Source organism: Pogoniulus pusillus, chromosome 18, assembly GCF_015220805.1.
Source record: "Pogoniulus pusillus isolate bPogPus1 chromosome 18, bPogPus1.pri, whole genome shotgun sequence".
NCBI classification, from domain to species: Eukaryota; Metazoa; Chordata; class Aves; order Piciformes; family Lybiidae; genus Pogoniulus; species Pogoniulus pusillus.
Genome location: NC_087281.1, coordinates 3,360,533 through 3,501,491, shown reverse-complemented (window position 1 = coordinate 3,501,491; position 140,959 = coordinate 3,360,533). Strand labels below are relative to the sequence as shown.

Genomic DNA, 140,959 nt, shown 5'->3' with positions numbered 1-140,959 from the left:
CATTCATCTTTCTTCCCTCTCTAAAGGAAAATGTGAGAATCCTGCAGGCCACCTTTACTGGGTACAAAAGAAAGAGAAGTTTGGCATGCTCAGAGTTTTGGTTTGGTGTATTGGTTGGGTTTTTTGTTGTTGTTTTGGGTTTTTTTGGTGTGGGTTTTTTTTTTCCTAGGACCACAGGGTTTCCATGCTTATTTTGGCTGAAGCCTGTCCTTTGGCTACACACCTGATCCTTGACACTTTTGTCATAGAAGCAACCAGGGTTGGAAGAGAACTCCAAGATCATCCAGGCCAACCTAGCACCCAGCCCTGTCCAATCAACCAGACCATGGCCTCAGCCAGGCTTTGCTTCAACACCTCCAGGCACAGAGACTCCACCACCTCCCTGGGCAGCCCATTCCAATGCCAATCACTCTCTCTGCCAACAGCTTCCTCCTGACATCCAGCCTAGACCTCCCCTGGCACAGCTTGAGACTGTGTCCCCTTCTTCTGTTGCTGGGTGCCTGGCAGAAGAGACCAACCCCACCTGACTACAGCCTCCCTTCAGGGAGTTGTAGACAGCAATGAGCTCTGCCCTGAGCCTCCTCTTCTGCAGGCTGCACACCCCCAGCTCCCTCAGCCTCTCCTCACAGGGCTGTGCTCCAGGCCCCTCAACAGCTTTGTTGCCCTTCTCTGGACATGTTCCAGTACCTCAACATCTCTCTTGAATTGAGGAGCCCAGAACTGGACACAGCACTCAAGGTGTGGCCTGAGCAGTGCTGAGCACAGGGGCAGAAGAACCTCCCTTGTCCTGCTGGCCACATTGCTCCTGAGCCAGCCCAGGATGCCATTGGCTCTCCTACCCACCTGGGCACACTGGTGCCTCATCTTCAGCTACTCTCTACCAGTACTCTCAGGTCCCTTTCCTCCTGGCTGCTTTCCAGCCACTCAGTCCCCAGCCTGTAGTGCTGTTTGGAGTTATTGTGGCCAAAGTGCAGAACCCTGCACTTGGCCTTGTTCAGTCTCATCCCATTGGCCTCTGCCTACCCATCTCAGGGTGACTTTTTGTCTTAATTGAAAAAACCCAAACACATCAGTTCCTTGAAACTCTCCTCATAAGTCATATATTCTAAACTTTTCATCTTCCTTCTTGATCTCCTCTGGCTTTTCTCCACTTAGTCTCCATCTTTCATCAAGTGCATGGGCCCAAAGTAAACACAGAGCTTCCAGCAAATTCTGTGAAACAGTTCTGTGAGTCTAACAGATATTACATACATTCACTTTTGGTCACAAGCAGCTCCCTCATCTAACCTTGTGTGCATCTGTAAGAGCAAGGTCTTAAATCTTGGCCCCCTTCTTCCACGGGCGGGATTTAGAGCATATGTCTGGGGATTGCTCAGGGGTGTGGATGTTCAGATAGTGACAGAAATCATGAGAGATTAGACACCAAAGCTTTGCAAATGGTCTTGACTCACTGAGTTTGCAATGCCTCCAAGTTACATCTACTGCAATAGGTGTTGGGCATGGAGTCAGTCATCAGCAAGTTTGCAGATGACACCAAGGTGGGGGCAGATGTGGCTGGGTTGGAGGGCAGAAGGGCTCTGCAGCGGGACCTTGACCGCCTGCACAGATGGGCAGAGTCCAAGGGGATGGCTTCAATAGCTCCAAGTGCAGGGTGCTGCACTTTGGCCACAGCAACCCCATGCAGAGATACAGGCTGGGGTCAGAGTGGCTGGAGAGCAGCCAGACAGAGAGGGATCTGGGGGTGCTGATTGATACCCACCTGAACATGAGCCAGCAGTGTGCCCAGGTGGCCAAGAGAGCCAGTGGCATCCTGGCCTGCATCAGGAATGGTGTGGCCAGCAGGAGCAGGGAGGTCATTCTGCCCCTGTACTCTGCACTGGTTAGACCACACCTTGAGTACTGTGTTCAGTTCTGGGCCCCCCAGTTTAGGAGGGACATTGAGGTGCTTGAGTGTGTCCAGAGAAGGGCGACGAGGCTGGGGAGAGGCCTTGAGCACAGCCCTACGAGGAGAGGCTGAGGGAGCTGGGATTGGTTAGCCTGGAGAAGAGGAGGCTCAGGGCAGACCTTATTGCTGTCTGCAACTACCTGAGGGGAGGTTGTGGCCAGGAGGAGGTTGCTCTCTTCTCTCAGGTGGCCAGCACCAGAACAAGAGGACACAGCCTCAAGCTGTGCCAGGGGAGATTTAGGCTGGAGGTGAGGAGAAAGTTCTTCCCTGAGAGAGTCATTGGACACTGGAATGGGCTGCCCGGGGAGGTGGTGGAGTCGCCGTCCCTGGAGCTGTTCAAGGCAGGACTGGACGTGGCACTTGGTGCCATGGTCTGGCCTTGAGCTCTGTGGTAAAGGGTTGGACTTGATGATCTGTGAGGTCTCTTCCAACCTTGATGATACTGTGGTATACAAAGAGTAGAGATGTTGGGTGCTGTGAATTGGAACTGCCTCAGAAGACTCATGGTCCAGTTAAATCCTGGAAGAAGTTGCTATCCCTTAACCTATTACTGTTTTATGAAATAATATTTGTCAGCCCAGAGATTCAATAAATATTCTCCTTCAACTCCTTTCATCTCAGTTGCTCTGCTTCAAAATGAGATTTCTATAAACCTCAGTGAGGCAGAGAGTGCACCCAAAAATAGTTGGGTACTCTTTGTTTCCATGTTGTTTCCATTTGTCTCTATGATTCTATATGTAATATGTTTTACATGGTACCTAGTGAAAATGTCAACAGAAGACATAGATGAGTCTTAGTAAGAGCTGTATATGCAGGGGAAAAATATCCTTTGTCTTTGTTATTGTATTGCTTGTCCCCAAAGAGCAAAAGCAGACCTGGGAAAGCCTGGAAAGATAAGAGTAGTGAATGCATCTAAACTCTCTAGCCAGACCAAGGAGGGGGGAGAAGCATTGCAAATCTGGCCAAGAGGAGGTCACTGGTGACCCTGAATATTTAGACATATGACTCATATATATAAACAGATACTTGAACCATCAAGGAACAAAAAAATCAATCATCTGTTTCTTTTTACTTTATCCCCTCTGAAAAAAAAAAAAAAGTTAAAATCAAATTAAAAGCCTTGCAGTGATTTCCCTCCCTCCTTCCCCTGCCCCATTCTATTAATCTTACAGTAAAGCACCAAACTTGGAATGGGAGGAATTGGCATTGGAATGGGCTGCCCAGGGAGGTGGTGGAGTTGCCATCCTTAGAAGTGTCCAAATGGGGCACTCAGTGCCATGGTCTGGTTGATCAGACAGGGCTGGGTGCTAGGTTGGACTGGATGATATTGGAGGTCTCTTCCAACCTGCTTGATTCTATGAACTACCTACCAATCCCATTGATCTGATCAGGAGGCAGTGCTGAAAGATCTCTTGAAAACAGACGAACCTAAACATGTCAGGGCATTAAAAAAAGAGGCTAGCAGATTACTCACATCAACCATTTCTGCTGGCAAAAGCACAGCTGCAGTATCTCTGGCAAATAAGATGAGTTATGCATGCAAAGTCTGGTTTGACACACAGCAAAGTCAAAGGCTGTCAGGATTCTGGCAGGCTTTGAATAAAGTCCTCACGCTGCAGCACACTGTGGGGAATAGCTGCAGCCTCTGCTGTGCACTGCCTGTCTCATTCAGTGACTTACAGCTGCTTTCCCTCCAGCCATGGAAAACTTTGACCCCATCAATCTAAAGATCACATCACAATGTTTCACCACATCTTGGACATCAAACACTTCCACATTTATTAGTGTGACTGAGAATAAAAGCACTGAGATCCCTTGGAGCTACTAGGAGTTTGGTCTTGGTTTCTGTTAAAAGTGGATGAAGCATCAGTATTTCCTCACATTGCCCCCCTCCCCCCATGCCTCCCCCCCATCCATCTGCTTGGGACTATTTTATTGACATGTACTTTGTTTGAGGAGTTTGTTTGTTTGTTTGCAGGGGTACATTAAGCAAGCTCACACTGGTGATTTACCAGCCTGCTCTCACAACTGCCATCACATCCATAGTCATTGTGATGGTTTGGGAGTTACCTGCCCACCCCCCCCTCCAGTGAAATCACTCATGAAATGACCTTATTGTCATAGACACCAAGACAGCACCAACAGCAACACATTTCATTTTGGCATACATCTGGGATCACTGTCCCATGGTGGTACAGGCAGAGTGCTTGGCAGCATAGAAGCACAGAATCAACCAGGTTGGAAGAGAACTCCAAGCTCATCCAGTCCAACCTAGCACCCAGCCCTAGCCAGTCAACCAGACCATGGCACTAAGTGCCTCAGCCAGGCTTTGCTTCAACACCTCCAGGGACAGCAACTCCACCACCTCCCTGTGCAGCCCATTCCAATGCCAATCACTCTCTCTGACAACAACTTCTTCCTAACATCCAGCCTAGACCTCCCCTGGCACAGCTTGAGACTGTGTCCCCTTCTTCTGTTGCTGCTTGCCTGGCAGAAGAGACCAACCCCACCTGGCTACAGCCTCCCTGCAGGCAGCTGCAGACAGCAATGAGGTCTGCCCTGAGCCTCCTCTTCTGCAGGCTGCACACCCCCAGCTCCCTCAGCCTCTCCTCACAGGGCTCTGCTCCAGGCCCCTCACCAGCTTCATTGCCCTTCTCTGAACACATTCCAGCATCTCAACATCTCCCTGGAATGGAGTCACTCCAGTATGAAGGACTTTCTTTAGTCTGCATAATCCATCTCTCCATTTTGCATGATTGATGAGGGACAAGTTCCTCAGAGTGCATGTTTGAAAGGGTGTGCTCAACACGGACGTTGCTTAGCAACACTTCTGCATTCCTGTCAGCTTTTTATCTCCTCCTTGCAATTAAATTGACAACCACCAAAGACAAGGAGTATTTTGATTTATGGCCTTACTCCAACCAGTAAGACAAATATTTCCCAAACAAGAAGGTTCAAGTCTGACCCATTTACCTATCAAGCTGCTGTTTTTGAATCCCATTTCCCAATGCACTTTGTTGCAACTGAAAGATGTCAAAACACAGTATCACAGTGTCACAGTATCATCAGGGTTGGAAGAGACCTCACAGACCATCAAGTCCAACCCTTTACCACAGAGCTCAAGGCCAGACCATGGCACCAAGTGCCACGTCCAGTCCTGCCTTGAACAGCTCCAGGGACGGCGACTCCACCACCTCCCCGGGCAGCCCATTCCAGTGTCCAATGACTCTCTCAGGGAAGAACTTTCTCCTCACCTCCAGCCTAAATTTCCCCTGGCACAGCCTGAGGCTGTGTCCTCTTGTTCTGGTGCTGGCCACCTGAGAGAAGAGAGCAACCTCCTCCTGGCCACAGCCTCCCCTCAGGTAGCTGTAGACAGCAATAAGGTCTCCCCTGAGCCTCCTCTTCTCCAGGCTAACCAATCCCAGCTCCCTCAGCCTCTCCTCGTAGGGCTGTGCTCAAGGCCTCTCCCCAGCCTCGTTGCCCTTCTCTGGACACGCTCAAGCATCTCAGTGTCCCTCCTAAACTGGGGGGCCCAGAACTGAACACAGCACTCAAGGTGTGGTCTAAGCAGTGCAGAGTACAGGGGCAGAATGACCTCCCTGCTCCTGCTGGCCACATCATTCCTGATGCAGGCCAAGATGCCACTGGCTCTCTTGGCCACCTGGGCACACTGCTGGCTCATGTTCAGGTGGGTATCAATCAGCACCCCCAGATCCCTCTCTGTCTGGCTGCTCTCAGCCACTCCGACCCCAGCCTGTATCTCTGCATGGGGTTGTTGTGGCCAAAGTGCAGCACCCTGCACTTGGAGCTATTGAACACCATCCCCTTGGACTCTGCCCATCTGTGCAGGCGGTCAAGGTCCCGCTGCAGAGCACTTTTCTGCTACAGCTACTCCATTTCAATGGGTTTTGTCTTTTTAAAAAGTATTTTTAATTAGAATCTCTCAAAAATAATTCTCACAAAGTCCATATACATCAAAAACCTCTGTGGCTTTAACTACAGGTGAAAAAAATATAGTGCTTGCTTTCCACACTTTTGGATCTTCCAGATGGCTGTGTAGCTGCTCTGTCACTGGTTCTTTTTATCCCTATGCAATAGCCCACTGAATTCAATCAGCAAAGCAGCTGCTTTCTGACCTTGTCATGTTTGTAATGTGAAATGAGAGCAGCCAGGCAGAGAGGGACCTGGGGGTGCTGGTACATAGGAGCTAAACATGAGCCAGCAGTGTGCCCAGGTGGGCAGGGGAGCCAATGGCATCCTGGCCTGCATCAGGAACAGTGTGGCCAGCAGGACAAGGGAGGTTATTCTGCCCCTGGACTCAGCACTGCTCAGGCCACACCTTGAGTGCTGTGTCCAGTTCTGGGCTCCTCCATTCAAGAGAGATGTTGAGGTGCTGGAAGGTGTCCAGAGAAGGGTGACAAAGCTGGTGAGGGGCCTGGAGCACAGCCCTGTGAGGAGAGGCTGAGGGAGCTGGGGGTGTGCAGCCTGCAGAAGAGGAGGCTCAGGGCAGACCTCATTGCTGTCTGCAACTACCTGAAGGGAGGCTGTAGCCAGGTGGGGTTGGTCTCTTCTGACAGGCAAGCAGCAATAGAACAAGGGAACAGAGTCTCAAGTTGTGCCAGGGGAGGTCTAGGCTGGATGTTGTTAGGAAGTTGTTGTCAGAGAGAGTGATTGGCATTGGAATGGGCTGCCCAGGGAGGTGGTGGAGTCACTGTGCCTGGAGGTGTTGAAGCCAAGCCTGGCTGAGGCACTTAGTGCCATGGTCTGGTTGACTGGCCAGGGCTGGGTGCTAGGTTGGACTGGATGAGCTTGGAGGTCTCTTCCAACCTGGTAGATTCCATGATTCTATGATTCTATGCTATCACATGCAAATTATTAGCTAAAACTGCAAAAATAGAGAAGAGTGCAGAAATGGTTATGAGACAAGGACACTAAATCATCCTGCAAAGAAATCCAGTGATTTGGACATTTTTTTCAGGCCTGAGGCTAAGCATTTGTGCAGCATAGAATCATAGGATCAACTAAGTTGGAAGTGACCTCCACGCTTATCCAGTCCAGCCTAGCACCCAGCCCTGGCCAGTCAACTAGATCATGGCACTAAGTGCCTCAGCCAGGCTTTTTCTGAACCAATGGCAAAGGAAGTGGGAACATGTGGTAGTGGTTACTGATGCAAAAAAGCTGGAAGTATCATCAGCATTAAGAAGAGTCATGATGCTGTATGGGTCAAACCCAAAGACCTAGAAGGCCAGCCTAAAGAAACAAAACCTAGGTTTAGTAATTTACACAATCCAGTCACATACAAAATGGGACAACTTAGCACAGCTTTTGCAATCATTAGGAGTTCTGCTAGCTGAAAACAAGTGTGGAAGAACACTTGTGTGTGCTGATTGTGTGGTGAGCAGAACTCTGACCCAACCCTTGGCACTCATCTTACAAAAACCAGGCTGAGCATAAGATGGGGAAAGGGTGGCATGGGACGGTGCAGGAGAGAGATTTCCCCCAAAAGGTAAAGAGTAGTGTCCACTGGACAGGGACAGCTCTGGAAAGACCTCACTGGGTTGCTGTAGGTAGCTTTACTTGGTCCCATTTGTGGTAAGGATAAGAGGAATGATATTCAGGACTCAGGAAATCTTTTCCAGGCCCACTTGAGCTGTGGTGGAAGTTCCAAGAAGTCAACAAAAGCTAAAAAGATATGGATGACATGTGCTTACAGAATGGAAAATGGAAGGTAAAAGAGTGGAGGAAGAAGAAAAGACTATTCAAATACAGAGAGGGAGCCCTGGGGGACTACAGCCATCTATAAACAGCAGTATCTGCTTGTGAGTGTTCTATGCACACATACAGCCACAGACATAATTAACCCCCACACTCTTTATCTCTCCATTTTAAGACTTCTATTAACTCAAAATATCTTACAAGACAAAAATTCTCTTTCTTTCCTCCATGACATGGAAACAGAAATGACCTTACCTATCATAGAATCATAGAATCATAGAATCAGCCAGGTTGGAAGAGACCTCCAAGATCAGCCAGTCCAACCTAGCACCCAGCCCTATCCAGTCAACCAGACCATGGCACTAAGTGCCTCAGCCAGGCTTTTCTTGAAGACCCCCAGGGACGGTGCCTCCACCACCTCCCTGGGCAGCCCATTCCAATGCCAATCACTCTCTCTGTGAAGAACTTCTTCCTAATATCCAGCCTATACCTACCCTGGCACAACTTGAGACTGTGTCCCCTTGTTCTATTGCTGGTTGCCTGGGAGAAGAGGCCATCCCCCACCTGGCTACAATGCCCCTTCAGGTAGTTGTAGACAGTAATAAGATCACCTCTGAGCCTCCTCTTCTCCAGCTCCCTCAGCCTCTCCTCATAGGATTTGTGCTCCAGGCCCCTCACCAGCTTTGTTGCCCTTCTCTGGACACCTTCCAGCACCTCAACATCTTTCTTGATTTGAGGGGCCCAAAACTGGACACAGTACTCAAGGTGTGGTCTGACCAGTGCTGAGTCCAGGGGAAGAATAACCTCCCTTGTCCTGCTGGCCACACTGTTCCTGATGCAGGCCAGGATGCCATTGGCATCATGGCAATTGTGCATCCTCACTGTCCTGATCATGGCGGTACCAGCTCCAAGCATCACTTCCCCTCCTGCAAGCAGAAAGCATCACTCAGCACAGTCATCTGCAGTTCATTATCTCCCAGAAGAGGAAATGGAGCACTTTGCTTTCTTTGAATTACATCCCTAAGCATATTGTATGAAGGAGTAAGAGTGAATATAAAGTGAGTGCAAAGGAAATAAACTCCAGAGAAAGGACAAAAGCAGCAATAATGAATTTATTAAACTTGGACTTTTCTTTATCTTTTTCTTTTTTCCAGTTTACAAAAATTTCAACAATCTCCAGGAAAATGTAATGGGCCAGACTGCATTTGTTCCACTTGGACAACAAGCTTCCTGAAAACCCTGTGAAGTAGTGTGGAATGCAACTTTGGCATGGCAAGAAAAAGTCATCACTGGTTGAAAAAGAAGTTACTAAACTATCGATGCTCAGGGTTGCAGTGTTTTTTTTCCTGAAGTCTGCTTTGTCAAGGAGGAAGGGCAGGAGCAGAGCTGCCTCAAGCTACCCATTTCACAAGGTCATAACAAGGCAGTGATCTTTGGTCATTTGGTTTAAATCAAAGAGGGTGATTGGCATTGGAATGGGCTGCCCAGGGAGGTGGTGGAGTTGCTGTCCCTGGAGGTGTTCAAGCAAAGCCTGGCTGAGGCACTTAGTGCCATGGTCTGGTTGACTGGATAGGGCTGGGTGCTAGGTTGGTCTGGATGAGCTTGGAGGTCTCTTCCAACCTGGTTGATTCTATGATTCAAAAGTAACAATTGCCACCTCGAAGTTCACTTCTTTGGCTAGAGGGCTTAATAAAGAGGTGATTCATATGCAAAGGACAGTGTCCTGTCACCCCAAACATTAAACACTTTGCACCATACTGCACCTCCTTAGTATGAAACTGAGCCCATTTAAGCATGAGACAAAAGCAGGAACAGAAAGAAGAGAGTTTGGTGACTTTCCATACTAAGTGCCTCATCCAGTCTTCTTAGAGCAGGTCTGTATAATTTCTGTCTTGAATTTGATCTCTGTCTCCTTTCCCCCAAGCCAAATCACTTGCTATTATCTAAGAGCTCCTTGATGATGAAACAGCAAGAGGGAAATGCAGCATGGTTTAGTGTACTCTTGGCATAGTAGGCTTTTAATGAGGAAAAAACATGTGAAAGGCTTCTTGAGTAGTAAGGGGGGAAGCAGATCAGGAGGGAACAGGTAAAAGCCTTCTTGAGTAGTAAGGGGGGAAGCAGATCAGGAGAGAACAGGTGAAAGTCTTCTTGAGTAGTAAGGGGGGAAGCAGATCAGGAGGGAACAGGTAAAAGTCTTCTTGAGTAGTAAGGGGGGAAGCAGATCAGGAGAGAACAGGTAAAAGTCTTCTTGAGTAGTAAGGGGGGAAGCAGATCAGGAGAGAACAGGTAAAAGTCTTCTTGAGTAGTAATGCACCTTTAAAACCCCTGAAAACCTGAGAGAACATGGAAAAAAAAACAGTGCAAGTTGAAGTAGTAAATTCCCAGATTAACAGACATTAGAGCAGAGGTGAATGATTGCACCACACCTTGGCGAGTCTGTTTTTAGGAGGATGATTTCCATGCTGCTCGATGAGAGGTTGCTCAGAAGTCTCCTATGGTCATTAGTTATGTAAATAAGGCTGTCAAATATCACCTATCTTGCCAGTGTCTAGAGAAACAGAGCTTGGGCCCTGGCAGCTATAAATCAATCTCTCTGCTGCCTGGAAGTCTGACAGACTGATGGATTCTTTTCCTCCTTTGAGCAGTGCAATATGCTGCTTGGAGAGCATAGAGAAGAATATCCTTGTGTTCTTGGCTCCCTTCTTGGCACACACTGAGTGCAGAGAACCAAGACACCTTTGGGAACTTTTGAGTAAATGAGAAAAATATGAAGGGGATATTTTCCTCCTGGGCTTAAGGTACACACCAACACTGACTTCCATCCTGTCCCCAGGCACTGTCACATTGGACAGGCTTGCACTGGTGCATGAGGTTTAGGGCGCAGTGGTGGTAAATAGGAACTAGAAAGCAGGTGTCTTTGTGTTTCTCTGGTTACTCCTTGGTAAGCCAACTGAAATCTTTCAAGAGGAAGAAAATCCCAGTCTCTTTTTCTCAGTAGAAACTGGCTGGTTTTGTCTTCATTTATTAGACAGCCTGTCACAGCAAGGCTGCCACCTTGTTTCTCACCGGAAGGTAGGTGAATTCCTGCTGCCCTCCAGCACAAGTATGTCAATAATGAGGCCAGTGGCCAGCTGTTGTGTGAGGTGGCACCTTAGAGCCTGCCAACACGCAGTTGACTCCCCATCACTGGTACGTGCACAGCATCTACCACTGGCAACTCCTTCCTACTCACTGCAAGCTGTATCTGCAAGTCCAGAGAAGGGCAATGAAGCTCACAGTATCACAGTATCACAGTATCACCAAGGTTGGAAGAGACCTCACAGATCATCAAGTCCAACCCTTTACCACAGTGCCCAAGGCTAGACCATGGCACCAAGTGCCACATCCAACCTTGCCTTGAACTGCCCCAGGGACGACGACTCCACCACCTCCCCGGGCAGCCTCTCCTCACAGGGCTGTGCTCCAGGCCTCTCACCAGCTTCATTGCCCTTCTCTGGACACCTTCCAGTATCTCAACATCTCTCTGGAATTGAGGAGCCCAGAACTGGACACAGCACTCAAGGTGTGGCCTGAGCAGTGCTGAGCACAGGGGCAGAATAACCTCCTTTGATCTTGGAAGAGACCTCCAAGCTCATCCAGTCCAACCTAGCACCCAGCCCTAGACAATCAACCAGACCATGGCACTAAGTGCCTCAGCCAGGCTTTGCTTCAACACCTCCAGGGACAGTGACTCCACCACCTCCCTGGGCAGCCCATTCCAATGCCAATCACTCTCTCTGACAACAACTTCCTAACAACATCCAGCCTAGACCTCCCCTGGCACAACTTGAGACTGTGTCCCCTTCTTCTGTTGCTGCTTGCCTGGCAGAAGAGACCAACCCCACCTGGCTACAGTCTCTCTTCAGGTAGTTGTAGACAGCAATGAGGTCTGCCCTGAGCCTCCTCTTCTGCAGGCTGCACACCCCCAGCTCCCTCAGCATCTCCTCATTGGGTTTGTGTTCCAGGCCTTTTATAGGCATGCTTTTCCTTTGCTCATCTGAGTGACCATCTCCACTTTCTGGGTCATAGAGGAGCAGGAGAGATAAAGGCAGAAAAGGTTTTTCATATCTGGCTAGCAGCTTGGTGCCAGAGCATGGGATGCAGAATACTTAGACAAGCTATCACAGCAAAGTGGGCATGTTTTGGCTGCTAGCACGACTTATGCCAAGCAGATACTCAGAGGGTGTAGATGCTGTGTCTCGCTGGTGTAGTCTGCACTGTGATGCTGGTCTTCAGAAGTGAGTCAGTGTGATGAAGGGGGTAATTAATTAATGTGAGATAGTATTTTTTCCAAAATTAAGATTATTAATGTTGACTTTCATAACTCTCACCACCCCTGACCACTATTGTAAGAATAATCTGTTCTTGCATGATCAGGAAAATATTTTACAGATAATAACTAGATCTGGGAAAAAAACCAGAAAAAATATAAACATTAACTGGGCTGGAAGAGATGTGCTGCTTGCCCACTGGATGGACTCAAGGAGCTCCTTTCTGCTTATGGCAGAAGGCAATGGAGAATCACAAAGAGGCTTTAAATATTTACTAACAAAATATTACCTCCTGGCTCTCAGGGGCTAGCCACAGTCCCAGACACTATCCAAACACTTTCAGGGAACTCTGTCTTGTCAGCTGCTGAGACTTGATTCTTCCCAGGCTTCTGGGGAAAGGAGGCAGACAATCTCTGACCTTGCCTCCTGGCTCCTCTGGACTATCTGTCTATCTCCAGGGCTTCTTGTCTTGGCAGGAGACTTTCAGGTGCAGGCAGGATGTCTTGCCATGGGCAGTCCAGCAGGATGTCACGCTGGCTATGCAGGCTGATCACATGGAGGCATTTAGAGTCTGTCCCTGGTAAATTTGTGACAGTGGAGTTTCCAGGCAAACAATAAGGCAGTAAGCAATGGCAGCAGGCAACAGCAGGCACAAATACAATGGCAGAGCACACTCTGTTTACCTGTGCATCTCCTTTTATCAGTGCAGCTGAGACTAATGGGCCTTCGGACACAGAGCAGCCAATCAGAGTGGCAGTTAGCCAACCCTGACCATATTAGGTGAAGTCATAGGCTTGCTTTACCCAAGCCTGGGAAAAGCATAGGCCTTGTACAAGGCAGGCACAAGCTAAGTGTGTGCACCTTGTCTACCACAGGACCAAGAGAAGTCTGAGCAGGTCAGAATCCTTAGATTTAGTGGCTCCAGAGTCTTTTGCCATCTTTCCTGCGGTTGCTTCTCCCCAAAACAAAAGGAGGGAGAGCTGAAAAACATGTCTGGCCAAGCTTATTTTGGGCCTATCAGTCCTACCACAACAGTCAGGCTTAGGGTAAGCCTGGACAAAGCCAGGGTCTAGAAAGGAATGATCATTTAGAAAACCTTGTTGAAATCTTCCATATTTTCTACTCCCTGAGCCAAACCTTACCAAGGAAGATATAACTTCAGGTTAGCTAGTTCCTCCAAATTTTAGGGGTTCATTTCAGAACAAAAGCCTAAAGGGAAGCCTGGGTTTTGAATCTTAATCTTGTGACATCTCCTGCCCCCCAGAGGGAAAAATACCTTTAGCTTAGTTTTGCCTCCGTATCTCTGCACCTGGCATTCTGCAAGATCAGATATCAAGCAAGCCAAGCTAGTCCAGTTAATTGCCATGGCATTTTTTGTGGTTGCTGATTTATTAGCAGAGGAGAGCAGTGATTGTATTTCATGAACTTGTCATCTGAAAGTTCCCCAGAATGCAGGTAAGAGTGGTTTGTGCTGTATACTTGATACTGTTTGGCAACAGCCTCAGGAGATCACTTCCTAGGCGTAGGCACATCTCTTTGTTCTGCCTTGGAGGTCTCTCACATGGGTCATCTGGATTTTCTGTCTCTGCTCTTCCCAGGTACTTAAAGTTTCCTCAGTAAGAGTTTGGGGGAGGAAACAGACAACAGGAAACCCTCAGGATATGATAGTTCAAGTCAAAATAGTCTCCTATTGTTTACCCTCTGCTTCTTGAGAACCCCCTCTGCCTCTGGCCTTCAGCCCCCTCACACCTCCCACCCACTCTTCTCCTTCCCACCAGCCAGATCTCTCACCTGTTTCTCCACCAGCTTCCCATCACTTGCTGAGGAGACTGAGGGTTCCCTTGAACCTGATGTCCCTTTTTGAGTCTAGTTTCCTTAATTCTGGTTATGCCACATTGGGAGGTCCAGGCTGGATGTGAGGAGGAAATGCTTCAGAGAGAGAATGGGAATGGAATGGGCTGCCCAGGGAGGTGGTGGAATTGCTGTCCCTGGAGGTGTTGAAGCAAAGCCTGGCTGAGGCACTTAGTGCCATGGTCTGGTTGATTGTTTAGGGCTGGGTGCTAGGTTGGACTGGATGAGCTTGGAGGTCTCTTCCAACCTGGTTGATTCTATGATTCCTCTGAGCACTGCACAGCACCTGTGCCTCCTTCCTCCCACAGCTCTGTCCAAAGGCAAGCTCTCTGTCTAGGTGTGAAGGACTGAGCCTATCACTCAAGCATCATCTAACCCTTTCACATGCTGGAACAGCTTAGGCTCTGTTGGACTGCCAGTAGCAGTCCTCCTATGTATCATTCCCCAGCTAGTGTAATGTGCATAGAATGCAGAGTATGAATTCATATCCTCAGAAGGGAATGAATGAAACCATCAAATTAAATGAGGAATGACTTCACTTTCCTGAGAATCTCTTTTGTAGCCCCCTATAACTCTTTATGTTGAGTTACTGCAGACTAAGGCAGTAGCTGTCCTGTACATGTAGACTATCTCCTTGAGAGTCATCATTCTAAGACCCTCTTTCAGCTTAATCAGAACCTTACTTGTTGTTAAGTCCTTTGACCAATATTTGCATGCTGTGAAGGTGGTTGATTTAATCTGAAACGTAGGCAATTAATCAAGTGGGTTCTTGTGTAATGGAGGGAAGTTGAGCTGGCTGAAAGACTGAAGGGCCCCACTCAGAGACAGCTAGCAATGAGCTGGGGCCCAGGGTCTCTGTTTCAAGCCTGAGGAGAAGGTACAGAACCTGCTGCTGTTCCTGAGTGCTAAGGGCTGCAGGGAGGCTCCATCAAGATATAGTTTTAGTGGTCCCCCAGGATGGGAAGGGACTGACATGGAAAGAGTAGGAACAAACTCCATGGTATGAATGCAAATTTGGGGTAACAGTGAAAGGAACAGACTGTGAAAAAGAGATGAGGACTCACTGAACATGTGGGACTGACTACTTCAATCAGGAGATAGGTTTGGGGGAGCAAAGAGAGGAAAAGGGAGAGGTGTATACATCTTGGTGGCTTGCTGCTTCCTATGGCTGAACAGGCAGCCTTGTGAGGTTCCTCTTCATTGGCACTCTAGATGATGCTTCTGTGGACCAGCATTTCAGGGCATCCTCCTGAGAAACCTGATGGTAGCCCCAGCTAGAAAGACCAAGTGTCTAATTTTTCCTGTTGCCTATACAAACCCAGTTTGTCAGTGCCTTGTGCAAGTTTGTTCCTCTTTTAACCAGCCAGAGACCTGCTACGAGCAAGCCAGCATAAAGCAGAGCCCCCAGCCCCACACACTGCTGCTCTTTTAGTAGTCTCTAAAAGTCCTTTCCACAAAAGCAGCGATTTTGCAGCAGCTGGAGACATCTCCATGGCCTGCTGAGGCAGCTGCTCTCTAGCTCTGCCCAGTGAGGGGATCTGATTTACACATGTGTTGTCTGTCAAGAAACAGCTGGAGGCACTCAGCAGTGCTGGGGTGCTGGAGGCAGAGCCTCCTCAATGCTGTGAAAGGCATACTCTGGGCCATGTCCTTCAGAGCCAAAAGTCATGGGGTTCATGGCCAAACAGATGGACTTCACTGGGAGGAGGAGGCCATCTGAGGAAGGGTAGTAGGAGCCAACACCAAATACATGTAGGACTCCTTAGCAATGTGAGATTAGCCTAAACTTTCCATCATGTTGCAGACCTCTGAACAGCCACGTGCTTTCCCTTACTTACACTAAAATCCTCTGTGGGCTCCAGCATCCCCAGTGGCCTCCCTCCTGCAGCCTCTTTGTGCTGTTGCATCCTGCTCAACAGAGGCCAACAAGACAAAGTCCTGACATCCATTGCCACCTTTCCTCACCCAGTAACATCATGTCAAACACCAAATATCCCTCTGTTTGCTCCTCTTCTTCAGCTGGGGGTGTTACAGGCTCTTCCACAGCTGAGAGGAGGAATAAAGAGCAGGGATTTCTGAATGGATACAAGTACCACCAGCAGTGGTGCTGGTGCCTTATGGACACCCAGAAATGGCCACAGTCAGCAATTCCTGTCATGACTGCTGCTGATGCTCTGCTCCTAGTGCCACCTCTGTGAGCTTTTCTTCAGCTAGAGCTATTTGCCAGACCTTACACACACTGCCCAGCACTCCTGCACGTGTCCACTGCGTGCCTGCTGCCTCTCCCAGCTGAGAGGCTCATAGTACCATAGAATCATAGAATCAACCAGGTTGGAAGAGACCTCCAAGATGATCCAGTTCAACATAGCACCCAGCCCTAGCCAGTCAACCAGACCATGGCACTGAGTGCCTCATGTAGAAACATAACAAGGAGCAAGCCAGGGAGCTTCTTCCTAGAAAATACAAACAGGGGCAGGAGCATGCTCATTATTTGCATCCTTCCCACAGCTAAAGGTCTTATCAGGCTGGGCCTGATGTGCACAGCACAGGGCTCTGTCTTCCTCTCAAAGATTTCTCCTTGGCTTGTTTGCTTTCATTGCAAAGCTTCAGGATTTCTCTCACTGTGCACACTCTCGCTGCCGTCCCCATCCATGCTGATGTCCATGGCAGTCTAATACCATCCCATGCCTGTGTAAATGGAACAGGGCTGGTGAAAAAGCCCCCCCTCATTATCTATATCGTGTTCAGATCCAAAGCAGTCCCAAGGCATCTCTGTGTGTCTCTGGGTCCTGTCATGTGCTCTTATCAGGACATATCCCAGCCAGTTTTGTTTCTGCTGGCTGCTCCCTGCTGTTGTAACAGCTAGGCAGAAGAAAGAATAGACAGCAAAGTGGGAGAGAAGGCAGTGGAGGGCAAAGTGGAGAGAAAAGAAACACTTGTAATAGTGGGAAACAGTCAGAAAAGTAAAGGTGATGAGGAAACAGGGAAACAAGAAAAGAGAAGATAGAGAGGTTAGAAAGTGTGAAGCAAATGAAATCTGAGGAAGGATAAAATGGAGTGAATGAAAAAATAGTAGCAGAGCTAGTCCTCACCTTGGAGACACAACAAAAGCTGTTTGAAGTAGAACACAGTAAATAGCTCAGTCACAAGGCAGTAGATACTGCCCTCGGCGTGTTCCTGTGTGACCTGAGCTAGATTGCATGGTCCTGCTCTGGCAGGGGGGGTTGGACTCCATGATCCTTCTGGGTCACTTCCAACCCCTAACATCCTGTGAGCCTGTGACTGAGAGTAGAACCATAGAATCAACCAGGTTGGAAGAGACCTCCAAGCTCATCCAGTCCAACCTATCCCCCAGCCCTAGCCAGTCAACTAGACCATGGCACTAAGTGCCTCAGCCAGGCTTTGCTTCAACATCTCCAGGCACCTCCCTGGGCAGCCCATTCCAGTGCCAATCACTCTCTCTGGCAACAACTTCCTCCTAACATCCAGCCTAGACCTCCCCCACCACAACTTGAGACTGTGTCCCCTTCTTCTGTTGCTGCTTTCCTGGCAGAAGAGCCCAACCCCACCTGGCTACAGCCTCCCTTCAGGTAGCTGCAGACAGCAATGAGCTCTGCCCTGAGCATCCTCTTCTGCAGGCTGCACACCCCCAGCTCCAGCTCCCTCAGCCTCTCCTCACAGGGTTGTGCTCCAGGCCCCTCACCAGCTTTGTTGCCCTTCTCTGGACACCTTCCAGCACCTCAACATCTCTCTTGAATTGAGGGGCCCAGAACTGGACACAGCACTCAAGGGGTGGCCTGAGCAGTGCTGAGCACAGGGGCAGAATAACCTCCCTTGTCCTGCTGGCCACACTGCTCCTGAGCCAGGCCAGAATGCCATTGGCTCTCCTGCCCACCTGGGCACACTGCTGGCTCATGTTCAGCTACTGTCTATCAGTACCCCCAGGTCCCTTTCCTCCTGGCTGCTTTCCAGTCACTCTGTCCCCAGCCTGTAGTGCTGCCTGGAGTTGTTGTGGCCAAAGTGTAGAACTTGGCCTTGTTCAGTCTCATCCCATTGGCCTCTGCCCACCCATCCAGCCTGGCCAGGTCCCTCTGCAGGGCTCTGCTACCCTCCAACAGCTCCACAGCTGCTCCTAGCTTGGTGTCATCTGCAAACTTACTGATGCTGGACTCAATCCCCTCGTCCAGATCATCAATAAAGATATTGAACAGGACTGGGCCCAGCACTGATCCTTGGGGCACACCACCAGTGCCAGCTGCCAGCTGGATGTGGCAACATTCACCACCACTCTCTGAGCCCAGCCCTCCAGCCAGTGCTTGATCCAGCTGTATGTCACGGGTGGGATCAAAGGTGTGCTAAGAGGACTTGGAGGGAATTATCTCAACAGGGTTAGAGGCAAAAATCCCTTCCACAAGCTGGAAAAGATCATTGTGTGATTCCCCAGAAAGCTGACCTGTTGTAGATTCAAGCTCTGTTCACTTGGCAGCAGCATGTTTGTGTGCCCATGCCACCCTCATTTCGCTCACCTGGGGAGCACAGCTGAGTTCTCAGCAGCCCAGCAATAAGGTTTTCTGCCTCCATACCTCCTACAAAAGTGGGGCCAAATCAACACTGCACAAAGAAACCCGAGGTCTCTGCCAGAGCATTTCTCAAACTAGCTTCAATGTTAGTCTCTGTCTCACAAAAGAGGGTTTGAGCTCTGCTCCATATCATTCTTTTCATTGCTAAGATGTAAATCTTACAATGGAAGCCCACATTTAACCAATTTTAGGAGCACTAAATGAAAGCTATGCTGATGCATTCAATGGTACCCTAGAGGAAATGAATAAACCCCACTTCATCCTCCTTGTGATCTTCTGAGCACACATGCTACCAAACAAAGTCTGAGTTATCTCCATGCCACGTCACAGGCAGAAGGAAGCTGCAGGCCTGAGTATGAGGGCAGAAGCTGTGCAGGGAAGCATTTAGAGGGAGTTCAGGGAAATGGTTCTTTGGTCCCTTTGGGGATCAAAGCATGTGATTGCTGGCATGCACTGGGCTTGCTAGAGCAGAACACACTGCAGGCTCTCCACAGGCTCATAGAATCATCCAGGTTGGAAGAGGCCTCCAAGATCATCCAGTCCAACCTAGCACCCAGCCCTGTCCAATCAGCTAGTCCATGGTACTAAGTGCCTCAGCCAGGCTTTTCGTGAGCACCTCCAGGGACGGTGCCTCCACCACCTCCCTGGGCAGCCCATTCCAATGCCAATCACTCTCTCTGACAACAACTTCCTCCTAACATCCAGCCTAGACCTGCCCTGGCACAACTTGAGACTGTGTCCCCTCAGTCAGGGTTGGAAGGCACCACAAGGATCATCTAGTTCCAACCCCCCTGCCATGCCCAGGCACACCCTACCCTAGAGCAGGCTGCCCACAGCCTCACCCAGCCTGGCCTTAAACACCTCCAGCCATGGGGCCTCAACCACCTCCCTGGGCAACCCAGTCCAGCCTCTCACCACTCTCATGCTCAACAACTTCCTCCTCACATCCAGCCTGAACCTACCCACCTCCAGCTTTGCTCCATTCCCCCCAGTCCTGTCACTCTCTGACAGCCTAAAAAGTCCCTCCCCAGCTTTTTTGTAGCCCCCTTCAGATCCTGGAAGGCCACAGAAGGTCACCTGGGAGCCTCCTCTGCTCCAGCCTGCACAGCCCCAACTCTTTCAGTCTGTGCTCACAGCAGAGCTGCTGCAGCCCTCTGAGCATCCTCCTGGCCCTTCTCTGGACACACTCCAGCATCTCCACATCTCTCTTTTAACAGGGGCTCCAGAACTGGATGCAGTACTCCAGGTGGGGTCTCAACAGAGTGGAATAGAGAGAGAATCCCCTCCCTTACCCTGCTGGCCACACTTCTCCTGATACAGCCCAGGCCCTGCTTGGCTTTCTGGGCTGCAAGTGCACACTGCTGGCATTTGTCCAAGGTCTGTCTGCTGGAGCAGGACTGAAGTCTCTCAGAGCAGACAGGCTGGTTCTCTCATTTCTGGATTTCTTCCTCTGGTTATATCTGGCAGGGTGTCTTTTTTAGCTCTCACTCCTTATCTGTAAGGCAATTTCTCATTTTGAACTGTGACAGTCTCCCTTCACTTCTACATCTCACGGTGGCAGCTTTCTCTTGGACAGAGTTGGCCAAAGCCTTAGAAACATGTTAACAGGAATGTGTGGCTGATGTTTGCTAGAAACAAACTCAGTAACTACCTCATCCATTTTCCCTGTCTAAACTAAAAAGGAATGCAATATGTAAACACAGAGCATCAAGTGCCACGAGCTATTTCAAAGTGATTTTTTTATCTCTGAATTTCAGTAGTAAAAGCTGTTGGTCATAAAAGCACAGAAAATGTTTGTTTTCTTTAAGGGCAAGAGCAGTTTTTGCACTCTCAGCAGCTGATATTTGTGAAGAGCTGCATTCAAGTGTTTAGATGCTAAATTCAACATGACCTAAATGCATGTTCAGATGGTTCTAAGTAGTGGAGGTAATGTTTTCTTTGTCCAAGGGATTAACTTTCTCCTTTGCCACATCTGACTTTCACAAGCATCACTCTTGGCACGGGGCAGACTGCATTAACATAGGAGATGAAATCATGTCATGACAGATGCTTGCTGTATGCTATTGTTCCAAAGCCTAAGAGCAAACTTCAGCTTTCACAAGCAGAGCACTGGCCAAACTGCTTAGTTACCAAATGTGTTTACATTGGTGTTTACAAACTGAACACTTCCCATCCTTCTTTTAATTGAAAAATACTGTATTAAAGTGAAACTCCTCCTAATTTATTCTATTCACACTGCATCTATTCACCAAAGGCTGAAGCAAGGGACTGTCCCTTCCAATCAGCCACCAAAATTAGTGACTGTTTCTCCCTGAGATCCTCTGGATACACTCTGTGTCATTGAAGGCATCACCACCCCACTCAGAAGCAATTAAGCTCCTCTGGACAAGAGCACAATATATGGTAGGAAAAATAAGTTAGCCTTTGGTGACTGCATGTTTGTGGGCACTAGAGGAGACCCTGAGCTTCTGGTGTAAGTAGAGGTGATAATTCTTCCTTATAGGAGAGCCCTGCAGAGGGACCTGGCCAGGCTGGATGGGTGGGCAGAGGCCAATGGGATGAGATTGAACAAGGCCAAGTGCAGGGCTCTGCACTTCGGCCACAACAACCCCAAGCAGTGCTCCAGGCAGGGGACAGAGTGGCTGAGAGCAGCCAGGCAGAGAGGGACCTGGGGGTGCTGGTAGAGAGTAGCTGAAGATGAGGCAGCAGTGTGCCCAGGTGGGCAGGAGAGACAAGGGCATCCTGGCCTGCATCAGGAGCAGTGTGGCCAGTAGGACAAGGGAGGTTATTCTGCCCCTGTGCTCAGCACTGCTCAGGCCACACCTTGAGTGCTGTGTCCAGTTCTGGGCTACTCAATTCAAGAGAGATGTTGAGGTACTGGAAGGTGTCCAGAGAAGGGCAAGGAAGCTGATGAGGGGCCTGGAGCACAGCCCTGTGAGGAGAGGCTGAGGGAGGTGACCAAAAGGCTCAGGGCAGAGCTCATTGCTGTCTGCAACTCCCTGAAGGGAGGCTGTAGCCAGGTGGGGTTGGGCTCTTCTGCCAGGCACCCAGCAGCAGAACAAGGGGACACAGTCTCAAGTTGTGCCAGGGCAGGTCTAGGCAGGATATTTGGAGTAAGTTGTTGCCAGGGAGAGTGATTGGCATTGGAATGGGCTGCCCAGGGAGGTGGTGGAGTTGCTGTCCCTGGAGGTGTTCAAGCCAAGCCTGACTGAGGCACTTAGTGCCATGGTCTGGTTGATTGTCTAGGGCTGGGTGCTAGGTTGGCCTGGATGATCTTGGAGGTCTCTTCCAAGCTGTTTGATTCTATGATTCTATGAAATGACTCCACTTACATTTGTGAGGGAGTCTGACACTCAGTGCAGTCTTCAGGAGGAAAGCCTACCAATAAAGCAAGGACACAGCTCAGCACACTGTGCTAAGAACTGCCTGCTGAGTGGGATGAGCTGGCCCAGCAATGGAGATTCCACTGGGATCCAAAGGTTCAGAAGGAAGTCAAGGTTTCTGAGCCTGACCTCTCTGAATGATGATGGAAAACTAGCAAAAAAATGACAGAGTATTCATCCTGTTACAAGAGGAGCAGCCAAAGAAGAGCGACAGACTGACTGGCCAGTACTGTAACATCATATTTTCCAAGGAGGTCATTAGAAAACAAAAGTGCACACTGGGGGCAGGCCTCATCAGCTGTGCTTGTCTGTACTGATGCAAAGCCTTTGAAGGAAACCACAGCCCTCATGTGGGGTTAAGATCTTGTCAGCATGTGACACAGCTAAATGGACTGGAAAAGAGTTGGTTCTGCTCCCTCCTCTCACAAGGGCTTTTCCAGGCTTCTCTGTCCTCGAAGGAGGAATAACCACAGTTTTCCACAATAGAGTCATGGGTTTGAGTGAGTGGATAGAATATAATTTTACTACCCCTATAAGACTAAAATAAAACACTCTTGAATTGGACAGAAATACAGAATTATATTTCAAACAGATACTGAGAAATAGAATCATAGAATCAGCCAGGTTGGAAGAGACCTCCAAGCTCAGCCAGGCCAACCTAGCACCCAGCTCTAAACAATCAACCAGACCATGGCACTAAGTGCCTCAGCCAGGCTTGGCTTCAACACCTCCAGGGACAGAGACTCCACCACCTCCCTGGGCAGCCCATTCCAATGCCAATCACTCTCTCTGACAACAACTTCCTCCTAACATCCAGCCTCCCCCAGCACAAACTGAGACTGTGTCCCCTTGTTCTGTTGCTGCTTGCCTGGCAGAAGAGCCCAACCCCACCTGGCTACAGCCTCCCTTCAGGTAGCTGCAGACAGCAATGAGGTCTGCCCTGAGCCTCCTCTTCTGCAGGCTGCACACCCCCAGCTCCCTCAGCCTCTCCTCACAGGGCTGTGCTCCAGGCCCCTCACCAGCTTCGTTGCCCTTCTCTGGACACCTTCCAGTATCTCAACATCTCTCTTGAATTGAGGAGCCCAGAACTGGACACAGCACTCAAGGTGTGGCCTGAGCAGTGCTGAGTACAGGGGCAGAATAACCTCCCTTGTCCTGCTGGCCACACTGCTCCTGATCCAGCCCTGGATGCCATTGTCTCTCCTGGGCACCAACTAAGGACGCTGTGGAATCAACAATAAAACCTGAAGTGCATTCAGTAGAGTTGATATGACTTCCAGGGTACAAGACAACTTATTTCTGAAAGAATAAAATGCAAATACCTATTGCTTTTGGCCTCAGGTGGAACATTTCCTACTGCATTGCTTGCAGAGATTGCTGCAAGTGACAGCAGGCTCGATGCAGAGGAGAACAGGCTGCACAGCCATGGTGTGGCTGTACTGAGAGAAGGTTATTAGTGGAGTTCATCCAGTGGAAAGTATTGGATCCTACAGCAACACTTGCAGGAATGACCTGACTGTCTTGGTGCAGTTTGTCATTGTGTTAATGACATTTGCTGCTGATTTACCCTGCTCTAGGGTAGGGTGTCCCTACCCATGGCAGAGGGGTTGGAAATAGATGATCCTTGTGGTCCTTTCCAACCCTGACTGATTCTAATTTGCTGCTAACACAACACGGAAAGGATTTCCCAAAGGAGAAGGATTGCACTATCATCTGGGGGAAATTGGATGAGCTTGAAGTTTGGAGCAGCAGCAATGGAACTAAAAGTACAAGATACTGAAGTTCTAATGAGAAGAATCTCTGCTAGAGCCCAGGAATTTATTCCTGTGAAACAACCAAGAAGAAAGGCTTTAGTGTATTTTTTAGGGTGATGTCAGGCTACAAATATGGTGCAACCATAAGAAAGGCAGATGTGGTCATAAGATGAATCAGATATTTCCAGGACAAGAAGTAAAGAATTAATGAGATTAGATTAAATTCTTGTGTCTCCCAATTTGTACTGCTATGAAGAATTTTGGTCACCTCTCCCTAATGAATTGATGAGATTAAATTCTTGTGTCTCCCAATTTGTGCTGCTATGAAGAATTTTGGTCACCTCTCCCTAATGAATTAATGAGATCAAATTCTTGTGTCTCCCAATTTGTGCTGCTATGAAGAATTTTGGTCACCTCTGCCTAATGAATTAATGAGATCAAATTCTTGTGTCTCCCAATTTGTACTGCTATGAAGAATTTTGGTCACCTCTCCCTAATGAATTAATGAGATCAAATTCTTGTGTCTCCCAATTTGTGCTGCTATGAAGAATTTTGGTCACCTCTCCCTAATGAATTAATGAGATCAAATTCTTGTGTCTCCCAATTTGTGCTGCTGTGAAGAATTTTGGTCACCTCTCCCTAGGGAATTAATGAGATCAAATTCTTGTGTCTCCCAATTTGTACTGCTGTGAAGAATTTTGGTCACCTCTCCCCTAAAAGAGGAAATTAAATTGGAACAGCACTAAATAAGGTTATTGGGGAGATCAAGTGGCAGGAGATACCACTCTACATCAGCAGAAGAGAAAACCAAGGCTGAATGAGCATAACTGCTCTCTAAAAGTGTGTTGGTTGGAAGACACCAGGGATGGGAAAACATTATTTCCAATGGAAGTGCAATGGCAGCACAAATACCTAAGTTGGTATAAATGGCAATTAAGTGTCAGGAGTCCTGCAGCCATCTATGAAATGAGACCTGGAACAGCTATGTAGGCTTAAAACAGAGCCTGATAGACTTATACTTCTGGTTGCTTTCAGTAGGCATAGCTGAGGCAAGGTGAGGTGAGGTAAGGCAAGGAAAGGTAAGGAGAGGAGAGGAAATTGAGGAGATGTGAGGAGATGAAAGCAGAGGAAATGCAAGGAGATGTGAGGCTAGGTGGGAAATGAAGAGGAGAGGAGGGGAGAGGAGGGGAGATCCTGATGGAGGGTAGGGTGTCCCTGTCCATGGCAGGGGGGTTGGAACTAGATGATTCTTGTGGTCCCTTCCAACCCTGCCTGATTCTATGGTTCTCTTAGAACTTAAATGCAGAGATGCCTGAGTTGACCAACTAAGATGCAGAAGAAAGAGTTCTCTCTGAGCTGCAGCTCTTCTTTCACTGTAAAGTTCATTGCCTTCCAAACCCCACCCAAGACAGCTGTGTTGGAGTTTTCCAAACCAAGCCCAAAACTTGTGACTTTGTTTTTTGGCTGGAACAGAGAACAGAAGACTGTTTGAAAGGAATGTTTGGATTGAACAGAGAGGGTGGGAGAAGAAAGCTGCACATACTGGGCTGGTCAGGAAGGGTTCAAAGGGGAATCTCAAGGGTGGTATGATGAATTCCTAGCAATTGCTAGGAATACCTGAAAATCAACAGGAAAAAAGTAGGGGTAGCCAATCTGTAGCAAAAGGTCAAGCTCCAACTATGCTTGGCACAAATACTACCAGCAGCCTTGAACATCATACCTCTGCAAAGGCCTTTCTTATGGACAAATCAAATTTTGCAACTCATCTGGGACTTATTCTTATTTTCTTTGATTTAGTGAGGAAATGCTCTGCAGTTCATCTGATCCTAGGCAAGAAATCCCCCAACACACATTTCACAAACCACCCTGCAGCTCACTCTGCCCCAGGTGTGTGAGCAGAACACAGGAAAGACAAGGAAGGAAGGCACAGTATTCCTTCTTAGAATCATAGAATCAACCAGGTTGGAAGAGACCTCCAAGATCATTCAGTCCAACCTAGCACCCAGCCCTATCCAGTCAACCAGACCATGGCACTAAGTGCCTCAGCCAGGCTTTGCTTCAACACCTCCAGGCACGGCAACTCCACCACCTCCCTGGGCAGCCCATTCCAATGCCAATCACTCTCTCTGACAACAACTTCCTCCTAACATCCAGCCTAGACCTCCCCTGGCACAGCTTGAGACTGTGTCCCCTTCTTCTGTTGCTGCTTGCCTGGCAGAAGAGCCCAACCCCACCTGGCTACAGCCTCCCTTCAGGTAGCTGTAGACAGCAATGAGGTCTGCCCTGAGCCTCCTCTTCTTCAGGCTGCACACCCCCAGCTCCCTCAGCCTCTGCTCACAGGGCTGTGCTTCACCCCTGCAAGAGCACTGCAGTAGCAGCCAGCCCATTGTTAGCTTGGTGTCCCTGCATCTCTGAGGGCACAGCTGTGGGCACTGTGGTATGGCAGTGGATCACAGCTGATTGAGGATGAACTCTGGGCTGTATGGAAAACATCTTACACATTACCTTATATATAACTATTTCTGGTGGCTGGAGCTCCCTTGGGAGAGACCAGAGAGCCTGAAGAACAGAAAAGCTTGAGATCTAAATTGCTCCTGTGAAGTGTATACACTTTAAAATGCCAGCACTAGGTGGAGAAGAACACTACCCTTACCCTCTACATGAGATGCTGACCCACAAAGACAAACCAGAAGATATGCAGGCAGCTTTTGCTCATAAAGACATTGCAAATGGGGCTGAGACATCCTGGCTGGAGCTGTGCTGCTGAAGTCAGCTGGGGTCTGCTCCTGGGATGGAGAACTGTGCTGTCAGGTAGTGCTGCTTGCCTGAAACTGTTGTTACATGCTGTGCTCTCCTCAAAATCCCCAATCCTGGCTGTGCAGGGAGAGTTTCCCCATGCAGAATAAGCCAGAGCTTAACATCCCAGAAGTGAGAGGCCTTGAGCACAGCCCTACGAGGAGAGGCTGAGGGAGCTGGGATTGGTTAGCCTGGAGAAGAGGAGGCTCAGGGGAGACCTTATTGCTGTCTACAACTACCTGAGGGGAGGTTGTGGCCAGGAGGAGGTTGCTCTCTTCTCTCAGGTGGCCAGCACCAGAACAAGAGGACACAGCCTCAGGCTGCGCCAGGGGAGATTTAGGCTGGAGGTGAGGAGAAAGTTCTTCCCTGAGAGAGTCATTGGACACTGGAATGGGCTGCCCGGGGAGGTGGTGGAGTCGCCGTCCCTGGAGCTGTTCAAGGCAGGACTGGACGTGGCACTTGGTGCCATGGTCTGGCCTTGAGCTCTGTGGTAAAGGGTTGGACTTGATGATCTATGAGGTCTCTTCCAACCCTGATGATACTGTGATACTGTGATCCCATCTTGTCACATTCCCTGCACCAGTCAGAACAGGAATTTATGCAGTGGGAATAAGTTCAACACCCTGCAGCATCTCTTTCAAAATTAATCTGTAGATCCTATCTGCAAACAGCAGCTTCTTACACAGCAAGCCAGAGAAGTCAATCAATCAGTCAATCCATCCATCAATGCACCTATCTCAGTCAGCATCCCCCCTCGCTTTTAACCCTCTGCTCAAATGAATATTCATTTGTAGTGAGTGCAGTCTTTGTGGCAAGTCTGCATCAGATTCACATCTGTGGATGCACCACCATAATCATGCTGCTATCTCATCTGGCCAAGTGTTAAAAGGTGAAAAAGTGTTCCTCCTTCAAAAAGCATCACAAGCACTTTACTCCTGGGCTGCACCAGGAGAAGTGTGGCCAGCAGGTGGAGGGAGGTGATTCTCCCCCTCTACTCTGCTCTGCTGAGACCCCACTTGGAGTAATGCGTTCAGTTCTGGGGCCCCCATTACAAGAAGGATGTGGAGATGCTGCAGCATGTCCAGAGGGCTGGAGCACCTCTCCTATGAGGACAGACTGAGGGAGTTGGGACTGTTCAGTCTGCAGAAGAGGAGGCTCCCAGGTGACCTTCTTGTGGTCTTCCAGGATCTGAAGGGGGTCTACAGAAAAGCTGGGGAAGGACTTTTCAGGCTCTCAGGCAGTGACAGGACTGGGGGGAATGGAGCAAAGCTGGAGGTGGGGAGATTCAGACTGGATGTGAGGAGGAAGTTGTTGATCATGAGAGTGGTGAGAGGCTGGACTGGGTTGCCCAGGGAGGTGGTTGAGGCCCCATGGCTGGAGGTGTTTAAGGTAATCTGATATCTTTTCTATAGGCAAACCCAAAGCAGAACAGGCAGAGATGTTTGCTGCTTGGTTCGCAGTCTTCATCTGTAGGGTATGTTATGCTTAAACAGGTCTGATGCACATTTCAGAAGTGCATCAAAACATTTTGCTCTGTAATGTTAGCTGAGTGAAGGGCAATGCTGCCAGTTGCTCTGCAGAGTAGAATCATAGAATCAGTCAGGGTTGGAAGGCACCACAAGGATCATCTAGTTCCAGCCCACCAGGGTTGGAAGGCACCACAAGGATCATCTAGTTCCAGCCCACCTGCCATGGGCAGGGACACCCTACCTTAGAGCAGGCTGCACACAGCCTCAGCCAGCCTGGCCTTAAACACCTCCAGCCATGGGGCCTCAACCACCTCCCTGGGCAACCCATTCCAGCCTCTCACCACTCTCATGCTCAACAACTTCCTCCTCATGGCCACTCTGACTCTCCCCACCTCCAGCTTTGCTCCATTGCCCCCAGTCCTGTCACTCCCTGACAGCCTAAAAAGTCCCTCCCCAGCTTTTTATGGTATCAGGTTACATCAGGACATCAGATATTCCTTCCTTCCTCCCTCATTCTCTCCCTCCTCTTCTTCCTTTCTTCCCTCCCCGCACACCTTGCAGCCATCGCTGGACTCATGTCTGTAAGCAGAGAACGAAAGCACTGAGGTCCGGCAGGGGCGATGCAGTCTCGGTGCCGCTGCTTCGCTCACGCGTGAGAGGTGCGCGAGTGCGTTCCCTGTTGGAGAGATTCTTGCTAGCAGAGGACACAAAATGATAACCATGAGCAACCCGTGCTGGGAGCATCCTTGAGTCCATCTTGGGTGTTAAGATACCAGGCGCTGGGTAGCTTCCCCCCACATGCAGCTGCAGGTGGGCAGAGTTTAGCCAGCCCCAGAGGCTGACCCTCAGACTGTTATGGTATATTGACCTATCCATGCCTTACATGTAACCCTGTACCCTCTGTTTGTAACCAATCTTGGTGGAGCACGCCTCTTGCAAGAGTGCATATAAGTTTCTGCATCACGGAAATAAAGTGGACTCTGAGCATCTAACCACAGTGGTGACCAAAGAGTCATTGCGCCCAGGTGCTCCAGCAGCGTATGCCAATAGTTCCCATCGCTGCGTACAGCTCAGCTGCTCTTTCAGAGGAAGCTCCCAGCTGCTGCTCTCAGCCTTCCGCCACTACTGCTTCCCCTGCCAGTGCCCGGCAAGAGTTACCAGGCTTCTTCAAACCGATGACACTGTTCCCTTTGCTTGAGTACCAGGGAAACCTGACACAGCAAACACAGTAAAACAGTATCACAGTATCATTAGGGTTGGAAGAGACCTCACAGATCATCAAGTCCAACCCTTTACCACAGAGCTCAAGGCCAGACCATGGCACCAAGTGCCACGTCCAATCCTGCCTTGAACAGCTCCAGGGACGGCGACTCCACCACCTCCCCGGGCAGCCCATTCCAGTGTCCAATGACTCTCTCAGGGAAGAACTTTCTCCTCACCTCCAGCCTAAATCTCCCCTGGTGCAGCCTGAGGCTGTGTCCTCTTGTTCTGGTGCTGGCCACCTGAGAGAAGAGAGCAACCTCCTCCTGGCCACAACCTCCCCTCAGGTAGTTGCAGACAGCAATAAGGTCTCCCCTGAGCCTCCTCTTCTCCAGGCTAACCAATCCCAGCTCCCTCAGCCTCTCCTTGTAGGGCTGTGCTCAAGGCCTCTCCCCAGCCTCGTCGCCCTTCTCTGGACACGCTCAAGCATCTCAATGTCCCTCCTAAACTGGGGGCCCCAGAACTGAACACAGCACTCAAGGTGAGGTCTAACCAGTGCAGAGTACAGGGGCAGAATGACCTCCCTGCTCCTGCTGGCCACACCATTCCTGATGCAGTCCAGGATGCCACTGGCTCTCTTGGCCACCTGGGCACACTGCTGGCTCATGTTCAGGCGGGTATCAATCAGTACCCCCAGATCCCTCTCTGTCTGGCTGCTCTCCAGCCAATGATCAAACGCCAGTGGAGCACCTGGGCACAATGACTCTTTGTTCACCACTGTTTAGATGCTCATAGTCCACTTTATTTCCGTGGTGCAGAGACTTATCTGCACTCTTGCAAGAGGCGTGCTCCACCAAGATTGGTTACAAACAGAGGGTACATGTAAGGCATGGATAGGGTAACATACCATAACAATCTGAGGGTCAGCCTCTGGGGCTGGCTAACTCTGCCCACCTGCAGCTGCACTCCACCCCCTGCAGCTGCATGTGGGGGGTTGCTACCCAGCGCCTGGTATCTTAACACCCAAGATGGGCTCAAGGATGCTCCCAGCACGGGTTGCTCATGTTTATCATTTTGTGTCCTCTGCTAACAAGAATCTCTCCAACAAGTAATGAATTATTTGAACACTCTTTCCACTCACCTACAGCTCTGAGTTATGCTTGAACATATTGTAAGGGCATTAGGCTGAGAGGTCTGCAGCCAAGCTCTGTTTTTTGGTGGTGATATTTTGGAACTCAGCTGAGGCTGCTGGGGCTCCACAAAGATGCTTACACGAAGCGAGCAGGTTTGGAATAGAGTGTAACAGTACTTCCCGGGTGTCAAATGTCTCTCACCTCTCAGCAGATGCAAGCAAATGGCTCTGGGGGTGGATCTCTCACATCCCAAAACTTTGAAAACAAGTAGGGCTCCATTGCTGCCTTCTCATGTGTTTTGTTTGTAGCTGTTCATTTCCTTTCTTTACTTGTAGGTAGCTGAAATTACACACTTAATCTGGAGTCAAAAGGATTGGTTCCTGCCAAACTAAGTGAATTTACCTTGCTTCTTTTTCACTGTGTGAGAGGCAAAACTTCCTTCTTTTTACAGTACTTCAAAACAGAATGGCTTTTCTCAGCTGCCTGTGGAAATTAAAAGCCTTGACATAGCCTTCTGAAGAGCTGAAAGTACAACCATGCCCCACACAACAGCTCAGGCACAAGAGGAGAGACAGGAGGTGAGCACAGCCACCTACACTTCTGTCTTTGCAGAGGTGAGAAGAAGAGATGCAGTTTGTCCCAAACTTTGCATCTATGGCAAGAGCTGTTCTAAATGCCACTTGCATCGTGCAAGGCAGCTTCTCATCCTCAATTCACTGACAAACCTTTGCATACAGTCTGTCAGTTTATGGGCAGCTAGGATGAGACAATGACTTGCAAGATGCCTTCTTTGCAGATGTGCCAGAGATCAAAACAAAACTGGCCTACAGACTAAAATAAGGAGGGGCTTGGCAGTAGTTTCTTAGCTTCTTATGTCTTTGCAGCTGCCTTGCATAATTTCTGTACCTTACAGCTTGACAATTGACCCCACTAATAGAATCATAGAATCACATTGGAAGAGACCTCCAAGATCATCCAGTCCAAACTATCACCAGTTATTGATGAACCTCCTGAGCTTGGCTTGTGTCCACCTCTCCAGCCTGTCCAGGTCCCTCTGGAGGGATCCCTGCCCTCCAGCCTGTCTGCTACACACAGCTTGGTGTCATCAGCAAACTTGCTGAAGCTGCACTCAATGCCTCTGTCCATGGCATTCACAAAGATGTTGAGCAAGACTGGTCTCAGCATTGATCCCTGAGGGACCCCACTTGTCACTGTCCTGCACTTGGACATGGCCATATATATATACACATATCTACTTTCTGTATAGTCAAGTGTATGTGTCTAAAGAAATGATCTCTATCCATGGCAAACACATCAGCCAACAGCCCTTATTCTCAAAGCATGTGCTCCCTCCCTTGGGATCCTGTTTGAGGATGAGCATGCTAAGAACTTGGCTCCAATCACATTCCTTATAAAGAAGCAGAACATTGTTTTTCCAGCCTGCAGGTTGAGGTGCCTGGCTGTGTTTGCTTCCTTCAGTGGAAGAAAATGGAAAGATTCAGAAGTCCCACATGAAGCATAAATATACCAGCTCCATTAGTTTCCTTCATCATTACCACAGCATCAGCCTGAAAACACATCTGCCCAGAGGTGAATATTTCCATAATGAGACAAACAGAAATGTCATGCTCTGCCTCTTCCTGCAGAAGAACTGCTTTGAGAGTCTAGCAAGGGGACAGGCTTTTGATGCACCCTGGAAAAAGCCCAGTGACAAAGGCAAAGTGCTCTCTGCAGTGTCTAAGAGCCTGGACCCATTCAAAACCTGCCAACTGTTCCAGTTTGTTTTCAGCAAGCACAAGATGGCCAAGATGGTCAGAAGTACAAATAGAGACATAGCCCAGGAGCTGTGCCTTAGAATCATAGAATCAACCAGGTTGTAAGAGACCTCCCAGATCATCCAGTCCAACCTAGCACCCAGCCCTAGCCAATCAACCAGACCATGGCACCAAGTGCCTCAGCCAGGCTTTGCTTCAACACCTCCAGGGACAGCGACTCCACCACCTCCCTGGGCAGCCCATTCCAATGCCAATCACTCTCTCTGCCAACAACTTCCTCCTAACATCCAGGCTAGACCTGCCCCAGCACAACTTGAGACTGTGTCCCCTTCTTCTGTTGCTGCTTCGCCTGGCAGAAGAGACCAACCCCACCTGGCTGCAGCCTCCCTTCAGGTAGCTGTAAACAGCAATGAGGTCAGCCCTGAGCCTCCTCTTCTGCAGGCTGCACACCCCCAGCTCCCTCAGCTCATAGGAGTTCAGGTCTCTGAAGTTCTTCAGAGGGAAAGGAAAAGGAACAACTGGGCATGTTTTCAGCCCTAGAAATAAGAAACCTCATGGTCTCTTTTGAGACTCATATTTTGAAGCAACAGAGATGTTTGATTGGGAAGGTTTCTCTCCAAAAGGTGCAGATAGTGCCTAAGGGGTAAGAATGAATGATAAAACTGCACCTCTGTACCAAGAAGAAAACTTATAAACCAAACCTGCCTGAGACAAGCCAAGCTAAATGTGTCCAGCACTCTTTAGGTACATGCTCTGCTCAGTGCCTCTTGCCCAAACCACAGGGTGTTGGCTGGGTTTGGCAAAGCCCTCTGTGTTTATGCTGACAACCTGCCGATTCCAGTGGGCTGCACTGCTGCAGGGGTGCTTGGCAGCCAGCACCATTGCCTTTCCTCCAGCAGGCCAGGGCTGCCCTCCTTACACCACTTTGCCTGCAAAGTACCACAGCTGCACATGGGCAGGCTCACACTGCTCACTTCTGAAATCTGTAGAGCAGCTTCTGCTCCTGCCTCTTGCCCTTCCAGGTTGTAGAATCATAGAATCAGGCAGGGTTGGAAGGGACCACAAGAATCATCTGGTTCCAACCCCCCTGCCATGCCCAGGGACACCCTACCCTAGAGCAGGCTGCCCACAGCCTCAGCCAGCCTGGCCTTAAACACCTCCAGCCATGGGGCCTCAACCACCTCCCTGGGCAACCCATTCCAGCCTCTCACCACTCTCATGATCAACAACTTCCTCCTCACGTCCAGGCTGAATCTCTCCACCTCCAGCTTTGCTCCATTCCCCCCAGTCCTGTCACTCCCTGACAGCCTAAAAAGTCCCTCCCCAGCTTTTTTGTAGGCCCCCTTCAGATCCTGGAAGGCCACAAAAGGTCACCTCTTCATACCCCTTCAGATTAAAAAAGTGTCCTTAAGCTTATCCTTCTTCCTACTTCTACACTGAGACTACAGAACAAGTGGATACAGTCTCAAGTTGTGCCAAGGGAGGTCTAGGCTGGATGTTAGGAGGAAGTTGTTGGCAGAGAGAGTGATTGGCATTGGAATGGGCTGCCCAGGGAGGTGCTGGAGTTGCTGTCCCTGGAGGTGTTGAAGCAAAGCCTGGCTGAGGCACTTAATGCCATGGTCTGGTTGATTGTCTAGGGTTGGGTGCTAGGTTGGACTGGATGAGCTTGGAGATATCTTCCAACCTGCTTGATTCTACCATTCTATACAGTTTCCTTTTTGGACCTCATGTCTACCCTCCTGGTCACTGTATGAGCTGAAACACATGCCCAGGTCTCAGATATTCCACCAAAGCAATTAATTATGATGGATTCCTTGTCTGGCTTCTAGAATGCCTGTGTCTTCATAGAATCATAGAATCAACCAGGTTGGAAGAGGCCTCCAAGATCATCCAGTCCAACCTAGCACCCAGCCCTAGCCAATCAACTAGATCATGACGTACATCAAACCTGCCAAGGTTCATCTCTGCCCTGACTAGGTGAAACTGCAAGTTTCTCATCCCTTGCTCATGCAGTTACAGCCAGTTTCTCTGACAACCAAGCCTGAGTTGAGCAACTTTGTCTTAAGCATGCAAAGCAGAACTTTTTGTGAAGCTTAACACCTAAGGTGAAGAATGTGAGGTCTGAAGTTGCACTGCCAGATGTTTCCACCATTAGAGAGAGGCTGGAGTACACACAGCTGGTTGCACAGCTGCAGCTCCACTGAGGCCTTACACACCTGCTCCTGTGCTTTATCTTTGCAGTCATTGCTGAGTTAATCTGAACCATGTGGCTGCTGCCATCTAACAGCCACATGTCCTGCATATTTGCATGTCATTGCCAGTGCTTTGTTCCGGTGTCTTTGAGAAAACATCTGCCCTGAGGATTCCCCCTGTTATAATCTCTTTAAACATATCACCATCTGCTGGCTCTTAAAATCTCTGCCTTGATCCTATCACTAGTGACTGGCCCCTCACTGACCTCCTGTTTCAGAGAAGCAGGGAAGCATTGAATCAGCCAGGTTGGAAGAAACTTCCAAGATCATCCAGTCCAACCTATACAACTAGACCAGCCCTAGACAATCAACCAGACCATGGCACTAAGTGCCTCAGCCAGGCTTGGATTGAACACCTCCAGGGACAGCAACTCCACCACCTCCCTGGGCAGCCCATTCCAATGCCAATCACTCTCTCTGACAACAACTTCCTCCTAACATCCAGCCTAGACCTCCCCTGGCACAACTTGAGACTGTGTCCCCTTCTTCTGTTGCTGCTTGCCTGGCAGAAGAGACCAACCCCACCTGGCTACAGCCTCCCTTCAGGGAGCTGTAGACAGCAATGAGGTCTGCCCTGAGCCTCCTCTTCTGCAGGCTGCACACCCCCAGCTCCCTCAGCCTCCCCTCACAGGGCTGTGCTCCAGGCCCTTCACCAGCTTTGTTGCCCTTCTCTGGACACCTTCCAGCACCTCAACATCTCTCTTGAATTGAGGAGCCCAGAACTGGACACAGCACTCAAGGTGTGGCCTGACCAGTGCTGAGTACAGGGGAAGAGTAACCTCCCTTGTCCTACTGGCCACACTGTTCCTGATGCAGGCCAGGATGCCATTGGCTCTCTTGGCCACCTGGGCACACTGCTGGCTCATGTTCATTTATATTTAGAAACCCTTCTGTACTTCTGACATTGAGTTAGGAATAAGAAACAGCAATGCTGTCCATCTTCAGCTGCAAAGGAGAGAGCTGCCTTGGCTGTAGGGGTGGCATTTCCCCCTTCTCAGGGGGACTGGGCAGCAAGACTGTCATAACACCCACTTGTGGCTTTTGGTGGGGAGCAAGGAGGAGGACAGCCCCGCTGCTGGACAATGAGCAATGAGGAATGCTTTGAAGGGTATCATCATAATGTTTGTTACATTACTTTGTTGGCTGGATGGCAGCACAGAGCATCTGTCTCAGCTTACAGTACTGCTCATGGAAAAAATTCTGGCTCCCTTCCCCCTCCATAAGGCCTCCCCCAAACCGCAGCAGTGTTGGACTGCAGGGTCCATTGCTTGTGGTGCTTTGCCTGTTAACACTGGCAGTAGATTTGTGTGTGGAGTCCAATTATAGCCTCGATTTTATGGTTATATTGGAGTGATTTTTACTGCAAACCAAAGGGCTAATGGGTCACAAGACTTGTCTTCCCCTGCTTCAAGGTTTTTTTCCTTCTTTCACGTTTGGGGAGCTGGGTTCTGGACTTGTGTTGCTTTCCTTTCTGCCAGAGAAGCTGCTTCCTTGTGGCCCAACTGCACGATGCATGTGAAAGGAGGCAGGCCAACAGCAAGCGGTGACTTGCCACAGCCTGTGCATTTCATAGCTCTTAATTAATGAGCTACAGTCAGAGGGTGGCTGCAGCATGTTACCACTTCTTTAGGAAATAACACAAAGGTTCTTCCCTCCAGTGCCTGAAAATTTTGCATCCTGAAGAAGAAGTATGAGAGAGTAGAGCCCAGCAGCATCACTGGCATAGCGCCTGCCCACAGCCAGGCTCCCTTGTTGCTTCAGGCTTTGCTGCATGGAGGCAGCTAAGGGGAAGTACAAGAGCTCCAATGAAACCAGAAAAGCTGATGGCAATGCCTGCTTGCTCTGAAGGTAGTGCACTCCCCTCTCACCCTGTGCAATACCATCTCTGCATCCACTGATCATCCCTGAACTGGGGAATAACCTCGAAGGGAAAAGAACAAAGTGAAAAGAAACAGGATCTTGGAAGAGAAAGAAGAGCTGCTGCTATGAATAAAGGTTGCCAGATGGGGGAAATGACTACATAGAAATGCAGTGTGAATCACTACAACAGGAATTAAGGGCCTTTTGGTATACCTGGATCTCAGAAGGCAGACAGAGCTGCAGACTGTGTGTCAGAAGCTTGGCAAATGTTGTTATTATTATTACTAAATATTTCATCTCACATCACTGGGAACATCTGGTTCTAAAAAATAATCTCTGCAAGAAGACTGAACAGCTCTCAGGATCTCACAATTATGAAACTGCAGATAAAACCCTTAATTCTGGTCATGGGAACCATCAATATCTTTCCACCTCAGAAATGTGTGGCACGAGATGAGGTCTCTTCCAACCTGGTTGATTCTATGATTCTCCAGATGATGTAACACTAGGGTCAGTCATGTCACACTACATGCCACCAGGAGGACAGCAGGTCTCTGTCTGGTTGTTGTAGAGAGAAATATGGTGGCATTGACAGTCATCATTCATGCCTCAGATACAAGCCTTCAAGGAAGTGCAGAGTTATCATCTGTTTGGGAAGGCTGCTTGGAGTAATAGGATGCCTTAGAGGCAGCCAGGCCCAGTAAGGGATGAGCACTTTGTTCCACTGCACTAAGAAGCAAACTTACACTTGGATTTTGGACTGGTTTGGAATACAAGTATAAAGAGGAATTATACTCAACACATACTTCACACCTTGCAGTGACAGAATGTGCTCAAAATTGTTCTTTCCATTTGTCCTTCCCTGCTTCCAGCAAAATGATTCAACCTTGCACACGACTCAGAGCTTGAACCTTGCAGGGCTTATTAGGGTTATATCCACATGCTTGCAGGGATGAGAAAGCCTTTTGGCCATAAGGCCATACTTAATGTTTAAAACAAAATCACATGGAAAATACATTGCAGAGAACTATATTGGAAATCTTGAGCCTTCAAAAAGCCAGCATTTAGAACAGCTGTCTTCTGGTAAAGGATACTGCAGAAGACGTTGGTAAAGACTCATTATACCCCAAACAAAGCTCCACGGTGACAGAGAATCATACAATCAAGGTTGGAAGAGACCTCCAAGATCATCCAGGCCAACCTAGCACCCAGCCCTAGACAATCAACCAGACCATGGCACTAAGTGCCTCAGCCAGGCTTGGCTTCAACACCTCCAGGCACAGTGACTCCACCACCTCCCTGGGCAGCCCATTCCAATGCCAATCACTCTCTCTGACAACAACTTCCTCCTAACATCCAGCCTAGACCTCCCCCAGCACAACTTGAGACTGTGTCCCCTTCTTCTGTTGCTGCTTGCCTGGCAGAAGAGACCAACCCCACCTGGCTACAGCCTCCCTTCAGGGAGTTGTAGACAGCAATGAGCTCTGCCCTGAGCCTCCTCTTCTGCAGGCTGCACACCCCCAGCTCCCTCAGCCTCTCCTCACAGGGCTGTGCTCCAGGCCCCTCACCAGCTTTGTCACCCTTCTCTGGACACATTCCAGTATCTCAACTTCTCTCCTGAACTGAGGAGCCCAGAACTGGACACTGTTCATTTGTACAAGCCCTCTCTGAGAACCAGCAATTAGCACACCTCTTTCAAAAGACAAGCACACACTCTTTGGGGTGTCAGGGATGTTTCCAGATGCTTCTTCATGAAGCAGACACTACAGTTGAAAGATGTCTCCTGCAACAACAAGCACAGCTGCCATAAACCTTCCCCAGCTCAGACAGCCATGGAAAAGAGAACAAGATGGGAGCTGTTCTTGGTGGTGTGTATTTTAACAGTGTCTAGTACCATGGATTATAACAAGTAACATGATATAAGGACAAGTATTAGGAGAACAAAGGAATTGTATGGAATAAATATGGCAGTTGGGGGGTCAGAATTCTAAAGTGGGTATGCCACTGTTCTAAAACAAGAGGGCTCCCAATGCCAACCTGAAAGGATTATGAACATCTTGTATTGCTTTTTCCCTTAGGCTAAATTAAAGCACCATTGGCAGCACTTTCCTGGGGTTAACAGCAAGCAGGTCACACACAACATTCTGCTACTCATGTTCAAGAACCAGCAGTTTCACTGGTCCTAAATGGGTTGGTTTAGCCTTCCTGAAGCTGCAGATGCATTGTGGTTTATATGCAATCTTTATCTGTTAGAAGTGAGGAACATTAGAATAACAGCAGGGCAAGGGAGGGGATTCTGCCCCTTTACTCTGCTCTCAGACCCCACCTGGAGCACTGTGTGCAGTTCTGGAGCCCCCAGCACAAGAAGGACATCAAACTGTTGGAGCCAGTCCAGAGGAGGGCCACGAAAATGCTCAGAGGGCTGCAGCAGCTCTGCTATGAGGACAGGCTACAAGAGTTGGGGCTGTGCAGCCTGGAGAAGAGGTTTCAAGGACATCTTATAGCGGGCTTCCAGTATCTGAAGGGGGCTACAGGAAGGCTGGGGAGGGACTTTTGACAAGGTCTTGTAATGACAGGACAAGGAGGAATGGGTTTAAACTGGCAGAGTTTAAACTAGATGTTAGGAGGAAGTTCTTTCCAGTGAGGGTGGTGAGACACTGGCACAGGTTGCCCAGGGAGGTTGTGGAGCACAGAAGCACCCAATGTGATCTTTGATCACATTGGGTGCTTCTGTGCTCCACAACCTCCCTGGAGCTGTTCAAGGCCAGGTTGGATGAGGCCTTGAGCAACCTGTTCTAGTGGGAGGTGTCCCCGCCTATGGCAGTGGGTTGGAACTGGATGATCCCTGAGGTCCCTTCCAACCTAAACCATCCTGTGATTCTATGATAACACAGGACTGCAGTCTTGGCATTCTGGAACGCTGCTGAGATCCTAGCCTCAAACCTTCCTGCTTAAGTACTGCCAGTAGTTTCAGCAGCTTGTGTTATTGCTATGACTTATGTATATAGGTCCAGAGAAGTTACCCAATAAGAAAAAAATAATTGACAAATTCTTCACTGGCCTTCTGAGTTTGTTTTTTTCTCTGCTGGAATCAAAATTCATAAAGAACTAAAAAAAAGCTTATTCTCTCCCCACAGCTCTAAATTCCTTCGCCAGCTCCTCTGTCACCATGCAGTCTGCTGGGCATGTTCCAGAACTACTTCTCAAGTTTTCTTAGATTTCCATATAAGTCCAAACATTCCACAGTCCTGCTCCATGCCAGCACGACAGCTGATCCTTACTGCTTGGTATGAACCTGTGAAACACACAGCTCCACTGATGCTGAGTAGCCAGTTACAACCATCAGTAAATTAAGGACACAATAGCTGCATAGGAAGTGGGGCAAGTGCTGCCACAGTAATCACAGAATCAGTCAGGGTTGGAAGGGACCACAAGGATTAGCCAGTTCCAACCCCCCTGCCATGCCCACGGACACTCTACCCTAGAGCAGGCTGCACACAGCCTCATCCAGCCTGGCCTTAAACACCTCCAGCCATGGGGCCTCAACCACCTCCCTGGGCAACCCAGTCCAGCCTCTCACCACTCTCATGCTCAACAACTTCCTCCTCACGTCCAGGCTGACTCTCCTCACCTCCAGCTTTGCTCCTTTCCTCCCAGTCCTGGCACTCCCTGACAGCATAGTAAGTCCTTTTAAAGCTTTTTTGTAGCCCCCTTCAGATCCTGGAAGGCCACAAGAAGGTCACCTGGGAGCCTCCTCTGCTCCAGCCTGCACAGCCCCAACTCCTTCAGTCTGTGCTCATAGCAGAGCTGCTGCAGCCCTCTGAGCATCCTCATGGCCCTTCTCTGGACACACTCCAGCATCTCCACAGCCCTCTTGTAGTAGGGGCTCCAGAACTGGATGCAGTACTCCAGGTGGGGTCTCAGCAGAGCAGAGTAGAGAGGGAGAATCACCTCCCTGGCCCTGCTGGCCACACTTCTGCTGCTGCAGCCCAGGCTCTGGTTGGCTTTCTGGGCTGCAAGTGCACACTGCTGGCTCCTCTTGAGCTTCTCACCCAGCAGCACCCCCAAGTCCCTCTCCTCAGGGCTGCTCTCCAGACACTCACTGCCCAGCCTGGATTTATGTTTGGCATTGCCCTGACCCAGATGCAGGACCTTGCCCTTGGTCTTGTTGAACCTCCTGAGCTTGGCTTGTGCCCACCTCTCCAGCCTGCCCAGGTCCCTCTGGATGGATCCCTTCTCTCCAGCCTGTCTGCTGCACCACACAGCTTGGTGTGGTCAGCAAACTTGCTGAGGCTGCACTCAGTGCCTCTGCTCATGTGACCCACAAAGATGTCGAACAAGACTGGTGCCAGGACTGGTCCCTGAGGGACTCCACTTGTCACTGGCCTCCCCTGGGACATGAAATCCCTGACAGCCACTCTTTGGGTGCAGCCATCAAGCCAGTTCTTTATCCATCTCGTGCTCCACCCATCAAACCCATGTGTCACCAGCTTGGAGACCAGCATGTGGTGTGGGACAGCATCAAAGGCCTTGCTCAGGTCCAGGTAAATGACATCAGCTGCTCACCTCTCATCTATTCATGCTGTGACCTGTTCATAGAAGGCCACCAGGGTTGTCAGGCAGGATTTGCCCTTGGTGAAGCCATGCTGGTTGTACCCTGTCACCTCTTGGCTATTCTCCTGTCTCAGTAATGACACCCATCCCTCCAGCAGCTGCAGTCCTTTGTAGTAAACCAGCTTAGCCCAGAAACCAGAGGGACAGCAAGGATCCAGTTATCCCCACCTGGTCTAACACTGATCACCTCCAGAGAAAGCAGTGTTGTGGGGTAGTTGTAAGAAAACCAGGGAGCAGGGAAACTGCAGTGCCTGTGTCAAAAATACATGAACAGTACAAAATTAACACAACACTCCTCCACTGGAGACAAATCACTGCTAGGCTCCAAGTCAAGATGACTTGAAGCCCTTTGGAAAATAGAAGCAGCCCTTTCAGTGCAGTGGTGGTCATGTTGAGGAGGGCTTCCTCCCAGGACCTGGTGTGCAGCTTCCACGTCTGCCATGGGCTGGAGGTGCAAGGCCAGCATCTGCTCATGGCAAGCATCTGCATCCCTGCTTCCTGCTGAAAGAGTGAGTTAGCCAACAATAACAGTGTTTGTTTTGTTGCCATCTCAGTAGACACTCTAATAGAGCTAATAGGAAAAAGAAAGCTCACCAGAGAAGGGAAAGGTCAGAAGGCTAATAAAATAAATGCAGCTATTGTGCATTTGCTTGGCAGTTCATAAGGGAGTGTGATTCTCTTCTTTGCCCTTCCCTTCTCCCCTCTTCTCTTCCCTCCCCTTCTCCCCTCTTCTCTTACCTCCCCTCACCTCTTCTCTCCCCTCACCTCACCTCCTCTCTTTTATCTTTTTTCTTCTCCTTTTCCTCTCCTTTTATTCTCTTTTCCTTTCCCTCCTCCTGCTTTTCTCTTTTCAGTAGAAAGAGTCCACCATAAATTCAAGCTGACATTTCAGTTGTCACACAAGGTTTGTTACTGACAATTACATCATTGCAGAGTCAGAAATTCTAGCCACTTTGGCTTACACTTGCTGGATTCCCCCCTCACTTGATTTCTTTGGGGTGTGAGGTATTTTCCAGTCAGCTCTGGCTGTCAAAGAGAAGCAGTGTGAGCCATTAAAAAAATCTTGGCCACAATGGTCATTTTATTCCAAGTGTGGTGTTCCTGAAAGGCACAGCTGGACAGCTGCTGCCATTCCTTAGTGCTGCCCAGCCAACACTAAAAATTCATTATCATTTTATCTAGGTCATTGGTAGTTTATCTAATTCATGGCTGCTTTATCTTTAACTTGTGAGTGTTCCTCTGCTTAGAATCAAACACCTGGTGAAACGTTTGGTAGAGTGGTTGTCAACGGGTCCATGTCCAAGTGGAGGCCAGTGACAAGTGGAGTGCTTCAGGGATCAGTTCTGGGACCAGTCTGGTGCAACATCTTTGTGAGTGCCATGGACAGAGGCAGTGAGTGCAGCCTCAGCAGGTTTGCTGACAACACCAAGCTGTGTGGTGCAACCAGAACACGGAAAAGACAAGGAAGGAAGGCACAGTATTCCTTCAAAACCAAAACCACTCTCTTTGTTCAGAGGAAGTCAAAATCAGAACAAGAATAATTTATTTACTCTAGTGCTGCAGAGGAAACAAAATCTGGAGTAAGCCTTATATAGTTCTAGATTTTCTATAAGATTAGCAGTAACAGTGGGCACTGCCCAGGAGAGATCTAACAGTGATTGTCCAGATCACAGAATCACAGAATCAACCAGGTTGGAAGAGACCTCCAAGATCATCCAGTCCAACCTAGCACCCAGCCCTATCCAGTCAACCAGACCATGGCACTAAGTGCCTCAGCCAGGCTTGGCTTCAACACCTCCAGGGACGGTGACTCCACCACCTCCCAGGGCAGCCCATTCCAATGTCAATCACTCTCTCTGCCACCAACTTCCTCCTAACATCCAGCCTAGACCTCCCCTGGCACAACTTGAGACTGTGACCCCTTCTTCTGTTGCTGCTTGCCTGGCAGAAGAGACCAACCCCACCTGGCTACAGCCTCCCTTCAGGTAGCTGTAGACAGCAATGAGCTCTGCCCTGAGCCTCCTCTTCTGCAGGCTGCACACCCCCAGCTCCCTCAGCCTCTCCTCACAGGGCTGTGCTCCAGGCCCCTCACCAGCTTTGGTGCCCTTCTCTGGACACATTCCAGTATCTCAACATCTCTCTTGACCTGAGGAGCCCAGAACTGCTAGCCAGTCCCAGCTAGTACCTTCACTAGGGTACCTCAGAGGAATACAGGATGTCTTGGACCTCTTTATAGAGAAAGATAATGCTCTACAAACTCCTAAGTGAATGTCCCTCAGAGGAAGGACTGTCTCAGATTTTTCTACCAGCTCTAACTGCCATAACAATGTTTCTGGCAGTGCCCTAGGGGAGCAAGCAGCCAGCCAGCCCAGTCTGTGCCACGCACAGCCAGCAGCCCCTGGGCCCTACACACACACAGTGCTCTTTGAAGGCAAACTTCATCTCAGGCCAAGGGTTCAGGCAATGACCTTCCAGACATCACCACAGCCCCACCAGTGATTGCTTGGCCAGAATCCTATGCTAAATTTCTTAGCCTTGCTCTCTGAGCCGATCCTGACAGAGCAGTGCCCAGCCCCCTTGCTGATGGTTAGCTGAACCAGCACTGTGGCTCAGGCATCCACAGAACACTGCCACACTGACAGGGCCCCCAAGGGCTCCTTCAGCTCCCAATGGAAAACACAACACTGCTGCCACACAGTGCTCCAGATTCATCCCTCTCCCTCCGCACCACCCCCATGCACCCCCAAGGGTTTGAATGGGGAGAAGGCAGCACAAAAACTGCTTTCCCCTTACCCTACCCTGCAGGGGGAGCAGCAGGAGGCCTTCTGCAGGTGTGCTGACCCCTGCGGGAGCCTGCGCTGCAGTCTGGCTGTGCCTGGCTGGGGTTTGTGCCCAGTGTAACATGGCAAATGGGCACTTTGTCTGGAAAAGCATAACCTGAGCAAGGGAGAGGGCATGAGGAGGTTCCTGCCTTGAAAGAGTTCCTGACAGGACAGGTTCCTGCGGTGACAGAACTCCCATTTTGGACCATCCCTGCTTTTGGATGGCCTCTACCTTTTGCATGGCTCCTGGAGGAAGTTCTTCACAGAGAGAGTGATTGGCATTGGAATGGGCTGCCCAGGGAGGTGGTGGAGTCGCTGTGCCTGGAGGTGTTGAAGAAAATACTTGATGGGGCACTTAGTGCCATGATCTGGCTGACTGGCTAGGGCTGGGTGCTAGGTCGGACTGGGTGATCTTGGAGGTCTCTTCCAAGCTGGTTGAGTCTATGATTCTGTGATTTGGGTGGCTCTCCTCACTTCTGCACCACTCTGTGCAAACTTGCAAGCCTGGCAAGTGCTGGGGTGCATTTGAGAGAGCTGCTGGTGGCACTCAGACCTGGCTGCTCTCAGACCACATCACAGCCACCTTCCTGGCTGCCATTCCGAGCTGGGGAGTCCACAGCAGTTTGGCTCTCCCCTGCCAAGGCAGCATCACTTCCATGAATCCCTGTCTTGTGGCAGTCATGTCCAGAGGCATTTCTGAGTTTGGCATCTTTGGGCTGCTGCTGCCTGGATCCAGACTGTTGGATATTGCTTGCAGCATCAGGAGGCAGCTGAGAGCAGAGGAATCCAGCAAGGGAACATCTCCCAATGCCTCTCACCTCTGTGAGTAAAGCCTCCTGCTCCCTTAATTCTCTGCTCAGCCTGATCGATAGTGGGGGTAAAGCTGTGTTTGTGGCTTAGCCTTTTCCATTTCCTGACTTCCTACATCTCCAGATTTGTCCATAACATCCTTTTGAAGAATCCCTGATCAAATTAGAGTCTGTAAATAAACCTAAACTAGTTCTGTACGTAGTTTGGGGGCAGGGTGCTCAGAAAAAGAAAATCATTCTATAGGTATAATTCCTGACTTGGCCACATTAATTCCCTGCCTTGAGGACACCTTCCTGAGCTCCTCAAGCTTTTTTTCAGCTACATGCAAATCTCCTGTGTTTTCAGAAAGCAGAACAAGCAGCAGCATTTTTCTGGTCTCCATTGCCTGTGCCTTTTCTGGTACCTTCAGAAAATAACAATTGAGATTTCCCAGAGTGCTGCTGAAGAATGCTGAGGATGCAGGGCAAGGCCAGCAGCCAAGACCTCACCAACTCCTGCAGCTTTAGGGCACTGTCAAGACCTGCCTGATACAGAGATCAGTGAAATGCAGCTGACATCTTATGCCACAACACTCCTGGCTATTGATAACACACATGAATGATTTAACCTAAGTCTGAGTATTTGTTCAGGTGTCTACATAGAAGCATAGGTTGGAAGAGACCTCCAAGATCATCCAGGCCAACCTAGCACCCAGCTCTGTCCAATCAACTGGACCATGGCACTAAGTGCCTCAAGCCAGCCTTTGCTTCAACACCTCCAGGGATGGTGACTCCACCACCTCCCTGGGCAGCCCATTCCAATGCCAATCACTCTCTCTGCCAACAACTTCCTCCTAACATCCAGCCTAGACCTCCCCCACCACAACTTGAGACTGTGTCCCCTTGTTCTATTGCTGCTTGCCTGGCAGAAGAGACCAACCCCACCTGGCTACAGCCTCCCTTCAGGTAGCTGTAGACAGCAAAGAGCTCTGCCCTGAGCCTCCTCTTCTGCAGGCTGCACACCCCCAGCTCCCTCAGCCTCTAACATGTAAACAGTTTTCATAGTTATTAACAATCATTGCCTGAACATCAAAAATAATACCAATTATTAATTTTGCATAATCCATCACAGCCTTATACACTTTATATGTATTCTATTTATATATATATATAAAATATATATTCTATTTATAAATATATACATAAAATATATATATATACTTTATGTATATATTTACAAATAGAATTTCTATTTAAACTTCCAATCTGGTGTGGAGCATTTACTTACTCCTTGGGAAGGTGTAAAATACCCTTTCTGGCCCTGGGCAACTCGTGGCTCAAAACTAGGACAGAAAATAATTGGCTTAAACCAAAGACACAACCCCAAGGGATAAGGAAGAGAATACAATTGGAAAACAGCAACAATGAAATTGGTCATTATTGGGTTATTTTTTCAGGGGAAATGAACATCTTCCCACAGGAGTTAGCAGTACCAACATCACAGTATCACAGTATCACCAGGGTTGGAAGAGACCTCACAGATCATCAAGTCCAACCCTTTACCACAGAGCTCAAGGCCAGACCATGGCACCAAGTGCCACGTCCAGTCCTGCCTTGAACAGCTCCAGGGACAGCGACTCCACCACCTCCCCGGGCAGCCCATTCCAGTGTCCAATGACTCTCTCAGGGAAGAACTTTCTCCTCACCTCCAGCCTAAATCTCCCCTGGCGCAGCCTGAGGCTGTGTCCACCCAAGGAATTTCATCATCCCCATTGACCTCATCTGTCAAGTTCTTATCTTGCAGTCAAGGATTAGATGGAATGTCCCAGCCTTGATGACATTAATCTTCAAGAAGAATGTGCCAAAGAAATGACAGGTTCCACCTAGACCAAAAAATATCCTATTGCCACCTCAGGCACTGGGCTGAAGGAGGTCACCACTGCCTGACTACCTGATTTAGTTGGGGCAATTAACACAGGGATTATAAAATATGGAGTCATTTTTATTTCTAGAAAGCCCCACCCACAACTCTATAATAATTGTTACACTTGGGTTCTAATTCAGTCAGGAGAGTCTTCCCAAGGATGCTTATGGGCCCCTCAATTCAAGGAAGATGTTGAGGTGCTGGAACATGTCCAGAGAAGGGCAACAAAGCTGGTGAGGGGCCTGGAGCACAAATCCTATGAGGAGAGGCTGAGGGAGCTGGGCCTGTTTAGCCTGGAGAAGAGGAGGCTCAGGGGTGATCTTATTACTGCCTACAACTACCTGAAGGGGCATTGTAGCCAGGTGGGGGGTGGCCTCCTCTCCCAGGCAACCAGCAATAGAACAAGGGGACACAGTCTCAAGTTGTGCCAGGGTAGGTATAGGCTGGATGTTAGGAAGAAGTTCTTCACAGAGAGAGTGATTGGCATTGGAATGGGCTGCCCAGGGAGGTGGTGGAGGCACCGTCCCTGGGGGTCTTCAAGCAAAGCCTGGCTGAGGCACTTAGTGCCATGGTCTAGTTGATTGGCTAGGGCTGGGTGCTAGGTTGGACTGGATGAGCTTGGAGGTCTCTTCCAACCTGGTTGATTCTATGGGCAATTCATCGAGGAGAATCAGAAAAATTGGAAGAGGTTAGCCACAAAACAGCTTTGCCTCAAGTAGGCAGCCTGGAGCCCTAGGGCAAGTCTGTGCTACTCACTGCGGTGGAGTGGGAATGTCAAGATAGTCCCTGGCTCCTTTGTGGCAGTGTTGGAAGTGCTCAGCTGCTGAGAGGCTTCCAGATCTTCCCAGGGTGCTGGGAAAGAGGCAGAGGATCTGACCTGGTCCTGGTTCCTCTTGGCATGGAGGTTTGCAGAGGTGCAGGCAGAATCTCTTGCAGGTGTGCAGAGAGCACCATGGCAGTGGCACTACTTGCCATGTCGTGAGGTGCTTAAATGCCTTCTCCTGGGAAACCTGAGGCACTTCAGTTTCCAGATAGTCCAAGCCCAAACATCAGGGCTATGCTGGCCTGAAGCACGAGGCAGAGCAGAACACATTGTCCAAGAACTGTGAGGCAGAGGCAGCAAGGCAGAAGCAACTCAGCTGCTTGCAACTTAGCTCAGTTTATATTCCTTGCCCAAGTGCAAAGGCTCTTTGGCCACAGAGCTTCACCAATCAGATGGCATTGCCAAACTGACCATATTGGGTGAGCCCAGGGCTTGCTCACCCTTGTTTGGGCAAGACACCAACAAGTACCTAAACACCTGTGGGTAGCTGTTTATCACTTTGGGAGGGGACATCATGGCCCAAGCCTCTGTTTTCCTCCTGCCCTTGCTTCCCCCATCAGCAGAAGGGTGAGGCAAGCCAGGACATCTAATAGGCCTATTGGTCTGCCAGACACTACCCCAGGTAAGGAGCAATTCAGTTTGCAAGAAACTCAAAATTCATCACCTCCAAAATGGTCCTAGCACAGCAGACAGGGTGCTCTGCTAGGAGATAAATGTTCAGGTCGACTTTAGCTGATGAAGAATTCAATGCTGAGCTCCAGCATTTGGCAGTGGTGTCTAAACTGCCCACCCAGAGAGCAGAGACACAGCTGCAGCACCTGCCTCCTCCCTCCTTGCAAGAACACCCTTTTTCATTCATCCTGAAATGAATCAAGGAAGAAAGACACTAAGTCTCATTTCCCTCATGGAGTATGCCTGTGTGTGTATATGGGAAAACAAACCATTTTTTTCTTCAATTCAGTTCAGAGGTTAACAAAAATCTCTCCATTTTTTACAACATTCAGAGCACAGGACTATCACTGCACCTCCCCAGCATGCAGAATCAGAGAATCAGTCAGGGTTGGAAGGGGCCACAAGGATCAGCCAGTTCCAACCCCCCTGCCATGCCCAGGGACACCCTACCCTAGAGCAGGCTGCCCACAGCCTCAGCCAGACTGGCCTGAAACACCTCCAGCCATGGGGCCTCAACCACCTCCCTGGGCAACCCAGTCCAGCCTCTCACCACTCTCATGCTCAACAACTTTGTCCTCATAGTCGCTCTGACTCTCCCCACCTCCAGCTTTGCTCCATTCCCCCCAGTCCTGTCACTCTCTGACAGCCTAAAAAGTCCCTCCCCAGCTTTTTTGGAGCCCCCTTCAGATCCTGGAAGGCCACAAGAAGGTCCCCTGGGAGCCTCCTCTTCTGCAGCCTGCACAGCCCCAACTCTTTCAGTCTGTGCTCACAGCAGAGCTGCTGCAGCCCTCTGAGCATCCTCATGGCCCTTCTCTGGGCATGCTCCAGCATCTCCACATTCCTCTTGTAATAGGGGCTGCAGAACTGGATGCAGTACTCCAGGTGGGGTCTCAGCAGAGTGCAGCAGAGGGGGAGAATCACCTCCCTGGCCCTGCTGGCCACACTTCTCCTGATGCAGCCCAGGCTCTGCTTGGCTTTCTGGGCTGCAAGTGCACACTGCTGGCTCCTGTTGAGCTTCTCCATCCACCAAAGGGGTAACTGTGTCAGAGTAACTGCAAAAGCAGTTCCAACCCAAGCAACAGCTTAAGTCCAAAGCTGTAATGATGAAGCAATATTGTCCCTACACAGATATAATGCCATTTAGATCAATCTTCAACACTTCCATGCAAACAAGTTCTAGTAGTGGACACCTTTTGTTCTTCCAACACATTGTCAGCTCGTGGTCTGCCACAAGGGAAGAGTTCCCCTCCAAAGCTTGGTCATAGCAGGGAATCAAAGCATGGAAACCACATGAGTAGAGATTACTCAGACTCTCAAGTCTGGCAGCCAGATGTTAGGTTATAAGAGTGAGCTCAACCAGATGGCTTTCCTGCCAGGTTTTCTTCAAACACCCAGAAGAGGTGAACAGAACAACAAACACAGATATAAGCTCATGATCACATCTACATATTTAGGCATATACACATAGTAGTCCCTTTGAGTCTGTAATCCCTAAGGATCCATAAGGATCCACAGTGGATCCCTAAGGATCAATAGTGGTGTTCCCCAAGGATCAGTGCTAGGACCAGTCCTGTTCAATATCTTTATTGATGATCTGGACCAGGGGATTGAGTCCAGCAGCAGTAAGTTTGCAGATGACACCAAGCTAGGAGCAGCTGTGGAGCTGTTGGAGGGTAGGAGAGCCCTGCAGAGGGACCTGGACAGGCTGGATGGGTGGGCAGAGGCCAATAGGATGAGACTGAACAAGGCCAAGTGCAGGGTTCTGCACTTCGGCCACAACAACCCCAAGCAGAACTACAGGCAGGGGACGGAGTGACTGAGACAGAAAGGAATCTGGGGGTGCTGGTAGATAGTAGCTGAAGATGAGCCAGCAGTGTGCCCAGGTGGGCAGCAGAGCCAATGGCATCCTGGCCTGCATCAGGAGCAGTGTGGCCAGTATGACAAGGGAGGTTATTCTGCCCCTGTGCTCAGCACTGGTCAGGCCACACCTTGAGTACTGTGTCCAGTTCTGGGCTACTCAATTCCAGAGAGATGTTGAGGTGCTGGAAGGTGTCCAGAGAAGGGCAATGAAGCTGGTGAGGGGCCTGGAGCACAGCCCTGTGAGGAGAGGCTGAGGGAGCTGGGGGTGTGCAGCCTGCAGAAGAGGAGGCTCAGGGCAGACCTCATTGCTGTCTACAACTACCTGAAGGGACATTGTAGCTAGGTGGGGTTGGGCTCTTCTCCCAGGTAACCAGCAATAGAACAAGGGGATACAGTCTCACGTTGTGCCAGGAAAAGTATGGGCTGGATGTGAGGAGGAAGTTGTTGGCAGGGAGTGATTGGCATTGGAATGGGCTGCCCAGGGAGGTGGTGGAGTTGTTGTCCCTGGAGGTGTTGAAGCAAAGCCTGGCTGAGGCACTTAGTGCCATGGTCTGGTTGACTGGCTAGGGCTGAGTGCTAGGTTGGACTGGATGAGCTTGGAGGTCTCTTCCAACCTGGCTGATTCTGTGATTCTATGATGGGCTGGCATGGCTAGGATTTTCAGATGTTAGCTCCTGTTCAGATGCTGTAGGAAGTTCCAAGGAGGTAACAGCCTGACCAAGACCTCTCTCTATGGCTGCCTTGATGTCACGACCAACCTAGAGAAGACATCCATAGAATCTCTTTGCAGCTGACTCCAAGCATGCTCCTGGGTGCAGCACATGGGAACAGTTCTCAGCTGAACATAGTACATCTTTGCTCTTTTCTACCCATGCAAAACTGGCCTGAAGTGAACTCCTTGGGATTTGGAATAACAAATACATCAGGAAGATCACTGCACTGTTGTGACACACTAGCTACAGATGCAAAGGGCTGAGGCAAAGTAAAGCGAGCTTTGATGGCACTTCCTACATCCCAACACTGGCCATCTCCTTGGAAATTTCTCTGAAGCCACAGAAACAGGCTTCTTGCTAATAAAGCTGACATGGCAGCTCACAGGAGAGAGATCTGGGCAGGTCAGTACATGCAGATGTCACTTTCAAGGATCAGTTTCAAGGCTGAATCCCCTTCACTAGCCCACATCTATCTCCATCTCACTGTGCCTGTGCCAGACAACCACATCTGGGAAAACAAAACAAAACAAACCCAACAATTAGTTCCATTTAATATCCTCTGCTCCCTCCTACATAAAGCATGGGTTCAACACTCTCACACATGATGTGCATTGCATAGTCCCACACCAGCTGGACAGAATTCATTTAGGACAGCAGTGAATATCAGCAGATGGACAAGAACCACCACTTAATTGCTACAGCCTACATTTAAGATAAAACAAAATCCAGGAACAACTCCCAATTCCCAGACAGATACTAGAGAAAAGCAGCAGTCCTGGCTCTGAACTGCTTTTAACTGACTTGGATCTCACAAAGGCATGGGAAAAACTCCCCCTGGAGCTTTTGACCCTCAGACAGGCTAATTCCAGTTGATTGTTCCCATTTTATTTAGTTCTGCAAACAAAGCACCAAGCCCTGCACTTGAGGTCTCATGAATAATATTCCTCCATCCTCAAAAAAGTCCAGGTGAGTGTTCTAGGTTTATGATCCATAGTCTATCATAGAACAACTAAAGAACTTCATGAGCATTTCTCTCCTGTAAATACCAGGAAAGAAATACTCATGAGACATCTCTCAAGTATAGTGTCTGCCTCATGAAGAAGCATCTGGAAACATCCCTGACACCCCAAAGAGTGTGTGCTTGTCTTTTGAAAGAGGTGTGCTAATTGCTGGTTCTCAGAGAGGGCTTGTACAAATGAACAAACCTGAACACCTGAGTGCTGTGTCCAGTTCTGGGCTACTCAATTCAAGAGAGATGTTGAGGTGCTGGAAGCTGTCCAGAGAAGAGTGACTAAGCTGGTGAGGGGCCTGGAGCACAGCCCTGTGAGGAGAGGCTGAGGGAGCTGGGGGTGTGCAGCCTGCAGAAGAGGAGGCTCAGGGCAGAGCTCATTGCTGACTACAACTCCCTGAAGGGAGGCTGTTGCCAGGTAGGGTTGGTCTCTTCTGCCAGGCAAGCAGCAACAGAGCAAGGGGACACAGTCTCAAGTTGTGGTGGGGGAGGTCTGGGCTGGATGTGAGGAGGAAGTTGTTGGCAGAGAGAGTGATTGGCATTGGAATGGGCTGCCCAGGGAGGTGGTGGAGTTGCTGTGCCTGGAGGTGTTGAAGCCAAGCCTGGCTGAGGTGCTTGGTGCCATGGTCTGGTTGATTGGACAGAGCTGAGTGCTAGGTTGGACTGGATGACCTTAGAGGTCTCTTCCAACCTGGTTGATTCTATAATTCTATGATTCAATACAGCTTACTGCAGTTAAACACAAGGTCTTTTGAAATAGTCTGAAACCTTGAGCAGAGGTGGGGGAGAAAAGGGTACACTTATTCTGACACAAGGTTCTCTCAACATCTTGAGGACTGAACTCAGACACTCAAAGACTGAACAGTCAAGCCCTTCCCCTGGCAAGCTGACCAGGTTTGCATGCATCTTTTAAGATAGGAAGACGTTAAAGACACTCTGATGATGCACCTTTGAAAGCCTGCATTTCCCCTCCTGCCTACAGCCTCCTAATACAAGTCTGCTTGAGAGCTAGTAGTTGGAAACATCCCAGTGAAGCATTTAATCAGGCACATAGACACATAGAGAGATGGAAAGAGGGGGCTCTCTAAAACACCTCCTTGTTTCAGGCAAAATGCTTTGTTTGAAACAGCTCTGTCTGAGTGACCCTTGGAGAAGCCTGAGGCTTGAAGCTCATGAGAGCTGCCCTAACAGACAAGAACGTCAGCCACTTCCAGCAGCTGCTGGGTCTGGGGAGCTTCTGTATTCCTGGAAATGCTGACAAGTTTTCAACTCTGGCCTGTTTTGATGACATGAACATTTCCAAATTCCTGCAAACAGGAACCCCATGCTTTTAGCTACCTCCAGATGGGAAGCCTACGCTTTTAGCTACCTCCATTCTGACTTTCTAGAGGCAGAACAGGAGTTGCAATATCATCCATTTCTGTCAAGTCCAAACACTGAAACAGTGTGAATTAGCCCTTCTTGGAATTGTGAGATTACAAGCAAAACATGACAGTTCAACTAACAGATACTCCTTCTTCTTACATTCTGACTTGCAGACCTCCAACGTGCCAGAGACAATTTTTGCAGCATGAAAACTTTTAACCTTCTATTTCAAAACACAAGGAAAACCTGAAATTCCTGTGCAGTACTCTGTTGATAGTATCATAGCACAGCAGAGCTTGGAAGTGCCCTCTGGAGATCATCTCGTTCAAGGTACACTCAGGTACACTGAGTTCAGGTCATAGAATCAGTCAGGGTTGGAAGGGACCACAAGGATCATCCAGTTCCAACCCCCCTGCCACAGGCAGGGACACCCTACCCTAGAGCAGGCTGCCCACAGCCTCATCCAGCCTGGCCTGAAAGACCTCCAGGTTGCACAGGAACATCTTCAGTCCAGAGAAAGGAGACTCTACAATCTCTCTGAGTAGCTTGTCCCAGTGCTCCATCACCCTCAGAGTAAAGTCCCTCCTTAAGTTCAAGCAAAACCTCCTCTGTTCTAGTTTGTACCCCTTGCCCCTTGTCCTACCACTGTGAAGAGACCAGGCCCATCCTCAGGACCTCCACCCTTTAGATATTTGTAAGAATTGATAAAATTCCCTTTCAGTCTTTGTTTTTCCAGACTAAAGAACCCGAATTTTCTGACCCTCTCCTTATAAGAGAGAAGCTGCGGTCCCCTGATCATTCTCCCTTCCCTTTCTTGGACTATCTCCCGGTCCCTTGAACTGGGGAGCCCAGAGCTGGGCACAATACTCCAGGACTGCCTCACCAGGGCAGAGCAGAAGGGGAGGAGAACCTCCCTCGACCTGCTGGCTACACTCTCTTAATGCACTCAGAATGCTGTTGACCTTCTTGGCCACCAGGACACATTGGTGGCTCATGATGAATTTGTTGTCCACCAACATTCCCAAGTCCTTCTTCACAGAGCTGCTTTCTAGCAGGTCAACCCCTAAACTGTGCTGATACTGCCAGTACTGCAAAATTAAGGATAAAAACAGGTGAATTACCATGTTACTTGCTTCTAAACATGACCTTTTAGAGCTACAGCCCTATTGCCAGTAGCATAAAACCCAAGCCTTTAAGATGCAGGCACTATGGAGCAGCTAGTGGGAAAGGAACACATCTACAAGGAACAGAGAAGTGCAGAGCTCACACTGAAGGAGGTGGCTCTCAATAAGCAGGGATAGGAAGAAGCCAGGGAATTGGTTCCTCCTAAAAGAAGGTGGCAAAATCAAGAAAGAACTAAGGAATTGTAGTACAATTGAAGAGAGACCTGGACTTTTCAAAGCATTTGCCTTCCCTAGCAGGTAAAAACTCCCCAAGAGAAAGATTTGCAAAGTCCCCAGCTTGTCTGCAAATGCTTAATGCAGAAACCAGAAACTTTTGCCTGCTTCCCCAGAGTTTGGGAGAAATTAATACTTTTAGAACATTGATGTGCAACAGAAGCCCAAAACTAGAGGACTGTCAGCCTTTTCACATCACCCCATAATCCCAAGCACAAATCCAGGCTGGGCAATGACTGGCAGGAGAGCAGCCCTGAGGAGAGGGACTTGGGGGTGCTGCTGGAGGAGAAGCTCAACAGGAGCCAGCAGTGTGCACTTGCAGCCCAGAAAGCCAACCAGAGCCTGGGCTGCAGCAGCAGAAGTGTGGCCAGCAGGTGGAGGGAGGTGATTCTCCCTCTCTACTCCGCTCTGGTGAGACCCCACCTGGAGTACTGCAGCCAGTTCTGGAGTCCCTGTTAAAAGAGGGAGGTGGGGATGCTGGAGTGTGTCCAGAGCAGGGCCAGGAGGATGCTCAGAGGGCTGCAGCAGCTCTGCTGTGAGCACAGCCTGAAAGAGTTGGGGCTGTGCAGTCTGCAGAAGAGGAGGCTCCCAGGTGACCTTCTTGTGGCCTTCCAGGATCTGAAGTGGGCTCCAAAAAAGCTGGGGAGGGACTTTTTAGTCTCTCAGAGAGTGACAGGACTGGGGGGAATGGAGCAAAGCTGGAGGTGGGGAGAGTCAGACTGGATGTGAGGAGGAAGTTGTTGAGCATGAGAGTGGTGAGAGGCTGGACTGGGTTGCCCAGGGAGGTGGTTGAGGCCCCATGGCTGGAGGTGTTTGAGGCCAGGCTGGCTGAGGCTGTGTGCAGCCTGCTCTAGGGTAGGGTGTCCCTGGGTATGGCAAGGGGGTTGGAACTGCATGATCCTTGTAGTGCCTTCCAACCTTGACTGATTCTGTGATTCCATGAAGTAAAATCTTCAGTCTCCAGACTTGCAAGACCATTTGGGATGTTAAGGTGTTGTGGGTCCATACAGACACATAGATAGAGCCTGATGAGGCAGTGAGTTTGGAACCCTAGAAGCATCTTAATTAGGGATTTCCTTTCTATTGTCTCTGCCTGCCTCTAGTTTTGTAAGACTTGTATTTGTCTGTATGTATTAAAATAAATCACCTCCTGCCCACATAGAGTTTGCTGGTAAGGAGCTTAATTGACAGAGGTCACCTTTGCATCTTCAGAAACTGGAAGCCCAAATAGTTCCCTTCCTCTACAGGGAGAATGCAGAAACCGATTCTTTACTTGCCTCTTGGAAATTCAACTCAGAAGCCCAACCGACAGCAGAGGAAATCAGATGCACATCCCCACCTAGTGGGAAACGCTCAGCTGTGGGTCACTGGGACAGGAGGGGCTTCAGCTGTGCAGTCAACCGCACATACCTAGCGCAGATGCAGGAAGTAGCTTTGCTTTTTCAGGGGTAATAATAGCTATGATGAAATCTGAGGGCAGTGATTTTAATCATTAAGCAGAAAGCACTTTAAGGAAAAGCCAGGTCAAGTTATAGAATCAACCAGAAAAAGAGGTCCTGCCTCAACACAAGGGGGAACTTCTTTACTGTAAGGGTCACAAAGCACTGGCACAGGCTCCCCAGAGAGGTTGTGGAGTCTCCTTCTCTGGAGACTTTCCAGGCCTGTCTGGATGTGTTCCTCTGTGATCTGTGCTAGATTGTGTGGTCCTGCTCTGGCAGGGGGGTTGGACTCGATGATCTCTTTGGGTCCCTTCCAATCCCTAACATCCTGTGAGCCTGGGATCCAGGTTGGAAGAGACCTCCAACTCATATAGTCCAACCTAGCACCCAGCCCTAGTCAATCAACTGGATCATGGCACTAAGTGTCCCATCCAGGCTTTGCTTCAACACCTCCAGGCACGGCAACTCCACCACCTCCCTGGGCAGCCCATTCCAATGCCAATCACTCTCTCTGACAACAACTTCCTCCTAACATCCAGCCTAGACCTGCCCTGGCACAACTTGAGACTGTGTCCCCTTGTTCTGTTGCTGCTTTCCTGGCAGAAGAGACCAACCCTACCTGGTTACCAGTATTTTTTTCACCCAGTATTAGAGACAATTTGAATACAACTCTTTGTTTATACTACTGTAATGATTAACTTCTGCAAGGTCAATGTAACAGGCATGTGAAATGTTAGCAGAGTAACACAGCAGCGTTCTCAGCCTCCTTTGCTACACTAGAGAAAACTAAATGTATGGATGCACAACAAAGACAAGTAATTCTTCTGTGAAGAATCAAGCAAAGCCTGGATGAGGCACTTAGTGCCATGGTCTGATTGATTGGACAGGGCTGGGTTGCTAGGTTGGACTGTATGAGCTTGCAGGTTATTCTTCCCCTGTACTCAGCACTGGTCAGACCACACCTTGAGTACTGTGTCCAGTTCTGGGCCCCTCAATTCAAAAAGGATGTTGAGGTGCTGGAAGGTGTCCAGAGAAGGGCAACAAAGCTGGTGAGGGGCCTGGAGCACAAATCCTATGAGGAGAGGTTGAGGGAGCTGGGCCTGTTTAGCCTGGAGAAGAGGAGGCTCAGGGGTGATCTTATTACTGTCTACAACTACCTGAAGGGACACTGTAGCCAGGTGGGGGGTGGCCTCTTCTCCCAGGCAACCAGCAATAGAACAAGGGGACACAGTCTCAAGTTGTGCCAGGGTAGGTCTAGGCTGGATGTTAGGAAGAAGTTCTTCACAGAGAGAGTGATTGGCATTGGAATGGGCTGCCCAGGGAGGTGGTGGAGGCACCGTGCCTGGGGGTCTTCAAGAAAAGCCTGGCTGAGGCACTTAGTGCCATGGTCTGGTTGATTGGACAGGGCTGGGTGCTAGGTTGGACTGGATGAGCTTGGAGGTCTCTTCCAAGCTGTTTGATCCTATGGTTCTATGAGTGGTTTAATACAACTAGCAAAGCCTACCAGCTCACAAGCTGAGTTGCTGACAGCATGTTCTGGAGATAGTTTGGGGCTCACTGTCTGTTTGCTTTTGGCTTTGTTTTAATACATGCTCTAAATAAAGGTGAAATAAATAAATAATGGTGAGGTGAAAGGTAAATGTTGGAGGAGAGAAAAACCCAAGCAAACAAAGCAAAAAAAAACACCCACTTGTGTTGTCTCTCCGTTCGTGGTCGTTCAGGGATGACATCGGCGGAGCCCTCGGACTCCACGAGCAGGGTGAATGCGCCACCTCCTGGGCTGATGGACCCGCACAGCACCAGCCCCACCGCAGGGACTGAAAGTGCGCCCTGCGCCTGGCCTCAGACAGCGTTAATCTTTCCTGCTACACGACAGACAAACGCTTTGCACTGCATATTAGCATTCAAATATCTTTTAATGGGCCGGGGGGAGGGGGGCAAGGCACAACCATGCACTCGCACTTTGCAGCAGCATGTGTTGAGACCCGAATGCATCTGGCAAGGCAGTTCAGTCTGCTTGGACACACCAAAACATCACAGAATCAACCAGGTTGGAAGAGACCTCCAAGATCATCCAGGCCAGCTTATCACCCAGCCCTAGCCAACCAACCAGACCATGGCACTAAGTGCCTCAGCCAGGCTGTGCTTCAGCACCTCCAGGGATGGTGACTCCACCACCTCCCTGGGCAGCCCATTCCAATGCCAATCACTCTCTCTGACAACAACTTCCTAACAACATCCAGCCTAGACCTGCCCTGGCACAACTTGAATCTGTGTCTCCTTGTTCTGCTGCTGGTTGCCTGGCAGAAGAGCCCAACCCCATCTGGCTACAGCCTCTCTTCAGGTAGTTGTAGTTTTAAACCTAATCACAGTAGCAACATTTACTTTGCACATCCTCATCTCTGCTGTTGTCTGGCCTACACTGACAGTTCTGTGAAGGCCAATGGGATCCTGGGGTGTATTAGGAAGAGTGTGTCCAGCAGAACAAGGGAGGTTCTCCTCCCCCTCTACTCTGCCCTGCTGAGACCTCATCTTGAATACTGCCTTCAGTTTTGGGCTCCCCAGTTGAAGAGGGAAAGGGATCTGCTGGAGAGGGTCCAGCAGAGGGCTAGGAAGATGGTGAGGGGACTGGAGGGCATGGCTTATGAGGAGAGGCTGAGGGACCTGGGGCTGTTTCATCTGGAGAAGAGAAGACTGAGAGGGGATTTGATAAATGTTTTAAGTATCTGAAGGCTGCCAGGAGAGGGGGGACAGGCTCTGCTCACTGCTCCCTGGGATAGGACAAGGAGCAATGGGTGTAAGTTGCAGCACAGGAGGTTCCACCTCAACACAAGGGGGAACTTCTTTACTGTAAGGGTCACAGAGCACTGGAACAGGCTCCCCAGGGAGGTTGTGGAGTCTCCTTTCCGGGAGACTTCCCAGGTCTGTCTGGACATGTTCCTCTGTGATGTGTGCTAGATAGTACTGTCCTGCTGTGGCAGGGGGGTTGGACTCGCTGATCCAACCCCTAACATCCTGTGAGCCTGTGATTCTATTCCTTGCTTTCCCAAGAACTCACCTTGAACCTAAAGAAGCATTCTAAGAAAGCTCAAAGACAACTTATGGACAAGGTACTATGTATGTCCAGGAGCCTTCAGTCTGAAATACTTGCAACAGGTAGCTAAAAAAAACCAAACAAAAACCCCCATGCAAACCATTTCTCATATTTCTCGAGAGGTCTTGGGCCTGCTCCTTTACTCCAGATAGTAACTCTCTCCTGTCCTCAGCCCTTAATTTTAGCTTGTTGCAACTGACTCAGGAAGAGACAAGTTATACTTGATATACACAGGTAGTCAGCTTTACAAGTTACAGGATGTTTCATGACAGACCTCAACAGCTAGTATGGAATAAACATCACATAGAAACTCGTGTAAAAAAAACATCACTGTCATTCAGTTTCTACATGAACAATTTAATGTCATCTACCTGGACCTGAGCAAGGCCTTGGACACTGTCCTGCACCACATGCAGGTCTCCAAGCTGGTGACACATGGATTTGATAGGTGGAGCACGAGATGGATAAAGAACTGGCTTGAGAGTGGCACCCAAAGAGTCCAGGTCCAAGCGGAGGCCAGTCACAAGTGGAATCCCTCAGGGATCCGTCCTGGGACCAGTCTTGTTCAACATCTTTGTGGGTGCCATGGACAGAGGCACTGAGTGCAGCCTCAGCAAGTTTGCTGTTGACACCAAGCAGACAGGCTGGAGGGTAGGGATCCATCCAGAGGGACCTCGACATGCTGGAGAGATGGGCACAAGCCAAGCTCAGGAGGTTAAACAAGACCAAGGGCAGGGTCCTGAGGCCAAGTTGAGGCAATGCCAAGCACAAATCCAGGCTGGGCACTGAGTGGCTGGAGAGCAGCCCTGAGGAGAGGGACTTGGGGGTGCTGCTGGGTGAGAAACTCAACAGGAGCCAGCAGTGTGCACTTGCAGCCCAGAAAGCCAAGCAGAGCCTGGGCTGCAGCAGCAGAAGTGTGGCCAGCAGGTGGAGGGAGGTGATTCTCCCTCTCTACTCCGCTCTGCTAAGACCCCAACTGGAGTTCTGCATACATCTCTGGAGCCCCTGTTCCAAGAGGGATGTGGAGATGCTGGAGTGTGTCCAGAGCAGGGCCACGAGGATGGCCAGAGGCTGCAGCAGCTCTGCTGTGAGCACAAACTGAAAGAGTTGGGGCTGTGCAGGCTGCAGAAGAGGAGGCTCCCAGGTGACCTTCTTGTGGCCTTCCAGGATCTGAAGGGGGCTACAAAAAAGCTGGGGAGGGATTTTTTAGGCTGTCAGAGACTGACAGGACTGGGGGGAATGGAGCAAAGCTGGAGGTGGGGAGATTCAGAGTGGCCATGAGGAGGAAGCTGTTGAGCATGAGAGTGGTGAGAGGCTGGACTGGGTTGCCCAGGGAGGTGGTTGAGGCCCCATGGCTGGAGGTGTTTGAGGCCAGGCTGGCTGAGGCTGTGGGCAGCCTGCTCTAGGGTAGGGTGTCCCTGCCCATGGCAGGGGGGTTGGAACTGGATGATCCTTGTGGTCCCTTCCAACCCTGACTGATTCTATGATTCTAATTTAGCCTGACCCAGTGGTCTTGACTCCTGCCCAGGATAACATTTCAAAAGCCAGTACACCAGTGCAACACATGATAATTGCATGTAAGAGATCCAGAAACAGGTAGGGACAACTGAAGACAGCCAAGCACAGGAAGGCTTATCTCTCCTTTCAACTGTCTAAGCAGTGAGAAAGCTCCGTAGCCTGTAACACAACAAATCACAACATGGGCTCCTCTTCTCCTTTCAAAGCAACTCAGTATTTGGGCCAACTACCACTAAAAATTAGTCTCTTAAAGACAGCTATAGAAGATCCTTGAGTTTTATTTACTTATAGCAACATAAAGTACATTTTTCCACCTAAGTATTTTAGTGCAACAAGGAAATCCATTACCTCACCAAGCTTCAGCAAAGTATTATAATTGAAGTGTCTCTCTTTGTTGCACCACAGTTTAAAGCTTCAAAAATCTAAGTAAATACTTCTCACAGAATTAAACAAGCAGACACTTTGCTTGATTATGAAATGCTTTTGTTGGACGAGCTAAGTGTTTTCAGCAGTAGAACAATTCATTTGTAAGCCACAGGCACTACTACAAGAGTGGTATCGGAGTAGAAGTGGTGACATTTCAGAAGTCTGTGCAAGAATTCCACTCTACTTTTTGCAAGCTGCATATCTTGAAGATACATTCTCCCAGTTGATCACATTCCAGATGGCTTTCAAGTAATCAGGTCGAACATTTTTATACTGAAGATAATAAGCATGTTCCCATACATCGATTCCTAGCAAAGGAATGAGACCTGTACAAAACCAAACCAAACAGACAGATTTAAAACTAAAAGTCTATGAAAACACAGTAATAAAATCTGACATTGCAGCATGACTTTGTACCTACTTTTGAGTCTTTTTCTGCAGCAAGAAGGTGCTTCTTACAGTATTTCACACTGTTTGAACTGTTTGAATATGGCTCTGGGTAACCTGACCTAGTTGAGAATGCCTCTGCTTACTGCAGAGGGGGTTGGACTAGATGGTTGGAAGAGACCTCCAAGGTCATCCAGCCCAGCTTATCACCCAGCCCTACCCAATAAACCAGATCACGGCACTAAGTGCCTCAGCCAGGCTTTTCTTGAACACCTCCAGCTACAGCGACTCCACCACCTCCCTGGGCAGCCCATTCCAATGTCAATCTCTCACTCTGGCAACAACTTCCTCCTAACATCCAGCCTAGACCTCCCCTGGCACACCTTGAGACTGTGTCCCCTTCTTCTGTTGCTGCTTGCCTGGCAGAAGAGACCAACCCCACCTGGCTACAGCCTCCCTTCAGGTAGTTGTAGTTTTAAACATAATCTAAACACAGTAACATTTACTTTGTGCATCCTCCTCTCTGCTGCTGTCTGTTCTGCACTGACAGTTCTCTGAATAGCCTTTCCACTAGAGAAAATCTGAAAGGCAGGAGGCTTAACCCTCCTCGATACAGGCAAACTATGCTGGTGACTCAAAAACAATCCAAAGGAGCCTAAGCTAAAACTGCTAAGGGAGAGTGCTTTCACAGTATGCCCCACCTGAACCAGACAGATTTTAAACCCTAGTACTCCTCACAGATTTAAAGTCCTGCTCTATGTACACTGTTACAAAAACTGCAACTGTTTTCACTTCTGCTAGCAGTGAGGCTCACTTTTCCAGCCCTTTTAATCAATTTGTTCTTAATGTTTGTCCACAAACCCATTTTCAGATACCATACACTTGCCTATGAAATCTACAAAGAGAGAAGTGGAAAGAAACCTGACCTGTTGTTCCTTGCAAAGGGTCTTGATTTGCACAAGCTGCTATTTGTAAGCGTCCCTGCTCTTTGTTATAGCCAAGCCACCCCCAGCCTGATCCTTGAACACCAACTGATACAGCCGTCAGCTTCTCCTTGAAGTTTGCAAAGGAACCAAAGTCTCGCTTGATGGCTTCCAACAATTCCCCTGTGAAAAAACACAGGCACAGAGACAACACAGAACATCAGCTACTTAACATCTCTCCGTGTCCAAGTATCACCTGGAAACAGAAGGGAAGGAAGTGTCTAGATGGAGTAGCTGCATCATTTTAACAGTTCTGTGCCTTAAGAGGACAAGCAGACTGCAATGAAATTAGTGCAGCAGTCAAACTTGCTGTTCTTGCAGACACAGGCAGTATGCTGTCAACTGGGTACTCAGGAGCTGACATCCTTGTCTGAAAGGAAATGCCACAGAGGACTAGGAAATAAGGTAAGGAGCTGGTCTGTATATACAGAACGACAAGATTGAGTGGCTGTGCTTTGACCTAGTACAACACAGTATTTGGACATCTTTGATATCAGTATAATGAACCTACACATAGTAAAACACATCTAACTACTTCTCAGATTTTAGATGTAGATATGCTTCTACAGTTGTCTGTTCAACATGATAGATCCCCTCTACATAATTTTCACATTAATCTGTTGGGGCAAAGGGAACAGAAACTAAAACTATATAGTGTAACAATACACTATCAAACTTCATTTCCCCTACACTCTAACACACTTTTTGTTTTTCAGATGTAGGTGTTTGCTTAAAACCTGAAAGTCTCTATGGTCCTTTCTAATTAGTATGTGTAAGACCACTTCATGCAGTGCAATGCTGCAGAATTGTTTATTCCTTCCACCTTCAGACAGAGGGTCTTGAAAATCTCTTGGTGATAACTGCAAGTGCATCTTAAGACAGGCTTTAACAGGCTTCCTACAAAAACTCTGAACCCTTCAGGTGAAACTGAGAAATGTAGTGTCAAGCTCACTGACCTCCTCAGAAACTTCACAGAAATAGAGAGGCAAAAATCCAGGCTTTAAAGCACCTTTTCTAATGGGGTCAACTGAAAACAAGTTCGCCCAGAAAGGGACTAATATCAGAACTGCTTACTGAAATCTCAACTTTGAGGCTTCAAAACTTTATGCTCTAGTTCTAACTGTAACATCTTTAGAGCATCTTTGTACTTCCATGGTAGTCAAGTCACAAGCAAATGTAACCTATGAATGCTGAATCTGAGTAACACACTCAAAGTCCACCAATTCACAGGCAGGCACATCAGCCTCCTTTAAAACCCCTCAGGTTTACCACAAGCACTTTTGTAAGATCAGTCTTTTATGGAGCCTTTCAAGGCCTGTCTGGATGTCTTCCTCTGTGATCTGTGTTAGACAGTATTGTCCTTCTCTGGCAGAGGGGTTGGAATCGATGACCTCCTTGGGTCTCTTCCAACTCCTACCATCCTGTGATCCTGTGATCTGTACTATAGAACCTTTACCTTTAATTGGAGGTCACTTGGCAGATAATCACTACTCAATCCTCCCAGAGGGGATTTCTTCCTTTAGGCTTTATTTGCTAAACTACCCCTATTCAAACTGGAGCACAAATCTAAGTCACTAGGTTGGGTGATTGGGAGCACATTTCCTACCCAGTACAGCATAGCTTTGTACAACTGTTTTCTTTTATACAGCCAGAAAGAACAAGATAACAATAGCCAAGTATTTTGCAGTGCACACATCATCAGCTTAGCACAGGACTAGCTTTTTTTATTCTTGGGATTGCACCCAAAACACCCTGAATTCCTTGGAATTGTGATAACTGTCATAGAGAAAGGCAAAATAACATTAAACACAAAAACCTTCTAGGCTCTTTCAAAGAAATAAAATACGATCAGTTATACTGGTTAACGAAATCTGATGTAATTAACCACTGTAACAAGCACTAACCTTTAGGCTCTCCTCCTCCATTAGGAGAAAGGTTTGTCCAGAAGATGGTGTGATTGATATGACCTCCACCATTGAACTTCAGTGCAGGCTGAAGTGACACTTGAGCTGTAACATCACCTAAAGAGGCAGAAGGTAAAAATACACAGATAAGTAAGAACATTATCACCCACAGTAGCCACTAAGCCTCCATCAATCTCCTTTTGCATCTTACTAGCCTATAAAATACCTCCAGGAAACCTGAGGTTTGTGACCGCTACCCATATTTCAGGTAGTCAATGACAAACAACATTAAAGATTCCTTCATCTTTGGCTTTTTATTATGCTACAATGATGTGTGATCTGCCAATATTGCAACTACCAGGCAAGCAATGCTACACCAGAATAAAGCGACTAGTACAAACAGGACCCAGCTCAATATTGCTGAGTAAATTGCTCAGCATTATCACTAAAAGAGAAGAATATCGTTCACCCACTAGGTCACAAAGTAATAATTTTAAAGCTTCTTAAAGGACAATTTGCACTTGAGGAAAGATGCCTACAGTTAAGTACATAAACAAAACGTTCATCCCGCTCCTGTGTTTTGTTTCATTTCTATTTTGGAGGAAGATCCTTGCAGGAAAAGACAGTGCCCCAGATTATTTTACTCTGCATGACAGAACTGAAGCCAAGATCAGACAGCCCTGTACTTCTCCCTCTCCACAAAATGCCATAATCCTTAAAAGAACTCACTGGTGCCTTGTGCCTCTAAACAGTGTTGCACCACTTCAGCACAAGTGTTCTGAATGTTCTTTTGGCTTTTAAAAGAACTAAACCACATCAGCAGTTCTTGAAGCTTTATCAGGGGCAGCTGTTTCCTCTCTCTTAGATGTGAGTGGTAGAAATCTTCCAATACCAACGAATGAGTACCTTAACACAGCAATGAATGCAAGTCACAAAGCAGTAGCACATCTGTCACTAAGGCTCTTACTAGCATGTTCTCACTCTCTCTTCATACCCTTCAGAAACTACTGACAGATACAGGACTGGAACAAAGCATCCAACACAGTTAGCAAAAAACACTATTTGCTCAATTCAGGTATTCAGGATGAGATATCTCCTGTACCCACTCAAATGGCATCTTCAGGACATTTTCCTTGAATTTTGCATGCCTTAATAACACTTCTAAAGTTCATCCAGAGCATACAGAATATCACAAGCCATAAACCCCAAAACAGCCCAGAATGTCTCTTATACCTTCATCACTCTTTCTTCCACCATTCCTGAGAAGATTTCTCAGATTCTGTTAGATCCCCCTAGAAATCATTGTCCTGAGAATAAAGGATTACCAATCTGCTGAACTTTGCACTGGAAAAGAGAACTTTCCCTTTAGTGACCGAAGTAGCCTGGAATGTGTATGTACAGAGACCCTGGCCTTTGCACCAGCTTACCACACAACACAGCCACAGAGAACAACTCGCTAAAGGAAAACAGACAGATCAGAGGTGCTCAAGAAACAGTTACCTCTGCTTCTCTGTATACCAAGAGTCATTTGGTTCCTTGAAAGAGCTGTTAAATACAGCAGCACAGGTCACATAACAGTGTGACAAAAGAAAGAGCAGGAAAAATTACGGCTGGCTCAGGTTTTCACCGAAAACGACTTTCATGTTTATATATTTTGGTTAGCAAATCTAGCACATTTTGATGGACCAGTAATCAGAGCCAGCCTATGCTGGAACAAATAAAGTCTTGTGCTGCATCTTATCATAGAATCAAGCACGTTGGAAGAGACCTCCAAGATCATCCAGGCCAACCTAGCTCCCAGCCCTAGACAGTCAACTAGACCATGGCACTAAGTGCCTTAGCCAAGCTTTGCTTGAACACTTCCAGGGACGGTGACTCCACCACCTCCCTGGGCAGCCCATTCCAATGCCAATCACTCTCTCTGACAACAACTTCCTAACAACATCCAGCCTAGACCTCCCCCGCCACAACTTGAGACTGTGCCCCCTTGTTCTGTTGCTGGCTGCCTGGCAGAAGAGACCAACCCCACCTGTTTACAGCCTCCCTTCAGGGAGTTGTAGACAACGAGCTCAGCTCTGAGCCTCCTCTTCTCCAGGCTGCACATCCCCAGCTCCCTCAGCCTCTCTCACAGGGCTGTGCTCCAGGTCCCTCACCAGCTTCATCACCCTTCTCTGGACACGTGGAGAAGTGGAGTAGAGGGGGAGAATCACCTCCCTCACCCTGCTGGCCACACTTCCCCTGAAGCAGCCCAGGCTCTGATTGGCTTTCTGGGCTGCAAGTGCACACTGCTGGCTCCCGTTTGGCTTCTCATCCACCAGCACCCCACCCTGTCTTATATCCAATTATAGGCAACAAAGATTACTACACAGGAATATACAGAGCACCTGATGTGAAAACCATCAAGGTGAACAAAGTTTTACTTTGTATTAGTTGGTTACTGATTTTTCATTACAAAGTACTTAACTTTGTAAAACAACTGCAACTTCCTATTGACTCAATCTTTGGTTCAAGTTCCCAATGCAAACATGGACCCAATACACAAAAACCAAATGAATTTTGTTCTAGTTATGCAGTATTACAAAGAACAGAATTCATACTTTATAGCTGCATCTAGTTTCCATTTATCAACTCCACTGAAGCCTATAATGGAAGCTTCCTTCTAATAATACTTCACTTTTTAAATAAAGCTTGACTTACATTACCCAAATTTTTTAGAAGTTATTTCCCCTGAGGAGCATATTTTTTCTCCTGTATCATCTATGTCAAGAAAGTTCCATCTCATCTGCTGACTGTGGCTATACAAACCTTTTGCCAGTGCCTCTTTGTATTTCTCCTCTGTAACATTCAGGTTGTTCACGTAGGTGGCATGGTGTTTGCTGTGGTGCAGCTGCATGATCTCTGCATTAATGTGAGGTTCCAGAGCACCATAGTCATATGGCAAATCGGGAAGAGTGTGCTTTTGTCTGGAGACCAAGCATCCCAATGGTGCTATCAACTTGGCATTACTTCTAAAACAGAAAAAACAGGAGGAGGTAGGCTTACTCAGTACTGAAATCAGAACTGTTATCATCAGCTCCGCTAAATACATGGGGCATTGTCTCGGGTGAAGAAGTCAAATTTCCCTTTCTCTGAAGCTCAAAGCAAGAACACTCAATGTAGAGGCACCACTTTTCAAATCAAGCTTCCCAAGCCACCAGTCACACACGGTCCCCACACATGCAGGCATGATGAGGAGAAAGGAAAGGTAGCAGTAACACAGAATCATAGCATCAACCAGGTTGGAAGAGACCTCCAAGATCATCCAGGCCAACCTAGCACCCAGCTCTGCCCAATCAACCAGACCATGGCACTAAGTGCCTCATTCAGGTTTTGCTTCAACACCTCCAGGGACAGCGACTCCACCACCTCCCTGGGCAGCCCATTCCAATGCCAATCACTCTCTCTGACAACAACTTCCCCCTCACATCCAGCCTAGACCTCCCCCACCACAACTTGAGACTGTGTCCCCTTGTTCTGTTGCTGCTTGCCTGGCAGAAGAGACCAACCCCACCTGGCTACAGCCTCCCTTCAGGTAGCTGCAGACAGCAATGAGCTCTGCCCTGAGCCTCCTCTTCTGCAGGCTGCACACCCCCAGCTCCCTCAGCCTCTCCTCACAGGGCTGTGCTCCAGGCCCCTCACCAGCTTCGTTGCCCTTCTCTGGACACCTTCCAGTGTGTCAACATCTCTCCTGAACTGAGGAGCCCAGAACTGGTCACGGCACCCAAGGTGTGGCCTGACCAGCGTTGAACCAACCTCTTCAGCACGAACGCCTCCTGTGCCAGCCCATGCTCCCTCCCGTCTCTACCGCAGGCATGAGAAAGCCACACGCTGCATGGTGACAGGGTTGCCGCCATGTGCAGCACAGATACCACATAGCTTCTGGTCACCCTTCCCCATTTTAACACCTCACACCTGTCAAAAGACTTGATAATGACGACAATGAAAGCAGAACAGCTGGGCTGGGAGAGGAAGGTCAACCTCTAAGGCCCTTTTAACTTCCACTGGTGACCTTGGCACAAAGCAATAGCAAAACCCTCGCGGCCCTGAGAAGCGGCCGAGTGTGGCAGCCTGGGCCAGCAGCTAGGATATGAACCGGTCGCACGACGTCAGAGTCCCTCGGCAGAGGACAAGGTCTCCTCAACAGAGGACAAAGACAGAGCCCGGGCAGGTGAAACGACAGTGGCCAGCAGCCCCCCCGCCGTGCCCCTGTCCGAAACGGCGCCGAGCCGTGCGGGGCACTCGGCAGCAGCAGCATCTCCCTTCTCCCGAAATGTCGGGGCGCAGCCGCGGGGCAGGCGACCCCACCACATCCTCCTCCTCCTCCCCCCTCGCCCACCGCTAGGAGCGGACGGGGCGGGCAGCCCAGCCACCGCCTGACGCCGCGCTGCTCTGGCCGCCGTTACGCTCCCCCGCCCTGGCGTGGCGCAGCTCTCACCTGCCCGCCGAGGCGAAGCGGCACAACATGGCGGCTCTCCCTCCCGGCCGGTGCTACAGCCACAGCGCAACCGCGGCTCCGGCGGGCTGCGGCGGGGCGGGGACTGCCGGCGGCGCAGGCGGTGCCAGGGGCAAGCAGTGGCGTTTTGGGGGGCGGGAAGTGAAGTGCGGCGAGTTGCAGCGCTGCGGTGGTGCGCTCGGCGTATTACTTCAAACTAAAAAGTACCGTCTGTGTAGAACAATATTATAAACAGAACCACTGTACAGAGCAGGTACTTTAAAGCTCCAGGCTCACAGGGCTGCAGACCCCGCGGAACTGTGGCGGAAGGTAGGGAGGGCTCCTCAGGTCCTCCGCAGCCAGTCGCGGCATGACGAAGCCGCCCCTTTGGAAAGCAGCGACTAGGAACGGGACGAGCTGGATTAGCGGCGGGGAATGGTGTTCAGTGGGACCGGCACGGGATAGGGATCTGAGAAGAGCCTCAGGAGGTTCAGCGAGGGCCAGCGGAGGGTCCTGTACCTGGGAAGGAACCATCCATGCAGCGGGACGGGCGAGGGGGGACCTGCTGGAGAGCAGCCTCAAGGAGAAGGAGCTGGCAATGCTGGAGGAGAGCAAGGTCACCAGGAGCCAGCGATGGGCCCACGGGTCCAAGAAAACCAGTGGGTTCCTGAAGAAGAGGATTGGGTAGGGCTGGTGATAGGTTGGAGTGAATGATCGTGGAGATCTCTTCCAACCTGGTTGATCCTGTGATTCTATAAACCGAGGTGAAGCAGCCATAAGGACAAAGACTAGAGCAAGTGCAGAGCAGGAAGGCCTGCCAGGAGCTTCTGCCCCTCCTACGGACAGCTGTTTGGCACTAGAGGGGATACAGCAGCACAAGACTCTGTTAAACTGTGGAAACTGGCCTGGCAAAGGCATGTTTGTCCATTTGCTGGCAGCTTAAAAGGTATCTGTGGGCACCGCTGGTCCTATTTCCCCTGCAAGTTACTTTTCTGGTTTTCTTTTCTCTTCTTGTCCTCATTTTGCAGTCGTTTTCCAACATCTGTTTCCTCCTGGTAGCAAAACAATTAGAATCATAGAATCAATCAGGGTTGGAAGGGACCACAAGGATCATCTAGTTCCATCCCCCTGCCATGGACAGGGACACCCTACCCTAGAGCAGGCTGCACACAGCCTCAGCCAGCCTGGCCTTAAACACCTCCAGGCATGGGGCCTCAACCACCTCCTGGGCAACCCAGTCCAGCCTCTCACCACTCTCATGCTCAACAACTTCCTCCTCACATGCACTCTGAATCTCCCCACCTCCAGCTTTGCTCCATTCCCCCCAGTCCTGTCACCCCCTGAGAGCCTAAAAAGTCCCTCCCCAGCTTTTCTGTAGGCCCCCTTCAGATCCTGGAAGGCCACAAGAAGGTCACCTGGGAGCCTCCTCTGCTCCAGCCTGCACAGCTCCAACTCTTTCAGTCTGTGCTCACAGCAGAGCTGCTGCAGCCCTCTGCTCATCCTCCTGGCCCTTCTCTGGGCACATTCCAGCATCTCCACATCTCTCTTGTATTAAGGGCTCCAGAACTAGATGCCCACATTTACCAGACTGTTAAAAACACAAGTTACAGAGAATTCAGTGGGGGTTAGGTCTGAACAGTCTCATTGAAAATAAGTTACCTTATCTTGGAAATTGTCAGGAAAGCCACCTGGAGAAAAGCCACATAGGAAAATATCCTGCTGTTAGGCAGAGCACAGTGGTGCATGTCCATCTCCCTGCCTCTTGACAAACCCTAGGAAACTACATGAACTTAGTTTCACCTATCAGCTAGTCGGACTCTCTGGACATCCAAGTAGTGAAAATAACTGCTTGGAAACACTTTTTTTCCCCTGGATGTAGAAAATACATGCAGTAATATCTGAGCAGTATCTAAAGATGAGCAGGTTGTATTTACTGGTGACCAATAAAATAGCATATCTTGTTTAAATGAACCAACTACATTCAGGATTATTAAATATCATATTAGAGACATCAATATCCAGGAGAGAATAGTAGAGGTGTTAGCATTTCTATATGTATTATTGTGCTGCAGTTCATTAATGGTTTGCCTTTAACATTCAATGAAAGCAAGTTGTAAAGAACTCGTAAAGCTGATCGGTTGCTTGCTTGGGAGTGGGGGAACAAAACCACCGCAGCCTGCTTATTTAGGAGATTGACTCTAAGCAGACAATGGTTAACTCTACAGCTTTTTTTGCCACTAAAAAAAAACCATTTCTGTGAATGTCCTATAATAACTGGCAGATACAAGCAGTAAGCTGTCAGCAACTGAAAGCTATGCATTCTTTAACCTTAGCACAATTAACAGCAATTACTGTAACATCAAAGATACTTCACATCCTCCCGATTCCTTTCACTAAGTGAAAAGATGTCTACCATTCGGTTGTCATTGAGTTGCTTTCTCATTTCAGATTAAGAATTTGAACTATGACCAGATTTCTCAAGACTTTTTAACCATCAGATAATCAACACTGTAAGCATGCTACAAATATTATGTACCACCATGTACAGGATCCAGGATGTACCTATACACAATATAAATAATTATCCAATATAAGTCCAAATACATCTCACCAGCAACTACAGATTTGGAGCAGCATCAGGGATTTTTGTAAACTAGAACTAACTTTGGGTCCCAGATGCTAGTGCTTTTTTGTACAGATAGCTGCCACTTCTTTCATACATTCAAAGAATAACTGGTTTTTTCTGGCAGTAAGGGCTAAAGTTCAGATCAAGAAACAGCCAGGTGTTCTCAATGGAATTCATTCTTCCAATTCCATTATGAAATTAAAATAGTGGTATACTGCTATTATACTTAGAAACTAATTAAGAAGCTCTAGTAGAGTCTAAATTCTCTAGTAGTTAAAGACTAGCACATCTCTAACAGATGACAGCAGCCAACAGTATTTTAATTACCTCCTTTTGCCTTGGACAGTACTTCTGCAGATGTCAATTTTCATATATTATGCAACTTAAAAATGGTGCCAGAAGTGGTTTTGTAATCTAAGTATTATAGCTGGATAATTTAGAAACAAAATCAAGCACATTCTACAACTGTTGAAAACCAACTGCTTTCAAACTCACATGAAACAGGCCAATGGCTTCCTCAGTGAACTGCAAAACTGTAAGCTATTTACAGTCCTTTCAGTGGCCATATGTAACTTTGTCATCTGATAATTACAAGATTCACAGGTGAAAATAGAATTTAGACTCCTCTCTACCCAAAAGTATCTCTGAACAGTGCTTAAAAGACAGTGTTTCTTTCTCTCCTTGCTTATGTGCTACTCTCACTAAACTAGTGGATCAAAAATATCCACCAGGAAGCCAGGTTCTAATAAATTTATAAATGAAATTGCTGGTTTGAAGTGGGTTGGGTTGGTTTGAGTTTGCACAAGCTTGTGGTTTTTTTTTGTTTAGGTCCCTCCACCACCCCACCCCACCCTTTTTTTATTTTTGCTAGGGGTTTTTGTTTGTGATGGGTTTTGGTTTGTTTGGAGTGGTTGTTGGTGATTTTGTTTTTCAAGTCTTCACAAGGTTCCAAGTCTCAAGTTTACTTTTACTATCTGACTTCCCCCCTCCCCACCATCTTATCTCCCAGTAAGGACAAAACCTGTAGAATAAGCACTTTCAGGCAGGTCCAGAATTATTATGATGAGATACACCTGTAACTGCAGGTACATGGTATAAGCTGTATCAGATAGGAATGACACAGGAACAAGTTAGATCGAAAAAGGCAAGTACTATCAATACACTGCATACAAATAAGCCATGTAAGCCAATGCAGAACAATGAGGAAATTACATTATTAAAAGTTTATTTAGGTTTGGTCAGTACAGGAAAGATAATTGGAGTCACAGAGCAATATGCATAAACAGGATACAACAGTTCTTAAAAACTGAGTAACTATGCACACAATTCAGAAACATTCGGTCACCTAAGGAGAAAATGCACAGATGTATGGTGGGAAAAACTGTAATTAACACTGAAACTACTATAGGACTCCTTCAGGAAGTCCTTTTAGTGATAAAACTACTGTACTGGGCAAACTTGGCAGTCATTAACCCACAGCTATTATGACAAATCTTGAAGGTGGTGCAAGTATAACAGTATGAGTAAGAATGCCTTTACACAGCACAGGTTCTAGATATACACGGATTTGTACAGACATCATTTATGTTATACTTTATGGAAGTAATTTCCATTTCAACTTCACATTAACTCATATAAAAATAACTTGAGCTACACAAATGTCCTTTTAGCAACATTCAACGTAATTAACTGTTAAAATTTCCAAAGTGGCAGAGGTATTGAAGCAAAAAGAAACCCACAAAAAGGCAAAATTGTGACAGGTATGCACTAATTTAAACGGCTTCTGGACAGTATCCTCTCCCAATTTAAATGACACTGTATAAAAATGCTGCAGAAAAATGTTACAAAACTGAACCCTGCACATTTACACTGGAGTCCAAACCATTCTGGACATGACGAGAACCCACAGTTCTGTTACCTTTCATGCTCACTGTTTTCTCCTCTTGAGGATCATGATTGGAGTCTGTGTCATTTGAGTGGTGAGTGAGAGAGTTTTCACTGCCAGTGGGAGAGTCTACACTTTCATACCCCGTACTGAGTTGATTTATGTAGCTACCACTTCCTCTACCAGTTCTATCTTCAGAGTGGTTGGACAGCTTATTACCATTCCCTGGAGAAGCCGGGAAGTCATCTTCCGTGCCGCTACCCTCCCTATAAAATCCAGGCCCAGACGTCCGCTGATGGGAGGAGCTACCATTGCTTGGTCCGTTTGCCAGGCGGCTGCAGTCTTTACCCACAGCCTCTCCTTGGTCTGTAGGCTCAGAAGATGGAGTCCTGCTGGTACCTGGGTTGGAGGCCTGGGACTGCTGCTGCTGGTACTGCGCCAACTGCTGGCGAGTCTCCTTCAACTGCTGCTGAAGAACTAGAATGGTACTCTGCATACCCTCTACCTCCTCATCAAGCTGGATGATGAAGTCATTCAACTCTATATAAAGAAAACACATTTGTTGCAAATACTTAATAGCCCATATATAGCTTGAATCTCAACATAATTTCATTTCAGTTAACATTTTATGCTGAAATTTTTCAACAGACTATTCTCCATCCATTAAGTATGCACTGATTTTCATACTCCACCTTTAAAAGGAGGAAATGCTTAACTATCACCAACACACTTTTTATACTGCTACTCAAAATACATAATTAAAGCAAGGAAGAAGAATGCTTGAAAAAATACTACTTCAACACTAAGGATTCTGCAAGCTGATCCTCATGTATCTAGTTTTATTCAAGTATAAAATCCTTAACAGAAATAATGTAAAAGTGACTACAAACCCTGTCTGTATATAATAATCTGAATAACTACAATTCAGTGACAAAGAAGTATCTGGTTACATTTAAAAGGGGTTTCAGTTCCTACTGTTTTAATTCTTTAAATTCTGCATATTTGGACACTAAAATGACTTTACTACGAACAGTTGCTACCTTACTCCACAAGTGTTTTAGTACTTGTGTCAGGAAAGGATTTTACAATTAGGACTGCATTTTGAAGCAAAACAAATTTGAGCTGGAAACAGAAGAAACACCAATTTGCCCAGCCTCCAATTTAACTGCACCGTTGGTATAAATAAGCAAATAAAATGTAAAATGCTGGTTCTACTATTTAAAAAAAATGTACAGCGCTCTTGCTGCTGTGTAAAAAGAAATAATCAGGAAAGTGCTATTGCAGGATTACTGTAATCTATTTTGCATATGGGGAAGAATAGATGGGGGTAAAGAACGTAACTGAGTTCTGGAGTTCACTATATTGCATCAACAGCAGCTGTCTTTACAGAGAACATACTCATCCTTGCATTATAGAACTGATATGTGTACACAAAGTGTGTATCAGTACAGAAAGAGCAATTTCCCTTTAGAATTGTAGTTATATTTTATATTGCTACTTTCTGGAAATATGATCTTGTGAAGGGTGGATTCTATCCTTTTAAAAAAATAGAAAATATGTCACACTTTGATAATGCCAAATCAAGTTTACACTATCTTACATACCAAACACAATGAGATATTTTACATTATCTGAGCTATCAAAAAAAGGCCACTTTTCTTATTGTTGGCCACTGTTAACAACAAACAAAAAAACCCAACACTTCTAAAAAGTAATTTCAAGGTGAGTCAAAAGAGTTAAAAAACTTTCTTGGTGCGCGCTTAGCTTCATGCAACGTCAACGGCTTCCACCTTACCAACTCACCAATGTGTGCAAATCTAAACAAGACCTAAATTACAAAACCCACCAACTTCAATGATGTATTACTGGAGCTGCAAATCCCACTGGCCTTCAAAAGTCTATCTCTGTGAATTTTTGTTTCAAATTAAGACTACCAGAGAAGATTTAAAATTCTCCTGTCTTACTTGGTATTTCCTTTTCATTCAGGCAAAGATGGGTTTATGATATGTGTATCATCAGAAAATTAAACTAGCAGAAGTGCAAGGCAACTCCCATTTTCTTTAAAAAAAATCCCTTACCATCCTGACTGCTTTTAAGTTCCTCACTATATTTCTTCTGTAAAGCCAACTCTGCCTCAAGCTGTGCAATACGTCCTTGGGACAGCTGCCTTCCAAGCTCTTGATTCTCCTGGATAAGCATTCGACACTTCGCCATTAACTTTTTGCCTGTTTGGCTGCAAAGGAAAGAGCCATCTATCACAAAATGAATATGAAACCTTCAGTATTCTTCCTCAATCACAATACAGACAAAAACGGAGATGCAATTTCTGCATGTCACAATTCAAGGAACATTATGCCTCAATATGATTGTCATAGCAGAAAAGTCTCCCTATAGTTACCACATGCTGTTCCAATGCCGGTTGATCTTCTGTCGCTGTCCCATAAAGTGGAAGTTAAGTTTTATTACTGCAAATATGAATAAGCATAATGTCTCTTTTTTACCAACATCTGGATTATCAGTATGCACAATCTTGCATGTGCTGATTCTCAATGGGTTTAAATATCTGATTAAAGATGTGCCTTATACTTCAAAAGATCAGGTATTGCATAAAAACTACACATGTAAACTCAATTACAAACCAAAACTTCTTCATTTATTGTACTGGCAAAATTTAGTAATTCAGTTTGGGTGAAGAGAAGTTGCTTGGATGGCATTACTAAATCATGTGTTCATTTTTCATAGTGACATCCATTTTTCTTTAGGAGGCTTAGATATTCTTCTGAATGCTGTCCAGGTACTTGTTAAAAAATTAGGTCTCTATTTTTCAATTCAATTTGTATACTTGACAGTGAGGTACACAAGCTTTTTCATGACTTCTATGGTCAGCTTTTCCTAAACACATCTTGCACGTTGAGGAGAAAGTAAAATGTAGTTATAAATTGCCAGGAAATTTAGAAAGCGAGTATACTGTTAATCTACTTCCTTTAGAATGACACATTTAAGTAATGATCATTAGGATGTCCAGTTTCTGAAAGAAATGGCTAACAGGCAGTAAAAGATTTTGAACTGACAAAATTTTCTTTAGTAAATGGGTGTCATCACACATCTTTAATCTTTAGGTTATAAATTGCATTGTAAAGCATTATAGGAAGTAGTATGCAAATTAATATATAGGCAATACAGCCAACTCCATAAAAGAAAAATCATTGAAGTCCTTAAGGCTCTTGGTCTGCCGAAGTCAGGATAGCAACCACAAACAGTTCTCCTTTTAATAGGCTCAGGACATAACGAAGCTGTCCTCTTCTAACAACTCAATCTTGAATAGGTTTGAGTTCAATGGCAGGACTTGCATTACTTTGTTTGCTTTTAAACAAGTGTCAGAGATTGAAGAATTTGAGGATTGAAAAAACTACATCAGGAAAGAAATTTCTGCTACAATTCACAGCCACAGTTCTCTCCTGTAACCAAAATACCCAAACAGAAGAATTTAATATAATAATTTCCTTAACTACCTTTTAAGTTTTCAAGCCTTAGACAGCTTTTAAGATCTGCCAACTTTGCCCCATTTAATGTTTTCCAAATGACTTTCCCAAATCTTTCAGATGGGCTGCTCCAGAAGGAATCTGGCTCTGTAAAATCCTGGAAGCCTGAAACTCTGCTAAAGGCAGTAACCTGTTTTCTTTCTTGATGTGATGTCCAATGCCAGGTCCTTGAAGTTTAAATTGTGCTGACCTAATACAGTCCAAGTCACACACATAAGATGCAAATTTCCTTAGAGATGTTCATTCTGTGTAAAGCAGGACCACTTTGGAGATAACCAAGGTGACGTATCCCAAAAGTTATTAGGCAGACATGCAATGATTTTTAAGCCATTTGCAAATTCCTGTTACTGTAAGCATTGCTACAAGTTGAAGGGAGTTCACAGTCATTTAATGCTTTTCACAAAACAATGTCAGCTCTAGAATTATCAAGTACCAGTTACCTTGGAATTGGGACCATTTTAGAATCCCATTAATTTCTTCATGTTAACTCCTGCCAAAATGCAAAATATTTATTACCTGTATAAAAATTTGCATAGTTACCTATAATGCTATTTCTTCCCATCAATTTTTTCCAGATGTTCTGACTGAAATACTACGGCACCAAGTAATCTCCCCTTGTAATTTACTAAAAAGACAACACATGCAAGAATATAAAATCCAGTATCTATCCAAATAACTCTTAGTAGCTGTAAAATTTAAGTTTGGCATTGTTTGCACAAATCTTCTTGAACACACATGCAACAAAACCTGTAAGAATGCAAGTGGTTAAATTTCAGAAGAGTAGCATTTGTTGTATTAGGCTTACCACAAATGACATTTCTACTAGTATTTAATCCAAGTGTATACTGTTGAAAGATGGTTTAAATGGCTTTGCATAGCCATTCCTTTGATTATATGCCCTTTTAATTTCTCCCTCCAGATATCAGCAATAATTAGGCTGTTCACCCTTATCTATGGTTAAGGCCCAGAATTAGCCCTGCTTAGGGCTGTAGTTAACCAGTTACCAAAAGAATACAGTTAGGGATCTGAACAGGAGTATTTATCTTTCAAAAACTAGGTCAGATAAATTAATAGTAGTAGTTGCATACAAGGATGGATAAAAATACTGGGCAGAAGTGGGGGGGAATTCCATGAACACTTTACATGAGTCATCATTTCTTTACCTTTCCAGATGTAAGTACTGGTAAAATCTTCACCCGTTAATGAAGACAATAGCCTCAATTATCAACCAGAAAACAACTCTAGCTTTCTGTATGCCAGCTACTGCATATATGGATTACACACATTCATATCACTGACTTAGAATTTTACGATGCATATTGTAGCTACAGAAACCACAACATTCTTTTGAAACTTTCGTCTGAAGAACTGCAGTTGCTTGTCTCTCCTCAGTTGTACACACACATTTAGAGCCTGAGGACTTCAGAAAAACAACCAACCTGCATTTAAATGTATTCAGTGATTTTCTGAACTCCAAGTTAAACAAGCAATCTGCATGGCATGCCTCTATCCACACGTTACAGTGAGTTTTACAAAATAGCTTGATAACACATTAACAATTTATTAATGAAAGGCTTACCTCTGTTTTGATTCTAGATCATTAAAATCTTAGATACTGCTATAGAAAATAAATCATTCCACAGGTATCACTTCAAAAAATCTGAAGTTTTTCTGTAGTTTGTTTTTTGCTGTTAGGTCAATATTCATGCAAAAAAACCTCCTCCATAAATACACTACTCTTCAACCTCACATTAATCATCTGTAGCACAAACAGTTAAGATACTTCTGAGTTCAAAAAAGTAATACCATCTTAAAATGTAATCAAAACACTTTATATATATATATATCACCTGTGACAGCTGGATGTCTTTTTTGGTTTTAATTTTAAATTGAATTGTCTAGGATCAGACTGAGTCATCAAGTGTTGCCCAACTGTTTTGAAAAATCAAACCCTCAAATGACTAAATAGAACTTACTCACTGAGGAAAAAAACCCGAAACACAGAAACCACTATATATCAAATCACTTTACACACCTCAGACATGCACTCCCACCTGTCCCAGGCCGTTACTCTTGCAAGTAACTTAGGACAAGAGAAGAGGCACCAACAGAGTAGCAAAGGCTCCTTCACTGATTCCACCAAGGAAAATGCATGCATTCTTCTCGTTTGTTAAATTACTGACTTTGTTTTCAGAGAACGAGACAATGCAAAAATAACAACCTGTTCAATTCTCGTTCATCCCAGGAGTTTCACAATACAGCAATATAACCAGTAGTGTTCCTTGAACTATATATTACAACTATTTCAAGGCACATTTTATATAGAAGCGCAATACAAAACACCCAGGTGTACAAAGTAATTAGAACACCCCACCAACACTGAAAACAGCTGCCATTGTGTGCCTTCTGTATTGAGCATTTGAGATCAGTTCTTAATATAAAAGATGGAAAAAAAATCTCATTTCTGCATGAAAACATGCAGTGAAGTACTTATCACAACTAGTTTTGCTTATACATGCTAGTTGTGACCAAATATATATTGCTTCCAACAATTTTAAACCTGCAAATAGATATTTTCGTACAGTCCTAATTTTGAGGTATCCACAGTATTGTCAACCATCCAGAAAACAATTCATTATTTAGCAACATTGACTTAAGGCTCCGTCAAGTGCTAGAGCTCAAAAGCTAAACAGTCAAATGGGTACACTACCACTGTTGTGATATCAAATAGCACTCTCATGGCTATTCAAAATTGGTTAGCAAGTAAACTCTTTAGCGCAAAATTCACCTCATTGAGTTCTGACCCAGCAGTTCAGTGAACAAGCAGGCAGTCCACAGTCTTATTGGCAAAACTGACTTACAGTGTCTCTAAGTCACTAGGCTCAAGGTTAAGAGCGAAGGATATTCCACTTCTACATTTTACGGGAATTTTACATGTTCAATTCATGATTTTTAATCTCTAGGTTCTCTCTCCTCCAAATTGTCTGTAGACACAGCGTGCCACAGACTTAAGACTTCTGTTTCTCCCTCTATTTTCTTCAAATAGAACAATTTTGCAAATGTCTACATGTTCTAGAAAAGATTTTTTTTTCGAAGATGGCCATTTCTTCAGAATAGTCCGACGCCACCAGGCCTCTGAAGCAAAGGGGGAGAAAAAAGCTGAAACACAAGGTTCATCTGGTAAGTTTTACATTAAGCATTACAAGCTGGACAGTATAAGAATGTGGCTTTTGCCTCAAAACGTCTGAGTCTTGGTGTGGAAACGAGTACTTGGCTGTCCCACCATAGCATTCTCGTAGTGGGACTGTCAGGGAAGTCTTGACTGGGGAGTATTTGTTTTGTTTACCTATCAGGCGTAAATTTCCAGGCACTCAGTTCATTTTGGGCTTGTTCCAGTTTGTCTTTAGTCTGTTCCAGTTCACCTTTCATTTTTAGGAAAAACAAGTTGATGGCCGGGTCCACCATTGTTGATCGCAGTTGGGCAACACTAGGCTGCTGGACTTGCTTGAGGTACTGTATCTGATTCTGCATAAAGTAAGAAACGACTGTTATTCATACAACAGTCAATAACATTTTAAAGCCATTTGGGTAAAAATAGAAGTAGTTACTCCAGGCAAACTTGCCTGCTTTCAACACTGTACTGCTTTTTTAATTCTGACTTTGGCAAAAAGACTCCCAACAACCAAAACATAGCCTTTGCCCACCTGCACTCTATCAGGGTGCATATTCATCCAAATCCTCATCCCACCATCTTGCTAAGCATACACTTTCAAGGATAGTATTTTTTAACTTCATGTCTCTACATCAAATTGTTTTCTACATGTGACTTTACATTTTCCAAAGCAACAATTGCAGCATTCAAATACTCCTTTTATTTTATACATGACTCCATTCATTTGGGGTAAAAAAAAATTCTACAAGCAGTATCTGCTTAAAACAGAAGTCTAATTTCCATGTAACTTCAGTCAAAGTTATTATGGAACATTACAGCTATTACTGACAAGTAATATTTTTAAGCAACTACTTAACAGCTTTTTACAGGCTTCTAAACTTTCTTGAAAATGGACTGGTCACATAAGTTCGTGTATTGATTTTCACAACAAAATAGTTTATAAATATCAGCATCAATTAAACAGATTAAACAAATGCAATCCTCAGCCACTTCTTAATCGAGGACATGTTTTAATTCATATACTGATAAGCAATGACAGTTCTTCCATTTTATTTCAAAAGTGATTTCAAAGGTACTGAAATAACTGAAACACTTCCGCTGACTCCACATTACTGTTACTGAAATATGATTTAGATACTTTAGAACTTAAAGTTTGGCCTTTTTTTAAGCAAACAAAACCCTGACCTGTCCAGAAATAAATATTAAGGGAATATAATACTACATAAACAAATCTGAAAGAAACAAAGCCCTTAGGAACCCAAGTATAGAAAAAGGAAGTCCAAATTATTATTATCTTAACATTTTTGGATGGCAATTTACCCTAAAAGTCCTTTGCTTCACTGAACACACAAAATGTTGCTCAGTAAATACAGATCACAATAAACTACATATGCCTTTTTCACTCACTCAACTTTCTAACACTTGCACTACTGCAAGCATTTCAACAACTTGTCACTTTGTGAGGGCCAGCACTAGTAGAGGGTGAAACACCGTATTTAACAAATGCCTGCACACACACACACTCCAACTAGAAACATATTTCAGGAATATAATTATCCTGCAGCAATGTGGTTCCTGACTTAAACAGGCATCACTGAGGGGAAAAAAGGACAGTGTTTCTTGTCTTACCTAGGCCCTGCTCTCCCCAAGAGCTGTAAAAGATTCCCTGGATCAGCAACACAAAGAATTGCTCCCACTTGCTCCTCATTCACTTCAGAGATTCACTAAATGCTCAAATTGACCTCGCTGATTTTGTCCAATGTCAGTTAATTAACAGTCTCATTTCAGTCACTCTAGTTCATGTTCCTGCGTCAAGCAGGGAGCGCTTGCAAAGGCTCCACAAAGTACCTCAACTGTCATTTCTGTAACAGTAGTATAGAAAGAATTTACTTTGGTTGAACAATTCTTGCTCATTTCCACTCCAAACTGCATTTATTCCTCCAGTTTTTCCAACTTGAAATTTTCACCATCTGCCCACGAGTGCTTCCTCCAGTTGCCAACTCCAAAGTTCTCTCCCCAGTGAATTTTTTCATCCACCCAGACATAGCAACCTCCTATAATCACAATCTGCCACTAACAAAGCAAGCCCAGATCTCTTAACCCTTCTGCCTACTTCCTTATTCCATTCACCTTTCTGCTCAGCCAGTCCATGCCTATCTTGCTCCCCCTAATCTCTCTGGTACATGTCTCCTCCTCTTGGTATTCCAGGTGGCAAAGAGTGGGAAGCGAAAGAATTTGCAGCAGTCAGGACCAACTTTGTGCCAGAGCTGAGTATACAGGAATAGTCCTGTAACATGCCAGGCCCAGGACACATCTACCCTGAACCCATGAAATGCCTACTAGCTATTCCTATTACCAAGCATTAAAGCACATACTTGCTGCTATTTCTCAAAAGCCACCAGATGGACAGAGATGAATTTTCACAAACTGAATTAAAATCTTAGTATTAGTTTTCTCTCTGCTCTAATTTAAAGCAGCAGAACCTTGAAAGTCCATTTAAAGGACATCAAGCTGCATGTGGTTTTGTTTGGGTTGATTTTAATCTTTTAAGACAGACAGTAACACTTGCAGCTCCTCTGCTTCTCACATTCTTGGAAACAGCTGAATCCTTCCAGATGAAGTTTTCAAGAAACTTGACACCAGAGATGTGCAGTGTTCTTTGTTAAGATGTGATAGGAAGCATTACAGCCTTACAGATAAATAATGTCACTGGTGTATTTTACGCATAATCGTGGATTATAAAAAATGTTTATGTTAAAACAGAAGTTTATTTTAGGGATTACAAAGTAGACACATCAAGCAACTTGTCATATCACGAATAGGGTTTTTCATTTATGGAGTTATTTAGCAATCAACAGGTTATCCTTGCATATCATTCAATATTTTGGTACTGCTACTTTACTGGAAAAAATACCATTTAATAATACAAAGCCAAGTAGTCTTCCAGAGCTTCTTGAAACTACATGCATTAAATCTTGAACACACTAAGGGTAAATGTTTTTGTTACAGCTTTTACCCCTCTCTTCAAGGATGCATCTTTCTACCTCCATGCACCATGGATTACAATCATTGATGTTATCCATGTATCAATACCTGGAAAAATATAAGCCACATGGGTGGGTGCAGGTTTGTTTCAGTGGGTTGTTTTCCCTCTTTTTAAACACACTGAAATTATCAACATTTCTTCAAAAGTTAATCGAAACAGATGTTCTGGAAAGCCTGTGAGTCATAGCTATAAACACCTGTACAGCCAAAAATCTTAAGTCTTCATGATCTTGTCAAAACTTATACTTGAAATTTTTCTATTTTTTTCTTCTAGAAATAGGAAGAAAGGTGGAAACAGTACACACGAACTTGGTTTTGGTGAAGGACTTCATTAGTGGGGCAGTTTTTAGTATATTTTTCAGCTACATGCTCAGAAGTTCTGAAAGAAAAAAAACCAACCAAACAAAAAACCCCACCAAAAACTAACAACCCACTCTTACCACTCCTGTTCCTCATAGCAAAATTTACTGGTAAAACGTGAGAGGAATGATCAATGTAGTAGTCTTACTACTAGGAAAGTGTTGTGGTATAATCTTCATGGGAATCCTAAGCTGCATTAGCAGTGCTACCAACAGGTTGAGGGAGGTGATCCTTCCTCTCCATTTGGCACTAGTGAGACATCTGAAGTATTGGGTCCGGTTCTGGGTTCTCCAGTACAAGAGACATGGACATATTAGGGTAAGGCAAATGAAAAGCCATGAAGATGATTAAGGGGTTAGAGCGTCTAACATACAAACACAAGCTGAAACCACTAAGGCTGCTGACAGCCTGGAAAAGAGAAGGCCCATAGGGATCTTATCAGTGTGCCTAAATACCATTCAGGGCAAGTAAAGAAAGTGGAGCCAGGCTCTTTACACTGGTGCTCACTGCAAGCACAGAAGGCAATGGGCAGAAACTCAAAACACAAGAAATTCCACTCAAGCTTAAGTAAATGCTTCTTTGCTGTGACAGTGTCAGAACACTGGCACAGGTCACCTAGAGATATTTTGGACTCCCCATTCTCAAAGATTCTTCAAACTCACTTGTGCATGGTTGTTACTAACCTGGTCCAACAGACCCTGCTGCTCTGAGTAAGAAGGCTGAACTAGGTAAACTTCAAGACTTTTAATATCAGTGAATCTGCAATTAATCTTTCGTCACTGCAAAGTAACTTCAGTATGTTTCCCTCCCCCTCATCTTTATATCAGTGCTTATTACAAACTAAAGTAATCTCATGGTCTTAAGAGCAGGGAAAATACTGTGTAAAGAGTTAACATTAGTTACTGCTTTTGCAGAGAGCTTGTATTTTTAGTAAGAGAAGATCTCAGGAGTACACTACAGAAACTAGCAATAAGCAGCTTTCTATGGTCTCTCGAGAACTGACAAATAAAAGCAGTCATTTCCATCTACGTCATGGATTGAATTGAACCTGCTACTGTTACTCATACCATGCCACAGTCATGCCAGCTTCAAAAAGTGAAAGTGATAACTGGTGCAAAGTATTATGGAGCTTGAAGTTCAGATTGCAACATGGGAGGCTTCCTGTTCTGGTTGCTGCTTCTGGGTTCTTGGATATGGGCCGCTCACCAGAGGCATGGTGGCACAGCAGGTGGGAGACAGCCATTTGCTGGTTTAGGTTTTCTCTTTTATGCTGTATTTTTTTCCCCTGTGTATTTCACTATGCTTCATCTGCAAATAGGCTAAGCTAGGGTAATCATGCATTGTATTATTAGAGTAATTAGATTATTAGCTAAAGTAACTATGAATTGTGATAATGATATCTCACGTTGCATTAAACTTATCTCAATCCAGATTTTTGTGTGTTACTCTTCCCCTCACTTCTTTGTTGGGGGAGCAGGCAGGTTAGCTATTGTGCTAAACCATTACTAGGTGAAAATTATGTAAGGAAGTAATCCAAAAGGGCCAAAGTCCGTAAGTGGTAGAAGGTAGTTTCAGAAAACTAAACACAGAAGAAAGCAGCTACAGAAAACCCAGTGAAATAATGGAGAAACAAATAAAACCAAAAAAGGTATTCAGTACAAAGAACATTAGAACCCCCAAGCAGCAGATCTGACAAATATCAGAAGCTTCCTTTGCAATCAAAGCTCTTTCCTTCACCTAGCCCAATGGATGTGGAAGCTTACAAATCCCTTGTTACTCAAATTCAACATAAGTAACAGTTGAAAACCTTCTAAATGAAACTAAGTAAGCACAACCTTATCCTTCTGTTTCTATTTGTTCCTGCATCCAGTAAGTCAAAAGCAAACATTTTTGATAAATATATATAGTTGATAAATGCTAGAAGTAAACAAGAATTAGCTTGGTTCAGTAGCAAAAGCCTTAAGCACAACTGCTGCCAAGAATCAAGCAAAGTAACTACTCTTAAAAAAAGCATATGTACTAAATATTCTTTACCAATTCAATGAAAGCCACATCATTTAAGCACAAAAAAAAGTGATGCTACATACAAAAATCAAATAAAATACATAGATACTGTCTCAAAAGCTAATATTCCTGCAAAACTCTGAAGACACTTATCCTCTCTAAATACTTACAGTACACTCTTGCATCTCCTGTTCCTTAGTTGCCAGCCTCATGACTAGAATATTTTCTCTTCGGGCAGACTCTTGCTGTTGCTGTTTCAACTTCTCTTCGGATTCTCTCAATCCCGTCACATCATTAGCTACCACAAGTGATAACACAGAAGAAACATGTTTTATAGCACCCTCTCAGGAAGGTGACAGAAGTCATAATTAAGGATGACTGTAACAACTATAACAAGCACTAAGTGGGGGTGGGGGAAATCAAATTATCATTAATAAAAAAGTGTGACAAAAGTTGTTTTACAATACATCTTTTTAATCCTTTCTGAACTTCTGAAAAGACTTCCATGCTTTCCACGCAAATAACTTGAATTGCTTGCCTAACCAACAACTACTACAACTTGTACTCTGAAGCTCAGAAGTTGGAATCATAAAGTTCTTTTCCAACTGAAACAATTCAAAGATCATTGAGTCCAACTGAGCTGTCCTGCTATCTACAACAAATGATATGGCCAAGGAAGGGGAGGAGGGAAGTCCAAACTGGCAAAAACTGACCCAGTCTGTAAACCAGTGCTATTTGTGGTCAATCCTCAAACTAGTCACAACATTTCATGAGTAAACAAGAAGATATTTGTTGAGAACTTTAGGAATGGTAGAGTTCTTCGGATTCATGAACATTTATGAAAATGTACAAAATATGAGAGAAGGCAGTACAGCACATCTGTAAAACAGAAACAGATGGAAGTAGCCTGATGCAAATGATCTACATTCAGTCTGCTACTTCTCATATATATATAATGACGGGAAGTTGGAATCATTACAATTTTTATTCTAATTACTTGACAATGATCAGCTGTAAACTAAGAACAAACTGCTTCAGTAAAATTAATTCCTAAGTAATTCTTTGCAGATAACACTGGTAACTACAGCCTGAAACACTAAGAATATAAGAACTAGTATTTTATGTATTTGAGAAGGTTTGAGATGGAATTGACTGCTTGCATTTGCTGTATTTTAGTCTCTCCAAAACACAAACAGTAGAGGATGGATGTAAGAGTGAAGAGGGGACATCTGTTGCAACTGACAGAAAAAATACCCTTCAAACTCAGTGGTACTAACTCCTCCAGTACTTAAACTGAAAAGGGGAGCAAAAAACAAGAGCCCATCTACAACTGCTCACACAATTTTTACAAGTGACAAGTGGAGGTTCAGGCACTTTCAGAATACATTCAGCTTTTCCCTTTTAAGAATAGGATGTTTTTCCTATATTCTCTTTCAAAAGACTGAAGTACAGACCAAGTTTTAAAGACTATGTACCACTGACAATCAGATAGTCAATTTGCCTACTCAGATTAAACATTATTTGGGGACTCATTTGAGACCTCTACTTCTACAAACTATTCACCCCCTCCCTGTGGTTTACAGTCTTGTGAGACAACCGAAAACGGAGTCATGGAGTATTGACACATGGAGAAAAAACCTTGTAACCCAAAAGGTGATAAATCAGGTATGTTTATTAAGTGCACTGGTGCACAAGAGATCTCCCCTTCTTAATGGAAGAGAACTGAAAATACGCCAATTTGTGGAATTATGTTTTTAAACTTCCTCCCTCACCAGTCTGTGTACATATGGTCCTGCAGATTCAAGAACAGACTTTTCAGATACTTTTTGCTATAGATCTTATACAGAAAGCTGCTGAACAGGTTAGAAAAGGTCAAAAACTTACACTAGAAAAAACAGTCTTTTTCCTAACAAACAGCTGACATGTTATTATCTCCTATTTCTAAGAGTTTTAGAAAGCCTAGACATTACTTGAACACTGCTTTATACAAACATTCAGCTAATTCATATAATATTGAAACTTAACTTACAATTAAGGTCTGTGTATTTGCCCTCCAGAGCTTGAACATATGCTTCATACTGTTTCCACCTATTGCAGAAACAAAGAGAACAAACAGTTTTCTGAAGCTTGATTTATTCATCAAGGCATGTCATTACTAAACTTTCAGAATACATATTCATCACTATCAGAAAACATCAAGAGGGAGCTATGCAAGTGCATAAAAAGTAACCTGAGTTTCACTTGAGGCTTTTAATCCTGGATATAGTTACATCCAATTTGTATCTCACAAACATAAAAAGATAGCTGTGAATGACAGTACTTAAGAGTTGATGTTTTAAAATTGATTGCAGTATTTAGACAAAATGTGTTCAAACACTTGTTAGTTATCTGTGTAAAGCACCTAAGATACATCTCCTTCTCAAAGCAGAGCAATTCAAACAATTCTGTAACAGAAACTATAATTGTTACCAAGTGAACAAGACAAGCAAAAATGTATACACTAAAACTGGCAGTCTAGGTTAAATAGTTACACCAAATCATTCAAATCAAGATCATACTCTTCTTACATTCATCAAGCAGAAGCTAAACAGTTTAATAATTCTTTGAAGGCATGCTCTAAGTGACTCACCCAGTCAGAAAACCTCACATAAAAACAGCACTGCATCTGATACAAACCATCAATTGGTACTAAATAAAGCCTACAGTAAAGTTTAGCATGACATATCATACCAAAGTTCATAGGATGGTGTTTTGAGGTTTTGTTTTGGTTTTAAAGAAGTACTTTGTACCTAACTAATCATCTTTATAATAGCACATTTCCATGTCATGAGACAAATTCATGCTGTATTTCAAGCATTTTGCACCTAGCTCACTTTATAGGCTCTTCAGAGAAAAGGTTTCTAGCGCTAAATACATAAGGTTCAGTAAATGTTTGAAAAAAAATAAGTAGTGATTTTTCTTTTTCCCTCCCAAATTACATCACAATTGAACATGTTCTAGTAGCAGTCTTAAGACTTCCTACAGGAGGAAACAATTTGTTGGGATAAACATTTTTTGCCTTACCTGAACATTATATATCCCTTTCACCAGATTTCATCTGGACTATTTTTTTAATAGATGCAGCTAAAATCAACACACAGTGATGCAATAATCAAGTTTTTGGTTAAACTATTTAGGGATGTGCATGTACTTGCAAAAGCTTCTTTTAAAATAGAGCTATTTGTAGAAACTTACTGGCCTGACTTCAAGTCTTAAGCCTTCTTTCCAAGATCCAAGAAATATAGAGAGTTCTCTTCACACAACCTTAAGAGATGCATTGGTTTAAGCAAACATGAGTTGCCTTCATCTCCTTGCTTCCTATTGCTCTTTCTGGTACATTTACAAGGGACTTAGGTGGCTCACTGGTAAACTTGAGTGGAGCAAGAGACAGAAGCTAAAAGCCACTTTTTTTCTCCAATTAGTTTTATTTCTATTCAGTACTGACTTCATAAATTTCCATAGAAGTTTATCAATGACCTGATGACTGGCAATTTGAAGTTTCACTACTGTGCTACTTGTAAAGGCATTCAAGAACAAGAATTAGAGCTGTGAACAGAACTAGTAAGGTAGCCTCAAATGCAGTTTACACAAAAGAGGCTCCTTACTGCTTCAGAAGAACTGAAGATACTTGAGCAGTATTACACAGGTTAGTTCAACCTCTTCATTCTCTAAAAATATTAAGCAGACCAAAATTACACAGCTTCAAAATACCCCTATAAATACTGCTTTCTCTTTGAGCACCCCTTTTTTATGCTGAGGTTAACTTTTTCCAAGAAAAATTATAAGCAATTAGCAGGTAATGGCACACACAGCATTATGCCTAAGCCACTGTGACCAGCTGCAAGCATGTTAATTCTGTAAAAAAAAAAAAAAGGAAATCTATAATCACTCAGAACTGCTTGGGTAAACCTGGCTGCTTCAGTGTTTTCAAGACTACACGGAGACTAAATGATCAGGGCAATACTGATTGATCAGCTTTTCAGCTAGGATCCAGGGAGTGCATTATCGTCACATTCCTGGCTCTTCTTTCTTCACAGAACTCCTACACAGTCAAGATAAGCAGCTAATGCATTAAAGAAAAGAGGAAAAATGAAGATGAGTCCACAGCAACAAGACAAGCAGCAATTAGCAAAAGGCCTGACTGAAAGGCTGTTGATCCTGCTCATGTTTAGCTTAAGGAGGTTAAAATGAGCAAACCTAAATTACGTACTTCACAAAAAAAACAGTGAAACGGAGACTCGTGCCACAAAAAATGACAAACAAATAGCACTGCCTACATATGTATTTTATCAGTGCAGCTGTATTGATAAAATGTATCATAGTACTTTGGAAATGCAAAAGGAGATGGCAAATGCCTGTACCTTAAAAAGCATTTACCTCACTAAAGCATGATCAAAAACTACATCTCAAATCTTAAGACAATCCAGTAGTGGCCACGTTAGATTTTTTACCTCTGAAAGTAGTAGAGATGCCTTTGATTAAAATACAGCATGCACATCGTGTTCTTTTATTCCAATCTACAAAGCCAGCAGTTAATGCAATGATTGCTAGTTATACATAAAATAACAGTTAAAAGGTAAACTTAGTATAAATCCACCAAACATGCACCCCTTTCAAACAAACAACAAGAAAAAAATCTGTTTGTAGGACTGCTTAATACAAACAAATAAAACGGACGTGACCAAAATGGCATTTAAGTTTCCATCTTGAGGTGTAAGCATTACTCTTTTTAAAACCATCAAGCAGCCTTTTCAAGAAAAGTTGCTTTGTCTGAACCAAGATGTGATTGCAACACAACTGTCAGTTGCAAATTCCCTCCTGTTTCCTCAAGAACACAGTTAAGCTGCTGACATTTTACCATCTTGGGTGTAGTCCATTATACTGTCACTTGAATATATGCCAGAAACAGATCTTTTCTACAGTATCAACTAATCATTGCAAGTTGTAGGAATTGGTTATGAACAGAAGCCCTTTTTTTTCCAACAGTATCAATCAGAAACTAAGTGGCAGAGAATCTATGCTTTGGAATCTTGAAAGGAATGTTATAGCTGGAAATAAGGGCTTAGCTTTAAAGACTTTGGCATTTACTATTCCTCAGGATAATCTGTTCAAGAAAAGACTGGATAAGACATTTAGTGCCATGGTCTAGTTGACTGAATAGGGCTGGGTCACAGTTGGACTGGATGAGCTTGGAGGTCTCTTCCAACCTGGTTGATCCTATGATCTTGAGTATAGCAAGTTCCACAAAAAGGTTCAGAATGTCTAAGCCACTTAGCATCAAAGAAGGTTTTGCTGCTGTTCATATGTATTATCCTTCACTACCCAAAATACTAGATACACCAAAGAAGTCAGAAACTACTTTTAAACACTGGGAGTCAGATACTGATACTTTCGGAAAGAACTCTCACTTTAGAAGGAGCAGGCAGAACAGTTTGCCCAAAACCAGAGTAGCTGATCATATATATTAAATACTGTATTTATACCCTTCTGTTTCAACACAGTTTAATCTTTGCTCTGAGAAACAATATTTAACTTGAGAGGCACTAATAATGCCAGTAACTTAGTATACAAAAAGACAAGTGCTAAAGTTTACCAAAACATACATTAGCAACTCCAACAGATAAACAGAGGATTCACAGATCCCTAAGTGTACTTGGGTCCTTGTTAAAAATCAAGAAATTCAGATATATAGGGCTAACTGACTTAGGCCATTTTTTTTTAAGCAGGTGGACACTTATTTTTTTCACAGCAAAAACCTGGCTTTCCAAAAGGTGAAAAAGATGGTCAGGCTCTTCTTTATGCAAGTTCTAGGCAATGAAAGCTTAGTTTCAACATTTTACTGTATCTGAACATGCTGAGAAAGCAACTGTGTGAACTAAAAAATCCTAAAACTTACTGTTGAGTAAGGAGTTACCATTTTTCTACTCTTTAACTTGCTACCTAGCAAGCAAGGTGAATCTTACCTTTTGAAGTCACAAATTAAGAAAAACACTCCTACTCATGCATTACAGAATACTGTTCACTGGAAAAAGCATTTCCCCTCAAACTATTACATAAGCATATTTGAGACAAGATGAGAACTTCACAAAAGAAACATACAGTTTTTCAGAATGAAGATCCTAAAAACAATGGAAGACACAGATCATGTATCTTCCATTGAAAGTTCATTAAAACAAGATGGAAAACCTGTTTTTTACTTTACCTTAGGATAAGCTCATCTCTAGGTAAAACCTTAAAATCTGCTTCGCTAAGGCGAACCTATGAAGAAAAAGGAAAAACACAACTTACCAAGCTGTCATGATTATCTAAGAGGGGTAAAGTCACAAGTATTTTTAAACGTACCTTCTTTGGGAGAGGTTCTTCGTTCGTCATTGTGAACTCTGAAGGAAGAGGGAAAAACAAAACAAAACAAAAAATTTATTTAGTGTAGTTACTAGCATACATGAAATACTTGTCAAAAACTTTAACTTCTACCTGTTTCTTTTTAATAATGAAGTATGCACAGCTAGAGTACAAAGCAATACTAATTAGGCTACGGCAGCAAATTTCTCCTGAAATCAGATGCGTTTTTTCCCAGGAATTAATCAGAACTGTGTGTCTTAAAAAAAAAAATCTACCAGTCAATTCTTCCTATTTCACTACCCAATTTTGTCCATATGTTTAGATCAAGCTGACATTTAGTGTGTGCCCTATTTGACATTGTATTTTTATGAGACAGATTAATCAAAGTCTAAGTAACTGATACTACTATTTGAGCAGGTCAAGGAAAAAGTGAACATTGCCACTAACACTTGGGTTACATCAAAAACCCATTTGTTCCAAGTATTTATTCTATTACTTTAATGATGACAAATATTAAACAGTTGATTTGAAACCTGTGTGATTATTTCACAAAAAGTTTCAAATACACACACCACATTCAATTCCTTTTGTGTGTATGCAGCATAATAGGATTGCACTGTGTTAGGGTAAATACTTGCACTTCCTTGAGTTTCAGATCACGTGTCCTTACCTTAAAAGGGTAATACACACTATTTTCTACAACTGTGACTGTTATCATAAATATCGAGACTGAAAGTATTATAAGCATACAAATAACACCGAATGCAACATTTACGAGAGGCATGCATCTTTGCAATACGCTTTCCAACAGAAAAGCTGCTTATCATATTAGAACTCTAAGTTTGTAAAGCTGCAGTAATGCACCTATAACAGGATCTATGAACTCCTTGGTCATGAACATCCAGCTTCACAAAAATAATACCAAGTTAAAAAAATATTTTCTCAAGAAGGATTTTACAGTCTATTTTAGGTATTTTCCCAATGACAGTCAATGAATTAACTCTTCCAAATCCTAAGACAACAATCCTAAAATTGTTTGTCGGTATGACAAACAAGTACATGGCAAAGGAGGTGAAGGTGAAGTCTCCTTAACCTACACTAACCATTCACAAATACTTAGCACTCTACCAAACGATTCGCTGATTTAAACAAAAACACCCATATAGAACAAAACACACCACACGAACTCTCTCCCACCATGTGCAAAAAAACCTGTATCAAGTACAGCGCAGATGAAACCATAAAATAAAAACTGACATCAGAATCCATGGAAAGGCTTCAAAAAACAAGCAGCAGTAGCATTTCAGTGTTGAACGGCAGCTTCCTGTTGCTAGTCTCAGTAACACGCAGACACTTAAGCACCTCCCTAATCTAAGAAGTACCCTCCGTCACCACAACTTTTCATCTTACGGACAAGTTGCTAAGTATTTCGCTTTAACTTCTGAATGGAGCTCCTCATTTCAAACTGCTTTACTAAAAACGTACCTTAACTATTTTCAAGCATAAGAGGATACTCATAGAAAGTGTTGATGCACAACTCAGTCACACAAAGTAACCCAGAACATCTTGAGATCATACAGGGGAATACTCCCAATCCCTGCATTTAGGTTGCCTACCTCTCCTAATAAAATTTTCCTGAAGATTTTTAGAATTTAACTCCTTCAGTGTTTGGAAGCAGTCTTTAAGATCTCAGTAAATATTAAGTCCTTGACAGAGATAAACAAGCTTTTCAGATGTCCCACAAAGCTACAGCTGACACCAGTCAAAATGCGCACAGATAATACCACGTCAATTTTTTTATCTTCCTCAGAACAGTGTAACAGGATACAAATACCAAAACCCACAAGTTTCCCCAGAGACTTGGCCAGCGAATTGTGAACAGCATAATTAAAGGCTGATGCTCCATGTTAGAGTGGTCTACCTCACATCTCCATTTATCTATCACACGAAGTTCCAGCACTGAATTCTCCACAGCAGCACCAGACCTGGCTACTCTAACCGATAGGCTCAGTACACCTTCATTTACAAAGCCATTTCTTGCTTTCGGAGCACAAAAGTGAAGAATGAAGTTACAGGCCAAAGCATTACAGAAGTTACTACCTTACTGCCACCTATTGTCAACTGTAGTGATAGAACTGGGCACAAAAAAATCACACCAAACACAATATCCCACACAAGCTAAAAATATTCCACAGGTTTAGAAAAGCTAGGAATCTACAGATAAATACTGGCGCTCTCCCTCTACATGTAGTTTCACCCCACTACACCTGTCCAACAGTTTTGGCATCTACTACCAAAATTTGCTACTGCTATGTATTTCTACTGTTGTGCTCACCATTTTTCAGAAGCATTAGGAACATTAGGTTGATTACATTAGCCGTCACAGTGATTTTATACTTCATTTTATACTAGAAACGATAATGTTACACTGGAAATGTTCATTCTTTGATCTTAATACAGTTCTTTTTCAGGTACTGTGCAACAAAAGGTGCTTCTCATTACCTGGCTCTCCTCTAAAAGAGGAGCTGATCTCTCCTACACAGACCAGAAATATTTTGCGAGAGGATGATGAAGTAATATTTTCTACAATAAAAAGAACCAACGAAAGTAATACTCCTGTACAACTGATTAAAAAGAACAGAATTATATTTTGTGATTTATATGACAAAACAGCTTAACTGTGCTACCCTAAGCACTTCTTTGATTTTTGGGAAGCGATGTCTACTATGCACCGCTCCTGCTTATCTGCTCCTGGTAGTGAGCAATATCAAACCATACTGCACGCTTAACACTCTTACGGGCAACTAAAGAATTTTTACAGTAGTAGCCCACCATGGTCGAGGTTTTTATGACGTTTTAAATATGGAAAATGGAGAAATGGGGAAACTGTATTTATTTCGGGGAACTCCAGTACACCTTTTACTACAATGTTTAGAAACACGGTATTTAAGGGTTTTTAAAATCTCAAGAAATTACGGTATGCTGGTTTTACTAATCACACATGAACTACCAGGATTTTTAACAACATTAAAAGGAGCTCCGTGAAGAAAAACCCCGCATAGGCGCCAGAAAAACGAAAAAAAATACCAAGTTGAAGATTAATACTAAGCAGACTTCACTCGCTTCAGAAGCCTGAACCTGGGCCTTGTGCTGCCATCCTACAAGCAGCAAAACCCCGCCGTCCGGACCAAGTGCAGGTGCAAGCCGCTGATCGGCTCACTGCAGATGTTTGACAGATTCCAGTTTACCGCTGCCACTGCCCCCCCAAACCTCCTCCCCAAGCTCAGGCATCGCCCGCCCCGCCGCCCTCGCTCATCTTCAGCAAGGGCTAAAATACGCCTCCCGCGCTCGGAGGCGGGCGGCGGCGGCCGTGCCCGGGCGTGGCGTCTGCTGAAGGCTGGGGGAGGTGGCTCCCAGCCGAGCTGCCAGACCGGGCTCAGGGCCTCGCACAAAATGGCTCTAAGTGCTTCCGCTCCTCCCCCAACTCGAGGAGGGCGACAGAACCGCCGCCAGGGTTCGGAGCCCCGGCGCCGCGAGGTGTCCGGGTCGCGGCGCGGGCCCCACCACTGAAGGAGGACTGCGGTGCCAGGAGAAGGGGGCGGGGGGGCTCGGCTGCAGGGAGGAGCGCCCGCGCGGCCACTCACCTCCCGCCCGCGACGCGGAGGCCTCGCTCTCCCAGCACACCAGTTGCCTGGGCCGTGCCCGTCACATCGAGGGCGAAACGCCGCCACTGCTCGCGCCTGCCGCCACTTCTGCACCCCCAGCCGGCTACAGGGATGGTCGCTCCGGAGCTGGGGTGGTCGCCGCCGCGTCCCCCCCCGGGCCGGGCTTCTTGGCGCGCTGCTCCCGCCCGCTCTTTATTTGCGGGTTTTCTGCGCTACAAAATGGCGCCCAAGGAGGAAATGAGCGCCCGCCGGCCCCGCCCACGGGCCGCCCCCCGCCTGAGCGAGCGGAGCGGAGCGGGACGGCGGCGGCCGCGCGCGCGCAGGCAGCGCGGGGTGGCGCCAACTGCCGCAGCCCTGCGCCAAGGCGGAGGTGCTCAGCAGCCGGGAGAGCCAGCTCCAGCCCCTTGTGTGGAGGCGTCTCTGAGCAAGCTTGCCATCCGCCCCGCAGGCAGGCGATGTCGAAACGCTTCTGTCTCGCCCGTGCGACGGCTTCCTTGGGGTATCTGAAGGTTGAGTTACAGTTTGTCAGTTAAAGGCGCAGGAGAGCGCACACAGCCGCTCACGGCGGGGTACCGCCGCGCGAGGCAGCCTGGGGCCGGCGGAAGGATACGGCCGCTGCGCCTGCCGGGGCCGGGGTTGGGGCTCTGTAGGAGCGCCAGATGTGTGAGGAGTGGGACTGTGTGTGTGTGTGTAACGCCTCTGAAGCGGCTGGCGGGCAGGGACGGCGGAAGCGTGGGGAGCTTCTGGGAAAGCTGCTTGGCGGCTTTGGGAAAGGCTGACGGGAAAGGTAGCCTCTCTGGAAAAGGAAAACCCTGCGTATTGGTTGTTAACGCTCAGGAGGGGTGCCGGGCGCCTCGGTGGGGCTTCTCTGCCGAGCGCGGAATAAACGTTCTCAGACGGGTAACCCGCGTGTGAGTCACTGTCTTCAGAGAAACGGAAATTAATGGTAGCTCCTTCTAAATGAGTTAAACGCCAGCACTGGGGAGTAACAAAGAATAAAGGACACTGTTTGTCCTTAATTCCAGTCTAGCACGGCGCTCACACTCTATAATCAGTGTTGCTGCTACCCGTGATTTCTGAAGCAACGCTGTTAGAACAAATAAATGCCTTCTACTCTTTCCGGCAAAGTCCTAAAGCTTCTGTGCACTACTCTGTTGAGTATCACGGGTGTAACTGATTGTCACTCACTACATCACTGCTGAAGATGGCACCTGGAATTTCTAATGACTCTTCTCGATAGAATATACTTGCTATACAACAGATTCCCTACATCCATCTCCGTATGAATGGACACATTTTTCTCAGTGAGAACTTAAAGCACGCAAGCAACAGTATAAGTGATTTGACATGCTCACCTGAGGTGGCTTAGGTAACCCAGCACACTGCTCAAATTTACCAGACTAGCTCAAACAGCTTGGAAGTAGGATGAGGCCCTATTTACAGCAACGCAAAGTTTACAAGCATATATACACAATGTATTTACAATTATGTGCAAATTAGAAATAAGGCAGAAATCCAAACTCACTCCTAGACAAAGAGAACTGCCCAGAAGGGCTCAAAGCTAACCTGATCTTTCTCCCTCTACTTCCCAAACACGCAAAACAAAAAGCAACGAACCTTACATTAGTTTCTGTTAGCCAAGATTAGAAGAGAGATACTAGAGCAGATCAAAGGAGAAATGAAAGGGAGCAACATTGCAGACCAGACTGGATGAGATTGTTGATATTTTGATTCTCCCCCTCTACTCCGCTCTGGTGAGGCCCCACCTGGAGTACTGCATCTGGTTCTGGAGTCCCTATTACAAGAGGGATATGGAGATGCTGGAGTGTGTTCAGAGAAGGGCCAGGAGGATGCTCAGAGGGCTGCAGCAGCTCTGCTGTGAGCACAGACTGAAAGAGTTGGGGCTGTGCAGTCTAGAGAAGAGGAGGCTCCCGATGACCTTCTTGTGGCCTTTCAGGATCTGAAGGGGGCCTACAGAAAAGCTGGGGAGTGACTTTTTAGGCTGTCAGGGAGTGACAGGACTTGGGGGAATGGAGCAAAGCTGGAGATGAGTAGGTTCAGGCTGGATGTGAGGAGGAAGTTGTTGAGCATGAGAGTGGTGAGAGCCTGGACTGGGTTGCCCAGGGCGGTGGTTGAGGCCCCATGCTGGCTGAGGCTGTGGGCAGCTTGATCTAGGATAGGGTGGCAGGGGGGTTGGAACTAGATGATCCTTGTGGTCCCTTCCAACCCTGAATGATTCTGTGATTCTGTATGCTAAATTTTAGACTATTACTAAGTAGTCACCAGTTCCTAATGAAAACCCCCAAAATCTGTGCACTCTGTTTCACATAAGGCCCAAGTCCATTGTGTTCATAGAAGTGTAATAAATAAACTTTGCGCAACATAGCCTTGCTGATGTCCTTTTTACTCACTTCATTTCCCAGAGCTTAGACTTCCACGAAATGGTAAAACATACCAGCATAGGGCAGTGGTATTATTATTATGCTGCTCATTAACTACTCTGCATTTAAAAGCACAGCTGCCGAATCACATTTAAGAGGTTATTTTCTCCATTTAAATAACTTAACTTTGGTCTGTACCATACATTTCATAATTATTTGGCTTTGTGCAAATGTTAAGTCATTTTGTTCCTTTTTATCCATTTGGATCTCAATGCTGGACAGCATCCAAGCAGGGTTAAACAGTATACTACAAGTCTGACAAAGATAACAAGATAAAACTCATTCATCTCTGTTGAAGGTGGTTCAACATTGCAGCCTGGTTCTTCACATGAAGTTGCAAAATGGTTCTGCTGTTTGGGGCTCTAAGCAAAGGTGCAGCAGGTCAGCTCCCTGAGGTGAGCTTGCCTTAGGTTCCTACGGCTGCTTTATATTCAAACTCTCCATCTCTTAATGGATTAAAAGTGGAGCATGGGGAGCAAAGCAGCTGAAGCCTCACTATGCTCTGTTCATTATTTATGGTGATAGCCATAAAGTTTTAAATGCAAGGGAATCCTGTCAGGCTTCCTTCACATCTGTTGGAAAACACGTTCGGTGGAGCGCCATGGGAAGATGACTCTTTGTTCGCCAATATGGTTAGATGGTCAAATCCCCTTTATTTCTGTGATACAATGACCTATATGCATTCCAGCAAGAGGCGTGCTCCACCAAGATTGATTACAGTCAGAGGGTCCAGAGTTACTTGTAAGGCATCAATAGGTCAGCATACCATAACAATCTGAGGGTCAGCCTCTGGGGCTGGCTAAACTCTGCCCACCTGCAGCTGCACTCCACCCCCTGCAGCTGCATGTGGGGGGAAGCTACCCTGTGCCTGCTATCTAAACTCCCAAGATGGATTCAAGGACATTCCCAGCACAGGTTGCTCATGTTTATCAATTCTTGTGTGCTCTGCTAACAGGAATTTCTCCAACACACATCTATTGTCATTTCTGGACATTGCACACCTGCTTGTGGGAATGTGATGTGAGAGGGAATTATAACGAGCAGTGTGAGCATTTGATCTTCGCTTCCTGTAGATTCAGGATGCCTTCCATGGGAGAGGAAAGATAGTTGGACTCCTGGTTAATGAGAAAAACAAGTTGTGATGTATGTAAAAGACTGGGCTGTACTCACCTAGATTATGCCAATGTGTAGGTGTGTGCTGTATGCTCTAGACTATATAAACAGGGTCTTAACCAACTATAAAGGTCTCCAGTGGATTCACATTGAATCATGTGGAGCCTGTGTTAGCAGAACTGGACAGAACAATTGGACAGAATTGCTCTATCACCGAAGAGAGCAATTTACAGTCAGTAAAAAATAAGTGTGTAAAGAATATTCTCTCCACTGGTGATATTATTCAGGAGACTCTGATGAAAATCATGTTAGTTTGAATGCTTACCTTTTTCTCATGATTCATTTACCTGGAAACTGTAATATCACAGTATTTTATCAACTGATGTGATAGCAGTTCAACTGCACAGGCATTAGAAATGTGTTATGAAAGATTTGCAAGAGATTGAATTTAATGGGCTGAATGCTTGGTTTGAGAAAACTTGTTTAACCACAGTAGCTTCAAAGAATCTACTTTAAACCATATTCACTAAGTCCTGCCTTTGAGCATTGAAAGATCTATTATTTCAATGGTTTAACATGCATCTCCTGCTAACAGAACTAATCTGAGCTAATCTTACATTACTATTTTGTATTTATATTGATGACTTTTAAGTAATAATCGGTCTAATAGTACATTATGAATTATGTATTGGTATGTGGTACAGTACAGCTGATAAAGGAGATTATTTGGTGCTGCCTGGAGAAGACTGAGAGGGGATGTTGAGATACCGGAATGTGTCCAGAGAAGGGAGACGAAGCTGGGGAGGGGCCTGGAGCACAGCCCTGTGAGGAGAGGCTGAGGGAGCTGGGGGTGTGCAGCCTGCAGAAGAGGAGGCTCAGGGCAGAGCTCATTGCTGGCTACAGCTACCTGAAGGGAGGCTGTAGCCAGGTGGGGTTGGTCTCTTCTGCCAGGCAAGCAGCAACAGAAGAAGGGGACACAGTCTCAAGTTGTGCCAGGGGAGGTCTAGGCTGGATGTTGTTAGGAAGTTGTTGTCAGAGAGAGTGGTTGGCATTGGAATGGGCTGCCCAGGGAGGTGGTGGAGTTGCCGTCCCTGGAGGTGTTCAGGAAAAGCCTAGATGAGACTCTTAATGCTATGGTCTAATTGACTGGAGAGGGCTGGGTTGGCCTGGATGATCTTGGAGGTGTCTTCCAACGTGCAACAGCAATAGAAACGGGAAGGGGAAGATAGAGCGAGAGATGACTGACACCCGCCGCGAGTGAGCGGCAGCTCCGGGCCTGGCCGGCGGAGGGTTGCAGCGGCGTTCTCCCCCCGCCTCGAGGAGGGACTTTGCCGGAGCCCCCCAGGAGCGAGAGCTCGGCGCCCCGGCCCCGCCGCCGGCCAGCCCCCGCGCTCTGCCCAGGGGCGCGGTCACGGATCACCCGTGCGGTAATCCCTCCCCCCGCTCACTCTGCCGGCAGCGCCCGCCCGCCCCGCAGCGGGTGAGGGGCGGGACCGGCAACACGCGAGGGGAGCGCTCGGCACCGGCTCCGGCTGCACCCTCTTGCTAGACGCGGCCGCTGCTCGCCTTTCCCATTGCTGCTCCGCGCCCATCGCTGCTGCCGCCATGAGCACGGATCCTGTCGTCTTCGTTTCCGCTGCCAGGACCGCCATCGGTGAGGGCCTGGGCCGGGCAGCGGGTGTCGTCTCCCTCCTACCCCTTCCTCTTGTTATCCCACCGCGGAGCCCGGCGCTGAGTGCTCTCCCTCTGTGTCCGCCCAGGGTCCTTCAACGGCGGCCTGTCCACGCTGCCGGCGCACGAGCTGGGCGCCGCCGTTATCCGGGAGGTGCTGCGGAGGGCTGGGCTGCCCCCCGAGGAGGTGTCTGAGGTGATCCTGGGACAGGTCCTCACCGCAGGTACGCGGGCGGGTGGCACGGAAGGGGGCGCGGCAGAGAGCTCTCTTCCCGCTGCCGGGGAGCGCTTTGGAGTCTCTTCCTCTCTACAGCCGCATCTGCCCTTAGCTGCCCCTTGGCAACGGCTCAGGTTTCGCGGGTCCCATCGTTACTCTGTGCCGCTAAGGAGGTCGTTCATTAACAAAGCACTTGAGCGTCGGGCGTCTTGGCCGCTTCTCCATCATGCATGAGCAAACCCATTGCTGGGCTTTTAGAAAGGGTATGAGCGGGGAGTTTACTTTAAAAAACAATTCCCGGTGTGTGCGTGAAAGCTTCTTTCTTTGCTACAGCATCCCTGCGCTTGCACGGCTCGTCTCCTCGCCTCATTCAGCACCATAAGTAAAGATAATTCAGGTTTTAAGAGCAAGGCCAGCATTTCTTTTTATCTGTAAGGTCGACCCATGGAATCTGTGGTGCCACTTGCTTGGAGACAAGTAGTTTGATTTAGTGAAAATGCAGCTGATAGCAAATTGTTTGTTTTGAACGGTCCCCAGCCCTTCCCAATGTAATGTTCAATCAGCAGAGTCGTGGGGCCGAGGGAGAAGGAAAATAAACATTTTTTTTCTTACTTAAAGCTGATGCAGATTCCTGCATATTTTAAGCTTGCTGAATTAGATGTTCTCTGTAGATAGAGTCACAGAATCATAGAATGGTTTAGGTTGGAAGGGTCCTCAACCATCCAGTTCCAACTCCTTGCCATAGGCAGGGACACCTCCCACTAGAACAGGTTGCTCAAGGCCTCATCCAACCTGGCCTGGAACACCTCCAGGGAGGCAGCAGCCACAGCCTCCCTGGGCAACCTGTGCCAGTGTCTCACCACCCTCACTGGGAAGAACTTATTCATAACATCTAGTTTAAATCTCTCCTCTTCCAGTCTAAACCCATTACCCCTTGTCCTGTCATTACAAGACCTTGTCAAAAGTCCCTCCTCAGCCTTCCTGTAGGTCCCCTTCAAATAGTGGAAGGCCACTGTAAGGTCTCCTGGAAGCCTCTTCCTCTCCAGGCTGCAGAGCCCCAACTCTTGCAGCCTGTGCTCATAGCAGAGCTGCTGCTCTGAGCATCTTCGTGGCACTCCTCTGGACTGGCTCCAACAGTTGCATGTCCTTCTTGTGTTGTGGTCTCCAGAGCTGCATGCAGTACTCCAGGTGGGGTCTGAGGAGAGCAAAGGGGCAGAATCCCCTCCCTTGCCCTGCTGGCCACACTGCTCTGGCTGCAGCCCAGCACAGGGTTGCTGTCTGGGCTGCACTCACACTGCAGGCTCATGCTGAGCTTTTCATCACCCCAGACCCCCCAGGTCCTTTTTCTCAGGGCTACTCTCAGCCATTCCCCACCCAGCCTATATCTGTGCTTGGGATTGCACCAACCCAGGTGCAGGACCTTACACTTGGCCTTTTTGAATGCCATGAGGTTGGCCTGGGCCCACCTCTCCAACCTGTCCAGATCCCTCTAGATGGCATCCCTGCCCTCTGGCAGGATATTCCTTTGCATGCGAAGAGCTGGCATTACTTTGGCCTGAGGAGAAGCAGATGAAGAATATTTTGAGCGCTCCATCAGGATTACAACAAAGAATGAAAGCTTTTGGGGCTGTGCTTTTGGTTTCCATAAGAACTTTTAGGGAATGTCATCTGCTAGTGATATACAGAAGATGTAAAAAAGGAAACCTTCCAGTGAGTAGCAGTTTGGATGAGCTGTCACCTTACACATGTACAACTGGCTAGTGATAATTTGAGGTTGGTGTTTCATCTGACCTGCTGTCAAAGGCAGAGTTGTAGAACATGAAACTATGAGTACCAAATCCCTGATCTTACAGGTATTTTCTTAATGAGCAATACAAATGAGAGAGGTAGCTGAGCTCCTGGGAACTTTTGTACCAAGTAAGAATTGGAGTGAGGTTTACATTTCGATGGAATCAGGGTACCTGTTACAAAAAGTGACAAGGCTGACATGTGTTTTTGTAAGGACAAAGTTAAAATGCTGCTATTCCTGCAGGTGCTGGCCAGAACCCTGTCCGGCAGGCAAGTGTTGCTGCAGGAATCCCTTACTCCGTGCCTGCTTGGAGCTGCCAGATGATCTGTGGGTCAGGCTTGAAAGCGGTATGCCTGGGTGCTCAGTCCATACTGACAGGAGACTCCAGCGTTGTGGTGGCAGGAGGCATGGAAAGTATGAGCAAGGTAAAGCAAGTGATGACACTTGCATTGCACTGACTTGCTGGGAGCAAACAGCATTAAGTTATGTTGAAACCCTTTATTTCTAGGCCGGTGCTTAGAAGGCAGTTTCAAAGAGTAGCTCTGGTTTCAGTACTTGGGAATTAATGTATCCATACAACATTTGACTTCATCAGCTTTGGGTTGGTTTTATTTTTGGAAAAAAAACCCAAATAAACACAAAAATAGGCTCTGATGCTGTGACTACTGAAAAGATCCCATGCAAACACACACATCACATCTAAAATTTCCTTTTAATTTCCATCTAGCCCAGGTGTGATGAATTATATTATTTTTGTGTTGCAAGAAGCCAGGGAAGGAATAACTGGAAATGTTATTGTCCACCAAAAAAAAAAAGAGCTTGGAAAGAAAGCAAGGCACTTGTATTTCAAGGTGTCTATCCCAAGGCTGTATTGGAATGTTGCTGGGCTGATGATCTGATACCTAGGGAGAGGGTAACTGCTTCTGCTGGGGCTCTCTGGCTGCCTTTGCTGAGAATAATACTGGTGGAGTGAGGGACTCACAGTTGTATAGCCCTAGAGATGATGGACTTGATCTGTAAAGAGAATTTGCTTGCTCCATGGTGATCTGCAGCTGGGGAAAGGCACAGAGCTGGCAGACTCTGGAGGGAGATACAGAGCAAGCGTCTGGGGAGATGGCCAGGGTTTGGGGTGGCTGCATGCAGATGCTGTGTTGTGCAGTTGAAATGTCAGACAGCTCCTTTCAAAGTACCTTCTTGCAGGCTCCTCATGTCATTCACATGCGAGCTGGGGTGAAAATGGGAGCGGCTTCCCTGCAGGACACTATACTTCTTGATGGGCTTACAGATGCCTTTTATCAGTATCATATGGGTATAACAGGTAAGTGGTGACAATCCAAAGAAGTAAATGGTTAATTGGAGAGAAGGAAGGCTTTAACTGACAAGAAATTTCACGAGTTTGTTTTCAAGCAAGGTGTTTTAAGCTGTCCTTGAGAAATAGATGTCTAATAATGCTTTGTTTCTAAAGCTGATTTATTTGATTGTTTAATTCTATCTTAGTGCATCTCTTTTGCATCAGAATAATTTAGTTTTAGGAAAAATAAGTAAAACAATCCCTGTATGTAACTGGAGCACTTGCAGCACAGATTTACAGTGGCCAGCAATTAGGTAAAGTGCATTGTGAATACACATGGCTCTGCAACTTCAGGTTATTGCACCCTGCCTGGGATAGTCAGCCAACTGCTTTTGCAAACTTTGCTGATGAAATGGAGTCATTTCAGAATGTTCCCTCCTCTGTGTTATCTGTAGAGATATTTGAACACCATAAAATGGAGAAACAATAAGCTAGAAGAGCTTCTTTGCATTTGGATTTAACTTGATACCACCTCTGAGAGTAGATCCTACACAGATACTTTAACTCTCCAAAAAACCCCCAAAAAGTAGAGAATCATGAGCCAACAAAATGAGAAAATCAGAATAAAAACTATTCAACAAGCTGGGCTGCTTGCTATAGTGTGCTAGTTTGAGGCTAGCTGGGATATTTTAGTGAGAGAAATTAGATGATAGGCTGTGAAAAGGAAACAGTGGTGATTGCTGCACTCATAGGCTTGCTGAGATGGATTAAAAACAAGAACACAAACATAGATAACACAGTGTGTCTCTGTCATGGCTGGTGCCTGTACTTTTCTCCCTTGCCTGCTTCTGTGTTAATCCTTCTGCTTTCTAACTCCCCTGGCCAATCCTCCAAACTCACCTTGCACATAAGGCAAAGTCTGGGATAAGGTAGAGGGGTGGAAAGGAGGTGGAAGGGTGGTTGGGAGCCCCTCCTGGGGACTCTGGTTTCTGGGAGGGCTGCTGTGTTTCTGTATTACTTTTTAACTTGTCTATTTCTGTCTATAGCTGTATAGATTGTAAATAGCTGCTTGGATATTGTGCTAAGCTGTGAATATAAAGCTCCATTCCTTAATTTCCATCTGGCTGAGTCTAGTCTGGGTGATTTCATAAGAGTGGGGGGGTGGGTAACACCCAAACCATCACATATAGCAAACATTAATGACTACCTTTGTTCTTACAGTTATACAACTTAAAGTGTTAGCATTTTGTGATGGCAGTTTGTATTTTGTTCCTATTGCAGCTGAAAATGTGGCCAGCCAGTGGCAAGTCAGCAAAGGGGAACAAGACAAACTTGCTGTACAGTCACAGAATAGGGCAGAGGCGGCACAGAAAGCTGGCTATTTTACAAAAGAAATTGTTCCTGTTCTTGTACCTTCTAAAAAAGGTAGGTGTGAATGGATAAAGCTTTTAGAGATGGAGAATGGATAAGAGATTTTGACTTAAGAATGGCTTACTGGTTAAAACGATTGTGCTGTGTGCTCCTAGTTGCCCTGTTGTTTGTGCCAGCATTCCATTCAAGACGTGTGTGTGTGGTTAGAACCTCCTGTGAGTATAATGCTCTGTTCTGCAGGTCCTATAGAAGTTAAGACAGATGAGCACCCTCGACATGGCAGCAGTCTGGAAACAGTGGCCAAGTTGAAGCCGTGTTTCCTGACAGATGGAACTGGGACAGTAACAGCAGCTAATGCTTCAGGTTGGTTCATCTGGCTAAAACTGAAATGGAAAAGAACAGTAGCTTAGACACTTAATGCCATGATCTAGTTGATTGGACAGGACTGGGTGATAGGTTGGCCTGGACTGAGCTTGGAGGTCTCTTCCAGCCTGGTTTATTCTATTCCCATTCTAATTCTATTCTCATTCTCTTCTAATTTTATTCTATTTTTAATTTTTGTTTTGCCTCTTTTGGGAACTTAAGGAGGAAAAGGTGGTACAGTAAAAAGCCATAACCCCCAACATAGACCTACAAATTGTTTGTTGTTCCACAGGTATGAATGATGGAGCCGCAGCTGTAGTTCTGATGAAGAAATCAGAAGCTGCTAGGAGAGGTCTCATGCCTTTGGCTCGGATTGTATCTTGGGCTCAAACTGGTATAGATCCATCTATAATGGGAGTAGGTCCCATTTCAGCCATAAAGAAAGCAGTAAGTAATTACCTGTCTATGTATCTAGTGTTATAGTACTCTTGCTTGTTTTAATGTTCTGACCATGCCATGCTTTCTCTGTTTTCTAAGGAAAATAGTAGAAGAAATACACTAATTGAGAACAAGACTTAAAATATTGCAGGGCATATAAAAATAAGATTGGTAGTGCTCATTCGTGATTCCAAGCTAGTGCTTACTCACTGGAGGAAAAAAAAAAGTTAATATATAGGAGCATGAATGGAGTTCATAGCACAAAGTAGTTGAGTTTGTGAAAGGCCATCTAGTTAACCTAGGAGGCTAAAGATCAAATTGTGTGAATGTGCATGCCAATCTGATTTGTTCCTGCCATGATACAGTTCTGCTGCTGCGTCTGCCCAGGTTAGTTTTCAGATAACTGCCTGTTTGAATTTGCAATAGCACAACACTGAGAGAAGGGACAGAGAGTGCATCTGCATTAGCAAATGTGATGGAGCCCTTTGTAGTTTAGCTTACCTTGTGAAAAGGGTTGGAGGAGACAAATTGGATTCCTTTCAGATGTAATTATGTAAGAAGGTGCACTTCAGAACCACATCTGATGTGCTCAGACCATTATTGCATGCGCTGATGCACTCTGTGCAGTCCACAGGACAAAGTTCTCAAACAAAATGCCCTGAGTGAGCATCCCCTGGGTACTCCCCTGCTTGCTAATATAGTCACAGCCCATGGCAGTGCTGTAAAAACTGAGTTATGAAATGGAGCACGAAAAGAGCTCTTGTAGAGCTGGTAACAATAGCTTTGCTTTAGTGTTCCCTTAGTTTTATTTTCGCTGTACAAAGGTCTTATTTTTCATCTCTGAAATGCCCTGGCAGTGTAGAAGCTTAACCTGAACTCTGTGTTTTTAAACAGGAAAATCAGAAATTTAAAGCTGGTATCAAAGTGTTCTTTTAAATCAAGCGTGCAAGAAATGTCTACACAATACATAGTTCACCTTAAATTGTAGGACAAGCTGTATTTAACAGACCTCTGGAAGAAAGCACATTAATACAATCTGTGCATCTTCAAACACTTCAGTGTCTAACCAGTTCATTTCTTCCAAATTCATAGTAGCACTTTAAAGTGAGAGGATGATTAGGCCATGCATTGTGTTACAACAGTGAATAGTCAAGACTTTCCCCAGAAAGTGAAACAGTTTCCATACCATCCCCATAGCATCTGCGGTCTTAGATATGCACTAATCTGGCTAGCAGGTTGTGAAACATCAGTATGGAGATGACTGCTGTTAAAACATTGCTGTTAGAAACACTGAGTCAAAGCAAAAATGTAATTGTGAAAGATCATAGAATTATAGAATCAGTCAGGGTTGGAAGGGACCCCAAGGATCATCCAGCTCCAACCCCCCTGCCATGGGCAGGGACACCACCACCCCATCACGTTGTTTCCTGGGTAAAAGAAAATCTGTATTAAGCAAAGAATCTCAAATGGAGTTGGACTTCTGTTGTAAAAAGCTTGCTTTTAATCTGTTAAACCTTACTTTTGCAAACAGTGTTTAAGGGCACTGTGTACGTGTGTGTGAAATTAGCCACGTTTTTTAAGCAGCCAGCATTTTATAGCACAGTTCTTGAACCAGTATTTGTTATGAACCCTGGGCTGTAAGGTTGTTTACTTCAACATTTTTGAAGTGTTGACTTCATTGCCCAATTTAAGTCTTAGAAAAAGCTTCCTGATTTAGAAAGGATTTAAAGCTAATAAATAAAGCCTCTATTACTTTTCTTTTCTCAGATTGAAAAAGCCAACTGGACTCTGGAACAAGTTGACATATTTGAAATTAATGAAGCCTTTGCATCGCTCTCAGTTGCCATTGCTAAAGAACTGAAAGTTAGTCCAGAAAAGGTAAAGGATGTATTTCAGACTGTGATTAGCCTCCTGCAATTCTTTGTTCCATTCTGGGCACCTGGGTTGTATTCCAAAGACGTGAGGCTGATCCTCTTGCAGATTTGCCTTAAGCAAAAAGGATCGGAACCCCTAAAATGCTTCCTTCCGCTACTCTGCTGTGGTCATTTTGCTACCAGGGACATTTCATGGTCTAGAAGGTTGCAGCTCTGTAATAGTGGATTTGTATGCAAAGCTAAGTGCTTGAGCTTGAACTTGCTGCTGGAAGTGTGGCACTGTTATCTTTCCAGTGGTGGCAAAAGTAAGGGTATTACTCTGCCCTCCTTAAATTCACTTCTTTTCAGAGGACCCCTTTCAGATGAAACACTAACAGCTGTCACCCACATGTTCAGTTGCTTCAGTTCCAAGCTTACACTTGAGGACTCTATCCAGTGAAGTTGAATCTCAGTTAAGCTAGTTAAATTAACTAACTTGACCTTCTTTTGGCTTTTCTTTCTAGATTAATATCCAAGGTGGAGCTATTGCTCTTGGCCACCCCCTTGGTGCCTCAGGGTGTCGCATCCTTGTTACTCTTCTCCACGCACTGGAACGAACAGGGGGAAAACGTGGCATTGCCGCTCTCTGTATAGGAGGAGGCATGGGAATAGCCATGTGTGTTGAGAGATGAATTTGAGTGAACAAAGAGCTACTGTTAACTTGCAGAGTTTTACTAATAAACTTCTAATCATGGATCCGTTTCTCTTGCCTGCAGTTAAGCTTACTCCCCTCACTTTTGGCCAATTACTGCCCAGACAAAAAGAACAGTGGCTGCCAGAGATGCTAGCGCATACTAGAGCTTAAATTCACAACCCAAGGACCAAACTTGACTTTCAAAAATGAATTTGTTCACAAGAAAATAGCAGCAGAATTCAACCACTTGTTTTATTAACAGTTTAGTTACAAGAGTGGGAAGTGTAAGTTAGATAAACATAAATAAAAGCTAAGTTATTCTTCAAGTGCTCCAGAGTGAACTGCATCCTCATAACACCCTCTCTCTTCTTTAGGTTCAGGGTGCAGTTTAATAAGATCATCAATTCGGAGAATAGTAATGGCAGCTTCTGTTGCAAACTTGAGGCTCTTAGTTTTGACCATGGTTGGTTCAAAGACACCAGCTTGCTTGTTATCACGAGGCTTTCCATTGATCAAGTCAAGACCAATCCTGCAAGGCAGAAATACTGTGAGATGGAGAGGCATAAAAAGCAGAAATAAGAGCTGGGATTATGCTGTTCAACTGCTACTAGGTCCCAGTAGCACAGGAGAATGAAATTCAGTGATAGCCTACACTTTTATCACATGCAAATCATAGTTCATTAAACCAGCAGGACAATTTTGCATCCAAGTTACCAACCAGCATGGCTGTTAAGTAACAGCTTTCCTCCAGACAGATACTTGCCATTTCAGATTCTTGCGATCTGGGTTAACTTGAGCCTCGTTGTGGAACGCTCTCAACTTCGCCACAAGATCTGTTGCATCTTGAGCAGCATTTACTGCCAACGTATTTGGAATTATTAAGAGGGATCTTGCAAATTCTGCTATTGCAAGTTGTTCACGTGATCCCTAGGAAAGAGGAAAAAGGTTTTTAACTCATGGTTGTCATGGAAAAGTTACAGCCAAGAGTTCTGACGTGAAAAACCTAGTTTTAAGTCAAGGAAGTATACACTCCAATTGTCAGAGAAGTAACTCCTGTCCAGAGAAGGGCAACAAAGCTGGTGAGGGGCCTGGAGCACAGCCCTATGAAGAGAGGCTGAGGGAGCTGGGGGTGTGCAGCCTGCAGAAGAGGAGGCTCAGGGCAGACCTCATTGCTGTCTCAACTCCCTGAAGGGAGGCTGTAGCCAGGTGGGGCTTTCTTCTGCCAGGCAAGCAGCACCAGAAGGGGATACAGTCTCAAGTTGTGTCAGGGGGAGGTCTAGGCTGGATGTTAGGAGGAAGTTGTTGGCAGAGAGAGTGATTGGCATTGGAATGGGCTGCCCAGGGAGGTGGTGGAGTCACCATCCCTGGAAGTGTTCAAGAAAAGACTGGAAAAGGCACTTAGTGCCATGGTGTAGTTGACTGGCCAGGTCTGGGTGCTAGGTTGGACTGGATGATCTTGGAGCTGTCTTCCAACCTGGTCGATTCTATGATCCTATGTTCTCTATTTTGAAGCATGGAAGTCTGTGAGATTAACAGACTTTCATAAACCTTAGAACCAACACCTAGTAGAAGAAAATAAACCCTTGAAAATTCATGTCCCTCTTTAAACACTTGCATGCCCTTCTTGGTGCAAGACTCACCATGCTTGTTGCATAATTCTCAAGATATATTGAGAGTGCTGCCTCTACAGCACCACCACCTGGGACAACAGACTTGGATTCCAATACCCTTTTAACAACACAGAGAGCATCATGTATAGATCTTTCCATTTCATCGCACATGAAGTCATTAGCTCCTCGTAAGATAATTGATGCTGAAGTACGAGCCTTTGTACTAGGGAAAAAGAGCAATCAAAAGTCAGCATGTTGAAAAACACATAAACTAGAACTATTGTAGGGAAAATTTTTCTTCTGAAGCCAAATTCAGTTCAGATTCTTTAAAGGAGATCTCAGTATTGTTACACACTTCTGCAGGGTATGGACACTGTAACTTAGTTGAGGTTATAATTTCTAATATATAAGAACTTAGTTTCAAAGTTAGTCTTCTAGAAAAAGCACCTATGTGTGTCACACAAGCTCTTTTCCCATGAAATAGGGGGAAATGGATTTAGAATGTTAAGAAAGTTCTTTTGCATAGCCACTACATGAGCTAATGATTGACAGCATCATAGTATATCGCAGTATGGCAGTCATTTAACATTTAACTGCCACAGAAGTGCCATGCCTGGGGTGAAGTTTATTCACACACAAATGAAGCTACAGGAAGCTGAATGCAGAGAGGGGTTACTGAAGCAGTGGGAAAGTTAATATTCAGGATGTTCTTGTTAAACTGATTCTCAGGTCTTCAGACAGCAGTGCTGTGTTTAAAAAAACACAATGGAAAACAGCACATGTGGACAGCTCCTAATTGTTGCCCTTCTTCTAAAATAACCCAAACCAAACAACAACGAAATGCAAAAAATAACCAACCCATCACAAGCCCTACTGTTGTAACATGAACCATTTCATACTACCCAGCCAATGAGTGACTCAGTGAAAGCAGCACAAATAAACCTTATCTTGCCCTATACATTTTAAGATCTTTAGGTTGCACCTCCTTATTCAGATGATGCATACATCCTTTTGCTGTCTGGTAAGGGAAGGCAGCTTAGAAAAGTTTGTTTATATACAAAATGTTAAGTCTATTTTATGGTCTCATATATTACAGTTGATGCAAGACATGTCCAGCCCCAGCAGAAGAGGTTAAGTATGGATACTTTCACCCCTAATTTGCAGTGGGCTTGCATACTCTCTCCCACGCGTACCACTACTCATACTACTGAGGAAGCATGGAAGCAAATAAATGGGAGCTTATCTAAAACTCACTAGGATGTGTACACAAAAATGACTATTAAAAGGATCCTTACTTCTTGATTAGGATAAGCTCGTCATCACAGATTCTCTCTTGAATCACCTCTTCTGCCTGTCCCAGCATTAATGCCTCAAAACTCTCTTCACCTTCAAGGTTTGCAAGGGTTGAACATATGGTTGCTTTAACAAACAAACAAGTGAGATTAGCAGTCAATTCCAGCACATCCTTTGCCAACTTCCCCGAACAGGCATACAAAAAGAAAAATGCAAACAGAATTAAAAGCAGCACAGGCAGACTTCTCTTAAACTCAATGTCGATTCTAACTCTCAGGTAGCAAGTCAGTATTCTGCAGTTTACAATCCATATCACTCTTCTTTGCTCAAATTTTACAGTACTTAGCTTTACACATCTAGTACAACCTCAGTTACCTTTCACAAACCCCATCCCTGAACCATGAATGACCATGACAAGCTCAATCCATCAGTCACCACACACCTCTGCTTAATAAACAATTGTTTCCTTCAAACCTGCTATTGGAACCCACAAGGGTGGTGCTTATTATGTTCCAGAAGATGACAGTGTTACCATGTGACTACCGAGCCAAAGAAACTACATCAACTTTGTAGATCACTATTCACTGAAGCACTAATGTTTTTTTCTGTGCTTTGCTGCAGTAAAAATGCTTTCTTGCAAATTTAGGAACTGACAGGTAAGATAGGTACATAACCAGGTGGTTTTTTTTTCAGTATGCATTTATCAGCCTGAGTTCTTCACTTGTCTTGAACCATCTGAACAACGTCCTTAACACAACTTTTCAAACATAGGCTTATGAAGATGTGCTTAAGACTTCACAAATAGATTCTGGCTTCCATTGCCACAGGAGGAGAGTCTTTCCAGTATGTGGCAGCAGTTTTTTCCCCCAGGGTAGATCTTTAGTGGTCAACTCCTTCAGTACTTATCCACCTTGACCGAAGTCACTTAAAACTAGCAGTAGGATTAAAACCTAAGAAGAATTGTTCAGCTGTACTCATCATCTCCCTTGAATGCCTTGCATGTTAGGAAGCCACATGCTGAAAAGTAGTTACTAATAGCCCAATGAAGTTTTCACTTGTCACTTAAAAAGAGATCTATTTTTTACACATACATACCTCCAGAGGCCTTAGCAATCCTCTTAAGGTCCTTTTTAACAACTCTTCGTACTGCCATTGCACCAGCATCAACAAAATACTTCAGACACATATCATCAATACCTCCAGTGGTAAGAATAACATTGGCACCAGTGGCCAGAATCTTCTGGATTCTCTCTTTGGTAATATCTGACTCTCTGTGAGGATAAAGTTAAAGTTAGGAAAACACTACAGATCTACAGCCATTCTGTCAACCCTCTTCCTGAAATCTTAGTGCAGAGCTCTGCAAGAAGGGACCACTGTACAAGAACACATGGATTTCTTGAAAACTGACTTAGTTCTGCCCCCAGACATGAAGATTTTCACCATCAGTATTTGTTCTTATTGGAAAACATCGTAATTCAAAACATTTTACCTCTTGTGCTCAGCCATAATTACACTGAGTCACTTCAAACACAAGAGACCAAAACTAGTCTGTGAAAACCCAGTCTCAGTTCCTCAAGTTTCCACGTACCTCTGCCTTATTTGGTCCAGCTTCTCAGGGTCTGAGATAACAACCTGAACACCAAGCTTCATTTTTGCCTTCTGTAGGCTGAAGTCAAGGCATGCAATCTTTGCATTAACTATTCTCTTAGTCATACCTGACAAAAGAAAGTATTCTGTCAGATTGAGTTAACAGAACATCAAGCTAGCACTGCTGATTAACACCAGAATTCTTTCCGTATTTCTATTTATTCACCTTGCCACCACCAGTTCTGCCCTAGTACAGAGAAATAAAGACTCTCAAATATTTTTTAAAAGGCCTCTCCTGTAACCTGTTACCTTTTCACAAACCCCATCCCCAAACCATGAATGACCATGACAAGCTCAATCCACCAGTCATCACACACCTCTGCTTAATGAACAGTTGTTTCCTTCAAACCTGAACCCACAAGGGTGGTGCTTAGGCTTGAGGTGAGGAGAAAGTTCTTCACTGAGAGTCATTGGCTACTGGAATGAGCTGCCTGGGGAGGTGGTGGAGTTGCCATCCCTGGAGCTGCTCAAGGCAGGATTGGATGTGGCACTTGGTGCCATGGTCTAGCCTTGAGCTCTGTGGTAAAGGGTTGGACTTGATGATCTGTGAGGTCTCTTCCAACTTTGGTGATACTGTGATTATGTTCCAGATGATCACAGTGTTACCATGTGGCTACTGAGCCAAGGAAACTACAACTTACCAACACTGTAGATCCCTACTCACTGAAGCACTAAGGGTTTGTCTTTTTCCTGGTTGGTTGGGTTTTTTTAGTTCCAGAATTGAGAACCCACAATTTGCCAACTAATGAAGTAAGACCCATGTAAGAAAGACTAAAAGGAGCAAATTTGCAGCAGAGCTTTAGGCAAGACAGCATGCTCTTACCCTGTGAGCCCACCACGCAGTTCAGAGCGTAACCGTTCACAAGTATGCTCTCCTTCTGGCTGCGGCCATGCGCCTTCAAAACATTCACTGAGTTGATTGGATACCGAGCCTGACCCTTCTGGTCTGTGTATTTGACTGCCAGTGCAGCATCCACCACCATATTAGCAAAGAAATCACCATCACTAAAATGTTGTTAAGGTTAAAGCTGAAGAAGAGAACTAATATTATGTGTAAAAAAAAACCCCACAAAGCCACTGGCAGTGGCTGAAATAGGAGTCAACAATTCTTTCCAAACAACAACTCCTGAAAGGCACAGAAGTGCTTTCTTTGCCATTGCCTTAGAGTAGTTCTTAAAACTGAAACACTGGCAAGAAAATTAGGGCAAATGTGATGCTTCCACTTTATGCACCTTTTTCTCCTTAACAAAAATGCCTACTCTGCATTCCCTTGTTGGCACAAAAGCTAAAAAATGCAGTTTTTCTCTTCTGTGATTATGTAGTACAATGGATTTTCTCTAGTACATTTTCCACTTGACTTCTGCAGTGCATTCTTCCATTTACACAATTCCTTATCTATCTCACAGGAAACGTAAGGAAATTCTCATGTGCCAAAGCACATTTAAATAAATTGGAAGAATCTGAAGCTATGTGCCAGATAATAACACCTGTGAACGTTATTCCACAGCTTGAATAAAAATGGCAGTATGAATACTGCATCCCATTCATACACACTGCTGCAAAGGGAACTAAGACAGATGCTTGCACGCTCCTGCCAGACACTTCTCACTTCAGTTAAAGGATACATTCCTATAATTTTAGAGGACATTGAAGTTTTAGCAGCATTAATGAGGCACTCTCTGCCCAATTCATCTGTGTTGATAATAAGATTCTCATTGATGTAGCGAACTGCTTCCCTGCAGAGCAAAGACAAATACTGGTAAACAATTCCACCTCCGCAAAGACAAAAATCTTACATGTTTCCAGCCTTTCTATATGCTACCTCAAAGTACACAGGGATGAAATAAATCCATCTTCTAGACGGGAACATGACATTTTAATTAAGTACTGAAATATAAAACTAAGTAACAATCAAACCCACCCAACAAAAAACAAAAGCAATAAAAAAAAAACCAACACCCCTAAAGCAAAACATCCTCTGTGCACCAAAAAGTCTGCATTAATGAAGTCACAAATAGAGATAAACAACAAAACATGCAGTTATTGCACCTTACAAAATGCAATGTACTTCAACTGTATTAGTTTCTTACTTGCAAGCAAGTCGGTATCCACCAATAATGGAGGTAGGATGAATTTTTTGTTTCACGAGTTCATCTGCATTTTTAAGAAGTTCTGCAGCAATAATTACCTGTTGAAAATACAAACAACAAATACACATATTCCATACAAGCCAAATAACAATACCTGTTGCCATTAAGTGGCAAGCAGAATCACACATAGTTGTCCAGTGTCTGTATTCAGTGGAAAAAAGTACTTGCAACCTTCAGTCATAGTTTCTAATAAAGAATCAACCAGGTTGGAAGAGACCTCCAAGATCATCCAGTCCAACCTAACACCCATCCCTAGCCAATCAACTAGACCACGGCACTAAGTTCCTCATCCAGTCTCCTCTTGAACAACTCCAGGGACAGCAACTCCACCACCTCCCTGGGCAGCCCATTCCAATGCCAATCACTCTCTCTGCCAACAACTTCCTCCTAACATCCAGCCTAACTCCACCTTGGGTGGCGGAGTTGTCAAAAAAAGACTAGCCGAGGCACAGGTGTCTACAACTACCTGAAGGGTGGTTATGGCCAGGAGGAGGTTGCTCTCTTCTCTCAGGTGGCCAGCACCAGAACAAGAGGACACAACCTCAAGCTACGCCAGGGAATTTAGGCTCGAGTTGAGGAGAAAGTTCTTCACTGAGAGAGTCATTGGACACTGGAATGGGCTGCCCGGGGAGGTGGTGGAGTCGCCGTCCCTGGAGCTGTTGAAGGCAGGATTGGACGTGGCACTTGGTGCCATGGTCTAGCCTTGAGTCCTGTGGTAAGGGGTTGGACTTGATGATCTATGAGGTCTCTTCCAACCTTGGTGATACTGTGATGCTTAGTGTTATGGTCTAGTTGATTGGCTAGGGCTGGGTAATAGGTTGGATTGGATGATCTTGAAGGTCTTTTCCAATCTGCTTGATTCTATGATTCTAGACTTCCCCTGGCACAACTTGAGACTGTGTCCCCTTCTTCTGTTGCTGTTTGCCTGGGGGACGAGACCGACCCCTGCCTGGCTACAACCCCACCTGAACCTGCCCCTCCACCAACCCCTGGGCTGTTAATAAGTGTCAGTAAACTTTTCTACACTCAGCATTGTTATTATTTCTAACATGTTAAGTTCTCAGGGTTGCAAAAAATAGTGAATTTATGTCAGAATCTATCCTCAACCATCAAGGAGAAAAATAATCTGCTGTAAGCAAACTGCACTAGAGTACCAGATATATATGGGAAATAACCTAAACTCCTCTAAAACTATCTACAAATGTAACCTTCTTCTGTAATTTAGTTTTAAAAACTGCTTATGTTCAGGCAACTGCAGTTTTTCATTCTGCATGGGTTGACACTGTATCAAGACCACAGATAAATCAAAGCCACACTGTGATTAACAGAACATCGACTTTTGGTGTATCTGACTGTAAAACTTTGTACATACCACTGAAGTTGTCCCGTCACCCACTTCTTTGTCTTGCAGGTCTGCGAGTTCACAAAGAACTTTTGCAGCAGGATGTTCCACTTCCAGGAGTTTCAGAATGGTTGCACCATCATTAGTAATGGTCACATCCTAATTTTCAAAAGCTAAATGTTAATACATTAAGTCTATTTCCATTTTAACATTTGTGTTTTGTAACAGTCACACAAATTCATTTTCTTTGCAAACGTCCATTGAGCAGCTATTTGTGCCACATTTTTACTGATGCTTTTTCACACAGGCATTACCAGAGCAAAATCTCTAATTTCCTTTTTTCCATACCAGAGTAGAATCTCTAATTCCCTTTTTTCAATCAGAGAAGTCTTTATGTTACAGGACCTTAACCAAAATTTTGCACATGAGGTACTACAGTGACTACTCTCTTATAAAGCATTTTACTGCAGCAGCTACACAACATTGAACTTTTCTCCCTTGCTTGAAACCTTTTAAGAAGTGAAATATGGAATACTGCTATAAAATTATGTGATTCCTTGAAATGTCTTCTGAGGTGGAGACCAGGATATTCAAGTCTTCATCACCATAATGTCTGACTTAAATGGTGATAATAATTCCTGTGAATTTGATCAATACTTGCTAAGTGGTAATGAAAATGTATGTGAAGAAAGAGCACAACTGTACTACGTAACCCACAATGGTTAGTTCACAGATCACAGGATGTCAGAGATTGGAAGGGACCCAAGGAGACCATCGAGTCCAACCCCCCTGCCACAGCAGGACAATGCTAATACAGAACACAAGGAACACATCCAGACAAGCCTGGAAAGTCTCCAGGAAAGGAGACTCCACAACCTCTCTGGGGAGCCTGTTCCAGTGCTCTGTGAACCTTACAGTAAAGAAGCTGCTCCTTGTGTTGAGGTGGAACCTCTTTTGCTGCAACTTACACCCATTGCTCCTTGTCCTATCCCAGGGAGCAGTGAGCAGAGCCTGTTTCCCCCCCTCTTCTGACCAGCACTCAGATGTTTATAAATGTTTACTAAATCCCTCTCAGTTTTTCCAGACTAAAACTAAAACGGTGCACTGTATTTTACCTGATGCTGAATTTTATTGGAGTTCTTTGAACCCCTCTCAGAATAGAAAAAACAGGCACATGCACCTGTTGCACATGACCTAAAAATCACACTAAGTGGAAACACTTTCACACAGGGATACAAGTTCCCCTGGCACTTCTAAAGAAAGTTTACTTACCCCAATATCATCCACCAACATCTTATCCAGACCAACTGGCCCAAGAGAACTCTTGACAATGTTGGCAATAGCAGATGCAGCGGTAACTGAATAAATGAAAGATAAAAATGTTTTTGTCAACTACAGTGACTGAGGTTTGCAAGAAAATGTGCCAAGAACCTGCGATTCTAAAACCTGAACTAGTGATCTAATTTAGGATTTGGTTTCAGCCTAACTAAGCTAGTAATAGCTTGCTGCTAAAATATACTCTGACCAACTTGACTTCTCTCCAAGCTGCTTTGGCTGACTAATCTGGTAAAACTACAACATCAGATAGAGTAAGGTGCTGTTGGCTTGGCAAGATGGAGAACAGAAAATGAGGTCAGAAGACAATTTGTGGTAGCTTTGCAGATATTGGTAGCACTCCTCCTTTTGGCAGGTTTTTAAAAGAGAGCACGGAAATGAAGCTCTCAAATTGGACAAATCCCACAGAATTATATTTGGAGAGATACAGAAATTAGAGAGGCAGATACCACAGCCACGGTAAACCCCCTTGAATTTTCCCCCAGGCCAAATACAAATCTATAATCCCCAGTGCTCCAATCCTTCTCCCCCCATGCCTCTGCCATCCATAGGCCTAAACACAAGCCTCTGGAGGCCACAAAACCGGCCTGCTCCTGCCATGTTTGTCCCACTCGACAGAGGGCAGGAGGAGGAAAGGAGAACGAGCAGGCTCTGCTGTGACTTTTATAAAGAGATAGCAGAATTACGGGATTGGATAACCATCTTCTAGTCCCCAGAGGATTTTTTAACCCTATAGTTCTCAATCTGAGACACAGCAGCAAATCATTCCATAAAAGTTTACTCTCATTTAGTCCTCACTTGTAGACACATATATACCTGCACTATTAAATATCAATTAGTACTGCATCTTCTAGTCCCCATCAGTCCATGACTAAACCAAAACACCTCCTTTGCAGCAAAGTCAATAAAGTCAAAAGCAACCTCTTAGTCCCTTCTTAAAGTAACACGAAACTTCTAATAGTCTTTAAAAGCTGTTCTGCCAACTTCATATAGGAAAAAGATACATCAACCTTTTCCTTCAGACCGTGGCAAGTTTTGCTTTATCCCACAAGCATAGCCACTTAATCTGGAGATTGAAAAAGTGGTAGTATAATGGGAATAGTTCTAACTCAGACCTTCTCTTTCAACTTCAACCAATGCAACTATCTGTTCTGCTTTAGAAGAGTAACCGCAGCTTGCTGAAAGTAGAATCTCAGCCCAGATTAACGCTGTTTTCATTCTGAGCCTTCCACCTAAAGCATCATCAGAGCTGTACATCTCTCGTGAACACAGGAAGCAGGTCCTCAGCATCTTCGTTTGCCTTTTATCCATACAGAAATTTGCCAACAGTCTCTGCATCTGAAGCCTTCCTCCAAGATTTGGGATGAAATACTGAGAAACGTGGAGCGGTTTTTGAGAACTACAGGTAACGACATGTATCTCGGGGTCAGTCTGCGCTTTCAGGGTCAGGTTATTTCTCTGTGCTGTGTATTTCTCTCTGCTGTGCTAGCTCAACAGGAGCCAGCAGTGTGCAACTGCGGCCCAGAAGGCCAATCAGAGCCTGGGCGGCATAAGTGTGGCCAGCAGGGCCAGGAAGGTGATTCTCCCCCTCTACTCTGCTCTGCTGAGACCCCCCCTGGAGTGCTGCATCCAGTTCTGCAGCCCCTACTACAAGAGGGATGTGGAGATGCTGGAGTGCGTCCAGAGCAGGGCCACGAGGATGCTGAGGGCTGCAGCAGCTCTGCTGAGAACAGACTGAGAGTTGGGGCTGTTCAGTCTGGAGAAGAGGAAGCTCCCAGGTGATCTTGTGGCCTTCCAGTAACTGAAGGGGGCCTAACAAAAATACGGGAAGGGACTTTTTAGGCTGTCAGGAAGTGACAGGACTAGGGGGAATGGAGCAAAGCTGGAGGTGGGGAGGGTCAGGCTGGATGTGAGGAGGAAGTTCAGCATGAGAGTAGTGAGAGGCAGTATGGGTTGCCCAGAGAGGTGTTTAAGGCCAAGCTGCTCTAGGGTAGGGTGTCCCTGCCCATGGCAGGGAGATTGGAACTGGATGATGCTCGTGGTCCCTGACTGATTTTATGATTTCCCCAGCCGCCCTTTTCCGACCAAGGCCAGCGAGCAGGCCATTCCGGCTTATGCCCCACTAGCTCAGAATGGAGCCAAGCCGAACTCCAGCCGGCGGCCGCCCCCCGCCTGTGTGTGCTTACACCACGGAGAGCAGAGGGACGCGAGGTCGCTGTGCAAACTGATGCCTGGGAGCGCCGCGGGAACCGCGCCAGGCTCTCGTCTCCTCGTGGAAGCCGCAGAGAAGCAGCAGCACTGCTCGCCCTCCCTTCTTCCCTCAGGCGGCAGCGGCCTTCCCAACAGCTCCTAGCAGCCCAGAACTGAGAGACGCCGGCGGCAAGGGGAGGCTCTGCCCGGCCGGAGAGGGAAAGCACATGGCGGCGGTAACGGCCGCGCCATGTTAGATCCTCCATGCCCCTCCCAGCACGGCTCACCGAGCCCCTGCCGGCAGCGCGCGGCCGTTACCGTTCTGCGTGCGGATCGTGTCGCCGCTGGTTCGTTCCCCAAAGACAGCCAGGGGCCCCTCCATAGCCGCCATCGTCCCGCCCGGCCGCGGCGCTGACGAAGAGCTGAAGCGAGGCGCGGAGCAGCGGCAGGGACACAGAGGCGCAAAGGATGCTGGGTACACCACACCACACCCCCCCGAGGGGGCGGGGCAGGCGGGACGGCCCCCCCGCGCGGGGGCGGAGCCGCGCGCTGCTGGCCAATGCGCGAGCGCGGCGCGGCCCGGGCCCGGAGCGGCGGCTGGAGCCTGCCGCCTGCCGCTGAACAAAGCCGCCGGGCCGAGGGAGGGGCGGGAGGGCTTCCAGGAGGTTCTAGAAGGCAGCTGGGCCGAGTGCGCATGGCCGCTGGGCCAGCCCCCCCGAGGGGCGCGGCCTCCAGCTCCCCGGAAACGGCGGGGCTTTGCGTTCGGGAGAGCGTTGCGGTGACGTCTGAGCAGGCAGCGGTACGGGCACATGCGGTAGGCGGTGCCGCAGGTCTGCTGGCATTGTTTGTGCCTAGTTCAGCAGCAACAGATCCAGTCTGCCCCACAGAGCCAGGTTAGCTTTTAATAGCAGGGTTTTTTAGCAGCTGTAGTCCCTGTCGTGTGGCTGTGACAGGTGCTGCAAGCCTACTGCCTCGACATGTGCGCACGTCTGATCCCTGGGCCCAGCTCCCCCCTCCTTAGATCCCGTTTCAGGAAGCACAGCTTGGTCTGTGTTGATGAGTCCCTTCACGCCCTTTTCCCAAGGGTAGAAATCCCAGAGGCTGTCCGAGCCAGGGAAGCGTTCGTTGAGTGCCATACTGATGCGCTTCCCACTCGAGCTGGCACAGGGCGGGCACCTCGCAGCGGGACGAGACCTGCTGCGCCCCTCGGCTGCATGAGCAGAGACGGACAAGGCTCGTCCGGGTGACACCAGCGGGACGAGACCTGCTGCGCCCCTCGGCTGCGTGAGCAGAGACGGACACGGCTCGCCCCTGTGACACCAGCGGGACGAGACCTGCTGCGCCCCTCGGCTGCGTGAGCGGAGACGGACACGGCTCGCCCGGGTGACACCAGCGGGACGAGACCTGCTGCGCCCCTCGGCTGCGTGAGCAGAGACGGACACGGCTCGTCCGGGTGACACCAGCGGGACGAGACCTGCTGCGCCCCTCGGCTGCGTGAGCGGAGACGGACGCGGCTCGCCCGGGTGACACCAGCGGGACGAGACCTGCTGCGCTCCTCGGCTGCGTGAGCGGAGACGGACACGGCTCGCCCGGGTGACGTCATCGCTGCGGGCGGGAGTCGCATGGAGAGTGACTTCCGGGGGAGGGACCGACCTCACCAGCATGGCGGCGCCCGGGTTTCCCTGAGGAGGGTCGGTGACTGCCGCTGGAGGCCGCGGTGGGCACCAGCTTCCCATGGCGCTGAGAACCCACAGCTGCCTGTTGCTGGCGGTCGGCAGGCTCCAGGCACGCGGAACGGGTAAGCCCGGCCTATCTGCGTGCCAGCCTTTTCTAGCAGGTGGCTCCACATCCCCTGTGCTGCCAGCGCAGGGTCGATCCCAGCGCGATCCGGTGGCTGCGCGTCCGCAGACAAGGCCTGTGCAAGGCTCCCGCCTGTGACAGCCGTGGGGCTGCTGCGGGATGGGGGCCGGGCGGCAGGTGAAGGAGAAGCACAGCCCGTCACTGGTGCCAGCTTCGCGCTGCCCTTCAGGCTGTGTAGTAGGGTGCGTTTGCAAGCCTGGACCCAAATTCGTGTTTGTTAGCTTCATTGTTAACGAATAGCCTTGCCGGATCGAGGATCTTAATACCTTCTTATTGGGTAGCACTGCCGTTGTTTTCTGTGTATTTCAGTATTTCCTAAAGCCTTTAGTCTTAAGGACCTTCTGGGCATCCAAACACTTATATTTTATGCATGATTTTTGAACTACTCTCGAACCTTAATGTTCTTTTCAATGTTAGCCTACAGTTCACCCCATACATTGGAGAAATAGGTTGACTTGTGGTAATCCACTGATTTTGTTACCAAAAAGAAAACTGAAAAGCTAATTTTGCCCTGTATTGGCAAACTTGTTCTGTATTGTATTTGTTCTATTGATGACACTGTGATATGGTTTTTTAACTCTGGGAGGTTTTATGTCCTGCTTTCCTTCAAGGTCTTCGTTTCACATCAACTACAGCCGGCCTCAAAACAGAGACTGACGTGGACACAAGTGAAAATGAGGTTGTTGCCCCAGACTTTACTAATAGGAATCCTCGGAACTTGGAGCAGTTAGCTCTGGCCAGGAAGGAGCGGGGCTGGAAGACAACATGGCCAAAGCGTGAGTTCTGGCATCGGTGAGTCAGAAAGACATGAGTAGAAATGAAAACTCCAAAACAAACATTAACCCCTCAAAACCACCAGGCTGAATTTCTGCAAAACGTACTTTTTGGGTTGTGGAATCAGTTGCTCCTTTAGTTGTTCTTAATCATAGAATCAGCCAGGTTGGAAGAGACCTCCAAAATCATCCAATCCAACCTATCACCCAGCCCTAGCTTGTCAACTAGACCACGTCACTAAGTGCCTCATCCAGGCTTCTCTTGAACACCTCCAGGGACGGTGACTCCACCACCTCCCTGGGCAGAATAACCTCCCTTGTCCTGCTGGCCACACTGCTCCTGATCCAGGTCAGGATGCCATTGGCTCTCCTGCCCACCTGGGCACACTGCTGGCTCATGTTCAGCTACTATCTACCAGTAACCCCAGGTCCCTTTCTGCCTGGCTGTTCTCCAGCCACTCTGTCCCCAGCCTGTAGTGCTGCTTGGGGTTGTTGTGGCCAAAGTGTAGACCCCTGTGCTTGACCTTGTTAAGTCTCATCCCATTTGCCTCTGCCACCCATCCTGCCTGTCAAGGCCCCTCTGCAGGGCTCTCCTACTTTCACATTCAGGGAATGGTAGACTAGCATCCCATGGAAGTTACCATATATATCAAGATATAGTTCAGTGGACATGGTAGTTGGGTTATTGTTGACTCAGTGTTCTTAAAGGTCTTTCTAACCTCAATGATTCTATAATTGTTAAGGTAGCAATAATGATGTTTAAGCAACTACAGTTTAATTTAGGATTCCCCTAATCCTGTGCTTAGTTGTAGTCTAGGAGGTTTTCTTGGTTGGTTTTTGTGGTTGGGGTTTTTGTTTGTGTTTTAGAAAATGCTGCTGTGCTGGTACCATGAGTCCTGTTTTATGTCCTAGTAAAACCCCAGATAATAAAAGCAGTACTAAGAAATCAGGTTTACATTAGTAGTTCTAGTATGCTCAATTTTACTTCATCAAGTGAGTCATATGTGCACTGGAGTGTCTAAATTTGTTCTCTCTTTAGATCTGTAAAATATATCATAATTCCTTGTTACTTCTTTCCTTCACTCAAGATTACGACTTGAGCGGACACAGCATTATGTGGAAGCCTATGTTGAGCGCTGTAATGGGGATGTTGTGGTATCTGCCTCCACACGAGAGTGGGCCATAAAGAGACACCTGTACAGCCCCAAGGGAGTAACAGCATGCAAAAACCTTGGCCGTGTAATGGCACAGCGCTGTTTGGAAGCAGGAATTAACTTTGTGAACTTCAAAGCTGTTATCCCGTGGGAATATCGTTGTGACTCGGCAAGTACCCACGTCCTTACATGTGTTTTTGCCTTCCTTTTTAAGCATTAATTTTGCTGTTCTTTGTTGGGGTCCGGAGGCTGGTGAGACGCGGATTGGGGCACTGACGAGTCGACTGTGTAGCTTCTGTGCATCAGTGCGTTTTATTGAGGCAATACAGCGGCTTATATGCTACTTGGAAGAGGCGTGCACAACTAACTTAGTTTGAGATTGGTACAAGTGGAAGGTACAGATTGGCTCAAAGCTATGTGTAAGGCACAGATAGGTTATTCCTTATCAAAACAGCCCGTGGTTCAGGTTATTCCTTATCAAAACAGCCCGTGGTTCCACCTCAGGGGGCTGGCAGGGTCAGCCCCCTGGCGCTGTGTCTGCCCCAGGGGCCGGCAGATTCCATCCCCTATCAGGTGTGCGTAGGTTGCTCAGCCTAACAGCCTAGTTTCCTTGGAGCCTGCTGGACTCCAAGGACATCTCCCATCACAAGGTCTCATGTTTACAGCTCATGCCCCGCTGCGGGAGAAATTCTCCCACAATTCTTCATTAATTTTCTTCTTGCAACACTCAGAAGGGTAAATTTGATAAGCTTGAGTTCCTGGCATTATGCTTCAGTGAGGCTGTTAACCTTTGCCCTTCTAACACGATCCTCACTGATATTTTGGTGCTGCTGGCTTTTCTTTGTATTTACTCATGTCTCTATCTTTTAAACAAGATTCAGGAATTTGAAAAAGCTATGGAGGAGGGTGGTGTCGTTCTGCGTGAGCCACGAAGAATCTACCAGTAAAACGGAAACCGTTGGGGAAACTTTGGAAGGAGCACTGTCACTTCTTTAGGTGTCCTCAGCAGCACAGTGAAGAGTCAGAGCTGGGGAGAGTTGGAATGTGGCATCTAAGAATAAAATATTTTTAAATGGACAGAAGTGTGTCATAGTCTTGAATATAGAATCACAGAATCGGCCAGGTTGGAAGAGATTTCCAAGATCATCCAGTCCAACCTAGCACCCAGCCCTCGCCAGTCAGCCAGACCATGGCACTAAGTGCTTTATCCAATCTTTTCTTCAACATCTCCGGAGACAGTGACTCCCACCACCTCCCTGGGCAGCCCATTCCAATGCCAGTCACTCTCTCTGCCAACAACTTCCTCCTAACATCCAGCCTATACTTCCCCTGACACAGCTTGAGACTGTGTCCTCTTGTTCTGTTGCTGTTTGCCTGGGAAAAGAGACCAACCCCATTTGACTACAGCCTCCCTTCAGGTAGTTGTAGACACAATGAGTCTGCCCTGAGCCTCCTCCAGGCTGCGTATCCCCAAGTCCTTCAGCCTCTCATCTGTAAGGCTAAAATAAACTTTTATTTCAACCTGACAGGTTAACAGAAAGTACTGAAGAATTCAATGCTTTGAAAGTATACACATCAGGTTTTCTTTTTGCTTCACCTGAACTCTAAATGCCTAGATAATTTGATTCTGGTCTGCTGCCGGTTTGATGTAGTCATTAAGGTATAGAGCTGTAATAAAATCATCCACTGAACTTAGTAAATAGGTTAAACTCCCATAACTCGTCCTTGCAACTTACTCGCAAGCCTCAGCTTCTACCTGCTTGGACCTCACGGGTGAGGAGGGAAGCCGCAGGAAGGAGCCTGCTTTTCCCTCTTGCAGTTATTTGCCATGTGCCGTCAGCTGGCTTGCCTGATCGATCGGCAGACCAGGATTAGTCCCGCAGGCTGCGTGTGACAGGTTTGCCGGCGTTTTTACGTTTCGAGTCTAAACCTTCCCAGCTTTAATTTCCGCGGCACGGCCTGCCTCCTCCCCTGCCAGCCGCAGGTGCCGGCGCTTTGCCGCTGACCTCTGTTGAAAGCCGGAGGGAGAGCCGCCCCGCCGAGCGGCGCAGGCGCAGGGCCGAAGGCGGCGGGCCGGGCGATGGAGGTGGGGGCGGCGTGCTTTGAGCGGCGCCTGCCGCGGCTGCGAGGCCGTGTCCGCCGCGCTGCCTTCCTGGGTGAGCGGCCGGAGGGGTGGCCTGCCGTGGGCAGCGGGGCTGCCAGCGCTGCGCACCGTGCCGGCACCGCCCTGGGCCTCCCCTTGAGGCAGGGCTGCAGGCCTGGGCCGGCCAGGGGCGAGGCCGTAGCGACGACGGCACTGAGATGCACTTGAGCGGGCGGTGGCTCTGGTGTGTGCTAGGGCAGCAGGCGCCGAGAGAGCGGATCTAAACCGGGCAACCGCTTGGAAAGTGCCCTCGCTGCGGTGCCGGCCGCGGCTCGCTGGGCCTGGGCACACTCCAGAAGCGAGGCGGACCCCGCCTGGGGAATGTTGTGCTTTCCTTGCTCCGCGGCAGGGCTGGGGAAGCTGCCAGCTCGGTGGCGTTTGGTCGCCTTTTCCCGAGCGTGCTACTGGTGGGTTTAACGAAGAGGTTATGGTGAAGAGAGACCTGTTTCGGGTGTCCTTGTCCTGAAGGTGGTGGAATGCGTGCTTGGTTAGAGATGCTTTTGCATTCTTTTCACCTCCACAGCCCTTGATATGGAGTTTACTGGCTTGCATTCAACTTCCCCCCAAAACAACGAGCCCAGGTAAAGCCCTTTGAGCGTGAGGGATGCTTGGAGCTTTAGCCCTGTGAGAACTACCCATCCCCAGCTCTGGTTTCCTTCGTAGCCTGTTTGACTCTCCTGTGGATCGGTATCTGAAGGCTAGACGGAGCGTTCAACGCTTCACCGTCACTCAGCTTGGTAAGTGCTGGTCAGAGCTTCCTGAGGTCCCAGTGACAATGACTGCAGGCCCTGCGGGGAGCTCTGGTCTTAATTCGTCCCTTCCGGAGCCATCTGCTTGCTGTGGTAGGGTGGGGGCTTTTTTGTTAACCCTCTGAAGTTCAATGCTATCAGCTTCGTAGCATTTTAAAACACTTCAAGTCAGGTGGGCCATATACTTTTTACTGGTCTAAAGTCTGCATTTAAAGATTGCAGATACAGGGCCTTAGAGAATCATAGAATCAAAGAATTAACCAGGTTGGAAGAGACCTCCAAGATCATCCAGTCCGACCTAGCACCCAGCCCTAGCCAGTCAACCAGACCATGGCACTAAGTGCCTCAGCCAGGCTTTGCTTGAACACCTCCAGGGATGGTGCCTCCACCACCTCCCTGGGCAGCCCATTCCAATGGCAAATCAGTAGCTGACAGCAGCTCCTATTGAAGACTGTCATTTGATGCAGTGTATGAATAGGAGAACTCTTAAGAAAAATAAAGGCTAGTATTTCTGATACTCCTAAAAGGACAACAGAATGAAAACAAGAGAAGTCCAGTGGTGGTGGCCGTTGATGGTTAAGAACCAGATGGAGGTCAAGAAACCAGCTCCAAAACTAACTCAAATATTGTTTAAACCTTTAGGCCGTATAAAATCTTAATGTACTTTTAAAGGATTAATAGAGAATAATAATAATTAAAGCACCTAAATAGACACCACAGGAAAGTAACAGTTTTACTATCTCCTTCCAGATGCTTTTGTAGTGTAGTTGACCCTGCAGACCTGCATTATGCAGGGTTGCAGATGATTGGATAGGGCAGGGTGATAGGTTGGACTGGATGATCTTGGAGGTCTCTTCCAACCTAGTTGATTCTATGATTATCACCAGCTCACCTCACCTATTGTTCAATCCATTTGCTGTTTAAACAGCCTTGACTGCTTTTTTCCCCACTTAACAGTAAAAACTCATGCTGTTCAGCTCTTAGGGAGCTGGGGAGTGGCCTTGCAGTTGCTGTTAAGAGTTACTCTGTACATTAGTGAATGGAAAACATGCACCCATCCCTGTTCAGCTCTTAGGGAGCTGAGGAGTAGCCTCACTGTTGCTGTTAAGAGTTACTCTGTACGTAGCATTAGTGAATGGAAGACATGCACCCATCCCTGTTCAGCTCTTAGGGAGCTGAGGAGCACCTTCACTGTTGCTGTTGAGATTTAGTCTGTGTGTAGCATTAGTGAATGGAAAACATGCACTCTGTAAGGAGATCCTTGCATTGCTTCTTCAACTGTCCCAGTACCTATAGACATCCAGCTAAACGTTACCATTTCAACAGAGGTTTCTCTGTGTTGCAGGGCTGGCAATATTCTCAAATGAAAACTCAAACAAGTAAGTGAAAAAGCTGGTTTTGGTTACAATGAAGATGGTGCAGCTGAGATTTTACTCAGAGCCCTCTAGGGAGGAGTTACTGTAATTATGTGTCAGAAAGATGTTTGTCTTTTTGTAGGTATGTGGTGCATTCATACAACTTTTTTCTCTTTCCATCAACACTGGGAATTACAGATGTCGAGTTTTCCTTCTCTGCATCTAGCATTCAGTTCCTGTCTCATTATGGCTTTGATTATAATAAGGTATGTAATCTTTCTGCCACAAATACAGAGCAGAGGAAGTATCTGCAGTTACAGGAGAAAATAAGATTACTGTCCCCACATTTCTGGGGAAAACAGCACCTTGCTAAAGTGTGAATGCATTATGTTGTTCATTAGCAACAGGGAGAGTTAGTGGGTTTTGAACTGCCAGTAAGTCAATAACCACACTTCTGTGGGTCAGAGTTGGAAGGCACCACAAGGATCATCTAGTTCCAACCTCCTGCCATGCCCAGGGACACCCTACCCTAGGTCACCCTGACCACAGCCTCATCCAGCCTGGCCTTAAACACCTCCAGGAATGAGGCCTCAACCACCTCCCTGGGCAGCCCATTTCAGCCTCTCACCACTCTCATGCTGAACAACTTTCTCCTCACATCCAGTTTGAATCTCCCCACCTCCATCTTTGCTCCATTCCCCCCAGTCCTGTCACTCCCTGATATCCTGAAAAGTCGTTCCCCAGCTTTTTTGTAGGCCCCCTTCAGATCCTGGAAGGTCACAAGAAGGTCACCTGGGAGCCTCCTCTTTTCCAGACTCAACAGCCCCAACTCTTTCAGTCTGTGCTCACAGCAGAGCTGCTGCTGCCCTCTGAACATCCTCGTGGCCCTGCTCTGGACATGGTCCAGCATCTCCACAGCCCTCCTGTAATGGGGGCTCCAGAACTGGATGCAGTACTCCAGTGGAGTCTTAGCAGAGCGGAGTAGAGGGGGAGAATCACCTCCCTGGCTCTGCTGGCCACACTTCTCCTGCAGCCCAGGCTCTGCTTGGCTTTCTGGGCTGCAAGTGCACACTGCTGGCTCCTGTTGAGCTTCTCGTCCAGCAGCACCCTCAAGTCCCTCTCCTCAGGGCTGCTCTCCAGCCACTCACGGCCCAGCCTGGATTTGTGCTTGGCATTGCCTCCACTCAGCTGCAGGACCTTGCACTTGGTCTTGTTGAACCTCTTGAGCTTGGCTTGTGCCCACCTCTCCAGCCTGTCCAGATCACCACAGTTGACAAAACATATTTTCTTTCCTCCATGCATAAACACTTCTTCCTTTATGTAAGCATGCACCTTGCATTATGTACAGCTTGTACTTTTGAAGATTGTGTTCTGAAAATGAGGAACACCAGCAGCTTCCAAGTATATGCTGGTTTTGGACCTAGCTAGTGTGTTATGCTCTAAATTTCGGCAGGAAAGTCCAGTGGAAGGTAGCCAGCCTGGCTGTTTCTTTTCTTTCCCCTCAGTTCCTCAAAGATGGAATCCCATACATGAATGAGGTACAGGAGAAGATCCTGAGCCAGCATCTCTCAGAAAGTAGCTGGAAACACAGCAGGTGAGTGCTACTAGGAGGGGTGGCAGCTTGCATTGATTCAGATCACACTGTTGAAAGATGAATGCCTATGGGTCTGAATGCCCCTCCACAGCATGCTGTGGTCTGTCTGAAGGAAGACTGAGATGACAGCATACAGTCTGGAGAGTTGGCTGAATGTTAGGAAAGGATGCTTTTGTTTTTCTCACACTCCACCTTTTTCCACCCGATCCTGCTTTAGTGCCCTGGACAGGGATGTGCTGAAGAAGGCTATTGATAAAGTGACCTGTTGGATAGCTGCTGCAGAGGAAGAGGAGACTATGACTCTGCAGGACCTGAGTGGTATCAAACAGGATGCCTTTGAGTAGTTTCATTGCTTCTGAACCTCAAACACTGCTACTGTCCTTTGCTGCCTGTTCTGATAAACTGCTCTGTTGAGAAGGAAAGCATCTGTGCCCATCCTGCCTTTGCATATTTTTGCTTCTGTGTACATCTCAATTCCTCTCTGGGATTAATTTCTGGATTCTGCTTTTCTGCTCTGTGAAGAGGTGTTTTTTCTGCAGTGGAAGTGTATGCTTAGGTGCTTGGAGCATGAGTGTGGTGGTCAGCTTTCATTTTGTACTGCTTCAGGGCAGCAACTGGAGAATTTGTAGCTACTCTGAATCAGGACAACTTCTGACTTCTTATTAATTTTGAGTAATCTGTTTTTTGTTTTCTTCCCCATGGAGAAGGGAAAAACACTCACCTTTCAGAGTTTTTCTTCTAATGTGCAGCATCAAAGAATGCCATAGAGACGTATCTATGCCAGTAAGAATAGAGAAGCCACTTACCACCTGCTTTAGCTTTTGGTAACACTGTAGCAGAGCTGAGGAATTCCTGCACTGTTCTGGAGGAGCTGAGGGACAGAGAATTATGGATAGCTCACAGAAACAAAATGTTAATCCTCTAGGACAAGGATGATAGATGAGGTTAGGAAGGAGGCAGGACAGAAAAGTATTTAGGGATTTGTCTGTTTCTTTGTTCTTTTTCAGCATGTGAAGTACAGGGAGTGAACAGTGTGCTCTGTCTTCTATGACATAGAATCATAGAATCAACCAGGTTGGAAGAGACCTCCAAGATCATCCAGTCCAACCTAGCACCCAGCCCTATCCAATCAACCAGACCATGGCACTAAGTGCCTCAGCCAGGCTTTGCTTCAACACCTCTAGGGACGGTGCCTCCACCACCTCCCTGGGCAGCCCATTCCAATGCCAATCACCCTCTCTGCCAACAACTTCCTCCTAACATCCAGCCTAGACCTCCCCTGGCACAGCTTGAGACTGTGTCCCCTTGTTCTGTTGCTGCTTGCCTGGCAGAAGAGACCAACCCCACCTGGCTACAGCCTCCCTTCAGGTAGCTGTAGCCAGCAATGAGCTCTGCCCTGAGCCTCCTCTTCTGCAGGCTGCATACCCCCAGCTGCCTCAGCCTCTCCTCACAGGGCTGTGCTCCAGGCCCCTCACCAGCCTTGCTGCCCTTCTCTGGACACCTTCCAGTATCTCAACAGCTCTCTTGAATTGAGGAGCCCAGCACTGGACACAGCACTCAAGGCATGGTCAGCTGTGGTAGATATGATACTGACACTTTAATAGGGTTTGGCAACAGTGAGTACAGAAGAGAACTGGGTTAGTTCCTTATCAGCTGTGGGGGCAAGATGCATTGGCACCTCTCCTGTGCATTTGGCTTTTGGCTGTGTTGCTCTGAAACCTTCCATATGCATAGTCAGTCTTTTTCAAAGCAGTGGAGTAGTGGCCTTCCTGCCTCTTCACTTTTTCTTCCGTGTCCCCACAGAAGAAATTCTCAGTGGCACCACATTTCTTTTTGTGTTTTGCTTCCCCCTGATGCCCCTCTGGCTGTGATCCTTTATGGCAATATACCAAGGTCATACATTCAGGAGTATTTTCTGTACACTGGGGGAGAGGCATCTAGTCAGTTCTTCTGTCCTAAATTGGTTTGTCTGAACTTCTGAAGCTTTTACTACTACTTCTGTTGTTTTTTGAGGGGGGAAGGGTGTATGGATGTTTATTTGTTTGTTTTTGTGTCAGGCTTTCAGATATTTGAAGTTCAGCTGGTTCTGCGAAGGGCTCTCCAAAATGTTTGGACACAGCCTCTTGGAGGGAAGAAGGTGAGAAGGAAATATGAACCTCTCAAAAATAAGGGCACTGGAGCAAGCTGCCCGGGGAGGTGATTGAGTTGCCATCTCTGGAGGTGTTTAAAAGCCGTGTAGATGTGGTTCTTGGGAGTACAGCTGATTGGTGGACTTGGCAGAGTAGAGTTAATAGTTGGACTCAATGATCTTGAAGGTTTTTTCCCAACCTAAATGGTTGCATGGTTGTTTTCAGGTCATAGTGAAAAAGGTGAGTCCACAGCATCGCCAGCTTCTGGAGAACTCTCGTTATGACTGCTGCCGGAAAGAGCTTATTCTCCTGTCTGCCCGTGGCTTCACCAACCTCTTCCAGACACTTGTTAGAGCCAAGAAGGTAAAATGCTTCATCCCTGCTCTCATTTTTTATCTCTTTTTGCTTTACTATACAGGCTATAAAGAGATTCTAAAAGATTAAGTAGTAATTTGTATTAAATGACTGATTTGGTGCGATTATCCTGTTTCATTTCAGTAAAACTGAGATGAACTCTTAGACTTGAATGGAAAAAATGAATGTTAAACTACTGGTCTGATTATATGGAAATTCTTAAGCTCTGTATGCAGATTACTGAAAGAAAACTACCTTCCTTTAGGGAGTCCCTAAGTCTGATTTCCTGAAAGCACTTTTGGGTAAGCATGTATGGCTGCTGTCCACCAGAGGAAAGGATTACAGCTGTTGCACATGCCTAAAACTGCTTATCTCTCTCAGATGTCCTCAACAGTGTGTTCCAGTGAGCTGCTATGTTTTCATTCTTTCTGCAGCCCCTGGTGGGACACAACATGCTTATGGACCTTATGCATCTTCATGACAAGTTCTACAAGCCCCTTCCAGGTATAGAGCTGCTGCCTTGGCAGTGGGGATGGGACAATAAGCACAGTGGTCATTTATGACCCCAGTCATTCACAGTGCTTAGCCAGCAACAGTGCTAGTTGCCTCTTCTGAGCTCTGACTGCTAGAGATGTGCATTTCTCCTTTGCCTCTCTTCCATACTTGCTTGAAATGCTGTTGGCTGCTTCTCAGTTCCACAATGTCTTTCTCTAAATGTGCTTTGCTTTCAGAAAGCTATGAAGAGTTTAAAAGAAATATTCACAACCTGTTTCCTGTCCTCATAGACACCAAGACTGTTACAAAATCCATCTGGGAGGTGAGATGCAAAGGTCTCTTTGTTTGGATTTAAAACTTGGCTTTCAGCCCAAAGAGCAGATACCTTTCCTCTGTGCCCTATGGTTACAGAACTCTGACCATCTCTTAGTGTTGTCTCAAGCTGATTTTAGATCTCATCTAATGAATCAGCAGTACCAGTAAAAGACCCTGTGGGAAATGAGCTCAGTCTTGTTTGGTTTTCTAACTGTTCTAATTTTATAGAAACACCTCTTTCCTCGAGCATCTAATCTTCTGGAGGTATACACAACTCTGTGCAGGTAAGTGCTGGGGTGTAAAGTGTTTAGCAACCCCTTGAAATTCTTAGTAAAGACATTTCAAAGTCAGTCATTTTATACATTCATACTTTCCCTTCCTCCCAGATGGTTTTTCAATTGGTTTCTTCTAAATTTAAGAGCAAAAAACGCTGCTCATTTTTCTCTTAAGGTCATTGTGCAGTAAAAGATTTGTTTTAAGTCACTTCTCATCTTGTACCACCATTATTTCACTGATCACAGGTATGTAAGACTGCCAGCCAAACAACTTTAGAGCTGCATATTGCTTGTGCCATATCATAGTATGAGATGAGTGATTTTTCAGTTCTCAATGAAAATATACTCTTATCTTCAAATTTTAGCTCCCAAGAGTGAGCTGCACTAAGCCAAATGCAGTAACTGAGTGCACTGTTCAGATGGAGCACATGAGCAGACAGCATTCCTCATGAGCTTAGCCATGATGGAGTAGAAGAGTTCTCTGGTTTTCATATCTTTGTGTACATCTTTCATGTACATTTTCACAGAATGGTTTAGATTGGAAGGGACCTCAAGGGTCATCCAGTTCCAAACCCCTGCCATAGGCGGGGACACCTCCCACTAGAACAGGATGCTCAAGGCCTCATCCAACCTGGCCTGGAACACCTCCAGGGAGGGAGCAGCCACAACCTCCCTGGGCAACTTGTGCCAGTGTCTCACCACCCTCACTGTAAAGAACCCTTTCCTAACATCCAGTTTCAATCTCTCCCATTTTAAACCATTACACCTCGTCCTGTCGTTACAAGACCTTGTCAATAGTCATAGAATCAGTCAGGGTTGGAAGGGACCACAAGGATCATCTAGTTCCAACTCTCCTGCCATGGGCACGTACACCCTACCCTAGATCACCCTGCCCACAGCCTCATCCAGTCTGGCCTTAAACACCTCCAGGGATGAGGCCTTAACCACTTCCCTGGGCAACCCAGTCCACTCTGACTCTCCCCACCTCCAGCTTTGCTCCATTCCCCTTAGTCCTGTCACTCTCTGATATCCTGAAAAGTCCTTCCCCAGCTTTTTTGTAGGCCCCCTTCAGATCCTGGAAGGCCACAAGAAGGTCACCTGGGAGCCTCCTCTTTTCCAGACTCAACAGCCCCAACTCTTTCAGTCTGTGCTCACAGCAGAGCTGCTGCAGCCCTCTGAGCATCCTTGTGGCCCTTCTCTGGACATGGTCCAGCACGTCCACATCCCTCTTGTAATGGAGGCTCCAGAACTGGCTGCAGTACTCCAGGTGGGGTCTCAGCAGAGTAGAGGGGGAGAATCACCTCCCTGGCCCTGCTGGCCACGCTTCTCCTCCTGCAGCCCAGGCTCCGGTTGGCTTTCTGGGCTGCAAGAGCACACTGCTGGCTCCTGTTGAGCTTCTTGTCCAGCAGCACCCTCAAGTCCCTCTCCTCAGGGCTGCTCTCCAGCCACTCACTGCCCAGCCTGGATTTGAGCTTGGCATTGCCTCCACCCAGCTGCAGGACCTTGCCCTTGGTCTTGTTGAACCTCCTGAGCTTGGCTTGTGCCCACCTCTGCAGCATGTCCAGGTCCCTCTGAATGGATCCCTGCCCTCCAAATGTCTTGGCCTTTTCATAGAGTACTACCAAAGCTCTTTTAAAGTCTTTAGTAGATTTCTCTGAAATGAAGGCACAAGTCACTAGGGAGTAGCAGTTTGTCTCTAGCCTAGGGAAGAAAGACAAAAATCTTACACATGCACTTGTCTTCAGCAGCAACGCAAATCTCAGCGATCCAACGCGCCCAGTGATTGCTCTTGCAAGGGATTGCTCAAGATATGGTATGTTCTTAAGTGCATCTGTAAAACTCATTTTAAGAGATCAGACTTTGTTTTACTCTCTGGATGTTCATATGCCTGGGCTGCCAAGAGGTGAGGTGATGTTCCTGCTAGTTGGCAAAGGTAGTGCCCAGCAGGTTTGCATCATGGTGCTAGAACAAATGGAGCATGCACTTAAGCTGGGCTGACCAGAGCCTGCTTTGGGGCTGTGAATCATAGAATCATAGAATCAACCAGGTTGAAAGAGACCTCCAAGATCATCCAGGCCAACCTATCCCCCAGCCCTTGGAAGGGGCATGGGGAGGTGGGAAATGGTGGTCCTAGAGCAGAAAACAGTGGAACCTGACGGCAGGGAGGTTCCAGAAAGTAGCAGGAGCTTGGTTGCTCATGTACAGGAGGGTTCAGTACGTGGTGTGATACTGGCTGTGAGGCAGATGTTTCCTAGCTTCTCCTGGCAGGCATGGTGCCCTGCGTTGCAGGGCTCCCTGTGTTTCAAAATAGTCCCTATGCTGGTAATAATGTATGAGGAACCCAATTTGGTTGCAAAATGTTTCCAGCCATTTATGGAGCTGCTGCCTTTTTGTTGGTATCATTTTAAAATGCATGGCAAAACTTCCTGTGAGGTGTAAAGGTTTCAGGGTGGAGAAATAAACAGAGTTGAGGGTGGGGGCAAGAAACTCCCTAAACACAACGGTGGATCGTATGAATGTTACAGCTCTCCAAGTGGAGCAGTTTCTGCAGCATGCTGAAGGTATTTACTCCTTTTTTTTTTTTTTTTTACTTTGTTGGACACTTGCAGCTGAGAAAAAATCTCCTCACGAGGCAGGCTATGATGCATTTCTCTGTGGTTCAGGTAAAATGCTTCTTAAATATCATAGAGGTGGGGCTGGGATTTGGCAGTTCCTTTCCTGCTCTGTAGCTCCACTTTATCATAGAATCAACCAGCTTGGAAGAGACCTCCAAGATCATCCAGTCCAACCTAGCACCCAGCCCTATCCAGTCAACCAGACCATGGCACTAAGTGCCTCAGCCAGGCTTTTCTTGAACACCTCCAGGGACAGTGACTCCACCACCTCTCTGGGCAGCCCATTCCAATGCCAGTCACTCTCTCTATGAAGAACTTCTTCCTAACATCCAGCCTATACTTCCCCTGGCACAACTTGAGACTGTGTCCCCTTGTTCTATTGCTGCTTGCCTGGCAGAAGAGGCCACCCCCTATTATGCTAAGAAATCTTTGTTTATACACAGTCTGTTGCTCTTGGTAACATAGCTGCACTTCAGTGAGTTTTTTGCTTTCCTTTTGTTTAGTTTAGCTTTGTTCTAATGCTGCCTCAATATTCCTCTTTCTAGTTCTTCTGCACTCAGCTCATTTGCTGCTGCGCACACCTACAGAGTGAGTTATGTTTCAGTGTGTACTGAGAATTGCTCTAAGTAGATGGGCCCTATGGAAAAGAGTTGTCAGTTTGCTCTGGCTGACTTTGTTTTGTAGGCTGGCCTTCCTTTTGGATAAGGGCAAGTGTTTGTTGGGAACGTCACTGTTCTTATTAGATTTTGATTTTATAAATCTGAAAGTAGTAGCTTTATGTCAAAGCTGACATTTAAAAAATGAAATCAGGGGCCACACAATGGCTCAGAGGTTGGGAAATGACATTGTGACTCCTTGAACAAGCACTCTCAAGTTCAGCTCACTTGGGTAAGGGTCAAAGAATTTTCCATTAGTTTCCATTTTTGAAGTCTGAGTGATTCAGTGCTTTCGGTTAGGATCAGAAAAGGCAGCTGCTCAAATCCCTTCCCTTTGCTTGCTGCTCTTTGACTTTATATAGAAGATACCAAGACCTGAAATGCCTCTTTTGTCACTAGTTAAAGAGTTCCTTCAAGAGATCTGTGCTGCAAAGACACTGCAGTGCTGGACCAACAAAACTCTGTTGCATTGTGTTTGCAGACGTAGCGACGCAGCGGAGGCTGTGCCTTCCTTCTCTGAGTATCTCACCGTGTTAGCCAACTATCTGAACAAAGTGAATTTCATCCGAGGTGGTGTTTCAAGCATTGTATGTATGAATTGCAAGTCTGGGGCCAGTTTATGGGGGATGTGGGTCAGCAGCCTAGCTGATGGCTTCATCAGAGGAGAAAAATCCACCAGTGCCTGGACCTGTTGCTGTCATTGCATAGTTGACCTTAGAAAACGGCGAATGAGTTGAATTTCTGCTTTGTGAAACGTTGTGATGTTATGCTGTAAAGATGGCATTAGTTCCCATTCCCCAGAGTCTCTCTGCTCTGTAAGAGAGCTTGCTGCTTTTTGTGTGGTTTCTCTCATGGTTTCCCATGGTAATTGTGACAGTTTGCTTTGATGACTTAGCTTTAGAAAACCAATTCTGCAGCAGCAAGCGTGGTGCAGGACTTGTCTGACTTTTGTGTCCCGTTCTGCGTGGTTGCTGATGGGATTAGTAGTGCCCCTGTGGCCTCTCTGCACTCAGGTATGTCTCAATATTGCACCTCTTCCAGAATTTTTCAGGAGAGGACACCCCCTGCCAGCATCCCCCTCCTTTAGTCGTCCATGTCCAAGGCTGGCCAGAGGTGAATGAAAGGCAGCTCTGCCAAGAGTTTAAGGCCCTTTGTCGCTTTGACGTCAGACGACTGTCAAAGAACCAGTTCATTCTGCTCTCCGATAAATATAAGCAGTAAGTGACTGGAAAGTCTTAACTTCTTGTCCCTTGAGCCTCTCTGATCCGGGTCTTCATCCCACCCTCGCCCTGCTGTGGCAGCTCTTAGACAGAGAGATTTGTGCCCTTAGCTGTGGGATGCTGTAGGCAGCCTAGAAGTCGTGGCTCACGCCATCCGCTTTCATGGCAGCGTTAGGTTTGTTCTGCGCGACTTCAAGCATCACCCTCGCCTGCGGATTTCCGTCTATCGCCACTGGAGGCACTCCCCGCACGTCAGCTGCCTGCTGCGGTGAGCTGGGCACGTTGCGTGGGCGGCGAGGCGGGAAGCGTTCCTGGCAGGGTGCACTGCTCTGCCGCAGCAGCAGGCGGCCTCGCTTTGGCGGTGCTCCTCTGCCAGCCCTCCAGGAGAACAAGGGCTTTAGAAGCAGCTCCGTTTGCCCACTGCCGGGTGGCTTTAGGGCCAACTGGACTTCAGTCTCCATCATTTAACCAGGGAGTGTTACCCCATGGCTAGCGCAAGACTATGTGCTGTGGTCACAAGGAGTTATCTCACGGAGCTGTAGTGCTTGCTGTAATAAGCTTGAGCAGAGAGAGGCAGAGTCTCCCAAGTCTGGGATAGATGTGTTTTTAACACAACAGCCTTGAAAGCCTGGGAGCAGGAAAGGACTCAAGGTACAGCTTTATTGTGAGGCAGTGACCAGAATGCTCCTGAAGAGTGATTTTCTGGCTTGACACGGTTTGGAGAAGGATCTTAGTGCTTACAGAAAGCTCCCAAATACAAATAGTCTGACAGCATTTTATTGTTCTTGCCCTTCAGAGTCTCTGGTATTGTGGTAGTGTGGTCTCTGTTGGCCTTTGCACTCGGAGGAGCTCCACGCTGTTCATCTTAAGAGGACTGCAGATGAGACCAGAGGAACAGAGATCTTCTTTTTTTTGGTGTTGGTCTATGTTTTGTTTCACTTTGTTGAATAAACTGTAACAAAAAAAAACCACCTATGACTAGTGGGTCTTGTTGCTTCCTTGTGAGTGTGTTTGTAAAGAGGCTCTGTTGGTTTCCAGTTTGTAATACTTTGTAATCTGTTCAAAGCATGGTCCCCTCCTGAGGAGGGAGAGGTGGTTCTTTCAGACTCTGTTTATTCTGGTCCTCCCTTGGTTCTTCACAGCTCTCTGTAACTCTGGATATGCTGCTGCATAAAACCCATTTCTGATGAAGTTCAGGGAGTTGTGAAATTCAATAAAGTGTTTTTAACTTCAACTGTAAAGCAAGGGAAATCACAGTATCACAGTATCACACAGTATCACCAAGGTTGGAAGAGACCTCACAGATCATCAAGTCCAACCCTTTACCACAGAGCTCAAGGCCAGACCATGGCACCAAGTGCCACGTCCAATCCTGCCTTGAACAGCTCCAGGGACGGCGACTCCACCACCTCCCCGGGCAGCCCATTCCAGTGTCCAATGACTCTCTCAGGGAAGAACTTTCTCCTCACCTCCAGCCTAAATCTCCCCTGGCGCAGCCTGAGGCTGTGTCCTCTCGTTCTGGTGCTGGCCACCTGAGAGAAGAGAGCAACCTCCTCCTGGCCACAACCACCCTCAGGTAGTTGTAGACAGCAATAAGGTCTCCCCTGAGCCTCCTCCAGGCTAACCAATCCCAGCTCCCTCAGCCTCTCTTCGTAGGGCTGTGCTCAAGGCCTCTCCCCAGCCTCGTCGCCCTTCTCTGGACATGCTCAAGCATCTCAATGTCCCTCCTAAACTGGGGGGCCCAGAACTGAACACAGCACTCAAGGGGTGGTCTAACCAGTGCAGAGTACAGGGGCAGAATGACCTCCCTGCTCCTGCTGGCCACACCATTCCTGATGCAGGCCAGGATGCCACTGGCTCTCTTGGCCACCTGGGCACACTGCTGGCTCATGTTCAGGTGGGTATCAATCAGCACCCCCAGATCCCTCTCTGTCTGGCTGCTCTCCAGCCACTCCGACCCCAGCCTGTATCTCTGCATGGGGTTGTTGTGGCCAAAGTGCAGCACCCTGCACTTGGAGCTATTGAAGCCCATCCCAATGTCACTGTACCAAATGAAAATCGGCCTCACGAAGGATTCTGGGGAATAGGAGATGGGGGGGATAGGGGATAGGATATGGGTCAAGAACTGGCTGGAGGGCTGGGCTCAGAGAGTGGTGGTGAATGGTGCCACATCCAGTTGGCAGCTGTCACTAGTGGTGTGCCCCAAGGATCAGTGCTGGGCCCAGTCCTGTTCAGTATCTTTATTGATAATCTGGAGCAGGGGATTGAGTAAGTTTGCAGATGACACCAAGTTAGGAGTAGCTGTGGATCTGTTGGAGGGTAGGAGAGCTCTGCAGAGGGACCTCAACAGTCTGGATGGGTGGGCAGAGGTCACTGGAATGAGACTGAACAAGGCCAAGTGCAGGGTTCTGCACTTTGGCCACAACAACCCCAAGCAGCACTACAGGCTGGGGACAAGGTAGCTGGAGAGCAGCCAGGCAGAAAGGGACCTGCAGGTACTGGGAGCTGCTAGCTTGAACAGGAGCCAGCAGTGTGCCCAGGTGGGCAGGAGAGCCAATGGCATCCTGGCCTGGATCAGGAGCAGTGTGGCCAGTAGGGTAAGGGAGGTTATTCTGCCCCTGTGTTCAGCACTGCTCAGGCCACACCTTGAGTGCTGTGTCCAGTTCTGGGCTCCTCAATTCAAGAGAGATGTTGAGATACTGGAACATGTCCAGAGAAGGGTGACAAAGCTGGTGAGGGGCCTGGAGCACAGCCCTGTGAGGAGAGGCTGAGGGAGCTGGGGGTGTGCAGCCTGCAGAAGAGGAGGCTCAGGGCAGAGCTCATTGCTGTCTACAACTCCCTGAAGGGAGGCTGTAGCCAGGTGGGGTTGGGCTCTTCTGCCAGGCAAGCAGCAACAGAAGAAGGGGACACAGTCTCAAGTTGTGCCAGGGGAGGTCTAGGCTGAACGTTAGGAGGAAGTTCTTGCCAGATCATCAATAAAGATATTGAACAGGACTGTGCCCAGCACTGATCCTTGGGGCACACCACTAGTGACAGCTGCCAATGGATGTGGCACCATTCACCATGATTCTCTGGGCCAGGCCTTCCAGCCAGTTCTTGACTATACCTTGACCATATCTTGTGGTTTGCAGTTCTTACTGCATAAGCCAGCTCCTAGCCAGACAAGTAACTTACCTCTTGATTAGGTGTTGGGGGACTTTTTGGCAACTCCTTCAGTGACAGGGTTCTCTCTTGCAGTGTTCCTTCAAATACCAGTGTAAGTATCTCCCTGTTTACTACATAATTTCCCCCTGACTTTTAGCATAATTAGACAAGGACAGCACAGGCTCTGGGTGTTGTGTAGCTTTGGGAACATTTTTGCTGGGTGTTACCTGCAGGAGCATGCATTTTCCCATTAATAAGAAGCTTTTCTTGGCTTATGATGTGGGAAACAATTATTCTTGTTCTGGGGTGGGGGTCAGGATTCAGTGAGCTACTTAAATCTGGGAAGAGACAGCCACACTTCCAACTAGTCTTTGCAGCCACACTTCCAATTAGTCTTTGCAGCCTGAG

General features: G+C 46.6%; 6 protein-coding genes and 1 non-coding gene across 9 annotated transcripts; 3 read left to right on the top strand and 4 right to left on the bottom strand.

The window, feature by feature from the left end:
- Positions 1-60,321: 60,321 nt before the first annotated feature.
- On the bottom strand, positions 60,322-68,345 carry SOD2 (superoxide dismutase 2). The gene is made up of 5 exons (XM_064158257.1): positions 68,236-68,345; positions 66,567-66,769; positions 63,762-63,878; positions 61,801-61,980; positions 60,322-60,813 (listed from the first exon to the last, which is right to left on the bottom strand). Exons 1-5 carry the CDS (start codon positions 68,262-68,264, stop codon positions 60,668-60,670), a joined length of 675 nt encoding a protein of 224 aa, XP_064014327.1. The 5' UTR covers positions 68,265-68,345; the 3' UTR covers positions 60,322-60,667.
- A 3,721-nt stretch (positions 68,346-72,066) lies between these two features.
- WTAP (WT1 associated protein) lies at positions 72,067-94,982 on the bottom strand. The gene is made up of 8 exons (XM_064158256.1): positions 94,892-94,982; positions 91,248-91,285; positions 91,108-91,163; positions 86,896-86,954; positions 85,037-85,164; positions 79,632-79,810; positions 74,822-74,976; positions 72,067-73,283 (listed from the first exon to the last, which is right to left on the bottom strand). The coding sequence occupies exons 2-8, from the start codon at positions 91,275-91,277 to the stop codon at positions 72,700-72,702; spliced, it is 1,191 nt and encodes a 396-aa protein (XP_064014326.1). The 5' UTR covers positions 91,278-91,285; positions 94,892-94,982; the 3' UTR covers positions 72,067-72,699.
- A 4,943-nt stretch (positions 94,983-99,925) lies between these two features.
- ACAT2 (acetyl-CoA acetyltransferase 2) lies at positions 99,926-108,215 on the top strand. Its single transcript, XM_064158259.1, has 9 exons — positions 99,926-100,120; positions 100,227-100,361; positions 102,387-102,568; positions 103,344-103,461; positions 104,716-104,859; positions 105,046-105,168; positions 105,461-105,615; positions 107,374-107,484; positions 107,984-108,215. Exons 1-9 carry the CDS (start codon positions 100,072-100,074, stop codon positions 108,149-108,151), a joined length of 1,185 nt encoding a protein of 394 aa, XP_064014329.1. The 5' UTR covers positions 99,926-100,071; the 3' UTR covers positions 108,152-108,215.
- A 165-nt stretch (positions 108,216-108,380) lies between these two features.
- Positions 108,381-120,190, bottom strand: TCP1 (t-complex 1). Its single transcript, XM_064158258.1, has 12 exons — positions 120,039-120,190; positions 117,468-117,553; positions 116,226-116,354; positions 114,794-114,891; positions 114,329-114,439; positions 113,527-113,708; positions 112,645-112,771; positions 112,152-112,327; positions 111,059-111,182; positions 109,794-109,986; positions 108,917-109,080; positions 108,381-108,682 (listed from the first exon to the last, which is right to left on the bottom strand). The coding sequence occupies exons 1-12, from the start codon at positions 120,109-120,111 to the stop codon at positions 108,469-108,471; spliced, it is 1,677 nt and encodes a 558-aa protein (XP_064014328.1). The 5' UTR covers positions 120,112-120,190; the 3' UTR covers positions 108,381-108,468.
- Positions 118,496-118,630, bottom strand: LOC135183634 (small nucleolar RNA SNORA29). The gene has a single exon (XR_010305624.1). It is a non-coding gene; the product is annotated as a small nucleolar RNA SNORA29 (small nucleolar RNA).
- Positions 120,191-121,357: 1,167 nt separating the features above from the next.
- MRPL18 (mitochondrial ribosomal protein L18) lies at positions 121,358-124,589 on the top strand. Its single transcript, XM_064158255.1, has 4 exons — positions 121,358-121,518; positions 122,192-122,372; positions 123,442-123,676; positions 124,383-124,589. The coding sequence occupies exons 1-4, from the start codon at positions 121,455-121,457 to the stop codon at positions 124,452-124,454; spliced, it is 552 nt and encodes a 183-aa protein (XP_064014325.1). The 5' UTR covers positions 121,358-121,454; the 3' UTR covers positions 124,455-124,589.
- A 939-nt stretch (positions 124,590-125,528) lies between these two features.
- Positions 125,529-138,648, top strand: PNLDC1 (PARN like ribonuclease domain containing exonuclease 1). 3 transcript variants are annotated; one of them, XM_064158252.1, is made up of 19 exons: positions 125,529-125,663; positions 126,174-126,231; positions 126,314-126,387; positions 127,745-127,778; positions 127,897-128,020; positions 129,260-129,348; positions 129,566-129,666; positions 131,406-131,485; positions 131,703-131,840; positions 132,266-132,335; positions 132,563-132,648; positions 132,870-132,925; positions 134,665-134,729; positions 135,526-135,579; positions 136,077-136,119; positions 136,669-136,774; positions 137,229-137,404; positions 137,577-137,675; positions 138,204-138,648. In XM_064158252.1, the coding sequence occupies exons 1-19, from the start codon at positions 125,588-125,590 to the stop codon at positions 138,274-138,276; spliced, it is 1,602 nt and encodes a 533-aa protein (XP_064014322.1). In that variant the 5' UTR covers positions 125,529-125,587; the 3' UTR covers positions 138,277-138,648. The 3 variants fall into 3 exon arrangements, with proteins under 3 accessions (XP_064014322.1, XP_064014321.1, XP_064014324.1); XM_064158251.1 differs by having other exon boundaries at positions 134,662-134,729; XM_064158254.1 differs by lacking the exon at positions 125,529-125,663 and adding an exon at positions 125,978-126,057 and having other exon boundaries at positions 134,662-134,729.
- Positions 138,649-140,959: the final 2,311 nt, after the last annotated feature.

Coding starts and splice junctions, on each gene's coding strand:
- SOD2 (XM_064158257.1), bottom strand. CDS start 68,264: ATGTTGTGCCGCTTCGCCTCGGCGGGCAG. Junction 66,770..68,235: donor CGCTTCGCCTCGGCGGGCAG/GTGAGAGCTGCG, acceptor TTTCTGTTTTAG/AAGTAATGCCAAGTTGATAG. Junction 61,981..63,761: donor TGGAGGAGGAGAGCCTAAAG/GTTAGTGCTTGT, acceptor GTTTTTTCACAG/GGGAATTGTTGGAAGCCATC.
- WTAP (XM_064158256.1), bottom strand. CDS start 91,277: ATGACGAACGAAGAACCTCTCCCAAAGAAG. Junction 86,955..91,107: donor AGAGATGAGCTTATCCTAAG/GTAAAGTAAAAA, acceptor TTTCTGCAATAG/GTGGAAACAGTATGAAGCAT. Junction 74,977..79,631: donor TGGAAATTTACGCCTGATAG/GTAAACAAAACA, acceptor TTTCCTTTGCAG/CCAAACAGGCAAAAAGTTAA.
- ACAT2 (XM_064158259.1), top strand. CDS start 100,072: ATGAGCACGGATCCTGTCGTCTTCGTTTCCGCTGCCAGGACCGCCATC. Junction 100,362..102,386: donor GGGACAGGTCCTCACCGCAG/GTACGCGGGCGG, acceptor CTATTCCTGCAG/GTGCTGGCCAGAACCCTGTC. Junction 105,169..105,460: donor AACAGCAGCTAATGCTTCAG/GTTGGTTCATCT, acceptor GTTGTTCCACAG/GTATGAATGATGGAGCCGCA.
- TCP1 (XM_064158258.1), bottom strand. CDS start 120,111: ATGGCGGCTATGGAGGGGCCCCTGGCTGTCTTTGGGGAACGAACCAGC. Junction 114,892..116,225: donor GTGACGGGACAACTTCAGTG/GTATGTACAAAG, acceptor TATTTTCAACAG/GTAATTATTGCTGCAGAACT. Junction 113,709..114,328: donor TCCTCTAAAATTATAGGAAT/GTATCCTTTAAC, acceptor ACAACATTTTAG/TGATGGTGATTTCTTTGCTA.
- MRPL18 (XM_064158255.1), top strand. CDS start 121,455: ATGGCGCTGAGAACCCACAGCTGCCTGTTGCTGGCGGTCGGCAGGCTC. Junction 121,519..122,191: donor GCTCCAGGCACGCGGAACGG/GTAAGCCCGGCC, acceptor CTTTCCTTCAAG/GTCTTCGTTTCACATCAACT. Junction 123,677..124,382: donor GGGAATATCGTTGTGACTCG/GCAAGTACCCAC, acceptor CTTTTAAACAAG/ATTCAGGAATTTGAAAAAGC.
- PNLDC1 (XM_064158251.1), top strand. CDS start 125,588: ATGGAGGTGGGGGCGGCGTGCTTTGAGCGGCGCCTGCCGCGGCTGCGA. Junction 132,926..134,661: donor GTATACACAACTCTGTGCAG/GTAAGTGCTGGG, acceptor ACTTGTCTTCAG/CAGCAACGCAAATCTCAGCG. Junction 135,580..136,076: donor TGCATTTCTCTGTGGTTCAG/GTAAAATGCTTC, acceptor TCCTCTTTCTAG/TTCTTCTGCACTCAGCTCAT.